This window comes from Pseudophryne corroboree, chromosome 4, assembly GCF_028390025.1.
Source record: "Pseudophryne corroboree isolate aPseCor3 chromosome 4, aPseCor3.hap2, whole genome shotgun sequence".
Taxonomy (NCBI): domain Eukaryota; kingdom Metazoa; phylum Chordata; class Amphibia; order Anura; family Myobatrachidae; genus Pseudophryne; species Pseudophryne corroboree.
This window is the reverse complement of record NC_086447.1, coordinates 100060135-100204313: the sequence shown is the minus strand read 5'-3', so window position 1 is coordinate 100204313 and position 144179 is coordinate 100060135. Positions and strand designations below refer to the sequence as shown.

General features: G+C 45.8%; 2 long non-coding RNA genes across 2 annotated transcripts in view; both read left to right on the top strand.

The window, feature by feature from the left end:
- LOC134911139 (uncharacterized) overlaps positions 1–374 on the top strand; it is a 62969-nt gene extending 62595 nt beyond the window's left edge. Inside the window, exon 3 of the long non-coding RNA XR_010176345.1 lies at positions 236–374. This is a non-coding gene — a long non-coding RNA (uncharacterized LOC134911139). The remainder of the gene's footprint in view (positions 1–235) is intronic.
- A 62261-nt stretch (positions 375–62635) lies between these two features.
- LOC134911138 (uncharacterized) lies at positions 62636–97991 on the top strand. The gene is made up of 3 exons (XR_010176344.1): positions 62636–63083; positions 83348–83411; positions 96897–97991. It is a non-coding gene; the product is annotated as an uncharacterized LOC134911138 (long non-coding RNA).
- The last annotated feature ends 46188 nt before the right edge of the window (positions 97992–144179 follow it).

Sequence of the window (144179 nt, the reverse complement as noted above, 5' to 3'; positions counted from 1 at the left end):
TTTTAAATAGAACTCCCATCTTAGTAAATGTACATCATGGTGTGGTACACTTTGTAATTTTAAAAATTAATAATTACAAACATTGCTGAGCATGCTTGTGTGTTGGTATGGTAATGTTTTAAAATTCAAACATCCATGATGTAGTCCCTTTGCCATTAAAGTGTGCTTTGTGGGTTGCTTGTGTAATAGGTAATGTGAGTAATTTTTAAAAAATTATTTTTGCTCTGCATTTCAGATGATGCAGTTGGAGATCCCACAAGCCTGCCTGGCATCCTGGCCAGCTTAAGGGCCCATTTGCAGGCCATGATGTCTGATGTAGAGAAGCTACAAAAATTTTGTTAAATTTAATTTTATTTAAAAAAAAAAATACACTAGAGGCAAAAAAAAATGTGAAAAAAAATAAAACAATTTTTTGCAGTTAAGCGGGTGTTGTGTTTTTAAATGCAATAACGGAACAGCATATTGCCTAGCAGAAATTGGTTACCTTACAAAAAACACACATCACACTTACGATTATTAATCTTATTATTTACAAACAATCAAATTATGTCAGTTAGGAGCTTATTGTTTAGAAAAACATGTAAACACATATATTCACACACTACACATCCACACTAAAATATGCTATGTAACATTAGCCCCCGCACAGTTTACACATCTATTTAACTTATTTAAAAACAAACATGGGTCAGCACGGATGGTGTAATGGTTAGCATTACTGCCTCACAGCACTGAGGTCATGGGTTCGATTCCCACCATGGCCCTAACTGTGTGGAGTTTGTACATTCTCCCCGTGCTTGCGTGGGTTTTCTTCGGGCACTCCGGTTTCCTCCCACAATTCAAAAATATACTGGTAGGTTAATTGGCTCCCAACAAAATTAACCCTAGTGTGAATGTGTGTGCGTGTATATGTGGTAGGGAATATAGATTGTAAGCTCCACTGGGGCAGGGACTGAGGTGAATGGCCAAATATTCTCTGTAAAGCGCTGCGGAATATGTGTGCGCTATATAAATAACTGGTAATAATGGTAATGGCCAATTATGCCTTCAAAGTGTTCTGTAGGTATTCTTTGAAGACTTAATTGGTCATTATCACAATCATTCATTACACTAATTAGATTCGTAATTGAGGATGGCTTGTTGAATTGAAAGGTGTAATTTAACTTGGGGGGGAATAAAAAAACCATTGCTGTGCGTCTTTCCGCAAAAGCGTGAGTATTTTTAAGAGGAATGTGTAAATTTACGAGAAGTTAGGATTTTTAAGATGAGGATTGTGAAATTGCGATGGGTACGCATTTGTGCATTGTCATTTGGCATACGCCTACTTTGTATAATACTGCGTGCGAAATAGCAAATCCCCGGTTTGGTCGGATTTTCGCTATTGTGCAATGTGTTCGCAAAAATGCGAATATGTTGTGCGACCGAAGAAACTTGCGAACAACTCGGAATGAGGGCCTATATACTGTACTGAGCGATGTGGGAGATACACCTGGGGATTATGCACTCTGTATACTGTACTGTGCGATGTGTGAGATACACCTGGGGATTATACACCCTATATACTGTACTGAGCGATGTGTGAGATACACCTGGTGATTGGAGATCTATCTCATCCTAATGTGGGGATGTTTTCTGTGTTGCCATCTAATAGGCGTTATCGTTCTATTCTCTGTCGGACCAACCGGTTAAGGGGTAGTTTTTTTCCAACAGCAGTAAATATGTTAAACCGGATAGAACCGAGATAAATTGATAATTTGAGAATGTCTTGGGTTCAGGAGTGCTCTTTTTGTTCTGTTCTTATGGTCTCTGTATATGCTTGCTTTTAGTTTCGTTGATTGTTCATGCATTTCTTTCTTGAACTATTGATGACAATAAAGTATTATTATTATTATACATCCTGTAATCTGTACTGAGCGATGTGTGAGATACACCTGGGGATTATACACCCTATATACTGTACTGAGCGATGTGTGAGATACAGATGTAGCCACCTTTATCTTGACTGTTTCTCCGCCGAGACGGGCGTTTAGTCACGCTAAGGCGATAGCTGAGTTTAATCACAGGTAGGCGCGTTGAGGCGATCTAGATACTCATCATTCATTACACATCTCCACCACTGTGTGGCTAATGCTCCACCAATCCAGTACTTTCGATCGTACAGTATAGCGGCGGATTGATCTACAGCTCTGGCAATACTGTAGGCGTAACGGGAGGCGGTGGAAAAAGTATGGAGTACTGTACAGTATGTGTATGGAGACGCAACTACAGTAATTGTGTAAAAGGAAGAATGTACAGGACAATGTATAAACACCGTGCTTTTAAAATACATGAGCGTCTGGGAATGGAGGGCTACAGTAGCTAGCAGGAGGCGGTGAAAAATACCGTGCTTTACAAATGCGAGCGTCCGAGTCCTCTAAGGCATAAACCAACACCAATGGGGTGGGGGCCGGGCGCTGTTTGCAGTACTTTCACACATGAAATTGGGAGTCTCTCATGAGGCGTCGTGGGCTAGGGGTGAAGGCTCCCACCTCCCACGCTGGGGGTCCAGGGTTCGAGCCGTGATGTGCCTTTTTTTTTTTTTTTTTTTTGTTATTGTAATAATACACTGTATTATTTTATCTACATTGTAAGACAGTCAATGGAAAGGTGCACACAAGTTACATATAAATCAGAGTACATCTGCAGGAGCGATTCTTTACGCTAAATGCAACTAAACAGCGGGAATGAAATGAGGGTATTCTGACACTACTAACTGAGCAAAACAGTACTGTACAGTAGATCTTCAGCGTTTGTGTATTGCACATGACCTGAATGAATTCCCTCCCTGTGCAGGCTCCCAGGGGGGAAGGGCGATGGGGGTAGGGGGAGACGATGGGAAATACCGTACTGTACTGTGCCTTTGAAATGCAATTACATGACCGTCCGAGTCCACTACGGCATACTGTAAACCAACACCAATGGGAAGGAAATGCCAACCATTTTTTTTATGTGTTCCCGTGACATTCATTTAAAAAATTTTTTTTTTCTCTCTAATACATCCAATGGAAGGATGCACACAGGTTTCACATAAATCAAAGTACATCTGCAGGAGCGATTCTTTACGCTACATGCAACTGCACAACGGCAATGAGTAGAAATTAGTGTATTCTGACTTTACTAAGTGAGCAAAACAGTACTATACAGTAGATATTCGGCGTTTGTGTATTGCACATGACCTGAATTCCCTCCCTGTCTACTGCATGATCTGTGCAGGCTCCCAGGGGGGAAGGGCAATAGGCTAGCAGGAGGCGGTGGAAAATACCGTGCTTCACAAATGCGAGTGTCCGAGTCCTCTAAGGCATAAACCAACACCAATGGGGTGGGGGCCGGGCGCTGTTTGCAGTACTTTCACACATGAAATTGGGAGTCTCTCATGAGGCGTCATGGGCTAGGGGTGAAGGCTCCCACCTCCCACGCTGGGGGTCCAGGGTTCGAGACGTGATGTGCCTTTTTTTTTTGTTATTGTAATAATACACTGTATTATTTTATCTACATTGTAAGACAGTCAATGGAAAGGTGCACACAAGTTACATATAAATCAGAGTACATCTGCAGGAGCGATTCTTTACGCTAAATGCAACTAAACAGCGGGAATGAAATGAGGGTATTCTGACACTACTAACTGAGCAAAACAGTACTGTACAGTAGATCTTCAGCGTTTGTGTATTGCACATGACCTGAATGAATTCCCTCCCTGTGCAGGCTCCCAGGGGGGAAGGGCGATGGGGGTAGGGGGAGACGATGGGAAATACCGTACTGTACTGTGCCTTTGAAATGCAATTACATGAGCGTCCGAGTCCACTACGGCATACTGTAAACCAACACCAATGGGAAGGAAATGCCAACCATTTTTTTTATGTGTTCCCGTGACATTCATTTAAAAAAAAAAATTTTTCTCTCTAATACATCCAATGGAAGGATGCACACAGGTTTCACATAAATCAAAGTACATCTGCAGGAGCGATTCTTTACGCTAAATGCAACTGCACAACGGCAATGAGTAGAAATGAGTGTATTCTGACGCTACTAAGTGAGCAAAACAGTACTATACAGTAGATATTCGGCGTTTGTGTATTGCACATGACCTGAATTCCCTCCCTGTCTACTGCATGATCTGTGCAGGCTCCCAGGGGGGAAGGGCAATAGGCTAGCAGGAGGCGGTGGAAAATACCGTGCTTCACAAATGCGAGCGTCCGAGTCCTCTAAGGCATAAACCAACACCAATGGGGTGGGGGCCGGGCGCTGTTTGCAGTACTTTCACACATGAAATTGGGAGTCTCTCATGAGGCGTCGTGGGCTAGGGGTGAAGGTTCCCACCTCCCATGCTGGGGGTCCAGGGTTCGAGACGTGATGTGCCTTTTTTTTTTGATGTTGTTGTTATTGTAATAATACACTGTATTATTTTATCTACATTGTAAGACAGTCAATGGAAAGGTGCACACAAGTTACATATAAATCAGAGTACATCTGCAGGAGCGAATCTTTACGCTAAATGCAACTAAACAGCGGGAATGAAATGAGGGTATTCTGACACTACTAACTGAGCAAAACAGTACTGTACAGTAGATCTTCAGCGTTTGTGTATTGCACATGACCTGAATGAATTCCCTCCCTGTGCAGGCTCCCAGGGTGGAAGGGCGATGGGGGTAGGGGGAGACGATGGGAAATACCGTACTGTACTGTGCCTTTGAAATGCAATTACATGAGCGTCCGAGTCCACTACGGCATACTGTAAACCAACACCAATGGGAAGGAAATGCCAACCATTTTTTTTATGTGTTCCCGTGACATTCATTTAAAAAAAAAATTTTTTCTCTCTAATACATCCAATGGAAGGATGCACACAGGTTTCACATAAATCAAAGTACATCTGCAGGAGCGATTCTTTACGCTAAATGCAACTGCACAATGGCAATGAGTAGAAATGAGTGTATTCTGACGCTACTAAGTGAGCAAAACAGTACTATACAGTAGATATTCGGCGTTTGTGTATTGCACATGACCTGAATTCCCTCCCTGTCTACTGCATGATCTGTGCAGGCTCCCAGGGGGGAAGGGCAATAGGCTAGCAGGAGGCGGTGGAAAATACCGTGCTTCACAAATGCGAGTGTCCGAGTCCTCTAAGGCATAAACCAACACCAATGGGGTGGGGGCCGGGCGCTGTTTGCAGTACTTTCACACATGAAATTGGGAGTCTCTCATGAGGCATCGTGGGCTAGGGGTGAAGGCTCCCACCTCCCACGCTGGGGGTCCAGGGTTCGAGACGTGATGTGCCTTTTTTTTTGTTTTTTTGTTATTGTAATAATACACTGTATTATTTTATCTACATTGTAAGACAGTCAATGGAAAGGTGCACACAAGTTACATATAAATCAGAGTACATCTGCAGGAGCGATTCTTTACGCTAAATGCAACTAAACAGCGGGAATGAAATGAGGGTATTCTGACACTACTAACTGAGCAAAACAGTACTGTACAGTAGATCTTCAGCGTTTGTGTATTGCACATGACCTGAATGAATTCCCTCCCTGTGCAGGCTCCCAGGGGGGAAGGGCGATGGGGGTAGGGGGAGACGATGGGCAATACCGTACTGTACTGTGCCTTTGAAATGCAATTACATGAGCGTCCGAGTCCACTACGGCATACTGTAAACCAACACCAATGGGAAGGAAATGCCAACCATTTTTTTTATGTGTTCCCGTGACATTCATTTAAAAAAATTTTTTTTTCTCTCTAATACATCCAATGGAAGGATGCACACAGGTTTCACATAAATCAAAGTACATCTGCAGGAGCGATTCTTTACGCTACATGCAACTGCACAACGGCAATGAGTAGAAATTAGTGTATTCTGACTTTACTAAGTGAGCAAAACAGTACTATACAGTAGATATTCGGCGTTTGTGTATTGCACATGACCTGAATTCCCTCCCTGTCTACTGCATGATCTGTGCAGGCTCCCAGGGGGGAAGGGCAATAGGCTAGCAGGAGGCGGTGGAAAATACCGTGCTTCACAAATGCGAGTGTCCGAGTCCTCTAAGGCATAAACCAACACCAATGGGGTGGGGGCCGGGCGCTGTTTGCAGTACTTTCACACATGAAATTGGGAGTCTCTCATGAGGCGTCATGGGCTAGGGGTGAAGGCTCCCACCTCCCACGCTGGGGGTCCAGGGTTCGAGACGTGATGTGCCTTTTTTTTTTGTTATTGTAATAATACACTGTATTATTTTATCTACATTGTAAGACAGTCAATGGAAAGGTGCACACAAGTTACATATAAATCAGAGTACATCTGCAGGAGCGATTCTTTACGCTAAATGCAACTAAACAGCGGGAATGAAATGAGGGTATTCTGACACTACTAACTGAGCAAAACAGTACTGTACAGTAGATCTTCAGCGTTTGTGTATTGCACATGACCTGAATGAATTCCCTCCCTGTGCAGGCTCCCAGGGGGGAAGGGCGATGGGGGTAGGGGGAGACGATGGGAAATACCGTACTGTACTGTGCCTTTGAAATGCAATTACATGAGCGTCCGAGTCCACTACGGCATACTGTAAACCAACACCAATGGGAAGGAAATGCCAACCATTTTTTTTATGTGTTCCCGTGACATTCATTTAAAAAAATTTTTTTTTCTCTCTAATACATCCAATGGAAGGATGCACACAGGTTTCACATAAATCAAAGTACATCTGCAGGAGCGATTCTTTACGCTAAATGCAACTGCACAACGGCAATGAGTAGAAATGAGTGTATTCTGACGCTACTAAGTGAGCAAAACAGTACTATACAGTAGATATTCGGCGTTTGTGTATTGCACATGACCTGAATTCCCTCCCTGTCTACTGCATGATCTGTGCAGGCTCCCAGGGGGGAAGGGCAATAGGCTAGCAGGAGGCGGTGGAAAATACCGTGCTTCACAAATGCGAGCGTCCGAGTCCTCTAAGGCATAAACCAACACCAATGGGGTGGGGGCCGGGCGCTGTTTGCAGTACTTTCACACATGAAATTGGGAGTCTCTCATGAGGCGTCGTGGGCTAGGGGTGAAGGTTCCCACCTCCCATGCTGGGGGTCCAGGGTTCGAGACGTGATGTGCCTTTTTTTTTTGATGTTGTTGTTATTGTAATAATACACTGTATTATTTTATCTACATTGTAAGACAGTCAATGGAAAGGTGCACACAAGTTACATATAAATCAGAGTACATCTGCAGGAGCGATTCTTTACGCTAAATGCAACTAAACAGCGGGAATGAAATGAGGGTATTCTGACACTACTAACTGAGCAAAACAGTAGTGTACAGTAGATCTTCAGCGTTTGTGTATTGCACATGACCTGAATGAATTCCCTCCCTGTGCAGGCTCCCAGGGGGGAAGGTCGATGGGGGTAGGGGGAGACGATGGGAAATACCGTACTGTACTGTGCCTTTGAAATGCAATTACATGAGCGTCCGAGTCCACTACGGCATACTGTAAACCAACACCAATGGGAAGGAAATGCCAACCATTTTTTTTATGTGTTCCCGTGACATTCATTTAAAAAAAAAAAATTTTCTCTCTAATACATCCAATGGAAGGATGCACACAGGTTTCACATAAATCAAAGTACATCTGCAGGAGCGATTCTTTACGCTAAATGCAACTGCACAACGGCAATGAGTAGAAATGAGTGTATTCTGACGCTACTAAGTGAGCAAAACAGTACTATACAGTAGATATTCGGCGTTTGTGTATTGCACATGACCTGAATTCTCTCCCTGTCTACTGCATGATCTGTGCAGGCTCCCAGGGGGGAAGGGCAATAGGCTAGCAGGAGGCGGTGAAAAATACCGTGCTTCACAAATGCGAGCGTCCGAGTCCTCTAAGGCATAAACCAACACCAATGGGGTGGGGGCCGGGCGCTGTTTGCAGTACTTTCACACATGAAATTGGGAGTCTCTCATGAGGCGTCGTGGGCTAGGGGTGAAGGTTCCCACCTCCCACGCTGGGGGTCCAGGGTTCGAGACGTGATGTGCCTTTTTTTTTTTTTTTGTTGTTGTTATTGTAATAATACACTGTATTATTTTATCTACATTGTAAGACAGTCAATGGAAAGGTGCACACAAGTTACATATAAATCAGAGTACATCTGCAGGAGCGATTCTTTACGCTAAATGCAACTAAACAGCTGGAATGAAATGAGGGTATTCTGACACTACTAACTGAGCAAAACAGTACTGTACAGTAGATCTTCAGCGTTTGTGTATTGCACATGACCTGAATGAATTCCCTCCCTGTGCAGGCACCCAGGGGGGAAGGGCGATGGGGGTAGGGGGAGACGATGGGAAATACTGTACTGTGCCTTTGAAATGCAATTACATGAGCGTCCGAGTCCACTACTACGGCATACTCAAAACTAAGGGATGCACAAAGTATAGTACATGAACTACGTTGAATGCCTGGAACGCACGACGTCTGAGACGCACGACGTCTGAGACACACGACGTCTGAGACGCTCATTGAGCATAAGGACGGTGTCATGGCTGCTGGAAGGGACCGTCCTTATGCTCTGGGTGAGCTGCGTCTCCTCGTTTGCTGGCAGGACAGAACTCTCGCCAGCAACGAGGAGAAAATTAGGGCGTACCGGAGGGCCAGCAGGGACATCCTCCGGAGATATAACCGGAGGAGAACGGTGAGGTCACTCCAGAGGAGATGGAGTGACCTCGTTAGGAGGACCCCAAGACGCCTGCAGGCCATAAGGGATTGTAAGTACAGTACTGTACATTACTGTAGATTACTGTACTTTAAGTTACTGTAGTTACAGGTACAGTACATTATAGCAGGGGCTGCTGTAGCAGCAGGTATCCGGTCTATACAGCACTGTATTTGTGGTAAACAAATGGTTAAACAAGGACCAAACATTAACCCGGGTCAAAAGGTCAATTTGTTTTTTGGTGTCGACCTAGATGGTGCGGCTTTTGAAATTGGTTGACACCAGTTACTGTAGGTTGACATGGTCGTTAAGTTGACATGGAAGAAGATCGACATGAGTTTTACATAAACAATTATTACTTTTTTAAACTTGTATATACAGTATACAGTAGTTCTTTACAATCCACGTGGTCTACGATTGTGCAGTGTGTACAGTATCATGCAGTGTACAGTATATGCAGTGTATCACAGTGTATCGTGCTGCGTAATTGCAGCGTGTCATGCAGTGTACATTCAGTATATGGTATTGTGCAGTGAGTGTAATGCATAGTGAATCACATCGTGCAGTGTACTGTATACACATGTGGTACTGTAATTGCAGTTTTTTGTGCAGTGTACATTGTATCATATTTTGCAGGGAAATGTTGTCGTATCACGCAGTGCATACAGTATGCAGTGTCGTGCAGTGCATTGTGTGGTTTAATTGCAGTGTGTCATGCAGTGTACCTGCAGCGTATTGTGCAGTGTATCGTACATTATCATTCAGTGTAACGTGCAGCTGTAATTGCAGTCTCCTGCCTCCCACGCTGAGAGTACCGATTTTTATACCCAAAGTTCAAGTACAGTAACTATTTTTTTAGAAGATTTGTGTTTCAGATAGTACAGTGTTCTAAGGGACGTTACTGTGGTAGAAATTATTCTAAGGGGTGTTACAGTGGCCTAATGTGTTCTGACGTGCATTACTCTTGCATAATGTGTTATAAGGTTCATGACTGTGGCAGATCTCTACTTTGTGACGTAATGTGGATATACTACTGCACTACTGTGACGTACAGTACAGTAACGTGAATAAGGTGCTCTACTGTGTGACACAACGTGAATCAAGGACAGTACTGTGACGTGAATACGGTGCTCTACTGTGTGACACAGCGTGAATCAAGGACAGTACTGTGACGTGAATAAACTGCACTACTGTGACATGACGTGAATAAGATGAATTCAGGTGAGTGCTGCATCATCTGTCATGGAATCAATTTATACTGTAATGAACAGTACTGAGATGGTTAAGGGTGGGAGGGCTGCATGCTGATGTGTGTCATAATGTTTATAAGGGCAATGCTAATGTGTGTAACAGTCGCACCAGACTATAAAGGTAGTGTTCTGTCTAATACCCTGGACCTACTGTACTGTAGCGATACTGTAAGTGTACTGTATGTCACATTTAGAAATGTCCCCCTTAAGTTTTGAAGACAGTACAGTACACTATGCCCTCCTGAGTGATTAGGTGCAGGGTACTAGAATGAACAATTCCATTGATTGTGATGTCATAAAGATGCTGTCAATGTTGAATTTCATTGACTGTACAGTATGCTGCCATTATACTGTATATATATTTTTACAGGGCTGGTAGCAAGACGGCACAGGAGGCGGAACAGGCACCGCCAAGCTGGTAAGTATTGTCAAATACAGTAGTGTACAGTACATAGTGATTTCTATAGTCCCACCCCCCTGTCCTGACCATCACAGATAACTCGCTGCAATCCGGATGGGAGGGAGGGTGGGACACTTCCTGTGAGATCTGGTTGCCCGTGATGTTAAGAATGTCTGTTTACAAAACTAACTGTAAATATTAAACACACAGTATAAATAACATTGTAGATAGCTGAATACCCGTGCTGCGCTACGGGATGAGGATGGTAAATTACAGTGATAGTTGTTTGTTAATTTACGTTTGACAGCTTCACTTACAGCACTGTTATTTTTTTTCTCGCAGTACCACCACCACCACCACCACCACCACCACCACCACCACCACCTGCGCTGCCAGGTATTGTGTAACGAGAATTCTGGTGCGACTGTCATCGTTACACTACTGTACATGTGTCCTGGATACTGTATAGTACATGTTACAAATTGACAGCTTCACTTACAGCACTGTTATTTTTTTTCTCACAGTACCACCACCACCACCACCACCACCTGCGCTGCCAGGCACCAATGCAGCCGGTAAGCACACTACAGTACTCTCTGATTAGTGCTTTGCTTCCCAATGGTATTGTGTACCGAGAATTTTGGTGCGACTGTCATCATTACACTACTGTACATGTGTCCTGGATACTGAACAGTACATGTTACAAATTGACAGCTTCACTTACAGCACTGTTATTTTTTTTCTCACAGTACCACCACCACCACCACCACCACCACCACCACCACCTGCGCTGCCAGGCACCAATGCAGCCGGTAAGCACACTACAGTACTCTCTGATTAGTGCTTTGCTTCCCAATGGTATTGTGTACCGAGAATTTTGGTGCGACTGTCATCGTTACACTACTGTACATGTGTCCTGGATACTGAACAGTACATGTTACAAATTGACAGCTTCACTTACAGCACTGTTATTTTTTTTCTCACAGTACCACCAGTTACAGTATGCCACTGACATCATTTTATGTACAGTACCACACACAGAATTTCCCCTTATAAATTATGCACCAGTGGAGGGCTGATGGTACTGTGTACCACCACCAAATTTCTTAATGGTACTCCATACCACCCTACTGTTCTTTCACAACTGGGTACAGTACTATACAGTACTTAATGAACCATTGTTTGGATTTTCGCATTAGGAATTTTTGCATTTGGGGTGCCATCATCTGGATACTGAGCGATACTGAGGGAGCGAGTAGGGTTAGGGTTGTGCTGCGGCCATGGGTGGTTAGGTTTAGGCAACACCAGGGGGGACTTAGGGTTAAGCACCAAGTGGGAGGTTTAGGCTGCTTGAGGGTAGGTTTTTGGTTAGGGAGGGGGGATATACTTAACAACCCCCTGTGGGGATTTTCCAATTCGGTATTTTTGCATTCGGGATGCCATCGTCTGTAATACTGAGTGCCGGCATACCGTATCTTATGATATTTTATGATTTATTTTTATCCATTATTTACTGTACTGTATTTCATTGTACTGTACAGCAGCTTATGTTAGTGTGATTTTTCCACAGCAGCACATGCCCCACCCACCCAGGAGCCCCCATCTGACCAGCAGAGCTCCGGAAGTGGTAATCATTATTTTTGTTACAGACACACTAGTTTCCTACAGAATTAATGTAATTTTTTTATTTTACAATACTTGTTATCTTTTACACACAGACCGCCTCGTTATTGATACGGAGGCGGAGGAGGAGGAGGAAATGGGGGAGCCTTCAGGCCAGCCTGGTCAGAATTGTAATCTACTGTACAGTACTCTACTGTACTGTATTGTACATTTATTATTTATTGATTTATTAACAGTACCAATGGCTTGGGTTCGCGTGACCAGTGGTCAGGATTCCAGCAGTCAAGTGACCGACAGTGGTATCCTGATTGCAGAAATCCCATCAGGTTGAGGTATGGTATCGAAACCCTACTCCACTAACCCCTAACCCTCCATTTATACTCTGGTATTTTAGATGCAGGTACAGTACGTCCCCTACAAATGGACGGTCATTCCACACTCCGGCTAAGAATGTCTCTCTGCCTCTCTACTTTCTGTAGCACTGTACTACTGTACAGTGTAAAGTATTGGATAATACTTTAGTACAGTAGTATTGGAAATAACAATGGCAAATTTGACTTTTCTTTTTGTTTTTTTATATTCAACACAGATGTCACTTACGTGGACTCGGGGGAGGAGGAGCCACAGTATAGTAAGTACAGTAGGATTTTCTCAAGCCCATTCTTAAAAGTATTGACCAAGTCCACTTTTATTACTTTTCAGGCAGGGAATTCCAAACGTACAGTATTTCCCTCACTGTGAAGACCCCTTTTCGCCTCTGTATGCGAAATTTCCTCTCCTCCAACACGAGTGACTGTGCACGTGTCCTCTGTGTCGATCTTATCAAAAACAGTTCCTGTGTATTGTCCCCTTACTGTATATATTTGTAAAGGTTAATCATGTCCCCTCTTAATCTCCTCTTTTCCAATGTAAACATGCCTAGCCTAGCAAGCCTTTCCTCGTATTCCAGCTTCTCAATCCACTTGATCACTTTGGTCGCCCTCCTCTAAACCTTTTCTAGTTCCACGATATCCATTTTGTAGTATGATGCCCAAAATTGTGCATCCTACCCACCCTCCACTAGCCTAAACCTCCAATCATACTCTGATTCCGGACTCAGCATTTTGAATGTCGGGATCCAGACAGCAGGTGTTTTAAATACAGGTACAGTACAGTACTGTATGTCCCCTACCACTGGATAATCATTCTGCTCCCACTGTATTATGAATATCTCTCTGCCTCCTGTAGCACTATACTACTGTAGACTACTGTGCAATTTTGTAGTAACTGTACTCTACTGTATTTTGTTTATAATCTTTTTTTTATTTTCCACTCAGTAATTATTGACAGTCAGGAGGAGGAAGAGGAAGAGGAAGAGGAGAAGCCCTCTCCCCAACTTGGTAAGTAAACTGCAGTATTGTACTGTACTGTACATTGTGTTAAACCAATGCATTGGGTTTACGTGACCAGCAGTCAGGATTCCAGCGTTCAGGTGACAGACAGTGGCATCCTGATTGCAGCAATCCCAACAGGGTGAGGTACGGTATCCTAAACCTCCTCCACTACCCCCTGATTCTGGCCTCGACATTCTCGTCTCTGTGTGCAAAATCTACTCTCCTCCAACCTGACTGAATTTTTCTTATACTGTATTCAACACAGAATACAAAAGTACAAAAGTATACTGTATTTCATGGAATTTTTGTTTTCACAGGCCCTACACTGTCACAGGCCGTGGCGGAGGAGGAGGAGGAGTACTCCCTGTCCCCCACCACACTGCACCCATCAAGTAAGTCCAGTCTGGTACATCTTGACTCTGTAGAGCCAGTTTGAGCAAGGAGAGATTGATTGGTTTGGGCCACCACCAAAAAAAGAAGCAATCAGTCATTTCAGCCACAGTCGTGTGGCAGACCCTGTGGCTGAAATGATGGGTTTGTTAAAGTGTGCATGTCCTGTTTATACAACACAACGGTGGGAGGGCCCAATGACAATTCCATCTTGCGCCTCTTTTTTTATTTATTTATCTTTGCATCATGTGCTGTTTGTGGCAAATTTTTATAAGTGCCATCCTGTCTGACACTGCAGTGCAACTCTTAGATGGGCCAGGTGTTTGTGCCGCCCTCTTGGGTCACTTAGCTTAGTCATCCAGCGACCTCGTTGCACATTTTAGGACTAAAAATAATATTGTGAGGTGTGAGGTGTTCAGAATAGACTGGAAATGAGTGGAAATTATGGTTATTGCGGTTAATAATACTATAGGCTCAAAATTTCACACAAATTCTATGATTTAAGCTGTTTTTGAGGGTTTTTTTTTTTTTTTAAACACCCAAATCCAAAACGCATCTGAATCCGACAAAAATTAGAAAGGGTGGTTTTGCCAAAACACGTCCAAATCCAAAACCAAACCAAACCACAAAACCCGAAAAATTTCCGGTGCACATCTCTAGTTTTAATAAAGTCCAGGAGGGAAACATTCTCCTAATGAAGACACTGCAAGCAATAGGACACGAGGATGTGCACTGAGACTGGAGGGGGGGGAGGTTCAGGGGGAATTTTAAGAAAAATTACTTCACAGAAAGTGCAGTGGACAAGTGGAATAGCCGCCCATCAGAGGTGGTAGAGCCTAAAACAGTAGAGCTACAGTATTTAAACATGCATGGAAGAGACATACATAAGGATATCCTTACAAAGAAATAAGGATCAAATAAGGTTTGATGTAAAAAAAAAGGGTAAAAGAAAGAGGCAGATTAGATGGGCAAAGTGGTTCTTACAGTATTCGTCGTCAAATTCTATGTTTCTGTATGCAGACCCTCCAACATGACCAGCCGCACTGCTCTGTTTCTGGACTTCCCTCTTAATTTATGATTTCCATCACCTGTGTTGAACTAGTTAAATGATAAGAAAGCTGTTTCTTCACAGGTGATGGCAATAATAAATTAAGAGGGAAGTCCAGAACCAGAGCATTTTGTACCTAGTGGGGCGGGTCATGTTGGAGGGTATGTGTATTTCCTGGAATGAACCTTTTTTTTCTCATTAATGTTTTTTTTCACAGGCCCTACACTGGAACAGGCCACTGAGGAGGAGGAAGAGGATGATGATGATGAGGCGGCATTTAGTGGTAAGAATTATTACTGACATTGATCTGATGCCATCAGAGTAGCACTTTTCATCAGATTTTTCTGGCAAATGCGTAGAAATCGGATGAAAATTGCACAAATCAGAATAGTGGATGGAGGACTTCAGATGAGTGTTTTTGTGTGAACTGGTGATGTTGCCCATACAGTAGCAACCGATCACATTCCACATTAACATTTATCTACAGTAGCTACACTTACAGACGATAATACAGTACAGTAGGTAATACTGTATTTGGTTGCTACTGTATGGACAACATCACCTGTTCTAAAAAAAACTCCCATCTTACTATATTTACCTGTCTCTTTCTCTCTCTCTCTCTCCCCTTGTCACTGTCTCTCCATTCATCTCTCTCTCTAGCTACTGTCAGTGATGAATTTCTCATTAGGCACGTACTGTACCTAGGGGCGGCATCTGTTTGGGGTCCGCAGTTGGATGCTTACAGTATGCTGATACTGTCATCCCAAAAAGTACCAGTACAGTAACTGCTAAATATTTTCAGTGTACTGTACAATATGCCATCATTGCATGGAGTGTAAATAGGTAGCACATACAGTACAGTACTGTACAGTATACATAATAAAAAAAAAAAAAAAGTTGCTACCTTAGTCTAGTCATAATCACCGGCATACGGGCCACTCACAAATTTTCTGATGGTGTCGGTGGGGCCCCTTGGAATCACCATGCCTGTCACAAGCATCACTTTTTTTACCCACCTGTCACCGGGCCTTGACACTAGTGTACTATTACTATACTTTTTACTGTACAGTATACTGTATCTTATAATATTCTTCTTTTACCCACAGACGACGAGCCAGAATACATTTTTGGTAAATATACTGTACAGTAGCAATAGTTGGTACTGTAATTACAGTATTTTTTCTCCAACGTTCTTTTAAGTCAAACTGATATGACTAACTGTATTTTATCTTTTTACAGTCCGTCGCCAACCAGTGGAGGAGACACCAGGTAATAGGAGAGAAATACATAATGCACTGTACTGTACTCTAACTTACTGTAACATGTATAACACTGAGCTGATCATCTCTGACATAACCTTACAGTACATACTGTACATTCTCTACTTTTTCACTCTCTTCACTCCACAAATGCATGCTGCGTATCCTGACTACTGATTTCTTCCTTAAACTTGTTTGTAAGACAGGCTCTCAATGTCCACTTCTTCATCACACCCAGCCATCTTTCATCCTACCCCTCTTTTCCATACTGACAGTCTATCCATTTCTGTCTTTCTGCTCATTGCAGATAAATGCCGGCTGTCGGGTTAACAGTGACAATGCCGATAGGCGTAATCCCTACGCTACATATGTTCCCACTTGTGGGTGTCCACGAGTGAGTGAGAATAGAGTAGAGTATTCTCACCATAGAGTGAGAATAGATCCTGTGTGGAGTTATGCGAGTCACAAGTCTGCTGCGTGGCGAGAGCAACAAGGCTGCAAGGAGACTTGGAGCACTCATCCCTCTGCCGGCGTTCTGGCAGGAGGGATGCAGCTGTTGGTACAGTATATACTGTAAACAGCCAGTATCCCATCCGGTGGAATTGCGTATGTAATCCAAATGCACAGTGGGGGTAATTCAGACCTGATGGCTGCTGGGCATACCGCAATGCTCACACACGTCGCCATACAACAATAGGCATTGGGGACAGTCTGGTTCCAAAACTACGACTGCACGGGCGTTCGCAAGGCGATTGACAGGAAGAGGCCGTTTGTGGGTGAAAACTGACCATTTACTGGGAGTGTCTGGAAAAACGCATTTGGACACGAGTTATTAGGGAGGGTGTTTGATGTCAGCTCGGTCTCCACTCAGCCTGATCTCATCGCACAGTAGGAGAAAGCCCTGGGCTGCGCACAGACTGCACATACTGGATTTTCACAGCTCTGCATACACATGCATTTGCACGCTTGCAAGGGTGAATAATATGTGAATGCAGCAGTACAATCAGGTCTGAATTACCCCCAATGTACTGTACTGTACAGTACTATAAGATATTTTGAGCTGGGACCTCCTATCTGTTGTGCTTTTCCATCTGTTAAATGTCTACAGTATTTACCATGATCTGTTCTTGTACTGTGGTGTTTTATTCCTTTGATAATTTGTTTATGACCTGTTGAAGCTAAACTCTTGTACAGTTCTTTATATTTTGAAGACCAGCAATACAGTATAATACTGTACCTACAGTATACCATAGTAATTGTATAGTATTGGAATGTGACTAATGTTTTCTTTTCTTCAATATAGTGCCAATGATTTATGGGGGCCCTAGACAGGGCCATGAACGGTGAGCTGGCCCTGAAGCGGGCAGGCAGCAGCCCACTTATACAAGAGGTAAACTATGGCAATGCTTAAATTACCTCAACAGCATACAGTAGTGTTCTATTTACTGTACTGACAATACAGTACTGTACATTGTAAATAACAAGATTATCTAATATAGAGTACAGTACTGTATTGCCATTACTACACTGTAAAGTATTCAGTATTTGTGTTGTAATACTGTGCTTTTTTCCCACAGAACAGTTGCAGCGGGCTCTCCAGCTACTGCGGGTGGTGGTCCACCTTTTAGTGGACCTTTTTTTTAATTTTTTATTAAGATTAATTTAATTTTTGTTTATTAAATATTTTTTGTTGTATTGTACTCCATTGTATAGTATCTTTTTCTACTGTATAAGCTAGGCATACTGTACACCATACAATAATCTGGCTGTCTGGAATGAAATTCTGTTTATGGATGAGAGCCTGGATGAAGCCATCAGAAGCCATAGACTCATGCCCAGTAACAGGGGGATAAAATGGGGGACACTTCTACCATGCCCTGAAATGCCTAAGGATTCTGCCCCTCAGCAAGCCCCTTCTCTTGAATTCCCATCATACAGTAGTACTAATTTATACAGTACAGTATATGAGAAAGTTGGGAATACAAAAATTGGAAACCACATCATGTTTATTTTAAGAAACACTTTATTTACGGACAAAATCAGTAGGAACATATAACATCACACATATTGTAATAAGAAAGCCAACATCACACAGTATGTACGGTACTTTAATCAAAAGGTAACATCACAAATACAGTAACAATATCAACAGAAACTTTTTTTTTCTTTTTTGGTGGTGTGGGGTAATGGTTTTTTTTTTAGGTTTTGCTTTTTTTGTATTATTTTTAGTTTTTGTCTTTTGATTTTTAACACGGTCGCATACGGAGAACGGAAACAGACAACAGCAGCCCCTGGATGGACACAGCCCAATGGACTCAGACGCCTGGGGATTGAAACACTTTATTTACAGCCTGGACATTTGACAAAGGCAGTAGGAACATGTAACATCACACATATTGTAATAAGAAAGCCAACATCACACATACTGTACGGTACTTTAATCAAAAGGTAACATCACAAATACAGTAACAATATCAACGGAAATTTTTTTTTTCTTTTTTGGTGGTGTGGGGTAATGGTTTTTTTTTTTAGGTTTGCTTTTTTTGTATTATTTTTAGTTTTTGTCTTTTGATTTTTAACACGGTCGCATACGGACACCAGAACGGAGAACGGAAACAGACAACAGCAGCCCCTGGATGGACACAGCCCAATGGACTCAGACGCTTGGGGATTGAAACACTTTATTTTCAGCATGGACGTGGGACAAAATCAGTAGGAACATGTAACATCACACATATTGTAATAAGAAAGCAAACATCACACATACTGTACGGTACTTTAATCAAAAGGTAACAGCACAAATACAGTAACAATATCAACTTTAACATTTTTATAATTTATAATATCCGAGCGCTGCCACGTGCTGGGGGTTCACGGTCGCCCGCTGCACCTTTGGATCCCCTACCCCACCCACGCAGCAGGCCCTTCCCAATCCGCATCGCCTACACCATTCGCAACAGCACCGCACCCGCCACTCCCCCACCCACGTTACCCCCGCATCCACCACACCCCCTGGACACCTCCCCCATCCACTGCACACCCGCACCCACCCCTTCTCCATCTGCAGCGCCTTCGGAACCCCTCCTCCATCCGCAACAGCCCTGCAGCTGCCATCCCCCACCTGCGACACCCCTGCTCCTACCCCACTCACAGCGCCTTCATACCCCCTCCCCCATCCGCGGTCCCCACTCCCCAAACCCCTTCCTGTTGCAAGGGACTACGCCCCCTTCACCATCGGACGCCCTATCATTGTGCAATATTCAAACACTAACAAAACTAGGAATGCAGGTAATACTCCATATATTGAACCCCAGAAAGGCGTGCAGGGGTTAAGGGGGCGTAGTATATTACAATAGAAAAAAGTTATAGTGTCAGTGAAAAAAGCACCTCATGACAGATACTGTACACAAGCTCATGTCTAAATACTGTATACTGTAAGCAGTGACATTAAAGGGTACAGTATATGAAATTTCGGTCGAATTCCGGCAGGAATACGGAAAAAATGGACACGGGATCCCCCATCTTTTTAGAACCAGCACCGGGCTCTGCTCCTGGTCCTGGTGCAAAAAATAAGGGGGACAAAAAAGCGTAGGGGTTCCCCATATTTTTTGAACCAGCACTGGGCTCCACTAGCTGGACAGATAATGCACAGCCGCGGGACACTTTTATACTGGTCCCTGCGGCCATGGAATTAAATACACAACTAGTCACACCTGGCCGGGGTACCCTGGAGGAGTGGGGGCCCCTTAAATCAAAGGGACCCCCCCTCCAGCCACTCGATTATCTCTATCGCCCCTGTGTATTGTAGCTAGGGGATTGTGACGCTCCTTCAGCATTGCCCCGTAGCCTGCAAAATCTGTGCTGTTATTTGCTCCATAGCTGAGTGCCTCCTAGGAGCTAGGAGTCACAGGCGGTAGCCATTTCAATTGAGTCTGCCCTGCTATAGAATTGTATGTGTACAGTACCATACGGTGCATAGAACCTTTACAGTAGAAACTCTCCTGCAGCTGGGTGGCATGTACTGTATCACTGGGAAACTGATTAGGATCAACTGGTAATGTACAGTACCAATGGTAACCTACTGTACTGTATATACAAAGTTGTATGTACTACAAAGTGTTAGTACAGTAACAGTATGACCCTGCCTGGATGAAGCCATCAGAAGCCATAGACTCATGCCCAGTAACAGATGGATAAAATGGGGGACACTTCTACCATGCCCCTGAAATGCCCAAGTATTCTGCCCCTCAGCAAGCTTGTGCATACAGTACAACCCCTTCTCTTGAGTCACAGTGCTCCCCAGGCCGCTACAGACACCAGTGAAACAAGATGCCTAACCAAGTTGTTTTACATACAGTATACCACTCTTAATTGAATTCCCATCATACAGTAGTACTAATTTATACAGTACAGGAAGTTGGGAATACAAACATTGGAAACCACGTCATGTTTATTTTAAGAAACACTTTATTTACGGACAAAATCATTAGGAACATGTAACATCACACATACTGTATTGTAATAAGAAAGCCAACATCACACATACTGTAGGGTACTTTAATCAAAAGGTAACAGCACAAATACAGTAACAATATCAACTTTAACATATTTATAATTTGTTTTTTTGTGGTGGGGGGTGCGGGGTAATGGTTTTTGTACTTTATTTTTAGGTTTTGCTTTTTTGAATTATTTTTCGTTTTTGTCTTTTGCTTTAACACTGTCGCATACGGACACCAGAATAGAGGACTGACAACAGCAGCCCCTGGATGGAAACGCAGCCCAAGGCCCCAGATGGACACAGCACAATGGACTCGGCTGCTACTGGATAGATACAGCAGCGCCCAAAAAATCAACTGGTGACAGTGAAATAAAAGGGGCAACTTGTACCAGGCATGTGGTGAGCCAAGTTCATGCACTCCCCTTTGAGTAACCGTGCTGCTCCAAGTGGATTCAGCACAGTGCATGCAGCCCCAGAAAATGTACAGGTCATACAGGTACAGTGACACAATTTTTTAGCTTCAGCTGTGTGAAGCTGATGTGCTGAAGCTAGGAGGTAGGTAATGATCTGGTTTCATCATAGTGGAGCTTCCAAGTCATTTTCCTCTTCATTCTCAGCGCAGCGTTTATGGTATCCCTTATCTTCCTCTTTTCTGGATCACCAATCCTCACGCGGCGTTCACACCTAGCCATGATGTCATGTACCAGATTTTTGGGCAGCGGAAGTTTGCCCTTGGAACCATCAAAGTTCACACGATTGGCCCACGTCAAGTATTTGTCGTATTGTACATGGTACTGGAACAGAGAATATGCATATTTCTGAATATGTCCATTTGAAGCTCTGTACAGATGGTCGTCCAGGGAAGTTGAGATGACAGCCAGGGCAATATTGTTCAGAGAGCCTCCGAATGTATTGAGAAGTGGCCTGTGAGCAGGTGTGCTGGTCATCATTGGTGTTCCTGGCAACAGCACACTTGAATCCAGGCCTCTGCGGTCCTCCAGGGCTCCTCTACGGTCCTCCAGGGCTCCTCTGCGGTCGTCCAGGCCTCCTCTGCGGTCGTCCAGGCCTCCTCTGCTGTCGTCCAGGCCTCCTCTGCGGTCATCCAGGCCTCCTCTGCGGTCGTCCAGGCCTCCTCTGCGGTCGTCCAAGCCTCCTCTGCGGTCGTCCAGGCCGCTGACTTCGTCCAGTCCGCTGCTGTGGTCCAGGCCTCCTCTGCGGTCCTCCAGGCCTCCTCTGCGGTCCTCCAGGCCTCCTCTGCGGTCCTCCAGGCCGCTGACTTCCTCCAGTCCGCTACTGTGGTCCAGGCCTCTGCGGTCCTCCAGGCCTCCTCTGCTGTGGTCCAGGCCTCCTCTGCGGTCCTCCAGGCCTCCTCTGCGGTCCTCCAGGCCTCCTCTGCGGTCCTCCAGGCCTCCTCTGCGGTCCTCCAGGCCTCCTCTGCGGTCCTCCAGTCCGCTGCTGCGGTCGTCCAGGCCTCCTCTGTGGTCGTCCAGGCCTCCTCTGCGGTCGTCCAGGCCTCCTCTGCGGTCGTCCAGGCCTCCTCTGCGGTCGTCCAGGCCGCTGACTTTGTCCAGTCCGCTGTGGTCGTCCAGGCTGCTGCGGTCATCCAGGCCTCCTCTGCGGTCGTCCAAGCCTCCTCTGCGGTCGTCCAAGCCTCCTCTGCGGTCGTCCTAGCCGCTGACTTCGTCCAGTCCTCCTCTGCGGTCGTCCAGTCCTCCTCTGCGGTCGTCCAGTCCTCCTCTGCGGTCGTCCAGGCCACTGACTTCGTCCAGTCCGCTGCTGTGGTCCAGGCCTCTGCGGTCCTCCAGGCCTCTGCGGTCCTCCAGGCCGCTGACTTGAACCGCTTGGTGGTGTGTTGCAATTATGGTGCGGCAAACTCCAACTTGCCATTCTTCCCTTGTTTGTTCAATGACTTTCTTCATGGCTTCTACCATCTGTTCCACTTCCTTTATGCCTTCTTTAAGGCCAGCCACATCGGTCTGCAGCTGATTGACCTGTCCACCAAGTTCTGCCTCCATATTGGTCACCTTACTGAGTAGCTCCTTTAGTAAAACAGGACAGGTACACTGGCAGTCCTGCACTTTGGTGTTCACATCTGTGAAATGCAACCTTCTTCGTGGTGAATGTGTCATGTCTTCTTGTCCAGGGGTGGCTACATGGTCCAAAAAAGAAGCTTCCTGATGCAGCGTGTTTGTCACGTCCTCTAGCACCGGTATTTCCAGATTCATTGGCTGAACACTGTGATCTGCAAGAGATGGAACAATGACATCATTTGCCACACCACATATCAGCCCCAACTTATTATTCTTTGCCTTGGCATTTTTTCGTGGTTTCACCACATTTTCTTTCTGAGCCGCCTTGGCAGTTTTCTTCTTCTTTTGTGGGACTAATGCAGCAAGTTTCTGTGCCACTGATGGGTGGGTTTTGGCACTCCCGTAAAATCTGGTAGTCTGCATTCTTTGTCTTTTGTCTAAAAATATAAAAACCACAATAAGAAAACATGTAAAGCACAGCATGCTAAAAATAGCAAACAACTGTACATTTTCAAATAAAGTGCACAACAGTAAAGTGCAAGTACTGTACAGTATTATACTTTTTTCCCTGTGCCTCCCAACATGAACCTCTGCAGGAGGGACAGAATGCTCTGTTACGGACTTCAGTTTAAATATACAGTATGATTACCATCACCTGTGCGAACAACTATACTGTACAGTAGTTACTGTATTTGATAAGATAGGTGTTTCACCACAAGTGATAGCAATCATTCAGTACTACTGCACATAGTACACCGGGATAAGCGAGGTCTATGCACATTACGTTATACCGAGCTGGATCGCTTAGCAACCTGACAAAATGGCCGCCGACCGTGAACTCCCAGCACGTGGCAGCGCTTGGATATGGAGTGAGATACAGTATGGTATACATTTTACAGTCCAGGGGGCAATGCTGAAGGAGCGTCACAATCCCTTAGCTCAATTACCAGAGCCGTCTTAACAGCAGTGTGGGCCCCTGGACACCCACCAGCGGAAGGGGTGGGGGGAGCTATCAGCGGCAGCTTTGATGTTCCGCGGGGGATAGGGGGGGTTCTATCTTTCGCTCAGTATGTACAGTAGGACCTGGAGAAATAATTTCTGCTAATTATTCCTTTACTGCACAGATGGGGCAGGAAGGAGAACACTAAACTGTAGAAGGGGGCATTGTGCTGAATAAAGGGGCCCTGGTACATGACTTCCAGGGTGGTAGGGGGTGTTTAATACACAGGGGAGGAGTGGATAATGGAGTGGGCTTAATATTCATCATTTTCCGGGGGTCAGGGCAGCGTGCTTTACTGCAGATATCTCCAGTTCCTGGAAATAGATTTCTTAGCTTTAATGGGGAAAAAAAAAACTAGAGAGTCCCACCTGTCAGGAGGTACTGGGGACACTTGTCAGGAGATACTGGGGACACCTTTCAGGAGGTACTGGGGACACCTTTCAGGAGGTACTGGGGACACCTTTCAGGAGGTACTGGGGACTTGGGGATCAGACTTTAGAAGCCAGAGCAATCCATAGTAGAGACAAGCTGCCAGTGTCCAATGAAAGGGGGGAGTCACAGCTTTTGGAGTATACCCTCCAAAAATCTCTAAGTCAAAAAGAAACCGAGATATCTGGCTGGGAAAAACAATTAACAGGCTTGGATGGGGACCACTGCTTTGAAGTCTGATATCTCTGGTTCCCCAGGGCCGATTTTCAAAAATCTGGTACCCCTGGAAAGAGGGGACCCTCAGCTATCAGACTAGGTCCCTTTTACTCCTGGGGCCCTTGGGCAAGAGCCCATTGAGCCCATACGAAAAGACGGCCCTGTCAATTACACCGGCGAGGTCTATGCACATTACGTTATACCGAGCTCGATCGCTGAGCAACCTGACAAAATGGCCGCCGACTGTGAACCCCCAGCACGTGGCAGCGCTCGGATATGTAGTGAGATACAGTATGGCATACATTTTACAGTCCAGGGGGCAATGCTGAAGGAGCGTCACAATCCCCTAGCTCAATTACACCGGGATAAGCGAGGTCTATGCACATTACGGTATACCGAGCTGGATCGCTTAGCAACCTGACAAAATGGCCGCCGACCGTGAACCCCCAGCACGTGGCAGCGCTCGGATATGTAGTGAGATACAGTATGGCATACATTTTACAGTCCAGGGGGCAATGCTGAAGGAGCGTCACAATCCCCTAGCTCAATTACACCGGGATAAGCGAGGTCTATGCACATTACGGTATACCGAGCTGGATCGCTTAGCAACCTGACAAAATGGCCGCCGACCGTGAACTCCCAGCACGTGGCAGCGCTCGGATATGTAGTGAGATACAGTATGGCATACATTTTACAGTCCAGGGGGCAATGCTGAAGGAGCGTCACAATCCCCTAGCTCAATTACACCGGGATAAGCGAGGTCTATGCACATTACGGTATACCGAGCTGGATCGCTTAGCAACCTGACAAAATGGCCGCCGACCGTGAACCCCCAGCACGTGGCAGCGCTCGGATATGTAGTGATATACAGTATGGCATACATTTTACAGTCCAGGGGGCAATGCTGAAGGAGCGTCACAATCCCCTAGCTCAATTACACCGGGATAAGCGAGGTCTACTGTATGCACATTACGGTATACCGAGCTGGATCGCTTAGCAACCTGACAAAATGGCCGCCGACCGTGAACCCCCAGCACGTGGCAGCGCTCGGATATGGAGTGAGATACAGTATGGCATGCATTTTACAGTCCAGGGGGCAATGCTGAAGGAGCGTCACAATCCCCTAGCTCAATTACACCGGGATAAGCGAGGTCTATGCACATTACGGTATACCGAGCTGGATCGCTGAGCAACCTGACAAAATGGCCGCCGACCGTGAACTCCCAGCACGTGGCAGCGCTCGGATATGGAGTGAGAGATGGTATACATTTTAAAATACACCGGGATAAATTGTACAGGCCAGGGAGCAATGCACAGGGACATTCATCATTTACGTATATAAATAATTGTAAACCGTAAATGAAAGAATTACCGGTCAAATACTGTATGACGAAACTGTGTCAATGAGCTGGAACACGTGAGCCTAGCAGAAGTTTTCGAAGGCAGAAACAGAGAGCAAATTATCAGGAGATTTCTGAAAGGTCGGAGACGATCCACACAGCAAGTCTGCTTACGAGGAAATAGCTTTGCAAAGTGGGTAGCGGGCGGTGACTGAGACGCTCTTTTATTCACATTCACACAAAAGGAATTCTTACCGCTGTGATTGGTGCCAATATAGGCGCATTCATCCCTACACCAATCACAGAGCATACTGTACTTTGAATGTGAATAAAAGAGCGTCTCAGTCACCGCCCGCTACCCACTTTGCAAAGCTATTTCCTCGTAAGCAGACTTGCTGTGTGGATCGTCTCCGACCTTTGCGAAATCTCCTGATAATTTGCTCTCTGTTTCTGCCTTTGAAAACTTCTGCTAGGCTCACGTGTTCCAGCTCATTGACACAGTTTCGTCATACAGTATTTGACCGGTAATTATTTCATTTACGGTTTTCAATTATTTAAATACGTAAATGATGAATGTCCCTGTGCATTGCTCCCTGGCCTGTACAATTTATCCCGGTGTATTTTAAAATGTATACCATCTCTCACTCCATATCCGAGCGCTGCCACGTGCTGTGAGTTCACAGTCGGCGGCCATTTTGTCAGGTTGCTCAGCGATCCAGCTCGGTTTAACGTAATGTGCATAGACCTCACTTATCCCGGTGTAATTGAGCTAGGGGATTTTGACGCTCCTTCAGCATTGCCCCCTGGACTGTAAAATGTATGCCATACTGTATCTCACTACATATCCGAGCGCTGCCACGTGCTGGGGGTTCACGGTCAGCGGCCATTTTGTCAGGTTGCTAAGCGATCCAGCTCGGTATACCGTAATGTGCATAGACCTCGCTTATCCCGGTGTAATTGAGCTAGGGGATTGTGACGCTCCTTCAGCATTGCCCCCTGGACTGTAAAATGTATGCCATACTGTATCTCACTACATATCCGAGCGCTGCCACGTGCTGGGGGTTTTCGGTCGGCGGCCATTTTGTCAGGTTGCTCAGCGATCTTGCTCGGTATAACGTAATGTGCATAGACCTCGCTTATCCCGGTGTAATTAAGCTAGGGGATTGTGACGCTCCTTCAGCATTGCCCCCTGGCCTGTAAAATGTATACCATACTGTATCTCACTCCATATCCGAGCGCTGCCATGTGCTGGGGGTTCACGGTCGGTGGCCATTTTTAGTGTGCATAGAACTCGCTTATCCACATAGGCCCCTGTGTTTTTAACTACTATATTGAGATGCACATTTCTAGGCCTACAGTATTTAATATACAGTAAGCAGCATTGTTGTTAGGCAATAATTGAAGAATTTACATACAGTACTGACATGTACTGTATGTAATGCTTGTACATCATGTCAGTCGACCCTTATGCTGTACACTACTGTAAGTCTCACAGGGCCCATGCACTTCCAAGGAGGGTTATTTACTGTACTGTATCTGTTTCATACAGGAAACTAATTGCAGTCCATAACACTGAAGTGGTATTTTCAGTACTGTACAGTATACAATACTTAAATTTGCACATCAGGTACTGGATAGTAAACATGTATAGTATTAACTTCTATCAAAAAACTCTTATGCATTTTCAGATGTGTAAATTTTAGACTACAGTATTCACAAATGTTTTTTCTCCATACAGGAATTATAGTTGGACAACATGCCAGTAACTATCAACAAAACGATGAGCAAGATAATCGCCAACATGAAAAAAGAAAATAAAACCATCAAAGAGATCCATGCATGGCTCAAGGATAGTGGCATTATAGTCACTTTAGAAACGGTGCGCTATCATGCATTCGAGAGAACAACGCCCAGATTTGTATTTCCTACAAAATGCACATGGTACGTACTGTACACTACTGTAATGTTTAAATGACTTGCTTTATACCATAGACAATTTTTTGGAAATAAAATAAAAACTTCATCTATTGTAACTGTGATTGTGCTGTTCATGAATTCATATTTTTCATACTGTATTGTACTGTAGGAGAGTGCAACAAATTGTGGAGGAACTAACTCGTGAGGATGATGAGTGTACTGCTTTGCAAATAAAACGAATTCTCCATTCCAAGTATGACCTGGACATATCGGCCACCAGCATCAGAAGGATGCGACGGAAAATGGGATGGACCTTTGGCGCAACAAGGTAAAATACTGAAAGCAGTATAAACCATACAGTAAATGCACTGTTAATAATCCCTTGATACGTGATATAACAATGCCATAAATCATTATACAGAGTGTGTACTTTATACTACAGTATATACAGTATGTGTGTGTGTATATACTGTATATATTCTATCCCAAAAGAGATACCTACTGTATAGCCACTCAGAGACAGCAATGAAGCATTGCCGGCTTATTGTGATGATTACATACTGTATACTGTGTGTGTGTGTGTGTGTGTGTGTATGTACAGTATGTATATATATATTACTCTGTATGTACCTTAATGTATGTACAGTTTAATGTATACAGTAGGTATATAATACAGTATACTGCACATACAGTCTACTGTATATACAGTAATCTGTAAATCTGTAATTTCATAACTGTATCTGATTTCATTATTTTTGGCTCTTCACAGGATATCTCCAATGATAAGAGATGTGAATAAAGAAAAGAGAGTGGAACAGGCACGGCGATGGATTGAGAGTGGTGAAACATTTGACGATGTCATTTTCACAGATGAATCGTCTGTTGCCCTTGAGCGGTTCTCCAGAATGTCATTCAGGAAACGTAACCATATCTCATTAAAACCACGCCCAAAGCATCCATTGAAGTCCATGTATGGGGAGGCATATCACGATTAGGAGCTGGTCCCCTATTATTTTTCGAAGGTACAGTACTATACTTTATTCTGTGCCTGTGTTCTGTAAAAATACATGCTGTACTGTAGAGTACATGTAACTGCACAATAAAAGGAGTTGCTTATTAATGAACAACATTTTTTGATTTCTGTAGGGATCATGGATAAGAAATTTTTCCAAGACACAATAGTAGAGGAATGTATGGTGCCATATGTGAATAAATATTACCCAAATCACCATAGGATATTCCAAGACAATGATCCTAAACACTCCGCCTCAGCCAAATTTATGGAAGAGAAAGGTATGAATTGGGAACGCACACCACCAGAGTGAGTATTCTTTCAACAGTGTACAAGTAAAATTTTGGATAGCACTCTAGTACTGTAAATTTTTTGTTTTGTTTAATAAACAGTACAATATTGTATGTTTAATTTTCTCTATTTACTGTAATGTCATTAATTTTTTCTATACGCTTTTTTTTTATTTTTATATAGATCACCAGACATGAACCCAATCGAATTAGTGTGGGCTCAATTGAAGAGGTACATTAGGAGTGTTGCAAAGCCAACAACAAAACAGCAACTGTTGGATGGGATAAAGAAATTTTGGCTAGAAGTACTCACACCTGAACATTGTAATAATTATATAAATCACCTGTATAAAGTATTACCTGTTGTAGTCGAAAGAAATGGTCAAGCCACAAATATGTAGTTCTGTACAGTATTTTCTGTTTAAAATTTTAAATTGGTGCATTATTAAAAAAAAATTATAAAATTGCCTTTGTCTGATTATTGCATAAACTAATGTAGAATATTATACAGTAGTAATGTTATTGATGTGTATGAACAGTTATTTTCAGTTTTATTAGTCCTGAATAAGAGTACTGTACATTTTGATCAGTGCAGTACATGGAATCGGATGTTGTAATAAATACTTTTTTTTACATTAATATTGATGCTTTTCCAATAAATATTCAATTTTACAGTATGGTACGGTACAGTACATGAGGGTACCTGTACAGTATGATACGTCATTATGGGGGAGAAATACTGTATCCACTAAATGTACAGTAAAATGTTTTTTTCTTATTACAAACACACAAATGCATCTCAGATGGAAATATGCTATACACAGCAGACAGCTTATGGTGACAGAACTTCCCTACTGTATCCCCACCCATAGTCGTGGTATATTTTAGATTGCCTAATGAGACACTCCTGCAGCATTGCCAATGATTCATGTAAAACCTGTGTGCAAACAGTATCTGTATTGAATGCAAAGTACAGTAAGAGTACAGTATTATCAGAGCCAAACCTGACCAACATGATGCCCTAGGCTAGATTTTGGCTGATGCCCTCTTGCACAGATGCTACGTAGTTCCGCCTCTAACCCTGCACCCCTTTCCCAGCACCATCACCCATTTTGGCGCTCCTACCCCCTATAATCTAAATAAGAACAATGTGCACATTTAGTGCCAGCCCAAAACAGTGTACAGTATGTTCTTGCTGGGAAGGGGCATGGTAACACAATAATACCCGAAGATGAAATGACACAACACAGTACTGCAACTTTATTCACATTATATCATGCAGTAATGCCCCTTATTCACATTACACCCCACCACATTCATCTTTATTTACATTAGACCACAGGTTCTCAAACTGAGTCCTCAGGACCCCACACAGGGAGGGGAACAGCGCTGATATGGAGGGTACTTGCAGGCAGCGAGTCGCCGCCCGCAGCTCCTCTCCCACCTACACACCATACCTGCCGCCTGACACCCACATCCCAGGGAGAGGGCGCTAGCTCAGGCACCGCTAGATCAGCATCTGCAGCATACAGACAAGGGCTGCCATGCTCAGCGGCAAGCGGTGCGGAGCATGTGCAGCGGGACAGCGCCAGGACGGGACACGCACTAATCAACATTGCTGCTGGCCCGGACCTCCCTCCGTCTGCAGCCTAAGGACGCGCGCCGCACCTCTCCAGGGAAACACCATGCCTGCCCGCCCACAGGGCTCCAGACGCTTACCTATGCTCCGCGATCACAGCAGCTGACGCTGCCATGCAGGATGGAGGAATGACGCCCGTCAGACGAGGCGGACAGTGTGCGGCGGAACGGGGCCAGGAAGGAATGCTGACCACGACCCATTGCTGCTGGGTCTGAGCTCCCTCCCTCTGCAGTCACCATCTCACAGCAGCAGCCTGGAGGTTAGTGGCCACCACGACCCGCACATCCTTACCTCACACATACCTCACATATACCTCGCATATACCTCACATACCTCACACATGAGTGCAAAGGTACACACACTGTGACATCACACCTGTAGCCCACCCCTATATCTGCTAAGTACTCCCCGTCACTATGCCCTGTCACCCTCATTCTGCTCTCTAACTGCCTGTCTGTGTACTGGCCTTCACCCCTCTCACACCATCACCAACCCTCACTAACTACCACAGAGACTACTGTATGTGCACTGATATCTGCCCCTCCACCACCTGCAGCGCCCCTGGACCCCTCCCCATCCCCCGCAAACCCCCGCACCTGCCCCTCCACCACCCATGGCACCCCCACCCACTGTGCCTCCGGACCCCCTACCCCACCCGCAGTGTCTTCCAAACCCCTCCCCCATCTGCAGCAGCCCCTCCCCCATCCGCCACACCCCGCATCTGGCTCTCCCCCGCCCGCTGCACCTTTGGATCCCCTACCCCACCCACGCAGCAGGCCCTTCCCAATCCGCATCGCCTACACCATTCGCAACAGCACCGCACCCGCCACTCTACCACCCACGTTACCCCCGCATCCACCCCTCCCCCACCCACCGCGCCCCCTGGACACCTCCCCCATCCACTGCACACCCGCACCCACCCCTTCTCCATCTGCAGCGCCTTCGGAACCCCTCCTCCATCCGCAACAGCCCTGCAGCTGCCATCCCCCACCTGCGACACCCCTGCTCCTACCCCACTCACAGCGCCTTCATACCCCCTCCCCCATCCGCGGTCCCCACTCCCCAAACCCCTTCCTGTTGCAAGGGACTACGCCCCCTTCACCATCGGACGCCCTATCATTGTGCAATATTCAAACACTAACAAAACTAGGAATGCAGGTAATACTCCATATATTGAACCCCAGAAAGACGTGCAGGGGTTAAGGGGGCGTAGTATATTACAATAGAAAAAAGTTATAGTGTCAGTGAAAAAAGCACCTCATGACAGATACTGTACACAAGCTCATGTCTAAATACTGTATACTGTAAGCAGTGACATTAAGGGGTACAGTATATGCAATTGCGGTCGAATTCCGGCAGGAATACGGAAAAAATGGACACGGGATCCCTCATCTTTTTAGAACCAGCACCGGGCTCTGCGCCTGGTCCTGGTGCAAAAAATAAGGGGGACAAAAAAGCGTAGGGGTTTCCCATATTTTTTGAACCAGCACTGGGCTCCACTAGCTGGACAGATAATGCACAGCCGCGGGACACTTTTATACCGGTCCCTGCGGCCATGGAATTAAATACCCAACTAGTCACACCTGGCCGGGGTACCCTGGAGGAGTGGGAGCCCCTTAAATCAAGGGGACCCCCCCTCCAGCCACTCGATTATCTCTATCGCCCCTGTGTATTGTAGCTAGGGGATTGTGACGCTCCTTCAGCATTGCCCCGTAGCCTGCAAAATCTGTGCTGTTATTTGCTCCATAGCTGAGTGCCTCCTAGGAGCTAGGAGTCACAGGCGGTAGCCATTTCAATTGAGTCTGCCCTGCTATAGAATTGTATGTGTACAGTACCATACGGTGCATAGAACCTTTACAGTAGAAACTCTCCTGCAGCTTTGGCCTGCTTTATGTAAAACTTGTGTTTTGTGAGTTTGCTATGCGATCGAGCCCGGTGTAACGTACTGTAATGTGCATAGACCTCGCTTATCTCTGTGTACAGTATTTTGGCTAGGGGATTGTGACGCTCCTTCAGCATCGCCCCGTAGCCTGCACAGCTTATGCCATTTCTCATTCCATACCCGACTGCTGCCTGCCACGAGGTGGGGGTTCAGGAGGTGGGGGTTCAGGGGTAGTGGTCATTTTGACAGTGTGCTATGCGATTGAGTCCGGTGTACCGTAATACTGTATGCAATCCTACAGTAGCTTATCCTCATCGCCCCTGTGTATTTTGGGGATTGTGACGCCCCTTCAGCATTGCCCCATAACCTGCACAAGGGTTCAGGGGCGGCGGCCATTTTGCCAGTGTGCTATGCGATCGAGTCCGGTGTACCATAATGTGCATACTGTGTATTTTAGCTAGGGGATTGTGACGCTCCTTCAGCATTGCCCCATAGTCTGTACAATCTGGACTATAGTATTACTTGCTCCGTAGCCTAGGGCCTCTGTGGGGCAATGAGTCATAGGTGGAAGCCATTTCTATTCAGTCTGCCCAGCTACAGAATTGTATGTGTACTGTACGGAGCATAGAACCTTAACCTGCATAGAACCTGCACATTATGGTACACCGGACTCGATCGCATAGAACCGCTCATGCAGCTTTGCCCTGGTTTATGTGAATAAAAAATAATAATAAAGTGTCTGAAAAAAACTAACATGCATTCGTACTTAAGGAATCGAACCCGGGACTCTGAGTATAGGAAGCGAAACACTTCACCACTTCGCCGCAGACAAATGTATAAATCCATTGGTTTTGATTATGCTGTAATGGCTACGGGATTAGGACGATAACATACTGTACAAAATTCCTAATCTTGAGAGGCAATAGTGAATTTCTAACACACATCCATTTGCGACAGTGTACACTACTGGTTTTACAGTATGTTTTGTCTGCGGTACTTGGACGCTCACATACAGTATTCATAAAGTATTGTAGATGGATCATATACTGTATGCTGTACTATTTGCGTCTGTGTCGTACTGTATATACAGTACTGTATTAAATAATGCAGCGTAATGAGTATTTACTGTATGCAGCGTAATGAGACGCCTTAGTAAAGTAGTCCTTATTATGTATTTCAGTATTGTATTTTACGGGAGACCACACGCATGCGCAGTGGTGATTGTAAAAAGCGACATCTGGTGGCTGATCGCAGGTATTACACGTAAAGGTAACGCCAAACGCCATGTCTGCCTCCGTGCGATTAGGTACGCCTCTCTGTGACTAGGCGCGCCTCCCTACGCTGCATATGCTCGATCGGGACAAACGCCTCAGCCACTCAAGATAAAGGTGGCTACATCTGTACACCTGGTGATTATACATTCTGTAATCTGTACTGAGCGATGTGTGAGATACACCTGGGGATTATACACCCTATATACTATACTGTGCAATGTGCGTGATACACCTGGTAATTAATTATACAACCTGTATACTGTACTGTGCGACGTGTGTTATACACCTGGTGATTATACATCCTGTAATCTGTACCGAGCGATGTGTGAGATACACCTGGGGATTATACACCCTATATACTGTACTGAGCGATGTGTGAGATACACCTGGTGATTATACATCCTGTAATCTGTACTGAGCTATGTGTGAGATACACCTGGTAATATCTGTGCTCAGTGTGCTGCATTGTGGTTACCACCAGTATATTATAGAAGTACAGTACAGTAGGCCATTGCTGTATCTTGCAGCTCCATGTCAGACTCAGTTCTAGTATCCTAATCAGTGCTCAATATCTGCTGCATTGTTGTGGCCAGTATATAGTAGTACAGTGCAGCATTGTGGTGACCACCAGTATATAGTAGTACAGTACAGTAGGCCATTGCTGTATCTTGCAGCTCTGTGTCACTTCTAGTATCCTGATCAGTGCTTAATATCTGTGCTCAGTGTCAGTGCTGCATTGTGGTGACCAGTATACTACAGTACAATAGTCCAGTGCTGTTCTCGCTGCTCAGTGTCAGTTCTCCGTAGTACAGTATCATCAGTGATCAGTATAATCAGTTCTCAGTATAATCAGTGCGCTGTTAGACATGTGGCCGTTTTCCGCCATTAGTGCAGTGGGATTTAGACAATTGATGAAGTTATTGTGTCCCCGGTACAAAATCCCATCTAGATTCCACTTCACTAGGCAGGCGATAGCGAGATTTTAACAATTAATATCAGTGATTTATAATTATTAATTACCGTGATCTTGCCAAATAATTCCAGTGATTTTGTCATTTTCTTCTAGTGATTTGGACCAATAATACCATTGATTAGAACGAATAATTCCAGTGACTTTGTCATTTTCTTCCAGTGATTTGGACCAATAATACCATTAATTAGAACGAATAATTCCAGTGATTTTGTCATTTTCTTCCAGTGATTTGGACCAATAATACCATTGATTAGAACGAATAATTCCTGTGATTTTGTAATTTTCTTCCAGTGATTTGGACCAATAATACCATTGATTAGAACAAATAATTGCTGTGATATTGAGATGTTTGTGTCGCTTAGCTTAGCCATCCAGCGACTACAGTGCACCTCTTTTTCTCTTTTCTTTGCATCATGTGCTATTTGGGGCCAATTTTTTTAAGTGCCATCCTGTCTGACACTGCAGTGCCACTCCTAGATGGGCCAGGTGTTTGTGTCGGCCACTTGGGTCGCTTAGCTTAGTCATCCAGCGACCTCGGTGCAAATTTTAGGACTAAAAATAATATTGTGAGGTGTGAGGTGTTCAGAATAGACTGGAAATGAGTGGAAATTATGGTTATTGAGGTTAATAAAACTATAGGATCAAAATTACCCCAAATTCTATGAATTAAGCTGTTTTTGAGGGGGTTTTGAAAAAAGACACCCGAATCCAAAACACACCCGAATCCGACAAAAATTTTTAAGGGAGGTTTTGCCAAAATGCATCCGAATCCAAAACACGGCCGCGGAACCGAATCCAAAACCAAAACACAAAACCCGAAAAATTTCCTGTGCACATCTCTAATTTAACAAAACAATGGCCCTCATTCCGAGTCGTTCGCTCTGTAATTTTCTTCGCATCGCAGTGAAATTCCGCTTAGTACGCATGCGCAATATTCGCACTGCAACTGCGCCAAGTAATTTTACAATGAAGATAGTATTTTTACTCACGGCTTTTTCTTCGCTCTGGCGAACGTAGTGTGATTGACAGGAAATGGGTGTTACTGGGCGGAAACACAGCGTTTTCGGGGCGTGTGGATAAAAACGCTACCGTTTCCGGAAAAAACGCAGGAGTGGCCGGAGAAACGGGGGAGTGTCTGGGCGAACGCTGGGTGTGTTTATGACGTCAAACCAGGAACGACAAGCACTGAACTGAACGCAGATGCCGAGTAAGTCTGAAGCTACTCTGAAACTGCTAAGTAGTTTGTAATCGCAATATTGCGAATACATCGGTCGCAATTTTAAGAAGCTAAGATACACTCCCAGTAGGCGTAGGCTTAGCGTGAGCAACTCTGCTAAATTCGCCTTGCGAGCGATCAACTCGGAATGAGGGCCCATATTCGCTAAAAAAAGAACATATATATATATATATATATATATATATATATATGTATATATATGTATGTATGTATGTATGTATGTATATATATATAGTATATATATATATATATATATATGTATATATATTTAAATATTTGTAAAAAAAATAATTGAGTTTTCAAACTTCGAAGCATCTGGTGCGACCATGCCAGGCTAGTGGTTAAAGAGGAATTCTAGATTGAGAAGAATGTCTGAAGAATCCAGAGACCGAGGGGCAGGTGTATGAAGCAATGAATAGAGTGGAGAAGTGAGCCAGTGGAGAAGTTGCCCATGGCAACAACTCAGCTGCTACCTATAATTTTATAGACTATCTCCTATATAATAGCCCAGATCTGTCACTCTGTGACTGTGTGTATAACGCTGGGCGTGGCTAGGAGCTCTCATTGGGTTAGCAGCAGGTCTATCACACCCAGTTCACAGCTGATTGGGCAAGAAACGCCCTCTCACACAGGTTACATCCAATGGGAGGCTCTGCCCTTTGGCTGCTGTGTGTTCCCAGAGCAGGATTAACTCTGGGGCTGATGGAGCTGCAGCTCCAGGTCCACACCCCAAAATAGGCCCACTGCATCTGCAGCAGCATATCCTCCAATAACTTACACATAAAAATTGTTACAAATTCGAAAAGGGGGCGTGGCCACGGGTACAGTGGCGTGATCATGCCCCTTTTCCTCTACTTTCAATGGAAGTTTAGAGAGCCAAAAATTGGTACAGACCATAAAAAAAAGGTACCGTACCTGTCAAAAAGGTACAGCTGGAGGGTATGCCACTGCATCTGCAGCAAGTCTCTGCGCTGTAGGTAGGGGGAAAAAATCCTTTACTGCAGTGTCTTATGTCCTGCTGCCAGTCCGCCTGCCCCCTCCGGCACCAGCAATACCCACTCCCTAGCCGCAGCGCAGGTGGAACAAAAGATGCTATTGCCACCGGCATAGCAGGGACGTGCAGTCAGGGGAGGCAGGGGAGGCAGTGCCTCCCCTGTCATTACTGATTAAAATAATATAAAGAAGATACTTATGACACATATTCTGTGTCATAAGTATTTGCTTTATATTATCCTAATCATCCGAGTCCTGTGTAAAAGTGTTTGGGAGGCACCGATCGTGGTGCCTCCCTGTCAGATAGGGAAAGGTATGGGGAGCGGGGGGCGGGCGCGGGCGGGGCCTAGCAATGAGCATTAAAAGCCCATTGAAAAATCATGGGAAAGCGGCACCATTAGTGGTGCCGCTTTCACACAGGGACGTGCTTTCAACCCATGAAAGCACATCCCTGTCAGTGAGGCCACAGTGATTGGCTAGCGGATCCGTCACTGGATCCGATGTCAATCACTGTTGTGGGCGCGGCGGAGGTGCTGGCAGCGTGGGTGCGGGTGGCGGGGGTGCGGCGGTGCGGGCGGCGTGGGTGCGGCGGTGCGGGCGGCGTGAGTTCGGGCAGCGGTGCAGAGTTTGAGCAGCGGAAACCCATTTCAAAAATGGCGCCTCAGCGTAATTTTTGAAATTGAAGATGGCCGCGAGCCAATCACGGCTCGCCGCGTCATCGTTCCGCCCACTCTGGCTGACTTATATAAGTCAGCGCGAGGGAGCGGCTGTCAGTCCGACGGCGGAGCAGGAGCGGAGAAGAGCTCCTGAAGGTTGAAGACGCCGGAAGTCCTGGATGGGCAGCGGCTATGCAAAAGAGCTTAGCAGCCGCCGCCCACCAGGTGAAGACGCTGGAAGCCCTGGGGAAGGCGGCAGCCATGCAAAAGAGCTTTAAGGCCGCCGCCTACCAGGTGAAGACGTCAGAGGAAGACGCTGGAAGCCCTGGGGAGGTGGCGCCCCCCCCCCCAGGTTAAGACGCCTGAAGCCCTGGGGAAGCGGCGGCCATGCAAAAGAGCTTAAAGGCCGCCGCCCCCAGGTGAAGACCCTGTGCAATAAAACTTATTTTTTAAGACTGTGTGGTGTTTTTATTTTAATATTTTCTTTACAGGTGGGCAACAGGTGCCAGCAGGCCATTTATGTCCGGGCATGCTGGCACTTGTGGTTCTCCAAGTGCCAGCATGCTGGGGCAGGCTTGCTGGGACCTGTAGGCCACCTGTAAAAAGCAATATTACTATTCTTTACAGGTGGACTACAGGTGCCAGCGGGCCCATTATGTCCGGGCATGCTGGCACTTGTGGTTCTCCAAGTGCCAGCATGCTGGGGCAGGCTTGCTGGGATCTGTAGGCCACCTGTAAAGAACAATTTTAACAATGAACCCCGCACCCACCGCCACCAGGGGTGTGGGGCATAGCACTGGGCTATCAGCCCAGTGCTGGTTATTGCTTGGGAGGGGGACCCCCTGTTTTTTTTGGGGGGTCCCCACTTCCAAGGAATTCCATCCCTGGGCTGACTAGCTTGGGGGGGGGGGTATATTAATGCTATGGCAGGGGGACCCCATACCGAGTCTCCCCTGCTATGGCATTACCCCCCCCCCCCCCCGGCTGGTTCTGCCTGGTGCTGGTTTACGAATAAAGGGGGGGGGGCTACGCTTCCCCCCCCCCTCTATGGGGGGGGGGATGTTAGCTGATTGTTCCTCCCCAGCCACTGACCTCACCGCACGCCACTGCGGCATAGATGTGTATGAAAGCGGCGCAGCGGAAGGCTATTATAGCCCTCCCTGCACCGTATACTCTCTGAGACCCAGAGCCTCTTCTGCGGGTGATGTCACAGAAGTGCCTCCCCGCCACAGCCACGCCCAGATCTCCAGAGGCTCTGACTCCGCAACACAGCACCTGGGCTGCCGGCCTGGAAGCCCCGAGATGGCTAATGTAACGGATAGAGTGGGTGATATCGCGGAGGGTAATGTCTGGACGCTGAATCAATGTAAAATGTGACAGTGCTGTGCAGTGCAGTGCATGTATAGTGTCACAGCACTCTCATCTATTACATTGATTCAGCGAGTCAGTCAGTTCTGACAGCCAGTCACTATTGTTAGCACCGGTGTCCAAACGCGCTGCATTACAGGGAAGTAGACGCACTAAATAAACTACACCTCCCATCAGCCCTTGGGGTCAAAGCATTCCGGCGCTAAGGCCTGCTGGGAGCTGTAGTTTATTGAGTGCATCTTCTACCCTGTAATGCGGCGTGTTGGGACACCAGCGCTAACAATAGTGACTGGCTGCTTGACTGCTGTGTGAGTCTCTGGGAGAGCCACTGCCAAAATGGAGGACAGCAGCTTATCTGCTTCCAGGAGAAGAAGCAGGAGAAGCATTACCCGATCCTCACCCACTCGCAGTACCTCCGGGCCCCATCCGCGGCACCCCCCCACACCCTCCTCCACCACCTGCGGTGGCTCCGGACCCCCTCCCCCACCTGCAGCACCCTTATAGACAGAGAACACCTGGTCCTATACACAGCCACAGTATGCTATATGCAGTGCACTATGCAAAGCCCTAACACAGCACACCTACACACAAAGCCAAAGTATAAGCAAGCACCCAAGTATCAACTCAACTCTCCTGCCTCCTGCAAAACAACCCCTCTGCTCCACAAATAACTCTCTGCTGCCCCCCTTCCCTAACCTGCCTATTGATTACAGCACAGAAAGAAGGAACATGTCCTTACTGTGCACTCTCCAAGTCCGGAGTGAAAATGGCGGTGACATGCAGCTCTTATATAGAATCCAAAACCAGCGAGATCCAACAACGGGATGATGACGTTTTGCTTCGGATCCGGACTCTGATTTCAAAGTTCAGGGGGGTTTGGTTTTCAGAGAACCGAACCGCTCATCCTTAATTCAAACCTGATTGGCTGCCATGGGCAATTTCACTAGGTCACTTGTCCACTCTTACCCCAAGTACACAGTACAAGGTGTCTGCACATCTAGGAGTTGTTGCAGCTAAAGAAACGAGAAAGTAGGATGCATTGATTTATGGAGTATTCTCTGAGAAGTGTACAGTTGGGTGTAAATGCAACAGTAAGGTATAAAGGGGCTAATTCAGTAAGGATCGTAAAAAGTACAAATTAGCAAAAACTGCGACCAATCGCAAAATTGCGAAAACACGCCCAAAGGGAAAATCTGCAACACTAATTTAATGTTACAAAAAAAAGTGGACTTGTCAAATTTGCAAATTTTGCGATTAGATTTAAAAAAATCTGCATTTTTTGGCGAAAAAACTTACACTTAGTCGCATTTTTTGCGTAAAGGTTTCTGATGTCACAATTTAACATCAGCCACACATAACATTGAGCCAACCATGCCTACTGACAGGATGCGTCGAACAACAAGACGAGCTACTTCCGCTGGTGAATCCACAAACGCAGGCGGAAAAAGGAAAAAAAAAATAGTTTGTTTTATGTTGAAAGTTTACATACATGACATATTAATGTTTCTTTGTTATTATTAACATTCCTTATGTTATTGTTTAATGTGAAAATATTTTTTTTTTTAAGTGGTGCATAATTAAAATGTCCACAAAATCACAATTATTGTGGTGATGTTATTGAACATATGTTTCTTTGTCAAGGGGGAAAGAAAAAAAAACCTTAAACATGTATGTGGGTATGATTTCTGAAGATAATAATTGTTTGTTGCTTTAAATCATAAAAAAACTCAGCTTTTAAACAAAAAGCCATTAACCAAACAAAGAATAAAAAGAAACCTTGCTTCTAAATGTTATTGTACATGTTTGTAGGAAAACAAGTGTGTTCTTGACAAACCTGCATTGTTATTAACTTAAAGAATTATTAGGTTGCTACTAACATATATTTTAGAGTAATACATGTGTTAAATAGTTTAAAGCTCCCTTACATGTTGTTAAGTTTCAATGCAGCTGGATAAAGAGAAATGTGGTCAGCAGTGTGGGCTGCTTCAGGTGGGTGTAATGAAGCAATGACTGCAGTATACATCCAACATTCTACAACTGAAATCGGCTTGTGCAGATTTTAAGATAGACCTGTAGTCACTCAGAAACTGCACACCATAAATATGCGTTCAGTTGCAAAAAATGCGTATGCCCCGCCTATCTAAAATCTGCATACGCTCACAACACGCCCCTGCTTGTAGTTTTTGCGAGTCCAGCCCTTTAGTACGCCCCCTACATGCCTAGTTTTCGCAGTGCATACGCAGTTTTTGCTGTGTCTCAGAAGTTGTATTTTTTGTCTCAGAAGTTGTATTTTTTGTCTCAGATTTTACATATTTTCACAATTTTTGCAGTTTTGCGTTCCTTGTTGAATTAGCCCCAAAACATGCTTTTTCACCACTGCACATGACCAGTAATCTGCATAGGGGCCACTTTGTCTATAGCCAGGTGTATTTTATGCCACCTTGCCTGAAGCATGGCGAGCTAAGCGAGCCATGCGAGTGGACACAGTGCACTAATTGGGGTTCCCGGTCACTCTACGAAGAAAACGACACCAAAACCCCCCCAAAAAAACTCATGTTGACCTTTTGACCTGTCGACCTAGAAACCCTGTCGACATTCCAACCCTGTCGACCTAGTGACTGTCGACCTAAACATTGTCGACCTAGACACTGTCGATCTATTGATCCACACCCGTGCTGATTTGGAGGCATCACAAGATAGGTACCAGGTTTATATCATGCGTAGTTATAGTCATAAGTTACACCCAACCAAAAAAGCTTATGATTAGTTTTCTGATACCAAAAAAACCATATTACCTCTATATCATGGGCCGGTTCTGGGGCTCTGTGCGCCCCGAGCGCCAATAGGGGGCGTGGCTTCGTACAGGGGGCGTGGTCATTTACGCCCCCTGTAGAGACTACTGTAGCGCTGAAATGTGCGGTGCGCGATGACGTCATCGCGCACCGCACAGCAAAGGTCCTCTCCACGAAGGGAAACTAGACGCGTAGCTTCTAGTTCCCTTCGTGGAGTGGACCTTTGATGTGCGGTGCGCGATGACGTCATCGTGCACTGCACAGTAAAGGACCTCTCCACGAAGGGAAAGTAGACGCGTACACGTCTAGTTTCCCTTCACAGCGGCGGGCAGCGGGGGGCACAGCAGCAGCGGATCTTGCCCTGGTGCGGCGCCCTCCGGAGGGCGCCCTGCGCCCTCCGGGAGGCGGCGCCCCGGGCAAAAGTCCTGCTTGCCCGTGACAAGATCCACTACTGTTTATATCCTATACCAGTGGTTCTGAAACTTTTTTGAATCACGGTGCCCTAGAGTATCAGAAGTTTTTTCATGGCACCTTTAGGTCAAAAGTTGAGAAAATTCTAAAATAAATAAATAATTAAATGAAGTAAATTGTGATTATGTGTTATCCTTAGGTTCAGTTATGTGGTAAGGGACAGGGATCACTTCTGTGTGTGTCCACATATTTTATGATTGGAAGCCATAAGCACTAGTTTTACCTATTACTGTATGTTGACCATAAATAGTTTGAACAGGTCCTGGAGCACCAACCAAAGGTACCCAATTTGGGAACCCGTCCTATACAATACAGCAAATATAATTTCCATATAAATTGTATTATAGCCCACAAAAGCATATAATATAGGTCTAAACCTCAATCAGCCAATCAGTAATTCTAGTGTCTATCATCATCATCATCATCATCATCATGTGATACGGCTTATGTTAACATCCGTGCAGGTCTGTCCAAATTAGCAAATACTCCAACACACCTTTACTATACTCAGACGGCATTTGACCACCCTTCCCTATCTACGGTCCAACCATCAGGAGGCGCTAGCATCAGATGCATGTATTTTGGCATTCGTATTTATTATTATTATTATCTTTTATTTATATGGCGCCACAAGGGATCCACGGCGCCTGATTACAGAGTACATAAACAAATAATCAAACCAGGAAAACAGCAACTTACAGTTGAAGACAATATAGGACAAGATTTAGGGGAACAATTTTCCGTTCAGTTTAAATTTGGGTATTTTATGTTCCACAAACGGGTGCACGCCCCAACTCAAAACTCGCCCATTACGAAGTCTCACTATTTTGCTGACGGAATCGTAGCACATGCAGCCAGGGCCGTATCCAGGCACCAAGTAAACTATGTATAAAACTAAAAATGTGTTTATGGTTTTATGGAAACAATTCCATCTGATGCACGCTGCAATGAGGCAGTTGCTGCTAAACATAATAACTCTGTTTGGAAAGCATATGATATACATATAAATAGAGAAACCAGCTGGAGCCATGTAATGATGAAAATCATCGCCCGCTGAATGGGTAGCACACGATGATTTACTCAGGAAGGAGCAGATGCATTATCAACTGGTTTTTGTATGATTAATTGCTAATGTCTAACAAAGTGAAAGGCACTTAAGGATATTTCGAGCTTCAATATGGATGTCCCCGCATGTTCTTCATTTAAAGTAAAATGGTAGTTTGTTATATGAACAATTTTTTACACTAGAACAATAGAACATGGTTGTAGATGAAAAGAGCTGATTATTCTGCTAATGCTCCTATGGTGGTGTTGAAAACAGGATTATATGAGTGCCACATTATTTACACTCATCTGTCACAGCGGACAGATTAAAGGGAATTTACAGTACTCCCTCTGACACTACTTTTTCTTTGAAGCTTTATTGTTATCCAACTTCCATTTTTGGGACTCCCTCCTTCTTCAAAACATACAGTATGATGGTTGGTTGGAGGAGGTCAGTATACGGTGGTATTGTTGAGGGAGTAGAGCATCTACTGTGCATACTCCATGTCAGTTCCTACAGGGAGGCTTAATTTCATAACTAGTGATGTGCACCGGAAATTTTTCGGGTTTTGTGTTTTGGTTTTGGATTCGGTTCCGCGGCCGTGTTTTGGATTCGGACGCGTTTTGGCAAAACCTCACCGAAATTTTTTTGTCGGATTCGGGTGTGTTTTGGATTCGGGTGTTTTTTACAAAAAACCCTAAAAAACAGCTTAAATCATAGAATTTGGGGGTCATTTTGATCCCATAGTTTTATTAACCTCAATAACCATAATTTCCACTCATTTCCAGTCTATTCTGAATACCTCACACCTCACAATATTATTTTTAGTCCTAAAATTTGCACCAAGGTCGCTGGATGGCTAAGCTAAGTGACACAAGTGGCCGACACAAACACCTGGCCCATCTAGGAGTGGCACTGCAGTGTCAGACAGGATGGCACTTCAAAAAAATAGTCCCCAAACAGCACATGATGCAAAGAAAAAAAGAGGCGCACCAAGGTCGCTGTGTGACTAAGCTAAGCGACACAAGTGGCCGACACAAACACCTGGCCCATCTAGGAGTGGCACTGCAGTGTCAGGCAGGATGGCACTTCAAAAAAATTGTCCCCAAACAGCACATGATGCAAAGAAAAAAAGAGGCGCACCAAGGTCGCTGTGTGACTAAGCTAAGCGACACAAGTGGCCGACACAAACACCTGGCCCATCTAGGAGTGGCACTGCAGTGTCAGACAGGATGGCACTTCAAAATAATTGTCCCCAAACAGCACATGATGCAAAGAAAAAAAGAGGCACACCAAGGTCGCTGTGTGACTAAGCTAAGCGACACAAGTGGCCGACACAAACACCTGGCCCATCTAGGAGTGGTACTGCAGTGTCAGGCAGGATGGCACTTCAAAAAAATTGTCCCCAAACAGCACATGATGCAAATAATAAAAGAGGCGCACCAAGGTCGCTGTGTGACTAAGCTAAGCGACACAAGTGGCCGACACAAACACCTGGCCCATCTAGGAGTGGCACTGCAGTGTCAGACAGGATAGCACTTCAAAAAAATAGTCCCCAAACAGCACATGATGCAAAGAAAAAAAGAGGCGCACCACAGGTATAGAATGTAGATGGATAGTATACTTAATGACGACACAGAGGTAGGTACAGCAGTGGCCTTCCGTACTGCTATATATAGTAGCATACTGGTGGTCACTGTGTCAGCAAACTGCAAAACTAAAATGCACCACAGGTATAGAATGTAGATGGATAGTATACTTAATGACGACACAGAGGTAGGTACAGCAGTGGCCTTCCGTACTGCTCTATATAGTATACTGGTGGTCACTGTGTCAGCAAACTGCAAAACTAAAATGCACCACAGGTATAGAATGTAGATGGATAGTATACTTAATGACGACACAGAGGTAGGTACAGCAGTGGCCTTCCGTACTGCTCTATATAGTATACTGGTGGTCACTGTGTCAGCAAACTGCAAAACTAAAATGCACCACAGGTATAGAATGTAGATGGATAGTATACTTAATGACGACACAGAGGTAGGTACAGCAGTGGCCTTCCGTACTGCTATTATATATAGTATACTGGTGGTCACTGTGTCAGCAAACTGCAAAACTAAAATGCACCACAGGTATAGAATGTAGATGGATAGTATACTTAATGACGACACAGAGGTAGGTACAGCAGTGGCCTTCCGTACTGCTATATATAGTATACTGGTGGTCACTGTGTCAGCAAACTACAAAACTAAAATGCACCACAGGTATAGAATGTAGATGGATAGTATACTTAATGACGACACAGAGGTAGGTACATCAGTGGCCTTCCGTACTGCTATATATAGTATACTGGTGGTCACTGTGTCAGCAAACTGCAAAACTAAAATGCACCACAGGTATAGAATGTAGATGGATAGTATACTTAATGACGACACAGAGGTAGGTACAGCAGTGGCCTTCCGTACTGCTATTATATATAGTATACTGGTGGTCACTGTGTCAGCAAACTGCAAAACTAAAATGCACCACAGGTATAGAATGTAGATGGATAGTATACTTAATGACGACACAGAGGTAGGTACAGCAGTGGCCTTCCGTACCGTACTGCTATTATATATAGTATACTGGTGGTCACTGTGTCAGCAAACTGCAAAACTAAAATGCACCACAGGTATAGAATGTAGATGGATAGTATACTTAATGACGACACAGAGGTAGGTACAGCAGTGGCCTTCCGTACTGCTATATATAGTATACTGGTGGTCACTGTGTCAGCAAACTGCAAAACTAAAATGCACCACAGGTATAGAATATAGATGGATAGTATACTTAATGACGACACAGAGGTAGGTACATCAGTGGCCTTCCGTACTGCTATATATAGTATACTGGTGGTCACTGTGTCAGCAAACTGCAAAACTAAAATGCACCACAGGTATAGAATGTAGATGGATAGTATACTTAATGACGACACAGAGGTAGGTACAGCAGTGGCCTTCCGTACCGTACTGCTATTATATATATTATACTGGTGGTCACTGTGTCAGCAAACTGCAAAACTAAAATGCACCACAGGTATAGAATGTAGATGGATAGTATACTTAATGACGACACAGAGGTAGGTACAGCAGTGGCCTTCCGTACCGTACTGCTATTATATATAGTATACTGGTGGTCACTGTGTCAGCAAACTGCAAAACTAAAATGCACCACAAGTATAGAATGTAGATGGATAGTATACTTAATGACGACACAGAGGTAGGTACAGCAGTGGCCTACTGTACCGTAATGCTATATATTATATACTGGTGGTCACTGGTCAGCAACACTCTGCACTGTACTCCTACTATATAATATTATACTGGTGGTCCCCAGTCCCCACAATAAAGCAGCACACTGAGCACAGATATGGAGTGTTTTTCAGGCAGACAACGTATACTGGTGGTCACTGTCAGCAAAACTCTGCTATATCTCCTGCTATATAATACAGCTGCTCCCCAGTCCCCACAATTAAGCAGTGTGAGCACAGATATATATGCAGCACACTGAGCACAGATATGGAGCGTTTTTTTCAGGCAGATAACGTATACTGGTGGTCACTGACAGCAAAACTCTGCACTGTACTCCTCCTATATTATACAGCTGCTCCCCAGCCCTCCCCACAATTAAGCCATAGTGCACAGCACAATCAAGTTCAACAATAACGGAGAGGACGCCAGCCACGTCCTCTCCCTAACATTTCCAATGCACGAGTGAAAATGGCGGCGACGCGCGGCTGCTTATATAGAATCCGAATCTCGCGAGAATCCGACAGCGGGATGATGACGTTCGGGCGCGCTCGGGTTACCCGAGCCATACGGGAGAATCCGAGTATGGCTCGGACCCGTGTAAAAAGGGTGAAGTTCGGGGGGGGTTCGGTTTCAGAGAAACCGAACCCGCTCATCACTATTCATAACCAAGATGGCCGATGGATCTACTACTGTGCATTCAATGTACCATCTTGTCAGTGTGGAAGATGGGGATGTTTTCCACTTCAGGAGACATCCTGAATACTGCCATACAGAGCCTGGCCCTACTTGCATCTGTAAAACGTATCAGATACGGGGGTCTTCTCATGAAGCAGTGTAAAGAGTGGAGAAGTGAGCCTGTGGAGAAGTTGCCTATGGCAACCAAGTAGCTGCTCCGTACAATTGTAAAGTATGCAAATTATAAATGTTACTTCAATGCTGATTGGTTGACATGGGCAATTTCTCCACTGGCTCACTTCTCCACTCTTTACACTGCTTCATGAATAGACCCCACAGTCACCGTCTGGTGACCTGTATGATCCGCACAAGCTCCGCTCCATGCTACTTCTCTGTGTACATCTAACTGTGAGAACAGCTGGACCGTCACATTGCTACTTCAACAAACCATCTCACTGGTTAAGACCGGGCTGTTTGAAGTCTCAGGGCATCCGCCATCTGTACACACATATTTCAACAGGAATGCCATACTACCCCTTATGCTTTGTAAAACTATCACATTTTTATTCACTTACCTCTTCCATGCCACCACTTTCACCTTACGTTTCTATTCTACAGACATTGTTGTTTCTAGAAAGTTATTCTGCTCTTTTGAATGGTTCTCTATGGCAAAAGTTTTATTTTTTTGGCGCTCTCTCTCCATATTAAAATTCATGCTTTGTCCCCTTTTGAAGTTGGAGTTGCACTATGTAAATTCTGTTCTTTATTGTGATTAACAGGAAGGTGCCAAAGTAAAATTGTCACCGTCAGGGCTGGCATCAGAAAATGTGGGTACCGGGACTGACAAAATATGCAGCTCCCCTCCCTGCTACCTTATTCCTATGCATCTCTCTAGACCCAGCCAGCCCATTTTTGTCTCTCCAACTCTGTGGTGTCTCTCTAGCTCTAGCCAACACCTTTCTGTCTCTCTAGCCCTGCAGTGTCTCTCTTTCCCTAGCTGGCAGCCAGCCCTCTTCTGTCTCTTCAGCGCTGCAGTGTCTCTCTAACCTCAGCCAGTCCCCTTCTGTCACTCCTGTCCGGCGGTGCCTTTCTAGCCCCAGCTGGCAGCAAGCCTCTTTCTGTCTCTTCAGCCGTGCGGTGTGTCTCTCTAGCCCCAGGCAGCCCACTATTGTCTCTCTTGCCAGGGGCCCTGCTTTGTCTTTTCAGCCCCAGCCAGCCCCCCGCATGACAGTTGCTTCTTGCATAGCAATAGGAGTACCGCTTGTTTTGCCTCTTTGTAGGGCCTGGGACTCCAGTACCGGCAGTCCTCCCCTGATGGTGGCCCTGGTCACCGGGACAGTCACAAAAATAGAAGCAGATATAAACAATGAGGTCTAGTACTGTATATTGAGGGTTATCAGCAGGGGTGTTGCCAGGTTGGAGGGAGGGGGGATTCCGGACCCAGGTGTGTCTGGGAGCTTGACAAGGAACCATGTTAACCATGCAGTTGGAAGTACCTATCTCCCCTTGATGCCCTAATTCTTGACTGCATCTAATAGACAGGAAAAACCAGACACCCAACCGACTTTTCAAACAATTGAATTCCACCCATAGGTGTATATTTACAAAGTCGCGATTTATCAAAGCCACCAATCACTGGGGTGAATTCAAATGTTTGAAAAGTCGGTTGGGTGTCTGTTTTTTTCATGTCTATTAGATAGGAAAAAACAGACACCCAACTGACTTTTCAAACAATGGAATATCCCGCACTGTATGCTTTGGCCAATAGCTTTAAAGGATGGCTATTTGGTATAGACACATACAGTATGGACAGATCTGATAGAGTTCTCCATTATGAGCTAAGGCTGAACACTCAGACCCGACATGAAACATTTGGGAATGTCAATATTTAAGTACCCATACACACTGTATTTTGCAGCCAGTTATGCCTACAAAGAACCAAATATCCATCCAAATTGTAGCACGTAGAGGAATCTTGTTCACAGGATAGCGATTAACTATTATCTCATCAATATAGACATCATCCTTCTTCTGTAATATTTTCATGTACCAGCATTTTACCCCCACTGGAAACATAAAATCTTTAAACCTTTTTTCTTCTTTAATCAAAGCTAATGTACAATGCACTTTATTGATCTTAAAAGTATGTCCAATGCTTCTTACACTATAAAGAACTGACACTTCTTTCTTTTGATATTTTTCCTTGTCTGGGAGAATAAAACTCTGTTCAATTGACAGAGAACATTTTCTTAACTTGAAGAACAAAATGTCTCTATATATAAAGTGTCATCATCTGAGCATTGCTTTTGTTACAGAGATCAGTTAGTAGGAAAAAAGAAAATGACAGAGCAGGAAATCTAAGACTGTATGAAAGTAAATAGTTTCTTGTAGTTAGCTCTCATTTTATTTTAATTCCTTTGTAAGATTTTCTTTTATTCACCTTTCAAACCTTTTGTGCCTTATATTAATTCTTTGCGCACACCTCCTTTAACCTACATTTTGTAAAATGCCATTATTCTGTTAAATGCAAAGATGTAGAATCGTTCTGTTCTATGCAGTCAGCGTATTTTGGGGCCTGTTTATACGGCTGAATTGAGCAGGGTCAGACAACCTATTGTTGTCAATTTAAAAAATAGCTGACACACAGATGCTAAGAGTAAGTGGGCATAGCTAGAACAACTTGTAGACAGTTGGAACATTACAATAGTCGACGCCCCACAGGTAAAGCAGCTCAGGCAATTCTTGTGTGTCCATGGGGGTCATTCCAAGTTGATCTCACGTAGCAACTTTTTGCTGCTCGTGCGATCAACTAGACGCCGCCTATGGGGGAGTGTATTTTAGCATAGCAGGGCTGCGATCGCTAGTGCAGCCTTGCTATGCTAAAAAAGTTTTGTGTAAATCAAGACCAGCCCTGCAGTTACTTACCCTGTGCGATGGATCCAGCGATGAAGGTCCCGGAATTGACGTCAGACATCCACCCTCCAAACGCCTGGACACACCTGCGTTCGGATCTCCATGCACGGAAAATGGCGAGTTGACGCCCCGGAACGCCTTCCTCCTATCAATCATCTTGCGGTTGCCACTGCAACCGCTTTCTTCATACGTGGCATCACTGGCCGGCGCCGAATGTTGCTGGGCAACGATGTGCCTGCGCAATACGCCCGCCGCGCATGCGAAGTTCTGACCCGTTCACACCGCTGCGATGAACGAACGGGTCGGAATGACCCCCTATGTGTAGCCAAGTTTGAAGTGGGAGGGGCTTATTAATGTGTAGCCAACCTGAGAACTGAAACACTAACAGCAGCACAGAGTAATGATATGAGCCACCTGGTCATTTTGTACGAGAAGGTTGTTCCATCAAGACCACCTCTTTATGAAATAAAAAAAGGGCCATATTTACTAAGCCCTGAAAATCGATAATGTGACCAGCCAATCAGCTCCTCACTGCCCTGTCACAGGCTGTGTTTGAAAAACGGCAGTTAGGAGCTGGTTGGTTATTAGTTTATCACTCTCTACTTTATCACTTTTCAAGGCTTAGTACATCTGGCAGTTCAACTTGTTCAACTAAACTGGAGACCGACAATGGGGGAGCACAGCAGATACCACCGATGTATGCCCGCGGTTCCTTAATTTCTGACCGCAAAATAAGTACTCATAGGTTCCTATGAGGTGTGCTATGCTGTTGGATGTACAAAGCACTGGAATTTGAAGCATTCTTAAGCATGGCATGGACCATTATCACCATCTAAGAATGTCAACAGCTTATAGTAGTCTATGGGCTATTGTCAGAGGTACTGAGAGGTGTCTGGAGTGGGTACTACTTGTAGATGTTGGTGTAGGAGGACTAGAGCGACCGCTTCAGGAGTGAGACATAACTTGTTTACTCAGCATTAGGGAAACGGAACCTTCCAGCATGCATGGCAAAAGACATTGCTTCCTACCAGGTCCTGGCAGGTCATACTTTTACATCCTTCCCTTCAAGATATAAATGATAGATAAAATGCTTAAACAGGAAGAGAGTGTGAAGGGGCAGCAGGGAGATAGAAAATAGAGCAAGTGAGTCATGGAATAATTACCATTATGTTAGACAGCCCTGGAATTTAGGATTAGTCTTGGATACCCAACCAGACCTCATGATGTTGGGAAGTGTCCTAGGTTGATGAGTTGAAGTCCATCTGAGCACTCAGGAAAGTCAAGTGATGATCTTGAGTCTGCAGGTCTGATCACAGGTCCTTCAGATCTTGACATCTGTAAGGTGTGCATGAGTTTTGGGTCAACCATGGTGGGGTTGGTTGAAGGTAGAACACCCTCAGGCACACTCAGCAGGTGGCGATGGTTATGCTCATAGGTGGCCCCCTCAGCTTGTATCATATAACTGTCGAGACGAGCAGCTTCCCAGAGAACGGTAGCAGATCTATCATATCCACAAGGAGTTTGCATTCAGTCATAACTTCATTTGTTAGACAGCCCCTCTGAGGTAAGTACTGTCTGTACTAGTGTATGTACTTCAGGTTGCAGTTGTTGTTTTGTGACAGGAATGAAGTTCCTGGTGCTGTGCTTCAATAACCGTTGGGCAGGTGATGGTAAACCATCCCATGGTGTGCTTCTTGAATTTAGCAATGCTGCAAAGATATTGGAGTTATCATGTGTGCATTTTCCTCTCTCTGTCAGCACCCCATGAAGCATATACAGGCCCCTGACTGTGCAAAAACAGTACACGCATAAGCTATCACTACTTCCAGCTCTTCATCAGGACAGGGTCTTATCGTCCCGGCAAGAGATTGTTAGTACATTTGTGTGAAAATTTTCATTTACGTGTTGCGAATCTAGACGATATTATCAAATACTATCTGCAGTTGAAATTAATCGGCCCCTTACTCAGAAAACAGAAAAGAGCAATAAAAAAATGTATAGTCCGAGGCTCAATATTACAGTATATGGCAATATAACACAAAAGAAAAAACCTCAGTCCCTTATTGACCCGACAATAAAATGAACAAGCTTTAATTAAACTCAAGCAAATATTTCAAGGCCTGATTAAGAGATGGGCTCAATGTCAATGTGGTCAGTGGTCAGTGAAGTGTTTCATTACCACTACGCATGCATCTAAGTTGTACTGCGCATGTGCTGCGACGGTCTTGCAATTGTGGTCTCATAGAGGATTTATTTGCACAGTTATTGACAGTCAGGCCACATTCGGGAGAGGTAACAGGGGGAGTGGCGGAAAAAGTCGAGGCGTGTCATGACCACTTTGGGGGGCGTGTTTCAGCCTGAGGCTGTGATCCTTTACACAGCTGCAATATCTCCAGTGTCTCACTTCCTGCGGCCATGTTGCGCAGCCATAGGACTACTCAAAACTTCAAAACTTCAATAAGCAGTCATTGCAATTTGCAAAACTATCGGTGAGCATCTCAATACAAGTACAAGCATCTGCGGCATTTGCGTGTTTTCACACAGTCCTTGCGTACAAATCTTAGTTGCTGACTTCCTGGCTGCCCCCTCTGACTTCCTGGCTGCCACCCGATTTGCGGCTGTTCCAGGAGAGTAGGCAAGTATGTTAGGAATACACATTTGCAAATACATTTGTGTACATCTCTGAATCAGGCCCACAGGACGCATGGTTTGGAGGACAGCAAATTGGAGGGAACTTGTTAAAAAAAAAAAAAAAGGAATTTGCCAGATGCTGCTACGGGAAGGTGGAAATGAAAGGTATTTATTTAGTTGGTAGATCCAATAACTTTTTTGTCTTGAGAGGTGCACCACATCTGTTATGGAATCATGGCTCACAAAAAGCCACACGCACATATAATCTGTTTCAAGGATAAATGAATCCCAGCTGTCTGCCTTTAGTGTGCAAACTGAATTATAGGTAAATACATTATCTCGCTACAGCTCATTAGTCGGACTTGTGTAAATGAAAGGCACAGATTCTGATTAGTGAAATTGAGATTAAGCAATGCATACCAGACAGACAGTATTCGTGACTAGTACCCTTGCTGTATCTGTGCAATATCACAGAGGGGGAGATGTACTAAGCAGTGATAAGAGTAAAGAAATGAGCCAATGGATGCTCTGTATAATTTTATAGTATGCAAATTATAAATGTTACTTCAACGCTGATTGGTTGCCATGGGCAACTTCTCCACTGTCTCACTTTTCCAATCTTTTCCCTGCTTAGTACATCTCTCCCTGAGAGAGGTTAATTATCGGTGCAGGGCTGAACCAGTCTATTCCTAACCCTGCAAGAGATGCATTTAAAAAAACAGATTAACCGTGGGGAGCAGTCTCTTCTACACTTACCCTGGCTGCACTTTCCTGTGGCTCCTACTCTCCATCCCCCCACAATGGGAACTCTCAGAGGGAGAGGGCTGCAGTGCACGACCGGCTTCCACTATGTACGTCTGACTTGGGATTATTATATAGATTCACATGCAGCATGTTCCATCAGTTGGGGAACTACAAGCACAACCAGGTGAGGTATGCTGGGGTTTGTCATTCCTCAATGACTTAGGGACAAGGGGGGTCATTCCAACCCGTTCGCATGTAGCGGTTTGTTGCTGCGGTGCGAACGGGTCCAGAATGCACATGCACGGCGGGTGCACTTCACGTGCGCGACATTGCCCGGCGACAGGGTTCGCCAGGTTACGTTGCGTCCTAATAAGAAAGCGGTCGCAGAGCCGACCGCAAAAGATTGACAGAAAGAAGGCGTACCTGGGCGGATCCGGACCGTTGGAGACCATTTCCAGGGAGTGGAGAAGAAAATGCAGGCGTGTCCAGCAGAATGGAGGGCGGATGTCTGACATCAAAGCCGGCCCCAGCATCGCAGGGATCACCGCACAGGGTAAGTATGTATAGGCCTAGTCTTCTTTTGCTTTAAATTTTTTTAGCTTAGCAGGGCTGCACAAGCGATCGCAGCCCTGCAAAGCTAAAATACACTCCCCCATAGGCGTGGACTAGTTGATCGCAGCAGCAACAAAAAGTTGCTGGCTGCAATCATCTCGGAATGACCTAGATGTTGCAACTCCAACAACTGTTATTATAAATTTTCGACTTACCTCTTCTGACAACTCTATAGCATGTTTGCACTGAATTGTAAACTACTGCCGCTAACAGGGAGGGTGGATTTGGTGCTCACACCTTCACTGTCAAAAGTAGAGTGCTATGAAGAGGGACATACCTTCCCAATTGTCCCTGCAATAGTGACAAAGGGGTCTATGGGGGTAATTCCAAGTTGATTGCAGCAGGAACATTTTTAGCAGTTGGGCAAAACCATGTGCACTGCAGGGGGGGAGAGCGGCAGATATAACATTTGCAGAGAGAGTTAGATTTGGGTGGGTTATTTTGTTTCTGTGCAGGGTAAATACTAGAGATGAGCGCCTGAAATTTTTCGGGTTTTGTGTTTTGGTTTTGGGTTCGGTTCCGCGGCCGTGTTTTGGGTTCGAACGCGTTTTGGCAAAACCTCACCGAATTATTTTTGTCGGATTCGGGTGTGTTTTGGATTCGGGTGTTTTTTTCCAAAAACACTAAAAAACAGCTTAAATCATAGAATTTGGGGATCATTTTGATCCCAAAGTATTATTAACCTCAAAAACCATAATTTACACTCATTTTCAGTCTATTCTGAATACCTCACACCTCACAATATTATTTTTAGTCCTAAAATTTGCACCGAGGTCGCTGTGTGAGTAAGATAAGCGACCCTAGTGGCCGACACAAACACCGGGCCCATCTAGGAGTGGCACTGCAGTGTCACGCAGGATGTCCCTTCCAAAAAACCCTCCCCAAACAGCACATGACGCAAAGAAAAAAAGAGGCGCAATGAGGTAGCTGTGTGAGTAAGATTAGCGACCCTAGTGGCCGACACAAACACCGGGCCCATCTAGGAGTGGCACTGCAGTGTCACGCAGGATGGCCCTTCCAAAAAACCCTCCCCAAACAGCACATGACGCAAAGAAAAAAAGAGGCGCAATGAGGTAGCTGACTGTGTGAGTAAGATTAGCGACCCTAGTGGCCGACACAAACACCGGGCCCATCTAGGAGTGGCACTGCAGTGTCACGCAGGATGGCCCTTCCAAAAAACCCTCCCCAAACAGCACATGACGCAAAGAAAAAAAGAGGCGCAATGAGGTAGCTGACTGTGTGAGTAAGATTAGCGACCCTAGTGGCCGACACAAACACCGGGCCCATCTAGGAGTGGCACTGCAGTGTCACGCAGGATGTCCCTTCCAAAAAACCCTCCCCAAACAGCACATGACGCAAAGAAAAAAAGAGGCGCAATGAGGTAGCTGTGTGAGTAAGATTAGCGACCCTAGTGGCCGACACAAACACCGGGCCCATCTAGGAGTGGCACTGCAGTGTCACGCAGGATGTCCCTTCCAAAAAACCCTCCCCAAACAGCACATGACGCAAAGAAAAAAAGAGGCGCAATGAGGTAGCTGACTGTGTGAGTAAGATTAAGACAATTTTATTTTAGGTTTTGGAGTCCTTTTTTTACTGATATTTGGTGTTTTGGTTTTGACATGCTCTGTACTATGCCATTGGGCATCGGCCTTGGCAGACGACGTTGCTGGCATTTCATCGTCTCGGCCATGACTAGTGGCAGCAGCTTCAGCACGAGGTGGAAGTGGATCTTGATCTTTCCCTAATTTTGGAACCTCAACATTTTTGTTCTCCATATTTTAATAGGCACAACTAAAAGGCACCTCAGGTAAACAATGCAGATGGATGGATTGGATACTAGTATACAATTATGGACGGGCTGCCGAGTGCCGACACAGAGGTAGCCACAGCCGTGAACTACCGCACTGTACTGTGTCTGCTGCTAATATATAGACTGGTTGATAAAGAGATAGTATACTCGTAACTAGTATGTATGTATAAAGAAAGAAAAAAAAACCACGGTTAGGTCACTGGTATATACAATTATGGACGGGCTGCCGAGTGCCGACACAGAGGTAGCCACAGCCGTGAACTACCGCACTGTACTGTGTCTGCTGCTAATATATAGACTGGTTGATAAAGAGATAGTATACTCGTAACTAGTATGTATGTATAAAGAAAGAAAAAAAAACCACGGTTAGGTCACTGGTATATACAATTATGGACGGGCTGCCGAGTGCCGACACAGAGGTAGCCACAGCCGTGAACTACCGCACTGTACTGTGTCTGCTGCTAATATATAGACTGGTTGATAAAGAGATAGTATACTCGTAACTAGTATGTATGTATAAAGAAAGAAAAAAAAACCACGGTTAGGTCACTGGTATATACAATTATGGACGGGCTGCCGAGTGCCGACACAGAGGTAGCCACAGCCGTGAACTACCGCACTGTACTGTGTCTGCTGCTAATATATAGACTGGTTGATAAAGAGATAGTATACTCGTAACTAGTATGTATGTATAAAGAAAGAAAAAAAAACCACGGTTAGGTCACTGGTATATACAATTATGGACGGGCTGCCGAGTGCCGACACAGAGGTAGCCACAGCCGTGAACTACCGCACTGTACTGTGTCTGCTGCTAATATATAGACTGGTTGATAAAGAGATAGTATACTCGTAACTAGTATGTATGTATAAAGAAAGAAAAAAAAACCACGGTTAGGTCACTGGTATATACAATTATGGACGGGCTGCGGAGTGCCGACACAGAGGTAGCCACAGCCGTGAACTACCGCACTGTACTGTGTCTGCTGCTAATATATAGACTGGTTGATAAAGAGATAGTATACTCGTAACTAGTATGTATGTATAAAGAAAGAAAAAAAAACCACGGTTAGGTGGTATATACAATTATGGACGGGCTGCCGAGTGCCGACACAGAGGTAGCCACAGCCGTGAACTACCGCACTGTACTGTGTCTGCTGCTAATATATAGACTGGTTGATAAAGAGATAGTATACTCGTAACTAGTATGTATGTATAAAGAAAGAAAAAAAAACCACGGTTAGGTCACTGGTATATACAATTATGGACGGGCTGCCGAGTGCCGACACAGAGGTAGCCACAGCCGTGAACTACCGCACTGTACACTGGTTGATAAAGAGATAGTAGTATACTCGTAACAACTAGTATGACGACGGTATAAAGAATGAAAAAAAAACCACGGTTAGGTGGTATATAATACAATTATGGTTGGACGGACTGCCTGCCGAGTGCCGACACAGAGGTAGCCACAGCCGTGAACTACCGCACTGTACACTGGTTGATAAAGAGATAGTAGTATACTCGTAACAACTAGTATGACGACGGTATAAAGAATGAAAAAAAACCACGGTTAGGTGGTATATAATACAATTATGGTTGGACGGACTGCCTGCCGAGTGCCGACACAGAGGTAGCCACAGCCGTGAACTACCGCACTGTACACTGGTTGATAAAGAGATAGTAGTATACTCGTAACAACTAGTATGACGACGGTATAAAGAACGAAAAAAAAACCACGGTTAGGTGGTATATATTATAATACAATTATGGATGGACGGACTGCCTGCCGAGTTCCGACACAGAGGTAGCCACAGCCGTGAACTACCGCACTGTACACTGGTTGATAAAGAGATAGTAGTATACTCGTAACAACTAGTATGACGACGGTATAAAGAACGAAAAAAAACCCACGGTTAGGTGGTATATATTATAATACAATTATGGATGGACGGACTGCCTGCCGAGTTCCGACACAGAGGTAGCCACAGCCGTGAACTACCGCACTGTACACTGGTTGATAAAGAGATAGTAGTATACTCGTAACAACTAGTATGACTATGACGACGGTATAAAGAAAGAAAAAAAAAACCACGGTTAGGTGGTATATAATACAATTATGGATGGACGGACTGCCTGCCGAGTGCCGACACAGAGGTAGCCACAGCCGTGAACTACCGCACTGTACTGTGTCTGCTGCTAATATAGACTGGTTGATAAAGAGATAGTATACAATACTACTAATATACTGGTGGTCAGGCACTGGTCACCACTAGTCACACTGGCAGTGGCACTCCTGCAGCAAAAGTGTGCACTGTTTAATTTTAATATAATATTATTTATCATGTACTCCTGGCTCCTGCTATAACAACCTGCAGTGCTCCCCAGTCTCCCCCACAATTATAAGCTTTATATACAATACATTGATGTGCAGCACACTGGGCTGAGCAGTGCACACAGACTGAGTCACTGTGTGACTGTGTATCGTTTTTTTCAGGCAGAGAACGGATATATTAAATAAAACAAACAACTGCACTGTCTCTGGTGGTCACTGGTCACTGTGGTCGTCAGTCACTAAACTCTGTCTGCACTCTGCACTCTCTTCTAATCTACAGTATCACAGCAATCTCTCTCTCTCTCTCTTCTAAATCTAATCTAAATGGAGAGGACGCCAGCCACGTCCTCTCCCTATCAATCTCAATGCACGTGTGAAAATGGCGGCGACGCGCGGCTCCTTATATAGAATCCGAGTCTCGCGATAGAATCCGAGCCTCGCGAGAATCCGACAGCGTCATGATGACGTTCGGGCGCGCTCGGGTTAACCGAGCAAGGCGGGAAGATCCGAGTCGCTCGGACCCGTGAAAAAAAAAGTGAAGTTCGTGCGGGTTCGGATTCAAAGAAACCGAACCCGCTCATCTCTAGTAAATACTGGCTGCTTTATTTTTACACTGCAATTTAGATTGCAGATTGAACTCACCACACCCAAATCTCTCTCTCTCTGCACATGTTATATCTGCCTCCCCTGCAGTGCACATGATTTTGCCCAACTGCTAACAAAGGCCCTCATTCCGAGTTGTTCGCTCGCAAGCTGCTTTTAGCAGCATTGCACACGCTAATCCGCCGCCTACTGGGAGTGAATCTTAGCTTAGCAGAATTGCGAACGAAAGAGTCTCAAAATTGCGAATAGACACTTCTTAGCAGTTTCTGAGTAGCTCGACACTTACTCTGCCACTGCGATCAGTTCAGTCAGTTTCATTCCTGGTTTGACGTCACAAACACACCCAGCGTTCGCCCAGACACTCCCCCGTTTCTCCAGCCGCTCCCGCGTTTTTCCCAGAAACTGCAGCGTTTTTTCACACACACCCATAAAACGGTCAGTTTCTGCCCAGAAACACCCACTTCCTGTCAATCACACTCCGATCACCAGAACAAAGAAAATTCCTCGTAATGCCGTGAGTAAAATACCTAACTGTTGAGTAAAATAACTAAGCGCATGCGCTCTGCGAACATTGCGCATGCGCAGTAAGCGACTAATCGCAAAATAGAGAAAATCGGCAACGAGCGAGCAACTCGGAATGACCCCCAAAGTTCCTGCTGCGATCAACTCAGAATTACCCCCTGTGTACTAAGCCTTGGATGGAGATAACGTGGATGGAAATAAAGTACCAACCAACCAACCAACCAACCAACCACCCAACCAACCAACCAACCAACCAACCAACCAACCAACCAACCAACCAACCAACCAACCAACCAACCACTCCTAACTATCATTTTCCAAACCCAGCCTGTGGCATGGTAGTTAGGAGCTGATTGGCCGATACTTTATCTCCGTCGACTTTATCTCCGTCCAAATCTTTGTAAATAGACCCCAAAGTCCTCAAAGCAAGACATAGCCCTTTAAAGTTGGGTCTGTCCCACCAGAAAAGGGATGCTGGTGGACAGTGTCAATCTTGCTTACCTGTATTGCTTTGACTATCTGTGGGATCCGTTCAGGATACCAGTGTTCGGGAACCCGGCAGTTGGAATTCTCAACGCCAGAATCCTGACACTGCTCAGAATGCCAACACCGGCATCCTGACATGGATCAAAATGCTGGTGCAGGGACCCCAAACGCAGGAAAACTGATTAAGCTCTGTCAGGACTCTGGCTCGGTGGGGGGGGGGGGGGTTAAGTTTAGGCTGCTGTGAGAGGGTTAGGGTGCAGGGGGGGGGGGGTTAGGCACCCCCGGGGAGAGTTAGGCTTAGGCTGTGGGAGTGGTAGGGTTGAGTTAGGTGCTACCAGGGAGAGTTAGGGTTAGGCTGAGGGGGGGGGGGGGGGGGGTTAGGGTTGGGCTGCAGGAAGGGAGTGTTGGGGGGGGGGGTAGGGGGGAAGGGTAAACATACTTACCATACCCCTGTCGGGATCGTCTGCTTTAGGATGACGGTGTCGGTCATATGACCGCTGGCATCCCATCCACCATATGTATCCCTTGTCTGCTCCTACTGGTGTCTTAAGTACAGTTGCTGCTTGGATGAATATTGGAATGCTGGGGTTTTGTTATAAAGTGATATACACTATTCACCTCTTTACAGGTAAATACTTTATGGTTTCCACAATGCCCCCCCCATTCACCACACACCCCTCCACCAAACACTGCCAACATTATAAATTATAATCAGCCTTGACATTAAATTACAATAATTTAATAAATATTATTTTCCCCCAATCAGTCCCAATATTATTTAATAGCATTGAAATTGAATACATTTAATTTTTTTTTAGCAATCCCATATGGCAATAATAGTCCCTACAGCATATTAATAGCCCACCAACCGCAAATGTAATTAATATGTCCAACATTTAATAAAAAGCTATTAAATCCCTAACAATCCTCACCAGCACCAATCTCTGTACAAGCCACCAATGTAGAGGATCGTGGTAGAGAGAATAAAAGAAAACAGTAAGGGGAAATGGATTGGCTGGGCAACCAAAACAGGTCCTTTGCTTCTTGTGCCCCTCCCCCCATACCCCGCCTACTTTCTATAGCTGTAATTCAAGGCGCCTGCTCAGTCTGAGTGAGTGAATTGGTGTAAAATAAAATAGGAATAGCCCCCCATCTCAACTTTTTAGCAAAATACTATCAGTGGACATCAGGGCTGGATTAAGGGTCGCGTGGTCCTGTGGTTGAAACTTCAAGGGCCTATTATGAGAAGTAAAAGGGGTGTGACCAGTGCTGTGTGGGTGTGGTCAGTGCCAAGGGGGGTGGCGTGTACATCCCCAACACTGTTAGTTCCAATGTCTTCCTAAATATGTAATAGTATAAAAATTGCAGAACTTTGTGAGGAAAATAGAAATACTGTACAATTTTAATACGTATGATTATGGCCAACCGAGTGGCCAGCTGGTGGCTAATCATCATCACGTTGTCATGCCGATATAATTATTTTTACTTGAAGGACTGGAACTGTTGCTCCATCTGTCCCATTGTGAATCTGACCCTGGTGTACAGGCTTCTCCGGGCTACTTGGCCTTAGCTCACATAATAGGTGATCTGACCATTTAATAAGCTACAGATTTTCGGGTGTGGTATAATAGATCTACAAAGTCTAGGTAGACAGTCAATAGGTTGACAACTATGGTCGACAGGTACAAAAGGTCGACAATGTTTAAGGTAGACAGGTACAAAAGATCGACAGGGTGAGAATGTCGACATGACAATGGTCGACACAAAAATGGCAGATACACTTTTTTTTTATTTTTTTAGGCCACATCTTGTATATTCCATATTATGTGACCACCATCAGTCCAAACGTGTACCCTCGCAGACTCACTTTGCTCACCACACTTCAGACAGGTTACTATTCCCAAAAGATGTCTACATGGATAGTACATACAGTAAATCAAGCAAATTTTGGTAAAACATCTGAAAACCCAAAAAACATGTGTAACCATTCAGGGCCGGATTAAGGGAGGGGCGAAAGGGGCGGTCGTCCCGGGCCCACCACACATTTGGGGCCCCCACACCCAGGAGCGTAGTAGCCTCCCCTCTCCCGGCGGCTCGGCTCAGCTGTTTATTAACAGCGCCGCCGAGGAGGTGTTCCTTGCACAGCATTTCATAGTCTAGTGGAATTTCAATGCAGCATCCCGCGAGACTATTATATGCTGTGCAAGGAACACCTCCTTCGGCGGCGCTGTTAATGAACAGCTGAGCCGTCGGGAGGGTGAGACTACTACTCTCCTGGGTGTGGGGGCCCTGACTCCGGCATACGCTGCACCGCCGGACGGACAGGTAGTGTGCGCGCATATGTGTGTGTGTTGTGTGCAGCTTGGGTGTGTGTGTGTGTGTGTGTGTAAGGGGGGGCTCAGGGGTCTGTGATCTACTGTAGTGGGGGCCCCCACAACTTCATTGCCCGGGGCCCCCACCATGCTTGATCCGGCCCTGCAACCATTTGTGTGTCAACCACTGTCATGTTGACCCTTTAAACCTGTCAACCTTAAGCACTGTCATCTTTAATCTGTTGACCTTTTGTACCCGTCGACCTTTTGTCTGTCGATGTTATGTACCTGTCGACGTAATGCATGTCGACCATGTGGTGTTGACCTATTAACCTGTCCTACTGTCCACCTGCAGGCCTCAGTGTCCCACAGGTGGTGGTGGGAGGGGGGGTCAGTTGGGGAGCCTTTGATAACCTGCTGCTCTGCTCTACAAAGCAGCAAGTGATCGACTTCTATACAATGCAGGGAGTTGAGCCGGGGCTGCTCAGCTGCTGAGGGAGTGCTGGGCACGCCCCCAATATTCATAAAACAGATATGTGTGTTGCAGCCACCCCCAGACACCAAAAGACCACGTCCTTCACACACGAGGCCATGACCCAGAGCCGGCGCAACCCGCTCAGCAGAGTCTGCAAAGCAGGGAGGCGCTGGCCAAGAGAGGCGCTCTCCCTGCTCTGAGACTCCGCTGCTGTGCGCTGCTGCTGCCGGCTGCCACAGCAACAAGAGGCTCGAGACCAGTCCACCAGCAGATCTTCCCTCCCTCCTCCTACCAGCAGAACACGCAGGGGGGGGGGATTCACTCCATCGTCCGCACAGGCTGGCCACTTTCACTTTCTATTCCACGTCCTGGCTGCAGCGGCAGCCTGCTTGTGATTTATGACATGAAGCTGTTCTCCGTTCTCCCTGCTCTCCAGCCCTCCCCCTCTACAACATGCTGATGCAGGGGCTTGAGTGTGGTCAGAGCAGGCCGAGTTTAACTCTTTGAAACCTGTTTTCTAATGTATTGAAGAATGCTGCTGCTGTAAGTGTGTGCTTTCTATATATTTTTTTTGTTACCAGAGCTCTATCTAGGGGGTGGGGGGAAGAGAGCAATTATTATATGTATATAAGTGGCACTGAAACTGTGGGCATGTGTATAAGTAGCACACACGTATATGTGTAACTGTATACGTGACACTGATACCGTGGGCATTATTATGTGTGTAAGCGGCACTGCTACCATGGGCATTATTGTGTGTGTAAGCGGCACTGCTACCGTGGGCATTATTGTGTGTGTAAGCGGCACTGATACCGTGGGCATTATTGTGTGTGTAAGCGGCACTGATACCGTGGGCATTATTGTGTGTGTAAGCGGCACTGCTACCGTGGGCATTATTATGTGTGTAAGCGGCACTGATACCGTGGGCATTATTATGTGTGTAAGTGGCACTGCTACCGTGGGCATTATTGTGTGTGTAAACGGCACTGCTACCGTGGGCATTATTGTGTGTGTAAGCGGCACTGCTACCGTGGGCATTATTATGTGTGTAAGCGGCACTGCTACCGTGGGCATTATTATGTGTGTAAGCGGCACTGCTACCGTGGGCATTATGTGTGTAAGCGGCACTGCTACCGTGGGCATTATTGTGTGTGTAAGCGGCACTGATACCGTGGGCATTATTGTGTGTGTAAGTGGCACTGATATCATGGGCATTATTATGTGTATAAGCGGCACTGATATCATGGGCATTATTATGTGTATAAGCGGCACTGCTACCGTGGGCATTAGTGTGTGTGTAAGCGGCACTGATATCATGGGCATTATTATGTGTATAAGCGGCACTGATATCATGGGCATTATTATGTGTATAAGCGGCACTGATACCGTGGGCATTATTGTTTGTATAAGCGGCACTGCTACCGTGGGCATTATTATGTGTAAGCGGCACGGATACTGTGAGCATTATTATGTGTAACTGTATACGTGGCACTGATACCGTGGGCATTATTATGTGCGATCATGGGAATTGTGTATATGGGGCACTACTGTGTAGCATAACGTGAATATGGGGCAGTACTGTGTGACGTAATATGAAATAGGGGCACTACATACTGACGATACTTTTGTGCTACTGTGTGGTGTAATTAGAATTTGGGGTACAATTGTGTGGGCACACCCCTTCCTTGTGAGACCTCACTTGCCTTCAGTGTGTGCTTTCCCTTTATTAAGTATTGGAGAGAGGGCGCAAATTTATAGTTTGCAGGGAGGCGCCAAACACCCTAGAACCGGCCCTGCCATGACCCCAGCTCCTTTCTGGCGCACCTTCATTGCGCAAGGGCCCCGAGCCACAGGATCTCAAAGTTGGGAGGTATAGCAATGTGGGTGTGGTAAAATAAAAGTCAAAAAGTTTATATTACTAATGTAAATCAATATTGCATGCTTCAGCAAAAGGTCATACGTACAAAGCTTATTGCACATGGTGCAAAATTAAATAATGAACTGTAACGCATAGCAACAAATCAGGTATCAACTTTATGTAGCTTAGGGGCCGACTTATTAACATTTCTCTGACGTCCTAGTGGATGCTGGGAACTCCGTAAGGACCATGGGGAATAGACGGGCTCCGCAGGAGACTGGGCACTCTAAAAGAAAGATTAGGTACTATCTGGTGTGCACTGGCTCCTCCCTCTATGCCCCTCCTCCAGACCTCAGTTAGAATCTGTGCCCGGCCAGAGCTGGGTGCTCCTAGTGAGCTCTCCTGAGCTTGCTAGAAAGAAAGTATTTGTTAGGTTTTTTGTTTTCAGTGAGATCTGCTGGCAACAGACTCACTGCTACGAGGGACTGAGGGGAGAGAAGCAAACCTACCTGCGTGCAGCTAGCTTGTGCTTCTTAGGCTACTGGACACCATTAGCTCCAGAGGGTTCGAACACAGGGCCTGACCTCGATCGTCCGTTCCCGGAGCCGCGCCGCCGTCTTCCTTGCAGAGCCAGAAGACAGAAGAGAAGGAGATGAAATCGGCGGCAGAAGACTCCGGTCTTCATTAAGGTAGCGCACAGCACTGCAGCTGTGCGACATTGCTCCCGCTGCACACCACACACTCCGGTCACTGTAGGGTGCAGGGCGCTGCGGGGGGGCGCCCTGGGCAGCAATAAAATACCTTTTGGCATAAAAATACACATAATACAGTCTGTGACTGTATATGTGTAAAACCCCCGCCATTTTTCAGTCAGAAACTGCAGGGAGAAGCCCGCCGTTGAGGGGGCCTTCTTCCTCAGCACACCAGCGCCATTTTTCCTTCACAGTTCCGCTGGAAGCAGCTCCCCAGGCTCTCCCCTGCAGTATTCCTGATACAAGAAGGGTAAAAAAGAGAGGGGGGGCACATAAATTTAGGCGCAAATAATATATATTAAGCAGCTATTGGGAAAATCACTCATTATAGTGTAAATCCCTGTGTTATATAGCGCTGTGGTGTGTGCTGGCATACTCTCTCTCTGTCTCCCCAAAGGACTTTGTGGGGTCCTGTACTCAGTCAGAGTATTTCCTGTGTGTGTGCGGTGTGTCGGTACGGCTGTGTCGACATGTTTGATGAGGAGGGTTACGTGGAGGCGGAGCAAGGGCAGATAAGTGTGGTGTCGCCCCCGACGGGGCCGACACCGGATTGGATGGATATGTGGAAGGTCTTAACAGACAGTGTCAACTCCTTACATAAAAGGTTCGATGACGCAGCAGCCTTGGGACAGCCGGGATCTCAACCCGCGCCTGCCCAGGCGTCTCAGAGGCCATCAGGGGCTCATAAACGCCCGCTAGCTCAGATGGTAGACACAGATGTCGACACGGAGTCTGACTCCAGTGTAGATGAGGATGAGACAAATGCACAGACTACTAAAGCCATCCGATGCATGATTACTGCAATGAAAAATGTATTGCACATTTCTGATATTAACCCGGTTACTACCAAGAAGGGTATTATGTTTGGGGAGAAAAAGCAGCCAGTGACTTTTCCCCCATCTGATGAATTAAATGAATTGTGTGAGGAAGCGTGGAGTTCCCCCGATAAGAAACTAGTGATTTCTAAGAGGTTACTGATGGCGTACCCTTTCCCGCCAACGGATAGGTTACGTTGGGAAACATCCCCTAGGGTGGACAAGGCGCTCACACGCTTATCAAAAAAGGTGGCACTGCCGTCTCAGGATACGGCCGCCTTAAAGGAGCCTGCGGATAGAAAGCAGGAAGCTATCCTGAAGTCTGTGTATACACACTCAGGTACTATACTGAGACCTGCTATTGCTTCAGCATGGATGTGTAGTGCTGCAGCCGCATGGTCTGATACCCTGTCAGACAACATTGATTCCCTCGACAGGTATACTATTTTGCTAACCATAGAACATATAAAAGACGTCGTCTTATATATGCGGGATGCACAGAGGGACATTTGCCTGCTGGCATCTAGAATTAATGCAATGTCCATTTCTGCCAGGAGAGTATTATGGACTCGGCAGTGGACAGGGGATGCTGATTCTTAAAGACACATGGAGGTTTTGCCTTATAAGGGTGAGGAGTTGTTTGGGGACGGTCTCTCGGACCTCGTATCCTCGGCAACAGCCGGGAAGTCAATTTTTTACCTCAGGTTCCCTCACAGCCTAAGAAAGCACCGTATTATCATGTACAGTCCTTTCGGCCTCAGAAAGGCAAGCGGATCAGAGGCGCATCCTTTCTGCCCAGAGACAGGGGTAGAGGAAAGAAGCTGCACCAGGCAGCCAGTTCCCAGGAACAAAAATCCTCCCCTGCTTCCTCTAAGTCCACCGCATGACGCTGGGGCTCCACAGGCGGAGCCGGGTGCGGTGGGGGCGCGTCTCCGAAATTTCAGCAACCAGTAGGTTCGCTCACAAGTGGATCTCTGGGCTGTACAAATTGTATCTCAGGGATACAAGCTGGAGTTCGAGGCGACTACCCCTCGCCGTTACCTCAAATCAGCCTTGCCAGCTGCTCCCAGGGAAAGGGAGGTAGTACTGGCGGCAATTCACAAGCTGTACCTCCAGCAGGTGATAATCAAGGTTCCCCTCCTTCAACAGGGACAGGGTTACTATTCCACAATGTTTGTGGTACCGAAACCAGACGGTTCGGTGAGACCCATTCTGAATTTAAAATCCTTGAACACTTATATAAGGAAGTTCAAGTTCAAACTGGAATCGCTCAGGGCGGTTATTCCAAGCCTGGAAGAGGGGGATTTTATGGTGTCGCTGGATATCAAGGATGCTTACTTGCATGTCCCCGTTTACCCACCTCACCAGGAGTACCTCAGGTTTGTGGTACAGGATTGTCATTACCAATTCCAGATGTTGCCGTTTGGTCTGTCCACGGCACCGAGAGTATTTACCAAGGTAATGGCCGAAATGATGATACTCCTTCGGAAGAAGGGAGTTATAATTATCCCGTACTTGGACGATCTCCTTATAAAGGCGAGATCCAGAGAGCAGTTGTTAGTCAGCGTAGCACTTTCTCGGGAAGTGTTGCTACAGCACGGCTGGATTCTGAATATCCCAAAGTCGCAGCTGATTCCTGCGACACTTCTGCTCTTCCTGGGCATGATTCTGGACACAGAACAGAAGAAGGTGTTTCTCCCGGTGGAGAATGCCCAGGAATTGTCATCTCTGGTCAGGGACCTCCTGAAACCAAAACAGGTGTCGGTGCATCACTGCACGCGAGTCCTGGGAAAGATGGTGGCTTCTTACGAAGCAATTCCCTTCGGCAGGTTCCATGCAAGGACAAATGGTCCGGATCGCATCTTCAGATGCATCGGTTGATCACCCTGTCCCCAAGGGCCAGGGTGTCTCTGCTGTGGTGGCTGCAGAGTTCTCATCTTCTCGAGGGCCGCAGATTCGGCATACAGGACTGGGTCCTGGTGACCACGGACGCAAGCCTCCGAGGATGGGGGGCAGTCACTCAGGGAAGGAACTTCCAGGGACTGTGGTCAAGTCAGGAGACTTCACTACACATAAATATACTGGAACTAAGGGCCATTTACAACGCCCTGAGTCAAGCAGAGCCCCTGCTTCAGAACCAACCAGTGCTGATTCAATCAGACAACATCACGGCGGTCGCCCATGTAAACCGACAGGGCGGCACAAGAAGCAGGATGGCGATGGCAGAAGACACAAGGATTCTCCGATGGGCGGAAAATCACGTGCTAGCACTGTCAGCAGTGTTCATTCCGGGAGTGGACAACTGGGAAGCAGACTTCCTCAGCAGGCACGACCTACACCCGGGAGAGTGGGGACTTCATCCAGAAGTCTTCACGCAGATTGTAAACCGTTGGGAACGGCCACAGGTGGACATGATGGCGTCCCGCCTCAACAAAAAGCTAATAAAATATTGCGCCAGGTCAAGGGACCCTCAGGCGATAGCTGTGGACGCACTTGTGACACCGTGAGTGTACCAGTCGGTTTATGTGTTCCCTCCTCTTCCTCTCATACCCAAGGTACTGAGGATAGTAAGAAAGAGAGAAGTAAGAACTATACTCATCGTTCCGGATTGGCCAAGAAGAACTTGGTACCCAGAACTACAAGAAATGATCTCAGAGGAACCATGGCCTCTGCCTCTCAGACAGGACCTGTTACAGCAGGGGCCCTGTCTGTTCCAAGACTTACCGCGGCTGCGTTTGACGGCATGGCGGTTTAACGCCGGATCCTAACGGAAAAGGGCATTCCAGATGAAGTGATTCCTACGCTGATAAAGGCTAGGAAAGACGTGACAGCACAACATTATCACCGTATATGGCGAAAATATGTTGCTTGGTGTGAGGCCAGGAAGGCCCCTACAGAGGAATTCCAGCTGGGTCGATTCCTGCACTTCCTACAGTCAGGAGTGACTATGGGCCTAAAATTAGGATCCATAAAGGTCCAGATTTCGGCCCTATCTATTTTCTTTCAAAAAGAACTGGCTTCACTGCCTGAAGTTCAGACGTTTGTTAAGGGAGTGCTGCATATTCAGCCCCCTTTTGTGCCTCCAGTGGCACCTTGGGATCTTAACGTTGTGTTGGGTTTCCTGAAATCCCACTGGTTTGAGCCACTTAAGACCGTGGAGCTAAAATATCTCACGTGGAAAGTGGTCATGCTATTGGCCTTAGCTTCGGCTAGGCGTGTGTCAAAATTGGCGGCTTTGTCTTGTAAAAGCCCTTATCTGATCTTCCATATGGACAGGGCAGAATTGAGGACTCGTCCCCAATTTCTCCCTAAGGTGGTATCAGCGTTTCATTTGAACCAACCTATTGTGTTGCCTGCGGCTACTCGGGACTTGGAGGACTCCAAGTTACTAGATGTAGTCAGGGCTTTGAAAATCTATGTAGCCAGGACGGCTGGAGTCAGAAAAACTGACTCGCTGTTTATCCTGCATGCACCCAACAAGCTGGGTGCTCCTGCTTCAAAGCAAACTATTGCGCGCCGGATCTGTAACACGATTCAGCAAGCTCATTCTGCGGCAGGATTGCCGCATCCTAAATCAGTGAAAGCCCATTCCACAAGGAAGGTGGGCTCTTCTTGGGCGGCTGCCCGAGGGGTCTCGGCTTTACAGCTTTGCCGGGCTGCTACTTGGTCGGGTTCAAACACATTTGCTAAGTTCTACAAGTTTGATACCCTGGCTGAGGAGGACCTTGCCTTTGCTCATTCGGTGCTGCAGAGTCATCCGCACTCTCCCGCCGTTTGGGAGCTTTGGTATAATCCCCATGGTCCTTACGGAGTTCCCAGCATCCACTAGGACGTCAGAGAAAATAAGAATTTACTCACCGGTAATTCTATTTCTCGTAGTCCGTAGTGGATGCTGGGCGCCCGTCCCAAGTGCGGACTCTCTGCAATACATGTATATAGTTATTGCTTAACTAAAGGGTTATTGTTATGAGCCATCTGTTACTGAGGCTCAGTTGTCGTTCATACTGTTAACTGGGTATGGTTATCACGAGTTGTACGGTGTGATTGGTGTGGCTGGTATGAGTCTTACCCTGGATTCCAAATCCTTTCCTTGTTGTGTCAGCTCTTCCGGGCACAGTTTCCTTAACTGAGGTCTGGAGGAGGGGCATAGAGGGAGGAGCCAGTGCACACCAGATAGTACCTAATCTTTCTTTTAGAGTGCCCAGTCTCCTGCGGAGCCCATCTATTCCCCACGGTCCTTACGGAGTTCCCAGCATCCACTATGGACTACGAGAAATAGAATTACCGGTGAGTAAATTCTTATTTATTTTACTAACATAATGTGAAAAAGGTGTTTTCACACCCTTGTCACTTTATTTTAGTATCACCTGAATGTATTAAAGGGCTTTTGGAACAGTTTTCATGGAAAAAACGGCTCCACACCCTTTAATTCACTTTTACCTATAATGGGAAATATGATCTGACCAAATTTACAAAAAAGTAAAGTAAAAAAATACCGTAGTGAGCCCTGTTATAATAACGTTATCCTGAGACAGCGTTATCAGAGGGCTCACTGCGGATCCTGTACTCCCGTGGGCAGAGAAAACTGTGAGGGACCCACCAGTGTGATCAGTTATGTGTGTTTGGTAGACAAACAAGCAGAGCACTGTGTACAATATACACTGCTCAAAAAAATAAAGGGAACACTTAAACAACACAATGTAACTTAAAGTCAATCACACTTCTGTGAAATCAAACTGTCCACTTAGGAAGCAACACTGATTGACAATCAATTTCACATGCTGTTGTGCAAATGGAATAGACAACAGGTGGAAATTATAGGCAATTAGCAAGACACCCCCAATAAAGGAGTTGTTCTGCAGGTGGTGACCACAGACCACTTCTCAGCTCCTATGCTTTCTGGCTGATGTTTTGGTCACTTTTGAAAGCTGGTGGTGCTTTCACTCTAGTGGTAGCATGAGACAGAGTCTACAACCCACACAAGTGGCTCAGGTAGTACAGCTATACCACTATAGGTCGACAGTCACTAGGTCGATATGGATGGAAGGTCGACAGGGTTTCTATGTCGACATGTGCTAGGTCGGCAGGTCTAAAGGTCGACATGAGTTTTTCAAAAAAAATTTTTTGGGGGGGGGATTTTTTAATACTTAACGATCCACGTGGACTACGATTGGAATGGTAAAGTGTGCCGAGCGAAGCGGTAGCGGAGCGAAGGCACCATGCCCGAAGCATGGCGAGCCGAAGGCACCATGCCCGAAGCATGGCGAGCGAAACGAGCCATGCAAGGGGACGCGGTGCACTAATTTGGGATCCCGGTCACTCTACGAAGAAAACGACACAAAAAAATATAAAAAAATCCTCATGTCGACCTTTAGACCTGTCGACCTAGCACATGTCGACCTAGAAACCCTGTCGACCTTCCATCCATGTCGACCTAGTGACTGTCGACCTATAGTTGTCGACCTAAACATTGTCGACCTAGACACTGTCGATTTGATGAACCACACCCTTTCTATGCTGGGCAGCGTTGAGCATCTGCTCAGCTCCCCCTCACTCCGGCAGGGCGCACTGCGTGGCGTGACGTGAAGTCACACATCACGCTGTGCAGACAGCTACCTGCCCGCCCTCACCGTCGCCCTGCACTGACCGCCGGACCTCACAACAAATGGCCTACCCTCCCTCCCATGGGTGTGGTTCATCAAATCGACAGTGTCTAGGTCGACAATGTTTAGGTCGACAACTATAGGTCTAGAAAATACAAAAGTGGAGGCCAATCCCGAAATCCCCGGGATTGGCCACCCTAGTTGCTACCAAACAACTCTCTCTGTATTTAGCCATTAGGCTAGACCAGTGGTTCTCAAACTCGGTCCTCAGGACCCCACACAGTGCATGTTTTGCAGGTCACCCAGCAGGTGCACAGGTGTATTAATTACTCACTGACACATTTTAAAAGGTCCACAGGTGGAGCTAATTATTTATTTTGCGATTCTGTGAGGAGACCTGCAAAACATGCATGCTTGCCCTGTTTTATTATATAAATCCTTATTTCTGTTATGTATTTGGAAAATGACTACACTGTACAAGGAATGATCTAATGCGTGTTTTGTCCTACAGCATGTTCTCTGCACTTCAGGCAGGCCGATCTCAGTGCCGATTTTCAGGGTTGTTATATGGTTTTGACATTTTACCAGTGACCTTTCTTTGTTTTAAGGATATATTTAAAGAACTTAATGAAAGCCAATAATTCTGCAAAAGAAAGTATCAGCGCAATAGCAATTTTGTACCCATTAAAAGAATTTCAGAAAGGCCAGGAATCTCACTGACAAAAGCACTGTTAGCAAATACTTCCTCATCGAGAACATACAGTAGAACATGAAACTAAAATAAAAAATAAAAAAATTGTAAAAAAAATATTTTTTCCCCCCACCATAGATTCAGAAAGGTCACCTGTCAGAAGGACAAATCTAATGTATTTTATTTTCAGCTCAAAGTGCTACAAAATATTGTAACAAAAGGAATGAAGCTAAAAGCAATACTTACCTAGTCATTTTATTTCTCCTTGGTTTACGTGTTTGAACTTCCTGTGACATGTTTTTTACACAGTTCAAGAGGTGTTCTCAGTCAATGTGTAGTTTTGTGTAAAATGATTGAGAGCTACAACTTAATACATAACTGGATCGACATGGAATTGGACAAAAATAGTAAATGTTAGCGTGAGTTGTACTTTCATTAGCGCACAATGGGGGTAATTCCAAGTTGATCGCAGCAGGAATTCTGTTAGCAATTGGGCAAAACCATGTGCACTGCAGGGGGGACAGATATAACATGTGCAGAGAGAAATAGATTTGGGTGTGGTGAGATCAATCTGCAATCTAATTTGCAGTGTAAAAATAAAGCAGACAGTATTTACCCTGCACAGAAACAAAATAACCCACCCAAATCTAACTCTCTCTGCAAATGTTACATCTGCCCCCCCCCCCTGCAGTGCACATGGTTTTGCCCAACTGCTAAAAAATTTCCTGCTGCGATCAACTTGGAATTACCCCCAATGGGGGTAATTCAGAGCTGATCACAGCAGCATATTTGTTAGCAGTTGGGCAAAACCATGTGCACTGCAGGTGGGCCAGATATATCATGATTTGCAGAGAAATATAGATTTGGGTGGGTTATTTTGTTTCTGTGCAGGGTAAATACTGGCTGCTTTATTTTTACACTGCAAATTAGATTTCAGTTTAAACACACCCCACCCAAATCTAACTCTCTTTGCACGTTATATATGCCCCACCTGCACTGCACATGGGGGGGTCATTCCGACCTGTTCGCATGCAGCGGTTCTTCGCTGCGGTGCGAACGAGTCGGAACTGCACAGCGCGGCGTGCACAGTGAAAAAAGAAGACACAGCGCCGATCGCAAGAAGATTGACAGCGGAGGGGCGTTCCGGGACGGATACTCACCGTTTGATGTCGTTTTCGAGGAGTGGTCATCCGAACGCAGGCGTGTCCAGGCAAATGGAGGGCGGATGTCTGACGTCAAAGCCGGGAGGAACGTCGCTGGATCCGTCGCACAGGGTAAGTAGATCTAGCCTTACTCTTCAACCCTTTTTTAGCTAAGCAGGGCTGCACAAGCGAACGCAGCCCTGCTAAGCTAAAATACACTCCCCCATAGGCGGAGATTAGTTGATCGCACCAGCAGCAAAAAGTTGCTGGCGGCGATCAACTCGGAATCACCCCCATGGTTTTGGCAAACTGCTAACAAATTTGCTGCTATGATCAACTCTGAATTAGGCCCTTTGGGCATAAAAAGGTGTATGTATGAAGCTGAGAAAAACATATATGATCTACTATCTAATATATTTCCCAGACACGGCGCAGAACCAGGGCTGCCATCAGAAATTGTGGGGCCCAGGACTGACAAAATAGGCAGTTTCCCCCTCCCCTCCCCTCTGGCAAAAATAATACTAATAAAAAAATAAAATAAAACACAATAAATATATATATATATATATATATATATAAATAAACAAATATGTATTTTTAAAATAAAATTCCTAAGCACAAAGGGAGTAACACCATATTATGCCCCTTGCACCATATTAAGTCTCACAGTAATGCCCCTGACACCATATTATGCTCCCACAGTTATGCTTCTATCACCATATTATGCCCCACACAGCAATGCCCATGAGCACTGGCGTAACTACAGCCCCCGCATCCACTGCGGAGGCTTGGAGGTGCCAGGCTTGGGGCGCGCGCAATGATACCCATGTGAATTAGCCATCCGGATGTAAATCATACTTGCCTACTCTACCGCATGCCCTCAGAAGTTCCATTACTCTCCCAGAAACCACCGTCCCCACCCTAATGTGACAGCGGATGTTAACCAGAGGATGCAGATGCCACAGTGCCCGACAGCGCTGGATGAGTGAGACATTTCCCTTGTACACCAACCAGCATGTGACACGGATTATTGCACATGAATGCACATAACCCATGCTGCTGGTTGGTGTAAAAGGGCCGAGTTGGAATAATCCGGGTCAAGTGACCCGGTATTCCAACTCGGGTAGCTTGCAGGGTTGAACACGGGTGCTTGCAGGGTTGAACACGGGTTCAACCCGGCAAGCTGTGCTGTGTAAACGGAAGCTGGGTTGATGCAACACGGCTCCCATTCACAATGTATGGAAGGGCAGTGCTGGGAGATCATGTGGTCTCTCAGCGATGCCCCCACCGCATCACCGGCAACGTCACCAACTCGGCAATATGCCTGGGTTGGTGACTGTAGAAGGAAAGGGGGCTGACGTGGGTCGCAGCCAGGTAGCACCCGTGTCAGGCTCCCAGGCTGCGACCCGCTTTTTAGGTGTAAAAGGGGTAGAGCAAGAAGCCTAACCTAGAAGTCCCGCCCCAGGTCTAACGCCACCTTCATCCACCTACCACCCGCGACCGCATCTGTACTGCAGGGAGATGAGACTGCCAGCCGGAGCCTTATGCCACCACAATCATTTCACTAGGAGGACGGAGGAAGAGGTCAAAAACAGTATGTCTCTCAAACCCCGGGAGCACCGCAGGTGTACCACAGCAGCACGGAGCCCAGCCCATTACGGGGTAGTCAGCATGAGCAGGGACGTGAGTAACTGACGGGCGCAGCACTGAGCATACCAACTGCACTGCTGGGCATCTCTCCACTGTGTCTACATAGTGTGTAGCTGTGTGGGTAGAAGTTCTCTATGTAGAGCAGTGTGTGTGTATGTATGTAGAAGGTCCCCTACAGTCACTCCCTGATACTGGGTATATATTTGTCATCCCCACCCCCATCTGCCACTGGGTACTCATATGCCCCCACTTTGCCCTGTACTCACCTCCACCCCACCCACTTCCTGCCTCTGGGTGCTCAGATTCCCCCACTGCCTCTGAGTTGCTACTGTACCCCTTTCTCCCTCCCTGTCAGCTACTGGATGTTCACCTGTCCCCACCTTCCCCTGTACTCACCTGCTAACATCCCCTGTGGGTACTTACTTCCCCCCTGCTACTAGGTTCTCACCTATCCCCACCTTCCCATATACTCACCTGCTAACACCCCTTTTAGGTCAGGCATTAAACCCCTGGCAACGAGCATGCCATCCAGGGCATGAAACCCCTGGCAACAAGCATTAAACCCCTAGCAATGAGCATGGTACCCACAGCATGAAACCCCTGGCAATGAGCATGAAACCACTGGCAACGAACATGAAACCCAGAGCATGAAACCTCTGGCAAGGAGCAGGTATTTTAAAAGTAATTAGAAGTCTTACAGTGGAACTGGCATTACAGTGTGTGGCATAATGCATAAGAGGCATTACGGTGTCTGATGTATGACGGACATTGCGGTGTGCAATATAATGTGTCAGAGGCATTATGGTGTGTCGCATAATGTGTAAGAGGCACTGCGGTGTGTGGTATAATGTGTCACACGCATTATGGTGTGTCGCATAATGTGTAAGAGGCACTGCGGTGTGTGGTATAATGTGTCACGGGCATTACGGTGTGTGGCATAATGTGTAAGGGGCATTACGGTGTGTGGCATAACGTGTAAGAGGCATTACGGTGTGTGGCATAACTTATCACAGGCATTATGGTGTGTAGCATAATATGTAATGGGCATTACGATGTGTGGTATAATGTGTCAAGGGCATTACGGTGTGTGTAAAATGACAAATAATGTAACGGTGGTATAATGTGTCAAGGGCATTACGGTGTGAGAAAAATGACAAATAATGTAACGGGCATTAATCAGTATTTTTTATTCCCACGGTGGCCAATGTTTGGGCATGCAGGTTGCAAAACTGGGGTATAAGGTAGTCTTTTCCTGCAATGTCACTCCCCTTACAGTGAGGCCACCCCCTCTTTTTGGAGCGCATATTCTTTCCTTTTCAAATGGAAATTGGGGGGGGGGGGCAGAAACTTTTTTGACTTGGGGGTGCAAGGGATCATTGTCAGGGGATTCGCCGTCCAGGCTGGGGCAGCTGTTCGTGCATGCCTACTTTTACTATAACTATTGAAAATGTCCCTCCCAGAATGGCCGCAAACTCAGAGGAGACAGTTATTAAAGACACTGGAGCCTCCTCTAGTATCTTTAATAACTGTGTCCTCTGATGTGATGGGCATTTTGAGAGTGACATTTAATAGAGCGCTGCGCGCAGATGATGGCGGTCGGACGGGGATGGATAGCGTCGGGCGGCAGCATGAGTGGCAAGGACTCTCCCCACTTTGGCAGAGCGGCCTGGCCCAGGACAGCTGTGCCCCCAGTACCCCCTGGATGGCAGCCCTGAACAATAAGAATGATATATATGGCACACATTGTATAGTGTGTACCCAAATCCGTCATTCTCAGCCATCCAATGGGACGATTCCACGGCCGACCCAGTGGTTTTACATGCAGCCTGTCGTACAGTGGATTGTATAGCGTGTACGGCGGTGTGATACATCACTACATCGTATTGCCACTGCACTCGGTCATACCATCGGAAAGGTGTGTAGCCAGCTTAAGTCTATATGCATTTATACTGCCCAACCCTTTCAGAAAAAAATGCTCCACTCTGTCAGCTCTAGGGCTCATTCCTCAACCCCCAATTTCAATTGGTGAACAAAGGATTCAAAATAAAGTGTAATAAAACCACACATAATCCCACTATGTTTATTTTTTATTTTTATGGATGTTTCTTATTTATATTATGAGTTCACTGTATGAACAAAGCATTATACTGTATGCACGATAGAGTTGTGAGTGTTAGCACCTTATTATTCTCCAGACATAATAATGTAAGGTTACACATCAAACGGGGGAGTACTGTATGTTTATAAAGATCTGGATATGAAATTGGAAATCATTTAATTGTTAAGGTCCGAACACATTAGATGATGTCGCTCTATGAGCGACGTCGTCTAATGTTTTCCCTCTCGGGCCTGCCGGTCGGCGGCTGACTGTACACACTGAGCGATATGACCGCTCATGTCGTTCAGTGACATCACGCCTCCGCCAGCCGTGCATGCAGGTCATGGACGACAGTCCAGATCCTGCATGCATGCCCTACCGACAGGGGCGATCGTTGCCGACCCACGGGGCCGCGCATCGGTCATCGCTGGCGGCATACACACTTGCCGATAAAATGAGCGACGTTGCTCAGGGAGGGGGAAAATGAGCGACGTCGCTCATTTTATTGCCAGGTGTGTATGGGCCTTTAGAAATGTTCACAGAGATCAAATATATAATTTATTTTCAAAAATAAATAAATAATAAATATCTTTGTAGTATCATCCACCACTGAGAATATGTGTATAGATCCAAATACATACTGTAGTAGTGATTAAATGACTCCACTCTTTATCAGCCATACTGTATGTTGTTGTAAATGTATCATTTTAATCATATAGTCCTATATTATCATTATAATCCTATAATGTATAATTATAATCCTAAAGAAGCTGATTGGTTGGTAGTTTATCTCTCTCCACTTTGTCACACACCTAGGCTTAATACATCTACCCCTGAGTTCATAACCACTTCCTTGACACTCCCATAAGAATGTGCATTTCCATGGGGGAGATTCAAATGTTTGAAAAGTCAGTTGGGAGTCTGTTTTTTCCTATCTAATAGACAGGAAATAACAGACACCCAACCGACTTTTCAAACATTTGAATCTCCCCACATACAGATGTAGCCGCCTTTATCTGGACCGATTCTCCGCCTAGACGGATGTTTAGTTACGCTAAGGCCATAGCTTAGCTTGCTGAGTTTAATCACAGGCAGGCGCGTTGAGGCGATTCTAGATACTCAGCATGCATTACACATCTCCACCACTGGGTGGCTAATGCTCCACTAAACCAGTACTTTCGATCGTATAGCGGCGGATTGATCTACAGCTCTGGCAAATGGTCAGTGACGACTGTAATGTTAATAGATGGTGACCAATGGTCAGACGGTGAGAGTTCTCAATATATATAAATAGTTTATACAGACTCAAACGAACATGTTAAAACACTTGTGTATGCAGACGCAAGATTGTGTATGGAGACGCAACTAATTGTGTAAAAGGAAGTATGTACAATGCATAAACACCGTGCTTTTGAAATACATGTACAATATGAGTGTAAGAGTTCACGTGACATTCACTTTATTATAATTTTTTTTCTTTGTTATACATTCAATGGAAGGGTGCACACGGGTTTCACATAAATCTTGTCTTGTAACCTGATCGGAACTCCCTACCTGTCTACTGCATGAACTGTGCAGGCTCCCAAGGGGGAAGTGGGATGTGGGTAGGGCGAGGCAGTGGAAAATACCGTGTTCAAACAACGGGCCAATGCTGAAGGAGCGTCAGAATCCCCTAGCTCAAATACACAGGGTCGATAGGTATAAGCGAGGTCTATGCACATAACGATACACCAGACCCCATAGCATCACAAAGTGACAAAATGTCCAAGGCACATGAACATCCACCTTGTGTCAGCACTCAGCTATGGAGAGAGTGACGGCATAGGTTTTGCAGGCTTCGGGGCAGTGCTGAAGGAGCGTCGGAATCTTCTAGCTAAAATACACAGAGGCGATAGGGTTAAGCGAGGTCTATGCACATAATGTTACAAGGCGGGGGCACATAGACCCCCGCCTTGTAACATTATGTATCTGTGTACAGTATGTTCTACTAGTGTACTAATTAGCACGAACAGCTTGTAACGTACAGTGGCAAGTGTAATTTTTCTAAGTATAATGGAGAGAGATAAAAACTCCTCCCTATGTTCCTGGATGTCAAATTACCATGCTTAGCATTTCTGTACAGTATTTCCTATCTAGCCAGAAACCCTGCATCCTGTGCAAGCTAGGCGGACAACTGGAGGGGACCCGATACACGGTTGCTTCCCGTTTCCCTTTCCATTGTCACATAAACAAGTGGTTGTTCTGCACCGAAAGCCAAGAGTCTCCTCTTTTGTATGGTACCAGTCCTGAGTCTCTGGTACACCCAGAACCAGAGATATCAGTACGCAAAGTGGACCCATTTTCCCCTTAGACTATAATGGGCCCGTTAATTCAGACCCACCATGGGTTCCGACGCTTGCCATGAGCCTTGTGGGGGTCACATAAACTTGGGGTTGGTACCCTCCGGTAGCTAATTGTCTCCCCTTCCATACCAACCTAGCGATGAAGGCTCCCACCTCCCACACTGAGAGTCCCAGGTTTGAGTCCCAAAGTGCTAACCTTTTTTTTTTATATATGTTCCCGTGACATTCATTTTATTATTTTTTTTTTTCTTTGTTATACTGTACATTCAATGGAAGGGTGCACACAGGTTTCACATAAATCAGAGTGGGCGGGGGATTTTCCTACACACAGTAGTATACTGTTGCACATGTCTTGAAACCTGATCAGAACTCCCTCCCTGTCTACTGCATGTACTTTGCAGGCTACCAGGGGGGAAGGGGAAAGTGGGATGGGGGTAGGGCAAGGCAGTGGAAAATACCGTGTTCAAAGAAAAGACATAATCAAAACCATGGGGAACTTTGCGTTGTATCGTTATGTGCATACACCTCGCTTATCCCTGTCACCCCTGTTTATTTTAGCTAGGAGATTCTGACGCTCCTTCAGCATTACCCCGTAGCCTGCAAAACCTATGCCGTTGCTCGCTCCATAGCTGAGTGCTGCCACAAGGAAGGGTTTCACGTGCCTCGGACATTTTGTCACTTTGCGATGCGATGGGGTCCGATGTATCGTTATTATCATAGACCTCGCTTATCCCTATCGCCCCTGTGTATTTTAGCTAGGGGATGCTGACGCTCCTTCAGCATTGCCCCATAGCCTGCAAGCTAGGAGTCACAGGCAGTAGCCATTTCAATTGAGTCTGCCCTGCTATAGAATTGTATGTGTACCGTATGGTCCATAGAACCTTGACAGTAGAAACTCTCCTGCAGATTTGCCCTGCTTTATGTAAAACTTGTGTTTTGTCAGTTTGCTATGCGATCGAGCCCGGTATACCGTAATGTGCATAGACCTCGCTTATCTCTATTGCCCCAGTATATTTTGGCTAAGGGATTGTGACGCTCCTTCAGCATTGCCCCGTAGCCTGCAAAACTTATGCCATCTCTCACTCCATATCCAAGCGCTGCCTGCCACGTGGTGGGGGTACAGGGGCAGCGGCCATTTTGCCAGTGTGCTATGCGATTGAGTCTGGTGTACCGTAATGTGCATAGACCTCGCTTATTCCTATCACCCCTGTGTATTTTAGCTAGGGGATTGTGACGCTCCTTCAGCATTGCCCCATAGCCTGCAAAATCTGGACTGTTACTTGCTCCGTAGCCTAGGGCCTCCGTGGGGCAAGGAGTCATAGGTGGTAGCCATTTCTATTGAGCATGCCCTGCTATAGAATTGTATGTGTACTGTACGGTGCATAGAACCTTAACAGTAGAACCGCTCCTGCAGCTTTGCCCTGGTTTATGTGAATAAAAATAATAATAAAGTGTCTGGAAAAAACTAACATGCATTCGTACTTTAGGAATCGAATTCGGGACTCTGAGTATAGGAAGTGGAACACTTCACCACTTTGCCGCAGACAGATTAATAAATCCATTGGTTTTGATTATGCTGTAATGGCTACGGGATTAGGACGCTAACATACTGTACAAAATTCCTAATCTCAAGAGGCAATAGTGAACTTCTAACACGTCCATTTGCGACAGTGTACACTACTGGTATTTTGTTGTTTTGTCTGCGGGACTTGGACGCTCACATATTCATAAAGTACTGTAGATGGATCATATACTGTATGCTGTACTATTTGCGTCTGTACCGTATATATTGTATTAAATAATGCAGCGTAATGAGTATTTACTGTATTAAATAATGCAGCGTAATGAGTATTTACTGTATGCAGCTTAATGAGACGCCTTTAGTAAAGTAGTCCTTATTATATATTTCAGTATTGTATTTTACGGGAGACCACACGCATGCACAGTGGTGATTGTAAAAAGCGCCATCTGGTGGATGATCGCAGGTATTACACGTAAAGGTGACGCCAAACGCTCTGTCTGCCTCCGTGCGATTAGGTACGCCTCTCTGTGACTAGTTGCGCCTCCCTACGCCCCGATACGCTGCGTATGCTCGATCGGGAAAAATGCCTCAGCCAGTCAAGATAAAGGTGGCTACATCTGTATGTCTAAATAGCCATGTGTCTCAATCTATACCTCGCCTCTGTGTGTACACTATGGGGGTAATTCCGAGTTGATCGCAGCAGTATTTTTGTTAGCAATTGGGCAAAACCATGTGCACTGCAGGGGAGGCAGATATAACATGTGCAGAGAGAGTTAGATTTGGGTGGGGTGTGTTCAATCTGCAATCTAATTTGCAGTGTAAAAATAAAGCAGCCAGTATTTACCCTGCACAGAAATAAAATAACCCACCCAAATCTAACTCTCTCTGCACATGTTATATCTGCCTCCCCTGCACTGCACATGGTTTTGCCCAATTGCTATCAAAAATCCTGCTGCGATCAACTTGGAATTACCCCCTATGTGCAACTCTTTCGCAACTTAGACGCATTGACCATTTGCGCCAATATCGGCATTGTGTCTGACTCATAATCTGCCACTAAATCTTTAGATTTTGTTTTTTTCTGAATACCCATTATATAAGCATAGTTGTCAATTGGTTTTATAAATCCAGTTCCTAGTTCTGTCCCTGGAATTTCTTTTGCCTCTATTATACATTATTGATCAACTGAACTATATAAATCCCATTTTTGTTCTCTGGGCTTCATAAATAATTATTTGTTAAAGCTAAGTAGATCACACAAATACATAATTTTGACCTGACTTCGTAAACACATGACAATGACGCATAGAGTGACCCTTTATTTGCTTAGGTTACAGGGCGTGTGGCCTGCCTGGACTTACCTGTACTGCAGCAAAATATCCCTGGAAGTTATTTTAAAACATTTTGACTGCTATGTAGGCTTTCTGTGACTTTGGGTTACATGTTGGGTAAAAACGTTATGGCCCACCCCAGCTTCCATCACAATCAGAGATCCTGGGCTGCCCTGGAGATTGTACCTGCTCTGCCGACTCCGCCTCAGTGACAGGAGCCAGACGCTACACAATATTGTCACCGGGCAGCATCTGGCTTCCTGACGTTGAGGTGGAGCTGCCATTTTGGTATCACCCCTCAGAGGGTGACACCCGGGTGTGGTCCAAACCCCACTACTGACGCCTAGGGGCAGGATACCACAGTATAACCAAATACTAACATATACTGATGTTTTAATACACATTTTTTGGTGTATTTCTTTGCGATTAACACCCTAAGGGACTAATATTACTCTTGAAAGGGGAGGTGGGGGGGCAACTGTGTAGTATGACTAGAAACTTTGCAAGTGAACAACAATTATTTACTTTAGATAGATTGATAACCAGGGGTGTCATTCTGTATTGCTGGGCCTCAAAATTTTGCTAGGTATGTTTTTCTATCCCCATTGAACATGCACCAGCCTCCATGCTTATTCAGAAGATTGTATGGTCAATCGGCCACTATCAACAAGTCCACCGTGGCACTTTTGGCACTATACCCATAGCATTGCCTACAAGGTGGATGCACCACCACTGTTGATTCCTCTCAATGGTTTCAGATTTTTTGGGACCATCAACATTCTGGAACCCCAAAATGAGTGTGGTCAATAGGGATGTAAGTATGACTTCTCCAGGTTATGTCTGTGTTTGGGTGGGAACAACTGGGGGAAGGGTTTGAATGTGGCTTAGTTTTCCCGATTTCCTTTTTAAAATGTTGGAAGGTTTGATGGGAACATTTATTAGGCTGACTGGTTCTTTAAGTAGGTTTAATCTAATCAGTTGTTTTTTGTGTCTGCACAAATAGAAGCCTACCAGAAGTATATCCAGAGTTAAAGAAAAAAAAAAATTGGATAAAAAGACCTTTCCAAGTAAGAGAATTATTTCTGTACGAGTGTTATTTTAAGGTCTAAGAAAAGATACATAGAGGTAATAATAAAACTGCGGAAAAAAAAAACTAATTTGAAGTAGACCATAAAACCTGCTTTTATTTTACTTGCAAACTGAAGCCATGTGTATACGGAACAATAAATGTCACTTCATTCAGAACATAAAATTAACCTTAAGAAGAAGAAAAGTCTTCAACAACATTGCAGCAATATTTCATAGTTCACCGGTTATTGTCACTTGCCAAAAGTAAGGTCAAATAAGCAGCAATTCTTATTTGTTGCCTACAGTATCTATGACTAAATGTTTATTGTCAACTGTAACCTTTATCAAAAATCGTGCTGGGAATGTTATTTTCAGGTAGGGTTTTTTCTTTTTCCCCTGAAAACACGACTTGTGAAAAAATGTAAAAGAAACAAAAAACAGCCTTGGGGTGTAAAATGTAACTTTCATTTTAAAGTACCATGAAATTGTAAGGACAGGAGTGTGTACATGGGAAAAGATAATTGGGAGCAAGTTGCAAAAACAGTGTTTGGGATAGTTCTAAATTAAATCAAATGAATTTGCTTTATTTAAGTTTGGAATCACAAATGCATTACTTAAATTATCTTTAATAATCATCAGTTGGTAAAGAGTGTAATACAGGCATTGGAACAAGAAGTGGAAACTCCTCACTAAACATTTAGGGGCCTACTCATCATCGGCGGCCGGACGGTGAGTTACTCTGGTGGATAACTAAATACCGGAGCTGTTCCGAAAACCAATGCTACTTGCCCCTCAGGAGCTGACTGACTGCACATGTGATACCTGAGGTCCCCAGCAAGGAAATGCCATTATTGGAGCCCACAAAAGTGTACAGCTAGAGACCAGTAAATGTGTTCCACCACCAGAGAGGAGTGTCCAGCCATTACGCTTCATACAGCATATTAAGCTCAGCAGAATAAATGAGCATTACAAACCTGGATTAAGACTTTAGGGGGCCTGGAGCACATAAGATATGGTCTAAACTTAAGAGCATATTGCTCTAATTCTACCTTGTTCTGACTAATTCTATCATAAAATGACTACAATACAAATACAGGGGGCATCTCAGTGACCACAGTACAATACACAGAGCATCACAGTGACTGCCATACAGTACACAGACATCACAGTGACCATGATGCTTACGGGTCGCTGCATGCTGCTGCGTACACATCACTAGCCGGCTCCCTTTAGAATGAATGGGCAGCAGGAGTGTGCCACAAAGTAGGAGGACACATCTATACAGTACACAAAGCATCAGAGTAACTGCCATACAATGCACAGAACACTCCAGTGACTGCCATCCAATGAACACAGCAATTAATGGCCACTATACATTTCACAGGTAAATTGAATACAACTGAATTCAAAGATAGACATAAGCTTTATTCCTAAACTGGACCTGCAACAATGTGATTATGCAACAATTAATAATAACATAGACATATGTCACAATAATTGCATATACTGCTGAACATACAGGAAGTGAGGTCACATCCTGTTTCTAGTGTCACTATACAAGAAGTGAGGTCACATCCTGTTTCAAGTGTCAACATACAGGAAATGAAGTCACATCCTGTTTCAAGGATCAACATACAGAAAGTAAAGTTACATTCTTTTTCTTTTTGGGATAAAGAGATTTCATTATGCATACTGTATTATCCCTCTATACGGTCAAGGCGCAAGATCTTGCTTCCTACTTCAAGGACAAGATTGAGAAGATCCGAGATGAAATGGTATGCTTTTTCTCAGCCAGTGACCTGCTCAATTCTCAACCTGAACCTTCTGGCACTCTCTTTTCATTTGATCCCACAAATAAGGATGAAGTGTCAATACTCTTCTCATCCTGCTACTCTACTTCCTCTCCTCTTAAGCCTAAACCCTCACAAGTAAGTAAATCTCTGTCTGCTGTGCTCATCCCAACCTTAACTAACATCTGTACTCTCTCTCTACTGGTATCTTTCCTTCATTATTCAAGCATGAAGGGATTACTCCCATTCTGAAAAAACAAAATTCTGACCCTAACGCTCACTCAAACTACCATCCCATCTCTCAGCTACTATGCCTCTCCAAGCTACTTGAGAGACTGGCCTAATCTCGCCTTACACACTCTCTTAATTCACACAATTTATTCGACCCACGTCAGTCAGGCTTTTGTTCCACAGTAGTGAAGGATCTAGTCACTGTGAAGTCCAAAGGCCATTACTCACTTCTTCTAGACCTCTCTGCTGTTTTTGACACTGTTGACCATTCTCTTCTCATACAAACACTACAATCCCTAGGTCATCAAGACACAGCTCTCCTATCTATTCGCTCCTTCAATGTTCGCTTCTCTGAATCCACCTCCTCTTCACTACCTTTTTCAGTTGGCATTCCACAAGCAGATTGGGAACAAAAAGCGGCCCTGGAAAAAATTTGTACCAGTGGCCCCACATGGGCAGCACCGGAGGTGTAAGGTATAGCCATGGGCCATGGCAGCAGCACCCTCCCCCCAAGACTTTCCAGATAGTGGGGATGTCCAGCATCAAGGGGAAGTTAAAAGGAAATAAAATTAAATGTTATGAGCACATTATATGATACAACTTTAGCATACTATATAATTCTTTAGAAATATATATTTTCTTGCTTATTACACCAACCATATCCCAATCACTATTCACTCAATCTTATATGTCAGCCAAGCAGGCAGACAGAGCATACACTAGATCATCTGCAATCACAGGCTAAGTGGCAAAGTCATTTTCATATATGCAAATTGTTTGGCATCTTATTCATTATGTCTATAAATAGGACCACATGTCCTCAAACAAAACAGGCCCCACGGGTGCGTCGGCCCACCGGGAATCTTCCCTGTAGACCCTATGTCCAATCCGTCTCTGACCACAAGGCTTGGTCTTAGGTCCTCTGCTTTTCTCAATCTATACCTCATCTCTTGGTAAACTAATCAGCTCTTTGGATTTCAGTATCATCTGTGTGCAGATGATACGCAAATCTATCTATCCTCCCCAGATTTGTCACCATCTGTATTGGTCCGCGTCACTGAATGCCTTTCTGCTGTTTCATCTTGGATGTCATCTCGCAACCTCAAACTTAATATTTCCAAAACAAAGTTAATTATATTTCCACTGGCTAATAGTAGTTATTAACCTAATATCTCTATCACTGTTGAGAACTCAACAATCAATCCTACCCCACAAGCTCGCTGCCTAGGTGTCATACTTGACTTAGAACTGTCCTTTGCTCCCCATATTCAATCTGTCTCAAAATCATGTTACATGTATCTAAAAAAAATATCCAAAATATAACCATACCTTACACAAGACACTGCAAAAACTCTAATCCATGTTCTTATTATCTTCCGCATTGATTATTGCAATAGTCTTCTTACTGGTCTTACTAAAAAGAGACACTCATCACTACAATACATTCTGAATGCAATTGCTGGGCTCATCTTCCTCACTAGACATTCATCAGATCCACTCTGTCAGTCCCTCCATTGCTTACCTGTATTCTACCGTATTCAATATAAAATACTTTTACTCATGCACAAGACCATTAACTAAATGACACCAATGTACTACGACACCAATGTACTGTACATCTCTTCGCTTATCTCAAAACATCTCCCAACTGGACCTCTCTGTTCTTAACAAGATCTATGTCTCTCATCTACACTCCGTACTGGCTCCGATACACGATTGCAGGACTTTCTTCTGGCTACACCCACTCTGTGGATTGCCCTCCCACTCACAATAAGACTCTCCCCTAGTCTCCAAACCTTCAAGCGTTCCCTGAAAACACACCTCTTCAGGCCAACTTTCACATTCCAAAACCGCTCACTCAACCTTCAGAAGATATCCTATCCAATTATATCCCCACTGTACAGTCCACAGATATCCTCCACATATTTTTTCTTTCTTCACTTTCACTTCTTTCTGACCCTAGTTCATTATTGCTGTGATGTGATATCAGTAGAGATGTGCGGCTGGCACTTTGTGTTTTGTGTTTTGGTTCTAATTCCATTTTCGTGTTTTGGCGTTGGCTTGGTTTTGCCAAAACCACCCTTTCGTGTTTTGGTTTTGGTTTTGGATCTGGATGATTTTTTAAAACAAAACAAAACATAAAAACAGCTAAAATCACAGAATTTGAGGGTAATTTTGCTCCTACGGTGTTATTAACCTTAATAACATTCATTTCCACTCATTTACAGTATATTCTGAACACCTCACACCTCACAATATTGTTTTTAGGCCAAAAGGTTGCACCGAGGTTGCTGGATGACTAAGCTAAGCGACACAAGTGGACAACACAAACACCTGGCCCATCTAGGCGTGGCACTGCAGTGTCAGGCAGGATGGCACTTCAAAAAATAGTCCCCAAACAGCACATGATAAATTAAAGAAAAAAGAGGTGCAAGATGGAATTGTCCTTGGGCCCTCCCACCCACCCTTATGTTGTATAAACAGGACATGCACACTTTAACAAACCCATCATTTCAGCGACAGAGTCTGCCACACGACTGTGGCTGAAATGACTGGTTGGTTTGGGCCCCCACCCAAAAAGAAGCACTCAATCTCTCCTTGCACAAACTGGCTCTACAGAGGCAAGATGTCCACCTCCTCCTCATCCTCTGATCCTCACCCCTTTCACTGTGTACACCCCCCCTCCTCACAGAGGGCAGATATAAAAAAAGGCCCCAAACAGCACATCATGCAAAGAAGAAAAAGAATTGCAATGAGGTAGTTGTATGACTAAGCCGAGCGACACAAACAATTGGCCCATCTAGGCGTGGCACTGCAGTGGCAGACAGGAGGGCAGATATCAAAAAAAGGCCCCTAACAGCACATGATACAAAGAAGAAAAAAAGGTGCACCGAGGTTGCTGTAGGCCTAAACTAAGCGACACAACCACCTGGCCCATCTAGTAGTGTCACGCAGTGGCTGAATGTCGAGAGTGGGCCGCAATTGTTCGGTCCACTGACAGCATCTCCAGCATGCGCCAGTCACTTTAAAAAAAATCTGCAATTGGTGGACTTATATGGCAGTACCCCAGGACTAATACAGCAGTACCCCTGGACTCATACGGCAGTGTCACACAGGATGGCACTTTTCAAAAACTAGGCCCCAAAGAGCACCTCATGCAAAGATGTCGAAGAGGTGCAATGAGGTAGCTGTATGACTAAGCCAAACGAAACAAACAATTCCAACTGGAATTATACGTTCAAATCACTGGAATTAAATGGCAAGATCACTGTAATTAATAATTATAAATCACTGAAATTAATTAGCAAAATCACTGTAATTATACGTCCAAATCACTGGAATTAAATGGCAAAATCTCGCTAAAGCCTGCCTAGTGAAGTGGACTCTAGATGGGATTTGTTACCGCGGACACAATACCTCCATCAATTGTCTAAATCCCACTGCACTAATGGCGGATACCGGACGAACGTCTAACACCAACATAAGTGTCAAGGCCTCAGTTATCAGGGCTTCCATTATCATGCGAAGCTGAACCACTAGTCATGAACATAGGCCAGGGCCTTAGCCGTTCCTTGCCACTCCGTGTCATAAATGGCATATTGGCAAGTTTACGTTCTCAGACAATTTCAATTTCTTTTTTTGGCTCTTTTTACTGAACTTTGGCTTTTTGGATTTTACATGCCCTTGACTATCACATTGGGCATCAGCCTTGGCAGATGACGTTGATGGCATTTCATCGTCTATGTCATGGCTAGTGGCAGCAGCTTCAGCACTAGGAGGAAGTGGTTCTTCTTGATCTTTCCCTATTTTCTCCTCAAAATTTTTGTTCTCCATTATTTTTTGGGAGTTATTGTATATGAGACAATGTGCGTCACAGGAATGACTGGAATTACTAATGACACAGGGCACTACCACTGCTCTGATGCAGCCCAACAGGTTGTTAATTTAGAGATGTGCACCGGACATTTTTCGGGTTTTGTGTTTTGGTTTTGGATTCGGTTCCGCGGCCGTGTTGTGGATCCGGACGCGTTTTGGCAAAACCTTCCTTAAAATTTTTTGTCGGATTCGGGTGTGTTTTGGATTTGGGTGTTTTTTTTTCAAAAATCCCTCAAAAACAGCTTAAATCATAGAATTTGGGGGTCATTTTGATCCCATAGTATTATTAACCTCAATAACCATAATTTACACTCATTTCCAGTCTATTCTGAACACCTCACACCTCACAATATTATTTTTATTCCTAAAATTTGCACCGAGGTCGCTGGATGACTAAGCTAAGCGACCCAAGTGGCCGGCACAAACACCTGGCCCATCTAGGAGTGGCACTGCAGTGTCAGACAGGATGGCACTTAAAAAAATTGGTCCCAAACATCACATGATGCAAAGAAAAATAAAAAAAGAGGTGCAAGATGGAATTGTCCTTGGGCCCTCCCACCCACCCTTATGTTGTATAAACAGGACATGCACACTTTAACAAACCCATCATTTCAGTGACAGGGTCTGCCACACGACTGTGGCTGAAATGACTGGTTGGTTTGGGCCCCCACCAAAAAAGAAGCACTCAATCTCTCCTTGCACAAACTGGCTCTACAGAGGCAAGATGTCCACCTCCTCCTCATCGTCCGATTCCTCACCCCTTTCACTGTGTACATCCCCCTCCTCACAGAGTATTAATTCGTCCCCACTGGAATCCACCCTCACAGGTCCCTGTGTACTTTCTGGAGGCAATTGCTGGTAAATGTCTCCACGGAGGAATTGATTATAATTCATTTTGATGAACATCATCTTCTCCACATTTTCTGAAAGTAACCTCCTACGCCGATCGCTGACAAGGTTACCGGCTGCATTAAACACTCTTTCGGAGTACACACTGGAGCGGGGGAAACTTAGGTAAAATAAAGCCAGTTTGTGCAAGGGCCTCCAAATTGCCTCTTTTTCCTGCCAGTATACATACGGACTTTTTGACATGCCTACTTGGATGCTGTCACTCATATAATCCTCCACCATTCTTTCAATGGTGACAGAATCATATGCAGTGACAGTAGACGACATGTCAGTAATCGTTGGCAGGTCCTTCAGTCCGGACCAGATGTCAGCTATCACTCCTGACTGTCCTGCATCACCGCCAGCGGGTGGTTATGGAAATTTTTTCCTTTTCCTGGCAGCTCCAGTGGCGGGAGAAAATGAAGGAGGAGCTGTTGGCGGGTCACGTTCCGCTTGACTTGACAGTTTTCTCACCAGCAGGTCTTTGAACATCTGCAGACTTGTGTCTGCCGAAAAGAGATACAACGTAGGCTTTAAACCTAGGATTGAGCACGGTGGCCAAAATGTAGTGCTCTGATTTCAACAGATTGACCACCCGTGAATCCTGGTTAAGCGAATGAAGAGCTCCATCCACAAGTCCCGCATGCCTAGCGGAATCGCTCCATTTTAGCTCCTCTTTCAATCTCTCCAGCTGCTTCTGCAAAAGCCTGATGAGGGAAATTACCTGACTTAGGCTGGCAGTGTCTGAACTGACTTCACGTGTGGCAAGTTAAAAGGGTTGCAGAACCTTGCACAACGTTGAAGTCATTCTCCACTGCGCTTGAGTTAGGTGCATTCCCCCTCCTTTGCCTATATCATAGGCAGATGTATAGGCTTGAATGGCCTTTTGCTGCTCCTCCATCCTCTGAAGCATATAGAGGGTTGAATTCCACCTCGTTACCACCTCTTGCTTCAGCTGATGGCAGGGCATGTTCAGGAGTGTTTGCTGGTGCTCCAGTCTTCAGCACACTGTGGCTGAATGCCGAAAGTGGCCGGCAATTCTTCGGGCCACCGACAGCATCTCTTGCATGCCCCTGTCGTTTTTTACAAAATTCTGCACCACCAAATTCATTGTATGTGCAAAACATGGGACTTGCTGGAATTTGCCCACATGTATTGCACGCACAATATTGGTGGCGTTGTCCGATGTCACAAATCCCCAGGAGAGTCCAATTGGGGTAAACCTATCTGCAATGATGTTCCTCATTTTCCGTAAGAGGTCGTCAGCTGTGTGCCTCTTATGGAAAGCGGTGATACAAAGTGTAGCCTGCCTAGGAACGAGTTAGCATTTGCGAGATGCTGCTATTGGTGCCGCTGCTGCTGTTGTTGCTGCGGGAGGCAATACATCTACCCATTGGGCTGTCATAGTCATATAGTCCTTAGTCTGCCCTGCTCCACTTGTCCACATGTCCGTGGTTAAGTGGACATTGGGTACAACTGCATTTTTTAGGACACTGGTGAGTCTTTTTCTGATGTCTGTGTACATTCTCGGTATCGCCTGCCTAGAGAAGTAGAACCTAGATGGTATTTGGTACCAGGGACACACTACCTCAAGCAATTCTCTAAGTCCCTGTGAACTAACGGCAGATACCGGATGCACGTCTAACACCAACATAGTTGTCAAGGCCTGAGTTATCCGCTTTGCAACAGGATGACTGCTGTGATATTTCATCTTCCTCACAAAGGACTGTTGGACAGTCAATTGCTTACTGGAAGTAGTACAAGTGGTCTACCGACTTCCCCTCTGGGATGATGATCGACTCCTAGCAGCAACAACAGCAGCGCCAGCAGCAGTATGTGTTCCACTCAAGGACCATTGGAGGAATCCCAGTTAGGAGAGGACTCGTCAGACTTGCCAGTGACATGGCCTGCAGGACTATTGGCGTTCCCGTCTAAGGAGGAAATTGACACTGAGGGAGTTGGTGGTGTGGTTTGCAGGAGCTTGGGTACAAGAGCAAGAAGGGATTTAGTTGTCACTGTCAGTGGACTGCTTCCACTGTCACCCAAAGTTTTTGAACCGAGTCAATGACTTCTGATGAATGCGCTCCAGGTGACATATAAGGGAGGATGTTCCTAGGTGGTTAACGTCCTTACCCCTACTTATTACAGCTTGACAAAGGCAACACACGGCTTGACATAATGAAATAATTCCACACCGAAGAGGTGATTTTTTTTGTATTTTGACCAGGCATGTCAATGGCCATATTCATCCCACGGACAACAGGTGTCTCCCTGGGTTCCTGACTTAAACAAACCACCTCTCCATCAGAATCCTCCTTGTCAATTTCCTCCTCAGCGCCAGCAACACCCATATCCTCATCCTGGTGTACTTCAACAGTAACATCTTCAATTTGAATATCAGGAACTGTACTGTGGGTGCTCCTTCCAGCACTTGCAGGGGGCGTGCAAATGGTGGAAGGAGCCACCTCTTCCCGTCCAGTTTTGAGAAGGTCAGGCATCGCAACCGACACAATTGGACTCTCCTTGGGGATTTCTGATTTAGAAGAATGCACAGTTCTTTGCTGTGCTTTTGCCTGCCAGCTTAACTCTTTTCATTTTTCTAGCGGGAGGATGAGTGCTTCCATCCTCATGTAAAGCTGACCCACTAGTCATGAGGAACATAGGAGAGGGCTTTAGCCGTTCCTTGCCACTCCGTGTCGTAAATGGCATATTGGCAAGTTTACGCTTCTCCTCAGATGCTTTTAATTTAGATTTTTGGGTCATTTTACTGAACTTTTGTTTTTTGGATTTTACATCTCTCTACTATGACATTGGTCATCGGCCTTGGCAGACGACGTTGATGGCATTTCATCATCTCTGCCATGACTAGTGGCAGCAGCTTCAGCACTAGGTGGAAGTGGATCTTGATCTTTCCCTATTTTACCCTCCACATTTTTGTTCTCCATTTTTTAATGTGTGGAATTATATGCCAGTAATATATCTGGAATTAGACGGCAGTAATGTATGGAATTAGATACCACTAGATAGATACCAGATACCACTGTGACTGGAATGATGATGACCTATGCACTGTGACAGGACACTACCACAGCACCCTACAGCAGCAAGATGCAGCACAAGACACTGGACTTTTAGTCACCACAATGCAGCACTGACACTGAGCACAGATATTAAGCACTGTTCAGGATACTAGAAGTGACACAGAGCTGCAAGATACAGCAATGGACTACTGTACTGTACTACTATATACTGGTGGTCACCGCAATGCAGCACTGTACTACTATATACTGGTCACCACAATGCAGCACAGATATTGAGCACTGATCAGGTGAATAGAAGTGACACAGAGCAGCAAGATACAGCAATGGCCTACTGTACTGTACTACTGTATACTGGTGGTCACCACAATGCAGCACTGTATTACTATATACTAGTCACCACAATGCAGCACAGATATTGAGCACTGATCAGGATACTAGTACTGAGTCTGACACGGAGCTGCAAGATACAGCAATGGCCTACTGTACTGTACTACTATATATACTGGTGGTCACCACAATGCAGCACACTGAGCACAGATATTGAGCTTTTCAGGCAGAGAACGTAGCTACGTCCTCTCCGCTCAATCGACAATGCACGAGTAAAAATGGCGACGATGCGCGGCTCTTTATATGGAATCCGAATCTCACGAGAATCCCACAGCGGGATGATGTTTTCCCGCGTTCAGGTTTTGCGTGTTAGACGGGAAGAACCGAGGCTGCCTCGGACCCGTATAAACCACATGAAGTGCGGGGGGGTTCGGATCTCGACGAATCGAACCCCCTAATCTCTAGTTGTTATAATTGTTATACTGCAGCAGTGGATAGATATAGTAGCAGCGTATATCGTCCCCGGAATTACTGATGACACAGGAAACTACCACTGCTCTGATGCAGCCCAGCAGGTTGATATAATTGTTATACTGCAGCAGTGGATTTATATAGCAGCAGCATATATTGTCACTGGAATTACTGATATATATACTGGAATTACTGATATATGGCAGCAGAGAACACCAACACTGTGAATGGCTGGACTGATACAGCACAATACACTGATTACACTGGACTGGTCTGCACAACACAGCACCCCTTTACAGCTACACTGGATATATGGACTGGACTGAGCAGCACAACACTTGTCACCCCACTTTCCCGCCCCAATAAACAGACACTGAGCACACTGAATACACGTCCTCTCACTCTCCGAGACTGGAGTGAAAACAGCCGCGACGCGCGGCTCCTTATATGGTATCGAAATCTCGTGAGAATCCGACAGCGAGATGATGACGTTTTGCAGAGTTTGAGTTACCGAGTCAAGAGGTAAAATCCGAGCTTGTCTCGGATCCGGACTCGGAAGGCAAAGTTTTGGGGGGGGTTTGGTTCTCTGAGAACCGAACCCGCTCATCTCTAGATATCAGGCAGCCCACCTAGAACCTTTGCAATCTGGTGGACAGCTATGCAATAGATAACATCTATTCTTGTGTATCAATGCCTATTTCCCTATAGATTGGAAGCTTTCGAGCAGGGCCTTCCTACCTCTATGTCTGTCTGTTTTTACCCAGTTTTGTTTTTTCATTGTGTCCAATTATAAAGTGCAAAGGAATTTTCTGCACTATATAAGACACTGTTAATAAATAATCAATAAATAATAAATATATATTACACCCCTTGTATATCACTGACAGTTTTTGATTGTTTGGGCACCATTGTTAGTCCCTATACTATAATGTGCCTCCCTTCTGCTCCCTTATGATATGATCATTGGCACAGAAAGGGGGAAAGTGGGTACTAAGTACATGGGCCCCGACTTGCTGGATGGACCCTATTGTGGCCCGGGTCCACCAACCCCCCCTCCCCCACATGAGTATACTTACCTTGATCCCTCCTCCTCTGCAGCCCCATCTTCCAAGTGATAACTTCCAGAAGATGGTACCACACAGTGAAAGCAAATACTCTGACACTGTGCCAGAGACTTTGCTCTCTAGTGCTCACATGCCATCTTCCTTAATATCACTGGGAAGATGGCGCCAGCCGAGGAGAAGGGACCCACTTTCTGGATCAAGCGAGGTAAGATGCCTCCCCCTCCGTACACCCCCTTCCCCCATCTGAATGGTACCCCCCACAGTTATTAATTAATGGGTTTTCTTAAGGGCATGTGGATACACCCCCTCTGTATGGCCCAGCATATGAATTTTTATAGCACCCTACATTATTTCTCTTTGCTGTCTGTAAGTGATCAGGCCTGTATATGGCCAAGAGATGTTCAGGATGCTTTTATATAGTGTGCAAGACACTATATATCCATGTTTTACTGCTGTGGTTCATTCACACTTCCAGTTTGCATTCCACGCTGGAACACACTACATTTTCCATGGTCCTCTACACTTATCCTCTCCTGACACTGCTGTGTGTCATACAGTAGATCGATGAAACCATACTTGCCTACTCTCCTGGAATGGCCGGGAGGCTCCAGAAAATCCGGGAGCGCCACCCGGAAAAGTTTGCACGTCTCCCGACAGCCAATCTCCCGCACCCCCAGGAGAAAGACTCGTACTTCCCTCGCAGCGGGGGCTGCCGATGACATGATTCAAGTCATCGTGACCCTGCCCCACTATGCCGTAATCTCGGCATAATGTAGATCAATTAGCTGCTGTAAATTATCTCTGCTAATTGCATATTGCCCTTAAACTTAATAAGTGGTATTGATCTGGAACCTCTCACTGGGCCTTTTTCAGAAGTGGATGGAGGTACGCCCATTGGTACAGAGTACCGTTTCTCGGTACTTTGCACATGCGTGGGACCCGTTCTATGCATACCCAAACATGTCCTACAACATAGGATGCAGAGCAGCTGTAGACTGTCGGTGATTGACAGTCTGCTGCCACCTGGGGGGCAGGGAGGGGGCGGTGAGGGCCTCTGTGAAAAGAGGTGTGGGTTTTTTTTGTGAAAAGATGTGTGATTTCCTGACCTCTGCAAACGGCAGCTTGGGAGCACCATGGGTGCCGCAAGCTGCCTGATGTTAGGGGAGATATCCGTTGCTGTGTCCTAGGACACAACAGGAGTTGTCTGCTTGTAATAGATGCCTCCTGCTCATTACAATACTGCACCTCCTGCTGCATCACCATTCTGCACCTCCTGCTGCATTACCATACTGCACTTTCTGCTGCATCACCATACTGCACTTCCTGCTGCATCACCATACTGTACCACCTGCTGCATCACCAAGTAAGCAGCATTGATATCATCTCTAACCACATCTGAATGACCCCTACTGTCTTATACCTGTGCTGTTCCTAGCATTTCAGTCATTTAAATACACGGATACACACTGGTATGATCACAATAATAATAATAATAATAATAATAATAATAATATGCATATACACATTAATGTAAAAATAAAACAATAGATGCATCTGCCTAAACTATAGAGAAGGAAACATACAGTACCTACACTTTAAATGTCCAGGTACTTTTCAATATCTATTTAGTAATGAAATGCCTATTACAGCCAAATACAGGTTTGCAATGCTAAACTATTTATGTATAAATAGGGATCTAAATAAAAACCTAAAATAAAGTATTTGAAGTTTATTTAATCAAAATGTAACATCTTACTTTGAGGTTTTTTTTTTTTTTTGCAATATGATATTTAAAGACGCCTGCAAAGAATGAAGGCCGGGATCAGCAGGTAAGTTGGTCTTTAAGTTCAGATCATTTCCCAGGATGCTGTTATTCTTAACGCTTTAATCAGGAGTGTCAATGGAAAACGGAGTCATGACCTTTGAAATAAAGCACAGCGGGGCGTTAGCAGAAGCTGTGAATACTTTAAGCACTACTGAAAAGTTTCCACGGCTTCACTGTAACAAAGCACCTTGATAATTCAATGAGTGGGAGCTGCGGTTTTGTGAACATCATTTGGAAATTTCTATATTAGAACTTGTTTGAACTGCATTGTGCTGACAAAAGTTAGAAATGAAATGTCATTCCTGCTGCTCTGGAATTAAACACTCTCTCACACAATAAGCAGTCTGGAACTCCCGCCGTTAGGGACTTTTATACTTCAAGCATACCGCATGGGACTGTTTATTTAAAACAAACTATACAAAAGAATGACTTATTGACTAATCCCATGTGATCTTTCAAACCCATCAACAGATATATTATTTGGCCTATAAGTTATTTTTAAAGCACATTTAAAGGGCCACTAAAGTTTGCTATTTCTCTGCAGAAGTGTTTGCCTGGCAGATTTGTTGTGATTATCTAGAACTGATTCAAAGGGTTTACAACGACAAAAACATAAATATAGTATAGGGTTGTAAACCATCGATGGATAACAGCCATTGGTAGATGATTTTGCCATCAATGGTGGAAAGCCAATGGTTTCCCACCATCAATGGTACTGAGACCCTCAATGTTTCCCCCCCTGCTTCTTGGCACAGGACACAGAGCTTAGCTCAATCCCCGACATGACCCAAGAAACCAGGCTCCCACCTCTGAATGGCCCACAGGCCAGTGAGTAATACAGTGAGGATGACCATCGGTTGATGAAACCATTGATGGACCAATATTTCATGGTTTGTTACCATCGATGGTTCCTTGTAGTCAGTAGCGGATCTTGCCACGGGCAAGCAGGACTTTTGCCCGGGGCGCCGCCTTCCGGAGGGCGCTGGAGCCATCCGGAGGGCGCCGCACCATGGCAAGATCCGCTGCTGCTGCCAGTGCTGTGCCCCCCGCTGCCCGCTACCGCTGTCGCTGCCCCCCGCCGTGAAGGGAACTAGACGCGTAGCGTCTAGTTTCCCTTCGTGGAGAGGACCTTTACTGTGCGGTGCGCGATGACGTCATCACGCACCGCACATCATTTCAGCCACGCCCCTATTGCCCGCCCGGGGTGCTGAAAACCATGGAGCTGGCCCTGCTTGCAGTTTAATCATCATGATGAGAGCATGGATGGCCATCCCCACAGTAGTGTAGCCACTCCTACCACATCTGAATCAACATCATTGTCAGACGAGTAGTCAGCTTGGTATTTCAGTATCTCATTCATTATTCTTACCTGGAAGAGGAAGTTTCCTTATGGAAACTGTTATTACAATACTTTGTGATGTTACAAATGACTGCGCTAGGAAGTTCAGTTTACTGTTCTGTAAGCAACAGGCATTATTAATACATTTGTGTTTAATGTATATGCCAAAATTTTAGGAACTTGTTTGAAGGAAAGGTGTTAGAGGTAAGGCTGGGAGTCACGGGAAACATTTTTATTCCCAATCCCATTAGACTTTTTGTTGGAGGAATTAATTTAGAACTTCATCCAATAAATAATAAAACATAAATGGATTGGAAGTCTGAAAAATACAAAAAAGTTTACATAAACATTTTAACATTTCCAAAGATGGAAAATAGACCATACCAGCTGTAAAGTTGCAATTTTATGTAGATTCAGATACGATTATTTTTATACTTCAGTCATATGTCAATCCTAGAAAAAGTCTACAGAATATACAGGCACCCAGAAAGACCTCCAATATACAGCACCCAGAAAGACTTCCTATTTCACATAGCACTGTTAGGTGCTAATTTCCAAGAAACTGGGACTGTGGCTGACAAGTCACGGAGTGGTTGTCCAAAAAGTGCTACTGGTCTTTCTAGGTGCCGGTTGTTAAAATCTGCAGCTATGACACGGAAACTTTGTTCTCCAGACATGAAAATGACCTCAATTCTCTCCTTTTGTCAAAGCCATCTTCAGTTATCTGCAACAAAAAAAGTGTTGTAACTTTTGTACCGTAACTGCTATTTCAAATCTGTTTGCAGCAATAAATGTTTCAGCAAATTCTGATGTTGTTTGACATATTACATAACCCTCCACTTGAAAAACCTTACTTAGATTCAAGATGGCCGACTTCAAGATGGCGTCCGTGTTTGGTACATACCCTAAAAGAGAGCCTACCTCACCCATAATTTACTGGAGTATTCAGTTTTCCCATTTCCTGCAGTTTTTTAAACAAAAGGGTGTACTGCGACTTTTGAATCACCCTGTACAATCTTTATGTATTAATCCATTTTTTCTAAATTGTGTCATGAAATTCATGGAATAGAAGTATGTAAAGTTAATGGTAAGTAGCACCACCATACTGTATTGTCTTGGAAATGCCCAGACCTGCATCAGTTGTAATCACATGAGTCAGTTTTAACAATGGCTGGGTTGCTCATGGCAAGGCGACATGAAATATCAGAGTTTGAATAGGGCATGGTAGTAAGTGCCTGACAGATGGAACATTCCATTCCTGAAATTGTGCGGACATTCAACATTCCTCGATTTACGGCATCATATGTGTACTGGTAATACCTCATGGAAAGCATTAACATCCACCAAGGACAGCGCTGTGGCCAGCGGCGCCTGGCCAGAATTGTCAGTTGTAGCAGATCCATGACAATACTCAGTTCATATCCACATTCAATGAAGGAGATACCAGACCCATATGCGTCAGTTCAGTTCAGCGTTCATTAGCTTCCATGAGCTATGGGAGCAAAAGACCCAGCAGAGTGCCACTGTTAACACTACAACACCAGACACAGTGTTCCCTTGGGCTGATGAGGTTGCTAATTGGACCCAAGGGAACCAGCGACATGTAGCGTGGTCCGATGAGTCACGGTTCCAGTTGATTCAGGCTGATGGTAGGGTTCTGGTATGGCATAGACCCTATGAGGCTATGGACCCCAGTTGTCAACAAGGCACCTTGTCATCAGTCCCAAGTTGTCCAGAATTGGTCCAAAGAGCATTCTGGAGATTTGTATGGCCACCATGTTCACCTGGCATGTACCCAATCATAAATTTATGGGATGTGGTGGGGATGTCCATTCGCAACTAAGATCCTGCACCTACTGTACAAATATCATGGAAGCTGAGAGAAGCTATCCAGATGGCATGGGTCAACATCTCTCCAGGGATCTTCTGCCCACATTTGGAATCGATGCCAAGCTGAGTTGCTGCACTTTGCTGGACTAGAGGAGGTCATACGCAATACTAGCCACCTACAGTATACCATGATGTTTGGCATGTCAGTACAAGCTGCTGATAATATATCCAGCCATTTAATGGGCAAAACCACTGGCGATTTGCACCGAAGTTCAGTGGTTTTGTAAATGCTAGAAATTGATAAAATCTTCACTTGTAGTTTTAAAATACCAGAATATCCTCATACAAATAATTTTAACTTATATTGCAAGGCTTGACATAGAGTATACAATGTATACATTAGAGACCTTACTATAAATTAAAAGTAGAAGTGAATATTAGAAATCAGTCACAAATGGACACATATTATACTGTATCTTAAAAAGATGAAACCACACAGTGATAATTTGCAGTGAGGAGAGTCAAAAAAACATTGTTTAGGGAGAGACTGGTATATGTTAAAGAAAGGGAAACTGTACAGGACTACAGCAATCCTCATATTGAAGTACATCACTGTGATCCATAGTCAACAGAAACAAGTCAAGGCTAAGATTTCTAAAAACCTAAAAAAATAATAATAAAATAATAAAAGTAATCCAACTTTTACTCCATATTTTTGGCTTTCAGTCAAAGATGGAACAGTGCATTGGTGGGTCGCAAAGCACAATTGGGTGAGGTCCCAACTCTAAAACCCCCTTACCTCACTCTGCTCTGAAAGCAGCATGGCCCTCAGTGAGGTATGGGTACAAGGATGGCCTTAAAATCTTCGCAACAGTTGCACACTGCTCAGCTGTCCCGTTCACATGCTCAGGGGCTGGCCGAGTAGCTCCGAAAGTAGCTCCACCTGGAAAGCACAGACATGGGGTGCAGGGCCGGCTCCAGGCCTACTAGCACCCTGAGTGAGAAATTTTGAAGCGCCCTTATCCCATGCGCTCGTGCGTGTGGGAAAGTGGGCATGGCCTCACAACTTTATCTTATCAAACTATAAATATTTTTTCAACCCCCCCTCTACACACACAATTAGCAGCCTTACACATAACACCCACAGTAGTGTTCCTTACACATGTCCCCAGTATGGTGGCAGATACACATAATGACCCCAGGTGGAGTGCCAGATATACATATGCCCCCAGTAGTGCAGTGCCAGATGCACATTTGCCCCCAATAGTGCCAGATAAACATATGCAGCTAGTAGTGCAGTGCCAGATACACATATGCCCCAATAGTGTCAGATACACATATGCCCCCAATAGTGCAGAGCCAGCTGCAGGTATGCCCCAGCAGTGTCAGATACACATATACCCCCAATAGTGCCAGATACACATAAGCCCCCAGTAGTGCAATGCCAGATACACATAATATGCCCCCACAGTGCAATGCCAGATACACATAATATGCCCCCACAATGCATTGCCAGATACACATAATATGCCTCCACAGTGCCAGATACGCATTATATTCTCCCTACAGTGCCAGATATGCATTATATGCCCCCAGTGCCAGGTACACACATGCCCCCAGTGCCAGGTACACACATGCCCCCAGTGCCAGGTACATACATGCCCCCAGTGCCAGAAACACATATGTTCCTAGTGCAATATACACACATGTCCCCAGTGCCAGGTACACACATGCCCCCAGTGCCAGGTACACACATGCCCCCAGTGCCAGGTACACACATGCCCCCAGTGCCAGCCCCCCCCCCCCACACACACACACACACACACACACACTTCCAGTGCCAGGTACACACACATGCCCCCAGTGCCAGGTACACACACATGCCCCCAGTGCCAGGTACACACACATGCCATCAGTGCCAGGTACACACACATACCCCCAGTCCTTCCCGGGTCGGATCCGGCATTGGACCCTAACTGCAGGCATACCATCACGGGAATTTGCTGGGTCGGTTGCCATAGCTGCGGGTGGTGGAGCTGGCAGTGGGGGCGGCGCTGGGAGATGAGATCATCTCCCCACTGCCTCTCCCTATTGTAGTGAACGGGTCCCAGGTCGCATCGACCCGGGAACCCGTTCACGCTGCCACTGACCCGGTATTCAACCTGGGAATAACACTGCTTTATTCCCGGGTTGAATTACCGGGTCAGGCGACCCGGGAATTCAACCATGGCCCTTTCACACCACACACTGACCCATGTTGACCCGGCAATATGCCGGGTCGATACCGGGTTATTTGTGTGGTGTGAAAGAGGTTTAAGATTTGTCCCTTTTCTGGGAAGAGAAAGGTAGCCCAAAATTTTATATTATACAGAACTCTTTTGATACCCTTAAAATGGGGCATCACTTAATGGTGCCGGCACATGGAGAGAGATGGGACTCAGAAGGGGCACATGCCTCTATATAACAGCTTTGTGAAATACTATGGGCGGGATGTATTAAAATACATTGCCACCTATCGCAGCGATGCTAATCGCATATGTACTAAAATATGCGATTAACATCGCAATGCGGTATATGAGTCCCCCCACGATGTTGGCGGTGGGTTCTGCAGGGCAGGGCCGGTGCTAGAGTGTTCGGCGCCCTCCTGCAACCTATCAATTTTGCGCCTTTCTACAAATACAAATGTGACCGATCTCATCCTCAGAGCTGTAACTAGACATTAGTCACATTACACAGCACAATAGTGTCCATTAGTCACATTACACCGCACAATAGTGTCCGTTAGTCACATTACACCGCACAATAGTGTCCGTTAGTCACATTACACCGTACAGTAGTGTCCGTTAGTCACATTACACCGCACAGTAGTGTCCGTTAGTCACATTAAACCGCACCATAGTGTCCGTTAGTCACATTACACCGCACCATAGTGTCCGTTAGTCACATTACACAGCACAGTAGTGTCCGTTAGTCACATTACACCGCACAGTAGTGCCCGTTACACACATTACACCGCATAGTAGTTTCCGTTACTCACATTACACCGCACAGTAGTGTCCGTTAGTCACATTACACCGCACCATAGTGTCCGTTAGTCACATTACACAGCACAGTAGTGTCCGTTAGTCACATTACACCGCACAGTAGTGCCCGTTACACACATTACACCGCATAGTAGTTTCCGTTACTCACATTACACCGCACAGTAGTGTCCGTTAGTCACATTACACTGCACAGTACTGTCCATTAGTCACATTACACAGCACAGTAGTGTCCGTCAGTCACATTACACAGCACAGTAGTGTCTGTTAGTCACATTACACCGCACAGTAGTGTCCGTTAGTCACATTACACCGCACAGTAGTGTCCGGCTGTTAGGTGCCGGGGTCCGCTCGTCGGTGCGGCCCGGCGCCTAGCAACCAGGGACGCCGTGCGCTTACAGCCACCGGCTCCCTGGCAACGCTAGACGCCGGGCGCACGGAGCCGCACGGACCCTAGCAACGGGGACGCCACTGGCGGACCGCGTTCCCCGTTGCTGGGTCCATTTAAATTAGTAAGGGCACCTGTTTCCTGGCCGTGCAGCAAGGCAGCTGCACGGCATTCATGCAATCAGCACTGGCAGCAGTTGATTGGAGGGCTTCGGTTTATATGCTCTTGCAGTGCCTCACACAGACGCCGGTAATAGCTTCCTGCATGCTGTATCTGTTTGCTGAGAGTGTTTCCAGTCCTGCTGTATCCGGTCGTTCCTGTCCTCAGTTGTCCTGCACTCGGAAGTCGTCATCTGTTCCTAGAGTCCTGACTGAGCACCGTTAAACATCCAGTGGTGTTCGTGAGTCGCGGCGTAGCCGTGTGTTGCGGCTTGGCCGCTTTATTACTTATTATTTGTGTTTCGGAGCTTTTGCGGAGGATTCCGCTCCCACAGATCCACTCTGGTATCCAGCGGTGCTGGGTAGGAGTAACGGACTAGTGGATTTTGGTTGTCCTTTTATCTGGCGGTTTTTCCGCGCATACTTCAAGTTTGGTTAGTTAGCTTGTTGCCCTTGGCCTGTGGTAGTCAGAGGTCCTCTTGTCATCATCCTGCCTCGGATTTCCCTTTGTCTCTCACTAAGACTGGGGGGCACCGGAGTTGGGCAGACATAATCCGCCTTTCAAACGTGGCTGCCAGGGGCTCAAGAAACCATAGTCTCGCAAGGGATTTCCGATAGCACGGGTGAGACAATAGAGTTAGGGCGCCAGGGGCAACTAGTCTTTCCTGCTCCCGTAACCAGCATTCCCTTCCAGTACTCTGGCCATTGTCATAAGATCTCCTCCGGTCAGGAGTACTGGAATCATAACATTATTACCGGCCAATACCAAAACTTAAAATTAAAACAGGGTTTAATTTTTTCCTTATTCAGTTTTGTAAGAGTTATCGGCCTCATGAATCCCACAGGTTTAGGGCCAAATCCTGGTCAGCTCCTAGTCAGCCAGATTCAAGAACTTACTCAGATGGTTCAGGATCTTTCCCTTCGGGTGTAGTCGCAGGAAGATCTTTTACGAACTTCCCCGAGGGTAGTCCCTGAACCAAAAATGCACTTGCCTGACCGTTTTTCTGGTAAATGGAAAGAGTTTTTTAATTTTAAAGAATCCTGTAAACTTTATTTTCGTTTAAGACCGATCTCCTCAGGTACTGAATCTCAGCGGGTCGGGATTATTATTTCTTTGCTCCAGGGGGATCCTCAGACCTGGGGCATTTGGTTTAAAAGCAGAGGATCCGGCGTTGTTGTCAGTAGACGCTTTTTTTGGGTCTTTAGGGCTTTTGTATGATGACCCTGATAGAGAGGCATCCGCTGAGAGTCAGTTGCGCGCTCTCAGACAGGGTAGAAATCCTGCAGAGGTTTATTGTACGGAGTTTCGCCGTTGGTCGAACGACTGTGGCTGGAATGACCCAGCCCTGCGCAGTCAGTTTCGCCTCGGCTTATCAGAGTCTATAAAAGACAGTCTCCTTCAGTATCCCGCTCCTGAGACTCTCGATAAACTCATGGAGCTTTCTATTAAGATTGATCGTCGTCTCAGAGAGCGGAGGGCTGAAAAATGAGTACCTGTCAGGTCTACTCCATGTGTATATTTCATTCCTGAGGACGTAGAGGAGCCCATGCAGATGGGTCTCTCCCGGCTGTCTCCAGAAGAAAGAGCCAGAAGGCAAAACTCTGGTCTTTGTTTGTACTGTGGGGGTAAGGGACATTTTGCCCGTAATTGTCCGAACAAGTCGGGAAACGCCTCGACCAAGTGAATTGTGAGGGGGTTCACTTCGGTCTGCAGCTTATCTCCTCGAATAACTCCCTTTTAGTCCCAGCTAAAGTTTCCTTTGGCAGCCTCAGTTCTTCGGTGTCGGCTTTTGTTGACAGTGGAGCTGCAGGGAACTTTATGGACTTAACTTGGGCCAAGGCCTTAGGCATTCCTCAGTTAGCCTTGGGTAGGTGTGTCACCATGCATGGTTTAGATGGGAGTCCTTTGTCCAATGGGGTTATTTCCCTCTGTACACCCCCTGTACTACTTACGGTAGGAGCTCTTCATTCCGAAAAGATCGAGTTCTTCCTTACCCATTGCCCAGCAGTTCCAGTGGTTCTGGGTCACCCTTGGCTGGCTTTTCATAATCCCACCATTGATTGGCGGTCGGGGGAGATTTCACAATGGGGTACCATCTGTAATAAGGAATGTATTACGTTTCCCGTCAGAATAGCAACCGCCATTCCTGAACCCATTCCCATGGAATACCAGGACTTTGTTGATGTGTTTTCCAAGGGCAATGCGGACATTCTGCCTCCCCATCGGCCTTATGATTGTGCTATTGAGCTAATTCCTGGTGCCACATTGCCAAAGGGAAGGTTATATGGTTTATCCGGGCCAGAAACTGTGGCCATGAATGAGTATGTTAAGGAGAGCCTAGGGAAAGGATTTATTAGGCCATCTAAATCCCCTTTAAGTGCAGGCTTCTTCTTTGTGGAAAAAAAAGATGGATCACTCAGACCTTGCATTGACTTTAGAGCCCTGAATAAGATCTCAGTTAAAAATACTTATCCTCTGCCGCTGATTTCGGTTCTCTTTGATCAGCTGCGTTCGGCTGTGATTTTTTCTAAGATTGACCTAAGGGGAGCGTATAACCTCATCCGAATCAAGTCTGGAGATGAGTGGAAGACGGCTTTCAGTACTCAGTCGGGTCACTACGAGTATCTGGTGATGCCGTTCGGCTTGTCTAACGCTCTGGCAGTTTTCCAGGATCTCATTAACGATGTGCTCCGTGACTTTCTAGGAAGATTCGTGGTCGTTTACTTAGACGACATCCTGATCTATTCTGACTCAATTGAACAACATGTTACCCAGGTGCGTCAGGTTCTTCAAAAATTACGTGAAAATCATCTATATGCCAAGCTGGAGAAGTGTGAGTTTCATGTCACGGAGGTATCCTTTTTAGGGTACATTATTTCCCCTCGGGGATTCTGCATGGAACCTAAGAAGCTCCAAGCCATCCTTAGTTGGGCGCAACCCACCAACTTAAAAGCAATTCAGCGCTTTTTAGGGTTTGCGAATTATTATAGAAGATTTATTCATTCTTTTTCCGACCTGGTTGCTCCCATGGTGGCACTGACTAAGAAGGGAGCGGATCCTACCAACTGGTCACGTGAAGCTGAGTTATCCTTTCAGGCCTTGAAACAAGCTTTTGTCTCAGCTCCAGTCCTCAGACATCCCAACCCAGAATTGCCCTTCATTGTTGAGGTTGATGCTTCGGAGGTTGGAGTGGGGGCTATCCTATCTCAAAAGGATCCGGAGTCTCTGGAACTACATCCTTGTGCCTTCATGTCCAGGAAATTCTCATCCGCTGAATCCAACTACGATGTTGGTAACCGGGAGTTACTGGCTATTAAATGGGCTTTCGAGGAGTGGAGACATTGGCTTGAGGGAGCAACACATACCATTTCAGTATTGACTGACCACAAAAATCTTCAGTACATCGAATCAGCTAAGCGGCTGAATGCCCGGCAGGCTCGTTGGGCTTTATTTTTTACTCGTTTCAAGTTTATTATCACCTTTAGGCCAGGTTCCAAGAATACCAAGGCGGATGCCCTGTCACGCAGTTTTCTTCCAGTTCATAATAACAGTCCTGTTACTCCCATACTTCCGTCTTCAGTCATTTGGGCAGGCCTCACACAAGATTTATTTACCCAGTTAAAGCAGCTTCAACATCAAGCTCCTGGAAATACTCCTGCTGGTCGTCTTTACGTCCCTGAGTTTTTGAGAGCTACTGTTTTGACTGAATTTCATGATAGCAAAGTTGCCGGGCATCCGGGGATCTCTAAGACTTTGGAATTAGTCTCCCGCTCAGTATGGTGGCCTGGTCTTTCTAAAGACATTAAGGAGTTTGTTTTTTCTTGTCAGGTCTGTGCACAGCATAAGGTTCCCCGTTCCTTGCCTATCGGGCAACTTATGCCCTTAAATGTTCCTCTCAGGCCATGGTCTCATATTTCCATGGATTTTGTGGTAGACCTCCCTCTGTCAGCCGGATTCCGAGTCATATGGATGGTAGTGGACCGTTTTAGCAAGATGGCTCATTTCATTGCTCTTCCCCGACTGCCATCTGCCCAGGGATTGGTTGTTTTGTTTCTCCGCCATGTTTTCAGACTTCATGGGTTGCCCACTGATATTGTTTCTGATCGGGGTCCACAATTCATTGCACAATTCTGGAAGTCCTTTTGTGCCTCATTAAAGATGAAATTGTCTTTAACATCCGGTTACCATCCCCAATCCAACGGGCAGACCAAGCGAGTTAATCAATCATTAAAACAGTATTTGCGTTTGTACTCAGCCAAACTCCAGAATGATTGGTCCGAGTTTCTTCCTTTGGCGGAGTTTGCTTACAATAATTCTTGTCATTCCTCCACTAATGTGTCTCCATTCTTTTCAGTTTTTGGTTTTCACCCCAGAGCTAATTCTTTTTTTCAACATTCTTCTGTTTCCTCGCTAACCTTAACCTCTCATCTCAGAGTCATTTGGAAAAAAGTGCACCTTGCCCTCAGAAAAGCGGCATTTCGAGAGAAAAAGTTTTCGGACAGGCTCCGACGTCCTTGCACTTTTAAGGTGGGAGACAGGGTATGGTTGTCGACTCGTAACATTAGACTTCGACAAACCTCAGCTAGATTGGGCCCCAAATTTATTGGACCATTTCATATTATTAAAAAAATCAACCCAGTTGCTTTCCGGTTACGTTTACCAAGAGCTCTCCGGATCGGAAATACGTTCCATTGCTCCCTGTTGAAACCATACGTTTCTTCCAGTAGATTTCCTCGGAAGATCTCTCAGGGGAAATCATCAGTAGATGTACAGGGACAACAGGAGTTCTTGGTGGAGAAGGTTCTCGATTCCAAATTGTCCCGGGGTCGGCTTTATTTTCTGGTGCACTGGAGAGGCTATGGTCCAGAGGAAAGGTCTTGGGTCCTGGATAAGGATCTCCATGCCCCGAGGCTCAAGAGGGCATTTTTTCGGGAATTTCCTCGGAAACCTGGCTTTAGGGGTTCCTTGACCCCTCCTCAAGGGGGGGGTACTGTTAGGCGCCGGGGTCCGCTCGTCGGTGCGGCCCGGCGCCTAGCAACCAGGGACGCCGTGCGCGTACAGCCGCCGGCTCCCTGGCAACGCTAGACGCCGGGCGCACGGAGCCGCACGGACCCTAGCAACGGGGACGCCACTGGCGGACCGCGTTCCCCGTTGCTGGGTCCATTTAAATTAGTAAGGGCACCTGTTTCCTGGCCGTGCAGCAAGGCAGCTGCACGGCATTCATGCAATCAGCACTGGCAGCAGTTGATTGGAGGGCTTCGGTTTATATGCTCTTGCAGTGCCTCACACAGACGCCGGTAATAGCTTCCTGCATGCTGTATCTGTTTGCTGAGAGTGTTTCCAGTCCTGCTGTATCCGGTCGTTCCTGTCCTCAGTTGTCCTGCACTCGGAAGTCGTCATCTGTTCCTAGAGTCCTGACTGAGCACCGTTAAACATCCAGTGGTGTTCGTGAGTCGCGGCGTAGCCGTGTGTTGCGGCTTGGCCGCTTTATTACTTATTATTTATTATTTGTGTTTCGGAGCTTTTGCGGAGGATTCCGCTCCCACAGATCCACTCTGGTATCCAGCGGTGCTGGGTAGGAGTAACGGACTAGTGGATTTTGGTTGTCCTTTTATCTGGCGGTTTTTCCGCGCATACTTCAAGTTTGGTTAGTTAGCTTGTTGCCCTTGGCCTGTTGTAGTCAGAGGTCCTCTTGTCATCATCCTGCCTCGGATTTCCCTTTGTCTCTCACTAAGACCGGGGGGCACCGGAGTTGGGCAGACATAATCCGCCTTTCAAACATGGCTGCCAGGGGCTCAAGAAACCATAGTCTCGCAAGGGATTTCCGATAGCACGGGTGAGACAATAGAGTTAGGGCGCCAGGGGCAACTAGTCTTTCCTGCTCCCGTAACCAGCATTCCCTTCCAGTACTCTGGCCATTGTCATAAGATCTCCTCCGGTCAGGAGTACTGGAATCATAACACCGGCTGGGCGGTCTTGAGCATGTGCAGAGGTGAACGCAGATCCGGTTGCGTATGCAGCGATCTGCGTTCATCTCTGAATGACCCCCTATGTCAGGTACAGCCTTCATTCCCTCCACAGTGCGGCCCCGGTACCTGCAGGAGGTCCCGGCTCGGGCGCTGCTCCTCCGCTCCCTTCTTCTCCGGTTTCTCGCAGGCTCCGTTACTCCACTGGCTCTGTAGGATGTTGTCAGTGACCCCGAGAGGGGGCGGGAGCGGGTGCTAATTACCCAGGCCTGGGACTGATGAAGGGGCCCGGAGGGGCCCTGGTCCCCTGCACTCCCAACACCCTCCCACCTTACTGGGCAGCAGTAGCAGCTCTCATCTTGGCAGCACAGCACATGCTGCAGTGTGCTGTGCTGCACTGGGGCAGAGAGGCTGCTGCTAATGTTATTGTTCCTGTATGGGTGGATAGGGGTATTGTGATCACAGTCCCCCCTTGAATTGAGGGGGCTGAGTGCTGGGGTCTCAGGGGGCAGGGACTTAAAAAAAAAACGATTTTGTTTTCATAAAGGGGCGTGGCCATGGCGCCCACAATTAGGCCACGCCCCCAACCCTCTAGGCAGCTGGGGCTGGGATGGCAGTGGCGCTGTGTGTAGGCTGTGGGTGGCCATACACTGCGTGCACACTTTCTGGGGAGGAGGAGGGGGAGCCGCGCTGTAAGCTGCCAGCTCCGCTTCCTGTCATCCAGGGTGACAGGCGCAGCGGCAGCTGGCAGCAGCAAGGGATGCAGAGCAGGGAGAGGCTGAGAGCCTCTTCAGTTTGGCGCCTCCCTGCTGCACAGCATCCCTTTGCTGAGCGGCTAGTGCCGGCTCTGCTGCAAGGGTCGGCGGGGGTCTCCATCACCTCCCACACGTGGGAGGTGACATTTGTAGGGAGCCCCCGGGCTCCTCCTCCTCCCCCCTGCAGCCAGAAGGACAAATGGCTGTGCTGCAGGGGAGAAGGCGGTGGGGGTCTGCACCAGTAGCATGGAGGCTTTCTGGACGGAAGTATGTTGGGGGAAAGAGGTCCTCATGAGCGGCACGGCTGAGGCGGCGGTTAGAAGCCCATAGGCTTCTATAGGGTATTGCCACAAAAAGATGGCGATACCCTCGGCGTCGATAATCTGGCGGCCAGGGGTTAGTACATATGACAATGTGGTAAATTTTTACCACATTTTCCCTTTAGTACATCTCGCCCTGTATGTTATGTGAAATTATATTTCTCTTACGTCCTAGAGGATGCTGGGGACTCCGTAAGGACCATGGGGATAGACGGGCTCCGCAGGAGACATGGGCACTTTAAGAAAGAACTTTAGGTATGGGTATGCACTGGCTCCTCCCTCTATGCTGGGTGCATTACAGGGAGCTCTCCTGAGTTTCAACAGACTCCCTGCATCGAGGGACTGAGGGGAGAGAAACAGACCTGCTTTAATGTTAGGCTCTGTTTCTTAGGCTACTGGACACCATTAGCTCTAGAGGGATCGGTACGCAGGTCTCACCCTCGCCGTCCGTCCCAGAGCCACGCCGCCGTCCTCCTCGCAGAGCCGGAAGATAGAAGCCAGGTGAGTATGAGAAGAAAGAAGACTTCAGAGGCGGCAGAAGACTTCAGATCTTCACTGAGGTAACGCACAGCAGTAAAGCTGTGCGCCATTGCTCCCACACAGCACACACAAACGGCAGTCACTGTAAGGGTGCAGGGCGCAGGGGGGGCGCCCTGGGCAGCAATAAAACCTCTTTTTCTTGCAAATGTGTATATATACAGCTGGGCACTGTATATATAAAGAGCCCCAGCCAGGTTTTTCGATATTTGAGCGGGACAGAAGCCCGCCGCTGAGGGGGCAGGGCTTCTTCCTCAGCACTCACCAGTGCCATTTTCTCCACAGTACAGCGCTGAGAGGAAGCTCCCCGGATTATCCCCTGCTTATCCACGGTGAAAGAGGGTTTTAAAGAAGGGGGGGGCACATAATTGGCGCAATATACAGATTACAGCGCTATCTGGGTAAACATATTGTGTGTTTTTTCCTGGGTCATTAGCGCTGGGTGTGTGCTGGCATACTCTCTCTCTGTCTCTCCAAAGGGCCTTGTGGGGGAACTGTCTTCAGATAAGAGGATTCCCTGTGTGTGTGCTGTTTTGTTACGTGTGTGTCGACATGTCTGAGGTAGAAGGCTCTACTAGGGAGGAGGTGGAGCTAATGAATGTGGTGTCTCCGTCGGCAACGCCGACACCTGACTGGATGGATAAGTGGAATGTTTTAAGTGCTAATGTGAATTTATTGCACAAAAGATTAGACAAAGCTGAGGCTAGGGAACAGCCAGGGAGACAATCCATGTCTGTCCCTATGTCGCAGGGACCTTCGGGGTCTCAAAAGCGCCCACTATCCCAAATAGTAGACACTGATACCAACACGGATTCTGACCCCAGTGTCGACTACGATGATGCAAAGTTACAGCCAAAATTGGCTAAATGTATTCGATATATGATTATTGCAATAAAAGATGTTTTGCATATCACGGAGGAACCCCCTGTCCCTGACACGAGGGTACACATGTATAAGGGAAAGAACCTTTCCCCCTTCTCATGAGCTGAACGAGTTGTGTGAAAAAGCATGGGAATCCCCAGACAAAAAACTGCAGATACCCAAAAGGATTCTTATGGCGTATCCTTTCCCGGCAAAGGACAGGATACGGTGGGAATCCTCCCCTAGGGTGGACAAAGCATTGACACGCTTATCCAAAAAGGTAGCGCTGCCATCCCAAGATACGGCTACCCTAAGGGATCCTGCTGATCGCAAGCAGGAGGTTATTTTGAAGTCCATTTACACACATTCTGGTACTTTACTCAGACCGGTTATTGCGTCGGCTTGGGTTTGTAGCGCTGTAGCAGCGTGGACAGATACCTTATCAGCGGAGATTGAGACCCTGGATAAGGATACCATCTTATTGACCCTATGACATATAAAAGATGCTGTCTTATATATGAGAGATGCTCAAAGAGACATTGGTTTACTGGGTTCTAGAGTCAACGCTATGTCAATTTTTGCTAGACGAGTCCTATGGACCCGGCAATGGACAGGTGATGCCGACTCAAAAAGGCATATGGAGGTTTTACCTTACAAGGGGGAGGAATTGTTTGGAGAAGGTCTTTCGGACCTGGTCTCCACAGCTACAGCTGGTAAATCCAATTTTTTGCCTTATATTCCCTCACAACCTAAGAAAGCGCCACATTATCAAATGCAGTCCTTTCGGTCACAGAGAAACAAGAAAGTACGAGGTGCGTCCTTTCTTGCCAGAGGTAAGGGCAGAGGGAAAAAGCTGCACAACACAGCTAGTTCCCAGGAACAGAAGTCCTCCCCGGCCTCTGCAAAATCCACCGCATGACGCTGGGGCTATGCTAAGGGAGTCCGCCCCAGTGGGGGCACGTCTTCGACTTTTCAGCCACATCTGGGTTCACTCACAGGTGGATCCCTGGGCAATAGAAATTGTGTCCCAGGGTTACAAGCTGGAATTCGAAGAGGTGCCTCCTCGCCGGTTCTTCAAATCGGCCCTGCCGGCTTCTCCCCCAGAAAGGGAGTTAGTGTTAAATGCAATTCACAAATTGTATCTTCAACAGGTGGTGGTCAAGGTTCCCCTACTTCAACAAGGGAGGGGATATTACTCAACCCTGTTTGTAGTCCCGAAACAGGACGGTTCGGTCAGACCCATTTTAAATGTAAAATCCCTGAACCTATACTTGAAAAGGTTGAAGTTCAAAATGGAATCGCTCAGAGCGGTCATCGCCAGCCTAGAAGGGGGGGATTTTATGGTATCCCTGGAAATAAAGGATGCATACCTTCATGTTCCCATATATCCACCTCATCAGGCGTACCTGAGCTTTGCGGTACAGGATTGTCATTACCAATTTCAGACGTTGCAGTTTGGGCTTTCCACGGCCCCGAGGATTTTCACCAAGGTAATGGCAGAAATGATGGTGCTCCTGCGCATGCAGGGTGTCACAATTATCCCGTACTTGGACGATCTCCTCATAAAAGCGAGATCAAGAGAGCAGTTGCTGAGCAGCGTGTCACTTTCACTGAAAGTGTTACAGCAACACGGCTGGATTCTCAATATCTCGAAGTCGCAGTTGGTTCCTACGACTCGTCTGACCTTCTTGGGCATGATTCTGGATACGGACCAGAAAAGGGTTTATCTTCCGATAGAAAAGGCTCAGGAACTCATGACCCTGGTCAGGAACCTATTGAAGCCAAAACAGGTGTCAGTGCATCACTGCACTCGAGTCCTGGGAAAGATGGTGGCATCGTACAAGTGGTCCGGGTCACATCTACAGATTCATCAGTTGATCGCCCTGTCTCCCAGGGCCAGGGTATCTCTCCTGTGGTGGCTACAGAGTGCTCACCTTCTAGAGGGCCGCAGGTTCGGCATTCAGGACTGGGTTCTGATGACAACGGACGCGAGCCTCCGAGGTTGGGGAGCAGTCACACAGGGAAGAAACTTCCAAGGACTTTGGACAAGTCAAGAGACTTGTCTTCACATCAACGTCCTGGAGCTGAGGGCCATATACAACGCCCTTCGTCAAGCGGAGACCTTACTTCGCGACCTACCAGTTCTGATTCAGTCAGACAACATCACCGCAGTGGCTCATGTAAACCGCCAAGGAGGCACAAGGAGCAGAGTGGCAATGGCGGAAGCCACCAGGATTCTTCGCTGGCCGGAAAATCATGTAAGCACACTGTCAGCAGTGTTCATTCCGGGAGTGGACAACTGGGAAGCAGACTTCCTCAGCAGGCACGACCTGCATCCAGGAGAGTGGGGACTTCATCAGGAAGTCTTCGCACAGAATGCAAATCAGTGGGGACTGCCCCAGATAGACATGATGGTGTCCCGCCTCAACAAAAAGCTACAGAGGTATTGCGCCAGGTCAAGATACCCTCAGGCAGTAGCGGTGGATGCCCTAGTGACACCGTGGGTGTTCCAGTCGGTTTATGTGTTTCCTCCTCTTCCTCTCATCCCAAAGGTTTTGAGAATAATAAGAAAAAGAGGAGTACAGACAATTCTCATTGTTCCAGATTGGCCGCGAAGGGCCTGGTATCCGGATCTGCAGGAGATGCTCACAGAAGATCCGTGGCCTCTTCCTCTAAGGCAGGACCTGTTGCAACAGGGGCCCTGTCTGTTCCAAGACTTACCGCGACTGCGTTTGACGGCATGGCGGTTGAACGCCGGATCCTAGCGGAAAAGGGCATTCCGGATGAGGTCATTCCTACTCTGATAAAGGCTAGGAAGGATGTGACAGCTAAACATTATCACCGTATATGGCGAAAGTATGTTTCTTGGTGTGGGGCCAGGAATGCTCCTACGGAAGAATTCCATCTGGGCCGTTTCCTTCACTTCCTACAAACTGGAGTGAATTTGGGCCTAAAATTAGGCTCCATTAAGGTTCAGATTTCGGCCTTATCCATTTTCTTTCAGAAGGAATTAGCTTCTCTCCCAGAAGTACTGACTTTTGTGAAGGGAGTGCTGCATATTCAGCCTCCTTTTGTACCTCCGGTGGCACCTTGGGACCTTAATGTGGTGTTGAGTTTACTTAAGTCGCACTGGTTTGAACCACTTAAAACGGTGGAGTTAAAATATCTCACTTGGAAGGTGGTCATGTTGTTAGCCTTGGCTTCAGCTAGGCGAGTGTCGGAATTGGCTGCTTTGTCTCATAAAAGCCCCTATCTGGTTTTCCATATGGATAGAGCGGAATTGCGGCCCCGTCCTCAATTTTTGCCTAAGGTGGTGTCATCTTTTTATATGAACCAACCTATTGGGGTGCCTGTGGCTACGCGAAACTTGGAGGATTCCGAGTCCCTTGATGTGGTCAGGGGTTTGAAAATTTACGTGGCCAGAACGGCTAGAATCAGAAAAACAGAAGCACTGTTTGTCCTGTATGCAGCCAACAAGGTTGGCGCTCCTGCTTCAAAGCAGACTATTGCTCACTGGATCTGTAACACGATTCAGCAGGCTCATTCTATGGCTGGATTGCCGTTACCAAAATCGGTCAAGGCCCATTCCACTACGAAGGTGGGCTCTTCTTGTGCGGCTGCCCGAGGGGTCTCGGCTCTACAGCTGTGCCGAGCTGCTACTTGGTCGGGTTCAAACACCTTTGCAAAATTCTATAAGTTTGATACCCTGGCTGAGGAGGACCTCCTGTTTGCTCAATCGGTGCTGCAGAGTCATCCACACTCTCCCGCCCGTTTGGGAGCTTTGGTATAATCCCCATGGTCCTTACGGAGTCCCCAGCATCCTCTAGGACGTAAGAGAAAATAAGATTTTAAACCTACCGGTAAATCTTTTTCTCGTAGTCCGTTGAGGATGCTGGGCGCCCGTCCCAAGTGCGGACTACTTCTGCAAGACTTGTATATAGTTTTGCTTACTAAAGGGTTATGTTATAGTTTCATCGGTCTCGAACTGATGCTATGTTGTTTTCATACTGTTAACTGGTTAGTGTATCACAAGTTATACGGTGTGGATGGTGTGGGTTGGTATGAATCTTGCCCTTGGATTAACAAAAATCCTTTCCTCGTACTGTCCGTCTCCTCTGGGCACAGTTTCTCTAACTGGGGTCTGGAGGAGGGGCATAGAGGGAGGAGCCAGTGCACACCCATACCTAAAGTCTTTCTTAAAGTGCCCATGTCTCCTGCGGAGCCCGTCTTTCCCCATGGTCCTTACGGAGTCCCCAGCATCCTCTACGGACTACGAGAAAAAGATTTACTGGTAGGTGTAAAATCTTATTTCGATAACGCTGTGATTCGCCCTGTCAGTAAGAGTGGCGGAGTGATACAGCTCTGTGTGATTCCCTCTGTCAGAGAAAGAGTGGCGGAGTGATACACCAGACCCGGATTAGCTATTACAGCCATTGGGGAGTTCCCTGGTGGGCCGACTGGTGTGCAGGGCCGCCTGTCATCTGTGGCTCTGCCCCCTCCCCCTTAGTGTGTCATCCGGTCACGGCTTTTGTACGTGGTTGCCTGTCAGAGCTAGTACTAGTGCAGCCGTTATCACGAGAAGAGGCCTGTGCTGCCCAGCTGAAAGGAGGTTTTGTACGCCACACCAGTGACATCACGCACCTCGAAGGAAGAGGCGGAGGCATGTCCAGCAGCATGCTCTCTGCTCCCCAGGCCACCGTCAGCTGCAGCCTGCAAGCCTGAGATGAGAGGAGGGGACACGGAGTGGGGACAGAGTGGGAAATCGGGGCTGGCCAGGAGAAACAGACACTTAATGAATCTGATATCACTGTTGTTGACACCTGCTGCAGTCAGTCTGTAAAAAAAAAATGTCCTGCAGCTTACAGAACATTTTTTTTTTTGACTGACAGGCTGCATGCAGAAATGCACTGGCTGATAGGGGGACATGGAGAGCTGCCTGGAAAGGATGGGGGATATTCTGTAGTAGGGAGAGGAAGGTTATTTAGTGCTAAGCGGAGATGACCTAACTGGGTGGGGGTGGGGGTTGTTATTCAGTGCTATGGAGAGATGATCTGTTTGAGGGGACTATTCTATGCTAAAGTAGATGATCTGTCTGAGGGGAGGGGAGTTATTTAGTTCTAAAGGGAATGGATGATCTATTTTTAGGCCCGGCGACATGGGAGAAGAAATGGACACCTATACCGTGCCTCAAAGTTCACAAAGGCCCCGGAAACAAGGAGAACAAAAAACAGCACTGCAGTGCCTAATAAGGTTTTAATAATGCTGCGCCTAATGATGGCCCGCAAATTAAGTACACGAACTTACTAAAAGCAAATTAAGACTGTGGAGACCCCGAACACCGGAAGTAGCTGCTGTGCGCTCCACACTGCGTTCCAGCAACCAGGAAGCACGCAGCGGAGTCGGGCAGAGCAAATGCAGTGGGAGCTGTACCATCACCACTGCACACCGTACCACAAATATGGGAAAGCGGAGCCTGACACCGCAGAGAAGACATCAGCAAAGGTTACCTATTAATTATCCCGGCTGGTACAGCCATCTATACATAGGACTGTCAGTTCTCTCCTAATCACATTATCGCTCTCTCTCTATATATACACTATATCTATTTATCTATTTCTATATATGGCCCCTGAACGCCTATGGCAGGCTTTACAATGCCTTAACACAGTGGTTCCCAAACTTACTTTGTATCATGGCGCCCTAGGGCACAGGTTCTCAAACTCAGTCTTCAGGAGTCACAAGTGAAATAATTAGCTAAACCTATGCATCTTTTGATATGTGTTAGCGAGTAATGAATATACCTGTTCACCAGGGCTAAACGTGGGTACACAATGGTAGATATATCTGCCGATCAATTGATCGGCAGATATATCTATGGACGGATCGGGCAGTGTGTTGAGCATATGTGATACTCTGATATATATAAATCTAAATATATCTCCCCATTGGCCCTTAATGAGCCCAGCAACACAGAAGGGGTTAATACCCTCTCTTTTGGTCCCCGGATGATGTGAGCTGCAGCCCAAAAACACGGGGGGCACAAGGACCTGGGGATTCTCGATCGCCGCTGCACAGAGCGGGAAGCATCCGGGACTTTGAATGAAACGGGTTTTTTAAGGCGGGCCGCGAGGAGTCGAGTGAAGTGCTGAGGAGACCTCTGAACTGGACGGAGCTGCGCTGAGGAGAAGAGACGGAGCTGCTGCTGAAAAAGAAGGATCGCGCTGCTGTGAGGAGGAGAGGCGATGACGCTGAGGAGAGACTGGAGCCGTGACAGACAACGAGACCCGCCAGCCGCCGCTAAAGAAGACTCACCAGCCGCTGACAACGAGACCCGCCAGCCGCCGCTAAAGAAGACTCACCAGCCGCTGCCAACGGGAACTCACCAGCCGCTGCCGAAGGGGCCCCGCCAGCCGCCGTGGAGGAGACACAGTGATCGCTGTCAGAGGGAGACGGAGCTGCCACAGAAGAGACCTTCCAGCCAGCGCTACAAGGTAGAAAAGGGAGCCGTCGGGCGCTGTGGGGATAGAGCCACCATAGAGGTGAGAGCCACTGAGTGTTGCCGCTAAAGGAGAGCCGCATTGAGGGGACTGTAAATCGGCCAGTGATTAGGGAGCCGGCCGCACATAGCTAGTAAAAGCAACTTCAGTAATGCTGCCTATTGATCTGAGGGAGCAAGAGGGGTAAAGTCAAGTGGGGTCACCCTGAGAGTCAGAAAAGGCAGTATTCAAGAACTTTTTCACCTCAATACTCCTCACCTTTCCTGTCAGAGATAGTCAGCATCCAGATTGTTTAAACTTCTCACTACAAATATTACAGCTCCAAAGGAGAGACAGAGGGAAAGCGTAATTTTTTTTCGTGTACTCCAGCCCTAAAACAGGGAAAGACAGTGAGCCAGGAGCAAGCTTTTCCTTAGACAGCTCAGACTGACAAATAGGATAAAGAGTCCAGCTTATGGCAGGAATCTAAAAGGGGATGTATCTCTTTCGTCATCTTTCCATTTCCATTTGCTTGCTTTGCAAAGATATTGGCATATAACCAGTCATCGTGTGCACTGTAACTAACATCTGCTATTTGCATGCCAAGGAATTCCTGTCAACTATTTCTGCATTCCCGTTTCCTACTACTCCCACTAATCTGCTCGCTTTGAACTTGTCAAAGTCAGAAAAATGTCTCAATGCACGTTGCCATATTTGCACCGCACACTGGTCCGTGCTGCGCATGCGTACGCTCTCCCGTGAAGGCGCATACCCGCAATAGCGTGCACTCGCAGGCGCGGTATGCGTATTTACGGTAGAGTTTATATAGTCGTAGCGTGCGACTCATTCGTTACATATTTTCACAATTAATGTAGTTTATAGATCATGGTCCCTTTGATAGATTCTGAAAGTTTGGTTAAAATACAATGTCCCAGAGCTGAGGAATCCCTCTTTATATCGTACGAAGGGTCTAACAGGAATCATACAGCAGTGTTTGGTACCCATCGGAAGAGTATTTAATTAGCAATATTCCGGTGTTGGTTTGGAGCGTATTAATCGCTCGTGCGAATAGTTATGGACATAAGAAGTTTATGTCCCTTTCTATTATTTACACATACTCAGGTATGCGGCGGGAAACCCAGTTTCCCACCCACCTGAGCTGTTGGAAATCGTCACAGCCCACCTGTATGAATCACCCTATGACCTTTTGTTATGATGCAGGGCCGAATTCCTTCGGCCAATGGACAATGGGATTGTAGGACCAGGAGATTGCATTGTGTGTGGGGCATAAATAGGCAGGCCGACCACATCCAGCTCTCACTCTCTCATCAACGGTTATCTGCTGATAGCCGGGAGCTGGATATCGAGGCGCAGGCGATCATACCCTTTGTGCGTAAGTTTCTCTCCGTAATCATTGTCTTTCTGTGAGCCAATTTCTCTCTCTCTCTCTCTATCTCTCTCTCTCCTCTTTTCTCTTATATCTCTCATAGTACTATAGCATTGTATTGTATTGCATTTAGGTCAGAGTAGTATTGTCTTTTTGTATTTATAGTTTAGTTCTGTGGTTAGGAAGTCTCTGTTATATTGTAGTGTATCAATTGTACTGTTATCCCCTTTTACAAGTATATTAGATATAATACAGGTAATAGGCTTTGGAACCTAAACCAGCATCTGTGTATTTCCTATAGTGTTAAGTGTTCACTTGAGCGTCGGTGACGCTCAAGCAGCTTTGTAGTTAGTCAGGTTACACAAGGTTGCACTTACACCCTGTACTCACATTAAGGTATTCTGTGTATTTCTTTGGTATAAGGTTTAAACATTAAGGTATAGCGTTGTGAGCGTCTGCGCCGCTGGTGACCTCCTCGTGGTCTCGAGCGTAAGCTACGCCATAGCGAATCATTACTCTAGTCATAGCCAATAACGTGTCCTGTGATCCCTGGGCCGTGAGCGAACGTGACGCTTGAGCGTCTCGCCTACGGCTGAGCGATCGTTACGCAACTAGCGTACCATTACGGTACTTCTTAAGTAAACAGCGTACAGTGTTCTTAGCTTCATAAAGGGTTGTTTATACGACAAAGGAATTTAACATTGTCAATTGGGGACTCGTCCTATACTTCTCACATCTGCACTAGGTAGATCAGCAGACATTATCCCCCAGCAAAGGGTGGGAGATTGTCTCATAGTGCTGGCGGGATAAGCGTCTGCTTCGCTTAGATAAAGAGTGCTGAAGGAATCCGGGAACCGGAAGTAAGAACAAAACGCTTGTGTCTTTTAAAACTGTTTATTTCTCTTCTGTCTTGCGTATACACGCACGCATACATATATCTGCATTTTCTGTTTCATTTTCGTATATCACTATTCCTGTTTGCCAAATTTTATAGTTGATAGAAAGTGCTAAAAAGAGATTTGCTGTTATTTCATAGTAGAGGTGATAGTTAAAGTATAGAACAAACACACGGTTTGTCTGAGATACAAGGCAGTCAGTGTGAATTGCGGTAGATGATCAGGGATCATTTACATTGATAAAAATAGAAATTGTGTTACGGTGGATCTTTATATTGCGTACACGTGTCGCTAACAAAGACTAGCATACGCAATCCAAAGGCAGACGCACGCAGCGTTCATTACGCAACGTAGCGTCCGGTTACGCCCACGTAGCTCAAGCAGTGATAAAGTGAAGTAACGCAAAGGCGATAAGTAACGCACAGCGGTAGATAACGCGACGCGGTAAATAACGCAAATCTATTTTTGGAAAAATCTGAAATTTAGTTTAACAGATCCTGCTCCTAATTGGTAACACTTTTGGCCTAAAGACAATTTCTGCGCAGAAATAGATATAGAAACAAAAGTGTACATGTGTTGAGTGAGTGTGTTTTGTATACAAAAGTTTATATAACTTTAAGGTGGAACCAAAAGGAAAGCCGGGTACTCGTCAAGGGACACACGTGTAAGTGACATATACGGTGGCTAGGGAGGCATCCCTGGTTAAATAATATTTGAGCATTAGAGTATAGCGGACCATAAGGTAACAAGACCAGGAGGTCATAAGGTAACAAGACCAGGAGGTCATAAGGTAACAGACCAGGAGGTCATAAGGTAACAGGTAAAATAGACAAAGAGGTCCGCTATAAAAGTCCAGTGGCACAACGCCTGGGGTGTTGGTGCAGAACCCATATAGGCCATAAGCTCTTGCTGAAGGAATCGCGGCCGGAAACATCGATTCCATTGATCTTTCAGTACATGACAAGTAGTGCTCGTGTACTGAACGATTGGACCGCACGTAATTGTGTGCAGTAGTTAGTAATCTGACCTAATACCATTAGAGTAAAGTGGTCACAAACGCTATTTGTACATTCTGACGTGATTTGTGTAATTTTTTATTTTTGGAAGGGAAGTTCGCTGGTCACTCAGGAACTATCCAACAACCGATACTTGCTGGGGAACGCGCCCCAGTAAATAAAGGTTCACAGGGGCCCTAGGTTGGGTACAGCAGCTCTGGTTACAGTGATTGCAGTACTGGCCAACGTGGGCGAGAAGTAAGTGGGGTACTTGATAAACCACCACCGCCGGCCTGCCCAAGGACATCTTGGTTTGTTTGTAAGGGTTCGCTGAAAACCTTGAGATAAAGATCCAAGGAGGAATAAGCAACGCCTGCAGATTATGGGGGCCATTTGTTCAGGTAGGGGGCGATCAACCTCGGTTCGGGTTGATTCAGAGAACCGACCAGTTGGGTCGGCACGATATGTAATGTGTGAAAAATACGGTAGTCACACAGAGGTTTTATGTGATGAATGGGAGAGAATGACTGTACAAGACAGGGACAAATTCCCAAGAATAGGTAGCTTCAGTCCAGAAGTGTTACAAAATTTAAGGAGGAGGATATGTCTCGTAAAATCAGCAAAGAGACGAATTCAGCATCATGATTATTTACAGTTATGGCACCAGGAAGGTGAGATACAGAGAGGTTTGGCTCTGGCGGCAGGATCTGGGGCAGTCAGGAAGTTGATTGCCACAGCTCCTCCTCCACCATACATTGCAGGAGAGAAGTTGATTGCGGAGAGAAACGCACTGGGTTGTAAAACACAAACTCTTAGTAACCCTGTAAATGTTAATGATGTTAACCAAATAACTCATGCAAGTATTAACCCGTGCAAGATGTACCCTGTTTTGAACCTTCCTCAGGAGTGTGATCAAGAAGACGATTCAGCAACAATTTCAGCTCTCTCTCTTGCAGCCACCATAGCAGAGACCACAGTAGGCACAGCGACACCCACGAGATTAGTGAAAGCCCCTAGCGGAGGGATAGGTGAGGTCGTGTCAACGGGTAAGTACGGCACCATGCACTACACTGAAACAATTGTACCACAACAAGCAGTAGAATCTACACAGGAAGAGACTGTTAGAATTGCTCCTGTAAGGGTAATAGCAGTTCCCAATGGAAAAACAGATGTGTCTGGAGCCACTCCCATAAGGAACATTGCCATGTACACTCCATTTTCCAGAATGGAATTAAGAACAATAGTGTCCGAATTTCCTGACCCCAGGAAGGATTTAGTTGCTAGCCAAAAATACATCAGGGATCTAGGTAACACTGTAGAACCCAACAACAAGGATTGGCAGATACTGCTAAGAGCTTGTTTACCTTCCAATGTCGACGCAACTCAATTTTTAGCTGATTGTGCATTGGATAAAGATGTACCGCTTACAGACGTGTACAACAAGGATAATGTAAAAAGGATAAATTTACAGCTAAAGGAGTATTTCCCAGCCGTTGTTAAATGGAACAAGATATTTTCCATTAAGCAAAAGGAGTCCGAAACGGCAACAGAGTATTTTCACCGGGCACTATTAGAAATGGCAAAGTACACTGGTATAGAAGACATTAAGACCAACCCAAACCATCGAGAAGTAGCAGTATCTGTACTGATGGATGGTTTAAAGGAAACATTAAAGACTAGGGTTCAGACCACGCAACCATGCTGGCGAGGTCTGTCAGTGTCCGGCTTGAGAGAGGCTGCTATTGATCACGACAGAAACATCACTAGGCACAGGGAGTCGCAAAGTGATAAGTTGATGTCCGTAAGTATACAGGCGCTGACCACAAGGCAACCTGCGTATGTACCACCGAATCCTGTGGGTAAGGCAAGTGTAATAACATGTTTTTCTTGTAACAGACCGGGACACTATGCACGAGAATGTAGAACAAAGAATGTACAAAGATCTTTTCAACCCCCTAGACAACAACACAACACACGACATTGGGAGCAGGGTCCACAGAGGCGGAGTTTTGAGCCACATACAGGGGAAACAAAAAGATACCCCCCGAACAGAGATTGGCATGCCTCTGGTAGTTCCCAGCTAACTCCCTCACAAGTAGTTGCTGCCAGCGGGATTCAGGGAGGTCAGCATACCCAATAGGGGTGTGGCCACACCTGTAATCTGCAGCCAGTTAAGTTGATTGCCAGTCTTGGAAGCGAACCAGAGATTGCAATCAATGTGGCTGGTAAAACTTTAAACTTTCTTGTAGACACAGGGGCGGCCAAGTCAGTGATAAATTCGACAGTGGGCATGAGAACCACTGGTAGGACAATTCCAGCCATGGGAGTAACAGGAGTAGTCCAGCACTACCCTGTTAGCAAACCAGCCGAGATTACAATAGGGCCTTTGCATACCAAGCATTCCTTTTTGCTGGCTGCATCTGCACCAACTAATCTCCTGGGAAGAGACTTACTATGTAAAATGGGTTGCGTCATTTATTGTACTCCTGAAGGTGTATTCTTGGACATCCCTGAGAATCACGCTCAGGAAGTACGAGACATGTTAGACTCCCCATCAAAATTAATGTCACATTCCATTATGACAAATAGGAATCCATCCCAAGTAGAAGAGATGACATCTCAGATACCAGAGTCACTTTGGACAAAAGATGGACAGGACACTGGATTAATGGCAAACGTAGCTCCAGTAGTTGTGCAAGTAAAAGATGGTAGGATAGCTCCAAAAATCCCACAGTATCCTCTGAAGCCAGAGGTGGAGCTAGGAGTTTTTCCCGTAATAGAGCGCTTGCTACAACAGGGCATTCTAGTAAGAACGTCCAGCACCGCAAATAGTCCCATCTTCCCTGTTAAAAAGAGTGGGGGGAGGGGTTACAGGCTAGTGCAGGATCTAAGGGGGATTAACAAAATAGTTGAGAGTCAGTTCCCCGTAGTGCCTAATCCAGCTGTCATCCTAATGCAAATTCCTCCCACTGCCAAATTTTTCACTGTTATTGACCTCTGCTCCGCTTTCTTTTCGGTACCTCTGCACCCTGACAGCCAATATTTGTTTGCATTCACATACAGAGGAGTCCAATACACGTGGACTCGGTTACCCCAAGGTTTCATAGACAGTCCAAGTATATTTTCTCAGGCTTTGCATGATTGTTTACAGTCTTTCCAACCAGACAGTGGATCAGTATTGATACAGTATGTGGACGATTTATTACTGTGTTCAGATTCACTGGAAGCATCTCTGAAGGATACGAAACAGCTCCTGTTTCATCTTTCAGACACAGGTCACAAGGTTTCCAAAGACAAGTTGCAATTATGCCAAGCTAAGGTAAAATATTTGGGACACTGTCTAACACAAGGACTGAGACACCTGACCGCTGATAGAATCCAAGCCATTAGAGACATGACACTGCCACAAACCCAACAACAGATCAGGACGTTTTTAGGCATGTGTGGGTATTGCCGTAATTGGATCCCAGGGTTTTCCATATTGGCGCTACCTTTGCAGGAAATGGTCTCTTCAAACAAACCTGATCGGATTTCGCATACAGACGAATCCGAAACAGCATTTGAGAGACTCAAACAGTGTCTAACGCAGGCACCAGCACTAGGTATGCCAGACTATGGGAAACCCTTTGAACTATACGGAACAGAAAGTGCTGGGTGCGCAGCAGGTGTACTAACACAAAAACACGGTGATGCCAGCAGGCCAATTGCATACTACAGCGCTCAGCTAGACACGGTAGCGCGATCCCTCCCCACATGCTTGCGTAGCGTTGCGGCGATAGCATTGCTAGTGACAAAAAGCGAAGATGTCGTGCTAGGCCACAACCTCACAATCCATACACCGCATGCGGTATCTGCCTTATTGAATTCTGCCCAAACCAGACACGTCTCATCAGCAAGGTTTACGAGATGGGAGTTGGCATTAATGGCCCCAGTAAACATCACCATAAGGAGATGCAGCGCATTAAACCCTGCAACATTCCTCCCAGGTGTGCCTGGTCAGGCACAAAGGGTGGGAGGTGAGAGTGATGGGGAAGGAGGATTTAATGCAAAGGAAGATACACATGATTGTATGGAATATTTGACCCAAAATTTTACCGCAAGGCCTGACATCAGTGACAATCCACTGGAAGATGCAGAACTCACATTCTACACGGACGGTAGTTGTCATAGACAGTCAGACTCGGGAGACTTGTGTACTGGATACGCAGTCGTAGATGACCAAGACACCATAGAAGCGGAACCGCTAGGCCCACCTCACTCAGCCCAGGTTGCTGAACTGGTCGCCCTAACCAGAGCATGTGAATTGGCTAAGGGTAAGTCTGCCAATATCTACACCGATTCTAGATACGCCTTCGGGGTAGTCCATGATTTCGGAGCCCTATGGCGGCTCAGAAATTTCATGACGGCGGCTGGTACACCGATAGCGCATGCAGCTCATATAAAAAGGCTTCTAACAGCGATACAGGAACCCGACAGAGTGGCTGTTATCAAATGTAAAGCACATACATATAGCCAAGACCCAGTATCCCTTGGTAACAGCCGAGCAGACGAAGCTGCAAAGCTTGCAGCTGCTACCCCCACACGGACAAACACCACACAGTTGATGGTATTTAATACCATCAACACACAGAAGTTGTGTGAGATGCAGAATTTGTGTTCCACACAGGAAAGAGCAGTCTGGAAGGCAAAGGGATATGGCCAGGAGTCCTCAGGGCTCTGGACGGATGGACATGGTAAACCAGTGGCCCCCAGGGCATACCTTCCATGTCTGGCTGAAGCAGCTCACGGGCTGACTCATCTAGGCAAGGAGGGGATGTGCAAATTGGTAAGAGCATACTGGTGCGCCCCAGGATTCTCCTCTCATGCGGGTAAAAGAGCAATGTCATGCCTTACCTGTCTGAGAAAGAATATTGGAAAAGCAATACCTACAGAACCATCCCATATCCCACCTGCCGGCGGCCCTTTCCAGGTAATACAAATTGACTTCATTCAATTACCCCCATGTAGAAATTTGAAATATGTACTTGTTTGTATAGATGTTTTCTCGAATTGGGTAGAAGCTTTTCCAGCAGCTACAAATACCGCTATGTTTACAGCTAAGAAAATTGTGCAGGAATTTGTATGTAGATATGGTATCCCTAGAATCATTGAAAGTGATAGGGGTACCCATTTTACAGGTGATGTCTTTCAAGGAATGTGTAAGTTGATGGGTATTGATAGCAAGCTGCACACTCCGTACCGTCCACAGGCGAGTGCGAAGGTCGAAAGAGTGAACAGCACTATTAAAAATAAATTGAGTAAAGTAATGGCAGAGACAGGATTGACGTGGCCAGAAGCTTTACCCATTGTTTTGTATAGCATCAGAACCACTCCCAGGTCCCCTCTTAATCTGTCTCCTTTTGAAATTCTGTTTGGTCGACAACCGCATGTCATGATTAACCCTCAGGATGATTTGAAATGTAACAATGAAGTAACTGTAAAATACTTGATTAACATGAGTAAACAGTTGAGGAATCAAAATGATAATCTGAAGTTGGTGATTCCTGATTTACCAGATAGTAATTGTCATGACATTGAACCTGGGGATTATGTAATGATACGAAATTTTCTACGCTCAGGTTGTCTTATTGATAGATGGGAAGGACCATACCAGGTCTTATTGACTAGTACCACAGCATTGAAGGTTGCTGAGAGAGAGACTTGGGTCCATTCATCCCACTGCAAGAAGGTTGCTGATCCCGAGAAGTCCCGTGATAAGGAACAGACGGTAGAGGTTGTATCACTGGAGTGTCTGTTCCAGGAGGACTGAGGCGGCACCTGAGCCTTGAAGATCGAAAGCAGTTGTCGACTCCCTTCTCCCTTTTATTGTTTTTCTCCACTTCCCAGCCCCTCTCCCTTAAAATTTCTTTTTCCCCCTTCTCATTCTTCTCTATTTCCTCCTCAAAGATGGACTTGCCCCAAGAGACTGTGATCCGGATTTTGATGTTAACCATGATGTTGACCAGAGCAGTCTGTTCCGGCGAGAGTACCATAGAGGTCGAAAGAGGTTCTGGAATGGGTTCCGATTATGATGATGGAGGCGTAGTTTTCCAAGATCAACCAAACCAACAAGCAAAGGCGAGTATCAGAAAACGATCCGATAGAAGAAATTGTGATGGATTGTTAGCTGAAGAAAATTGTATCTGTAGGCTCTGTGATAATCTGGTTGAAGATGGATGCATAAAGAAATGCCAATCTAGTTTTAATATCCATATAGACCGGCATCCATTGAGTGACTATCACTCCTTAGTGGGTAACGTATTAAACCAAACAGATTGTTGGGTATGCTCTCAAGTACCTCAGGGTCACAGCAAATCAGGGCTAGTACCATTTCCTTTAACGTTAGGGGAGGTACTTGAGCTAAGTGGTGGGAGACCGGTGGACCGGAGGTTTAATATCTCCAGCCCTCCTAGTTTGAAGCTCCACCAATACCATGTGGATAGGTCCCTCATATGTTTTAACATCTCCAATCCCAGAAAACCGGGAAATTGGGAAGTGTCGTGGAGCAACCTTACCATGACCTTTTCACACAGAGCAGATAGAATGCCTACAGATACAGAGCTCGTACGCCACATAGCCAGTAGAGGAAAATCTTTCCGGTATCGATATACCTTAGGAAATAGGATTACTAGAGTTGGAGAGGTATCACCAGGATACTGTGCACATATCGTACAAACCGATACGTGCATTAGGCAGATGGAAGAATTAGGGTCAGGAGATTTCACCTGGAAGGTTTGTAACATGGTCATGTCCTTCTCCGTCCCATATGTTCTCCCCGATGATGCATATTTCATATGCGGGAGAAAGGCGTACAAGTGGCTTGCCCCAAACTCTGAAGGATTGTGTTATATTGGAAAAATATTGCCTGAAGTGATGACTGTTACACATGACAAAATGAAGGACATACACCGTGGTGCCCAAGCTCCTTATACTCACACTCATTACGAGCACCGAGTTAAAAAACAACTGTCAGAAAGGTTAGAGCATCCGGCCTCTGATCTTATCCATGAATCCACCGGGATTCAGGTTCTGGTAGCGTTAGATTTCACTCGCACCGCTCGAGGTGTGATGAATTATAAATACATTTCCGCACTCGCCAATTTGTTAGATAATATCACTGAAATGTATGATGACACGTTTAGATACACTGGAAGAGAACTTCAAGCTTACAAAACAGAACTAGTTCAGCATAGGATGGTTCTTAATTATCTTACAGCAGTAACAGGCGGATATTGTGTTACATTGGCAACACAGTACGGCATAAAGTGTTGCACGTATATCACAAATAGCACCGAGGATCCGGTAGAGGTCATAGACCAAAAGATGGACGATATTCTCCAATTGAAGTGGGAATTTCGTCGAAAACACAATCTCACCCTTGCTGCTGTAGGTAATGAGCTGACTGGTTGGGTGTCATGGTTGAACCCGCGAAATTGGTTCTCCGGTTTGGGAGACTGGGCTCAAGGAGTCATAATGGATGTTGGAAAGTTTCTACTATGTATCTTGGGTGTCATTATATCGATTGGATTGATATTTAGATGCGGGCAGGCTTTAATGAGGTGCAAACAAAGTACAAAAGTGATGAGCTTGAGGAGTGAGGAAACTGTAATTAACCTGGATTTGATTTATGACCCAATGATAGAAACCAGAATGTGATGAAAATGCGATTATACGGTCCGTTTCTTTCACCTGTTTTTCTGCTTTTCTCCCAGATACAAAGACCCCCTTGGACGAGGAAGCTGACGAGACGAGATGTATACAGACAACGGATTGACCAAAGAAGAAGATTTGACAACTTTAAATATGGACACTTGATGAACTTTGCCATGGATCCCCAGTTTCCCTAGTATTTTTAAACTCACGCTAGCCCAACATTTTTGTAAATCTGATGGCACTGACAAAGCTTGTTGCTCATGCCTAAGGAGCAAAACAGCGCAAAGAAGACGACTCTCAACAGATACCGAACACAACTTCAACAACAGATGTACATTTCCCTGACATAGAATATCATTGCATTTTTCGTAAGTGTTCTTTATCTTCATCTCTACAACCCTCAGGTAACGACACACATAGTCGATAGGGAATACAGACACAGATATCAGCAACCACATACCTCCCCCATTCATGTATCATCAACTAAAATGTGCATCCCCATTTTGTTACAACCACAGCCGAAATGAGCTCGGTAGAGTTTGACAGCCCATCCACAGACCTGTACCACAGGATAAGAAGGAATTCAAATGTATACTTCGCAATACCTCGAAGCTTGATTTACCACACGTACGGCACGATGATACATGACCCTCCAAACATGGACTCATACACACATGCTTCTACTTTCTCACTAGGTCATACCCTTTTCACACCTACTCCTCTCTTCTTCCTTACCCCACCATGGAAATCAATTAACCCCTGACTTGCATTTTTCTCCTTAAATGTTTTGTGGCAGTTATTATTGACTGCCAAAGGGTGGACTGTCAAAGTCAGAAAAATGTCTCAATGCACGTTGCCATATTTGCACCGCACACTGGTCCGTGCTGCGCATGCGTACGCTCTCCCGTGAAGGCGCATACCCGCAATAGCGTGCACTCGCAGGCGCGGTATGCGTATTTACGGTAGAGTTTATATAGTCGTAGCGTGCGACTCATTCGTTACATATTTTCACAATTAATGTAGTTTATAGATCATGGTCCCTTTGATAGATTCTGAAAGTTTGGTTAAAATACAATGTCCCAGAGCTGAGGAATCCCTCTTTATATCGTACGAAGGGTCTAACAGGAATCATACAGCAGTGTTTGGTACCCATCGGAAGAGTATTTAATTAGCAATATTCCGGTGTTGGTTTGGAGCGTATTAATCGCTCGTGCGAATAGTTATGGACATAAGAAGTTTATGTCCCTTTCTATTATTTACACATACTCAGGTATGCGGCGGGAAACCCAGTTTCCCACCCACCTGAGCTGTTGGAAATCGTCACAGCCCACCTGTATGAATCACCCTATGACCTTTTGTTATGATGCAGGGCCGAATTCCTTCGGCCAATGGACAATGGGATTGTAGGACCAGGAGATTGCATTGTGTGTGGGGCATAAATAGGCAGGCCGACCACATCCAGCTCTCACTCTCTCATCAACGGTTATCTGCTGATAGCCGGGAGCTGGATATCGAGGCGCAGGCGATCATACCCTTTGTGCGTAAGTTTCTCTCCGTAATCATTGTCTTTCTGTGAGCCAATTTCTCTCTCTCTCTCTCTCCTCTTTTCTCTTATATCTCTCATAGTACTATAGCATTGTATTGTATTGCATTTAGGTCAGAGTAGTATTGTCTTTTTGTATTTATAGTTTAGTTCTGTGGTTAGGAAGTCTCTGTTATATTGTAGTGTATCAATTGTACTGTTATCCCCTTTTACAAGTATATTAGATATAATACAGGTAATAGGCTTTGGAACCTAAACCAGCATCTGTGTATTTCCTATAGTGTTAAGTGTTCACTTGAGCGTCGGTGACGCTCAAGCAGCTTTGTAGTTAGTCAGGTTACACAAGGTTGCACTTACACCCTGTACTCACATTAAGGTATTCTGTGTATTTCTTTGGTATAAGGTTTAAACATTAAGGTATAGCGTTGTGAGCGTCTGCGCCGCTGGTGACCTCCTCGTGGTCTCGAGCGTAAGCTACGCCATAGCGAATCATTACTCTAGTCATAGCCAATAACGTGTCCTGTGATCCCTGGGCCGTGAGCGAACGTGACGCTTGAGCGTCTCGCCTACGGCTGAGCGATCGTTACGCAACTAGCGTACCATTACGGTACTTCTTAAGTAAACAGCGTACAGTGTTCTTAGCTTCATAAAGGGTTGTTTATACGACAAAGGAATTTAACATTGTCAATCTGTAACCCGTTTTCTTTATAATGCACCACTGACTTTGCTTGAGAGACACTCAAAGTTTAGATACAGCCTATGCTAAAGCTGATTAATTAACTAATTGATCGCCATTTTAAGCTTAACTGTTATATGGTATAACCTGTACTAAGGTAACTATCTTTTATATCGCAATAGCCTTACGCAGAGCAAAACTGTGTAGCGTAGACTTTATAGTGCCAATGAGGAAAAATGTTGGTAAATGTCATGCAAATATTAATTCTTCTGACTAATGTTACCTATGTACTGAATTTATTGCTTATACCGAAATTGTGAATGTTGTTATCTCTTTATATCTAAGTTGAAATTAATAGCGGTGACCACTCCTTCTGATCCAGCATAATAAAATTCTTAGTCACCGTCCAAACGTGTGGTGACTTGTGTTTAGGGTTGGGGTTCCTTGTTCCTCTGCTTAGGGTTCTTAGGGTTCCAGCAGCTGATCCGGTTTAAGACAAGATCCTGGGTGAAAACTCCAGGTACGACCACCGACATCTACACCTGAAACCATATTCACACCATTTAGATCTGTGACACATACACACTGCCCGATCCATCAGGGACTGATGCCATGAACTGGGCGGTCGTGTACACACGCCCATCCAGTTCAGCTGTCAATCACCGACGGCTGCCGCAGCATGTGTGCGGGCAGTGTGTACCCACCTTTAGCGTTTTCAGCACCCCCTGCAAACAATAAATTTGTGCCCTACTTCCTATACTTTATAAAGGTACATTGATCTCACAAAGAAGCAACATGGTCACATAATAGTACCCTCAATTCAAATTGCACAACACAGTAGCACAATCTTATTCACATTACACCGCATAGTAATGCCCCTTATTCAGGTTATATCACTCAGTAGTGCCCTTTATGCACATTGCACTACACAATGGTATCCTCTACACATGTTATGCCACACAGTAGTGCCCCTTATACACAATTCCCACAATAGAAGTGTCCCTTACACACAATGCTGCCAATAGTAGTGCCCCTTACACATAATGACCACAGTAGCGCCGCTTATACACATAATGCCCACAGTGTGCCCCTTATACACATCTCTGCCTCTGTCACTGTAGCAGCTCACTGCCTGTGTCCTTCTGACAGCTATATGCCCTGTATCCCTCCAGCATCTTCCCCACCTATTTTGTCCCGCCATCCCCCTCTCATCTTGTCTTCAAAATGCATCGAGCCTGCTCCTCTTGTTAGCTCTTCTTCACTTCAGGATGACATAACATACGCCGTGACGGACAAGGAAGCAACTGGGCCCTGAGGAGGGGATGAATGCTGTTCAACCGACACAGCGTGTGTGAGTACCAGGAGGGGTGGGCTGTAGATGGAGGAGGACCGTGGAGCCACCAGGACCTGAGGAAGGAGGAGGTGGCTGCAGCTCATCAGTAACATTAGTGCCACCCACATCATCTATTGATATACAGTAGGTGATGGGGCAGGTTTTTCTGTTGGAAATACTATGCAGAAAAATGGAGGTGGAATTTACAGCTACAAATGTCATCACGCTCATTATGGCTACTGTACATCTAGGCGCAAATGCACCTCGTTTGCTGCGACCGCGTGCACGCAGGCCCGGCGACAGGGGGGGTCAAAGGGGACAACCCTCTCGGGCCCCGAGCTTCAGGGGGGCCTCATCACTTGCTTGGTCTGGTTGGTCTTCGCTTTGTTGCCTTCATTATGCTTGCGGCATGCCTCTCTGCCACCCCGTCCCTGTCTGACGATCCGCTGCCGCTGAAGAGCCGGGCAGCAGAGCAGCAAACACAGGCTACACTGACTGTGTGAGTCAGGGCTCCTTATAGCAGCTGCCCGCAGCACTACCTCTGTCCAACCCTGCTCCCTACGTGCCTGGATGGCACCCTCACAGCCTGTCATACTGTATACTATGTCAAGGTACTGCCATATTATTCTATATAAATGTGTGTATGGTGAGTTCTATGTGTGTGTGTGTATATATATATATATATATATATGCAAAAAATGTCCCTGGCACTCCGGACTTCCGTTCACCTTGCTCCGGTGCCCTCCCCTCAGATCTGCATCTGTGTATATGGTCCTTGTATGCCGCCCATACAAGGACCATATATATATATATATATACAGGTTGAGTATCCCATATCCATATATTCCGAAATACGGAATATTCCGAAATACGGACTTTTTTGAGAGAGTGAGATAGTGAAACCTTTGTTTTTTGATGTCTCAATGTACACAAACTTTGTTTAATACACAAAGTTATTAAAAATATTGAATTAAATGACCTTCAGGCTGTGTATATAAGGTGTATATGAAACATAAATGAATTGTGTGAATGTACACACACTTTGCTTAATGCACAAAGTTATAAAAAATATTGGCTAAAATGACCTTCAGGCTGTGTATATAAGGAGTATATGTAACATAAATGCATTCTGTGCTTAGATTTAGGTCCCATCACCATGATATCTCATTATGGTATGCAATTATTCCAAAATACGGAAAAATCCCATATCCAAAGTACCTCTGGTCCCAAGCATTTTGGATAAGGGAGACTCAACCTGTATATATATATATATATATATATATGTGTGTGTGTATATATATATATGTATAAAGTATAATATACATACTGTATATATATATATATATATATATAAGAACAACTGTGACCGGCACTCCTACAGCAAGAGATAAATACCCGGGTGCCTTCCCGTGGCACTACAAGGCCCAGCAAACAGAACAGTGTAATGGGCGGCACTCCAATGGATTTTAAGAAATCATACAGCTCACCAACCATATATATATATATATAGAGTATATGTGTGTGTGTGTATATATATATATATATATATATATATAATTTTTTTACAGCGACTTTGTGCTTTATAAGGGGGGGGGAGTCAAGGCAGGGTGGGGGGCCCCAGAGAAATTGGTGTACCGGGCCCCAAGATTTCTCTTGCCGGCCCTGCGTGCACGTGCCCCTGTTCAGAGTGAATGGTCATGTCTATGTGTTAGGCTGATGTGATGAAGTAAAATTGTTTAATTATACAAATTGCACGAAGGACAAATTCAGTGATTCAGAGTTGATCGCAGCTGTGCTAAATTTAGCACAGCTACAATCAGGCACACTGACATGCGAGGGGACGCCCAGCACAGGGCTAGCCCGCCCCGCATGTCAGTCCCTGCCCCGTCGCAGAAGTACAAAAGCATTGCACAGCGACGATGATTTTGTACTTCAGGAGTAGCTCGTCGCTGCCTGGGTCGCAGCGGCTGCGTGTGACTTCACGCAGCCACCGTGGTTTGCCCCTGGCACGGTACAGCCACACCTGCGTTGGACGGACCGTGCCCCTTAAAGCTGCCGTCCCACCTCCTCCCACCCAGCGACTGGCTCTGCCTGTCAATCAGGCAGAGGTGATCACCAGCTAAAGACAGCCGTCGGCTGTCTGCCATGCGCAGTTCAGGCCTGATCGCTGCTGTGCGAACACACACAGCACCGATCAGGTCTGAATTAGCTCCTTTGTGTTTTGGTTTTGGATCTAGATCCCCGCTCATCTTTTGGATCTGGATTGGTTTTGTCAAAACCAGCCTTTCGGGTTTTGGATCTGGATTATTTTTTGAAAAAAACATAAAAACAGCTAAAATCACAGAATTTGGGGGTAATTTTGATCCTACCTTATTATTAACATCAATAACATTCATTTCCAGTCTATTCTGAACACCTGACACTTCACAATATTGTTTTTAGGCCAAAAGGTTGCACAGAGGTAGCTGGATGACTAAGCTAAGCGACAAAAGTGAGCGGCACAAACACCTGGCCCATCTAGGAGTGGCACTGCAGTGGTAGACAGGATGGCAGATTTAAAAACTAGGCACCAAAGAGCACATAATGCAGAGGGAAAAAAAAGAGGTGCAACGAGGTAGCTGGATGAATAAGCTAAGCGACACAAGTGGGCGACACAAACACCTGGGCCATCTAGGAGTGGCACTACAGTGGCAGACAGGATGGCAGTTTTAAAAAAATAGTCCCCCCAAAGAGCACATAATGCAAAGAAAAAAAAAAGAGCAAGATGGAATTGCCCTTGGGCCCTCCCACCCACCTTTATGTTGTATAGACAGGACATGCACACTTTAACAAACCAATCATTTCAATCATGTCAGCAACACGACTGTGGCTGAAATGATCTCTCCTCGCACAAACTGCCTCAGTGGCAAGATGTCGTCCTCATCCTCAGATCCCCCCCCCCACTTCAGTGTTTACATCCTCATCGAGAAATAGTATTCAAACAAAACCACATCATTTAGGTGTCAGTGGACTGCTTATGCTATTACCCAATGTTTCTGAACTTGACAATGATTTATGATGAATTTGCTGCAGGTGACGTATAAGGAAGGATGTTCTTAGGTGGTTAACGTCCTTACCCCTACTTATTATGGATTGACAAAGACAACAGATGGCTTGACACCTGTTGTCCGGATTTGTGGAGAAATAATTCCACACTGAAGAGGTGACTTTCGGTATTTTGCCCAGGCATGACAATGGGCTTTTTCATCCCATGGCCAACAACTGTCTCCACTGGTGCCTTATTCAAACAAACCACATCACCATCAGAATCCTCATCGTCAACTTCCTCCGCAGCGGCAGCTACACCCTTATCCTCCTCATCCTGGTGTACTTCTACAGTGACATCCTCAATCTCAATATCAGCAACTAGACTGGTGGCGCTCCTACCAGCACTTGCCGCGGGCATACAAATGGTGGTAGGGGCCTCCTCTTCCCATACAGTGTTGCGAAGGTCAGGCCTAGGCATTGCAACCGCAGACAGTGCCAGCACCCCTGTATTTTCACAACACCCCTGTCATTTTACAGAATACAAGACAGGGCCAGTGTACATTGATTTTCACTGCACCCTAGAATAATTACAGCATACAAGACAGGGCCAGTGTACATTGATTTTCACTGCACCCCTGAATTTTTACAACATACAGGGCCAGTTTATTGTTATTTGAACACCAACACCCCTATGTTTTACAGCATACAAGAGCAGTGTGCTTTTAATGTTTAACAACTGCACCTCTGAATGTTTAAAGCATACAGGACCAGTGTAATGTTATTTGAACGGCAACAGCCCTATAATTTACAGCATACAGCAGTGTGCTTACAATTTTTAACTACTGCACCCCTGAATTTTTATAGAATACAGGGTTAGTGTAATGTTATTTGAACAGCAGCACCCCTATATTTTACAGCATACAGCAGTGTGCTTTTAATTTTTAACTGCACCCCTGAATTTTTAAAAAATTCAGGGCCAGCAGCACCCCTATATTTTACAGCATACAGCAGTGTGCTTTTAATTTTTAACTGCACCTCTGAGTTTTTACAACATATAGGGCCAGCAGCACCCCTATATTTTAAAGCATACAGGAGGACAGTGCCCCTGCACCCTGTACAACACAGTGACAGCCAGGACAGCAACACCAATGTACAGCTGCAGCCCATGAAACACCAGTGACAGCCAGGACAGCACCCCTAACACAGCACAGGTACACCACAGTGACTGCAACAGCACCCCTACAGAGCACACACTAACCCCACCATCCACAGAGAGAGACAGAGGTCTATCTCCCTCAATCTCCAAATCCAGAGCAAAAATGGCGGCGACGCGCGGCTGTTTATATGGAATCCAAAACCTGCGACATTCCGACAGCGGCATGATGATGTTTTGCCTCATTCCAGTTTCCGAGTCTGGCGGGGAGTCCCGAGTCAGACTCAGATCCGGTCTAGGAGCATGAAGTACGGGGGGGGGGGGGTATCCGAACCCGGTCATCTCTAAATATAAGTTTTGTATAACTGATGTGATTATTGTGTCTGGGGTTGGGCTGCAATTGCACGAACCTTCGGAACCTCGGGACACCAAAGGAGGATGTTACCCTCTGGCTAGAATTACTGTAATATGTTATGCATGTTCCCTAAAGTACAATGATTTCTATTAACATTCACATTTGAAACCCTTTGTGCTGACAAACACCTTTCTCGATCCCATTCTAACATGATTGACTGTTTTCTTAATCCTGTTTTATTTTTTTCTATATGACAAACTCATGCAATTCTACATTAAAAATGTGTTAATTTTGCTTAACTATTCTTTAAAGCCTGCCTTTTATTGTTCTATAGTAAAAGGGTAAATAGGAAACACTTCAATGTAATTACAGAAAAATAAATCTCATATGATGTTAATGGCTGTTGGGTACTTTGTTAGAATGTACAGTAAACACGTTAGGTTATAAGTGTACCTGGAAGTCAATAGAACAATACACAGCGTACAGCTATTGTGACACATAGAACCCTTGAGACAATAAATAAAGCAAAAAGTGTATGTCACCTAAGTGATGCAAATTTAACTCCGTGGAGCTGTGCCTCATAGACAATGTAAAGAAAGACTTTCTTGTACTTTCATGGCAGGGGGTTTGCTGAGAACATGCAATTTTAGTTTTAAATAGAAAATTCTGATATTTCTGCAAATATATAATTTGCGCACAATGAGTAGAAAATTACTTTACTTCCATTATTTATGTGGATACTAATTACACTTTTTTATATACATCCATAACAAAGCTAGACACAGCTGGGATGTTGCGTTTGATTGGCTGCTATAAATGCAGTTGAGCACAGCCCTTCACCGTGCTTAGAGCTGCGTGATTACTACTGTAGCGGAAACATGATTGTATTTTTCATAAATAACTGTCTTTAATGTCATGAAGGGACTGTGCTGTAATGAAATATGTGCAATACTTATGTTTTATGGAGATTGAACGCTGAAGCTTCCTGGTAAAAACTTTCCTTAAAGAACAATGTACTAGAATGGAATAGGTATATGCAATAGTGTTTTTTCATAGCAGAAATCTATTAAGTCAGGTACTGTTGGCAAACATGCTTTCCTGTGTTGAATCGTGCCGATAGGCAGTGCCGTAACTAGGCATTTTAGCGCTGTGTGCAAGAAACGACATTGGCGCCCCCCCCCCATGCAAGATAGGGGCAGTGCGCGCCGTAGGCGCGTGAAAAATATATAGGGGCATGGCTTCATGGGGAAGGGGCGTGGCCACAAAATAATAGCAATTCATACTACGGTGCACAGTAGTCTCCATTATTCAAATGACGCTGCACAGTAGCGCCACTACACCAGGTAGAGCCCCTTTTATACATTACAGCAGACAGCGTCCCCCTTTTTACACATTACGGCAGAAAGTCTCTCTTTTTACACATTGCGGCAGACAGTCCCCCTTTTTACACATTGCGGCAGACTGTCCCCCTTTTTACACATTGCGGCAGCCAGTCCCCCTTTTTACTAGAGATGAGCGGGTTCGGTTTCTCTGAAACCGAACCCGCACGAACTTCATGTTTTTTTTTACGGGTCCGAGCAGACTCGGATCCTCCCGCCTTGCTCGGTTAACCCGAGCGCGCCCGAACGTCATCATGACGCTGTCGGATTCTCGCGAGACTCGGATTCTATATAAGGAGCCGCGCGTCGCCGCCATTTTCACACGTGCATTGAGATTGATAGGGAGAGGACGTGGCTGGCGTCCTCTCCATTAGAAATTAGATTAGAAGAGAGAGAGAGATTGTGCAGAGTCAGACAGAGTTTACCACAGTGACCAGTGCAGTTGTTGTTAGTTAACTTTTATTTATTTTAATATAATATATCCGTTCTCTGCTATATCCGTTCTCTGCCTGAAAAAAAACGATACACAGCAGCAGCCAGTCACACAGTGTGACTCAGTCTGTGTGCACTCAGCTCAGCCCAGTGTGCTGCACATCAATGTATAAAAGGCAAAGCTTATAATAATTGTGGGGGAGACTGGGGAGCACTGCAGGTTGTTATAGCAGGAGCCCCCAGGAGTACATAATATTATATTAATTTAAAATTAAACAGTGCACACTTTTGCTGCAGGAGTGCCACTGCCAGTGTGACTAGTGGTGACCAGTGCCTGACCACCAGTATAGTAGTATATTGTTGTATGTATTGTATACTATCTCTTTATCAACCAGTCTATATTAGCAGCAGACACAGTACAGTGCGGTAGTTCACGGCTGTGGCTACCTCTGTGTCGGCAGTCGGAACTCGGCAGGCAGTCCGTCCATCCATAATTGTATTACAATATATACCACCTAACCGTGGTATTTTTTTTTCTTTCTTTATACCGTCGTCATAGTGTCATACTAGTTGTTACGAGTATACTACTATCTCTTTATCAACCAGTGTACAGTGCGGTAGTTCACGGCTGTGGCTACCTCTGTGTCGGCAGTCGGCAGGCAGTCCGTCCATCCATAATTGTATTATTATTATAATATATACCACCTAACCGTGGTTTTTTTTTCATTCTTTATACCGTCATAGTGTCATACTAGTTGTTACGAGTATACTACTATCTCTTTATCAACCAGTGTACAGTGCGGTAGTTCACGGCTGTGGCTACCTCTGTGTCGGCAGTCGGCAGGCAGTCCGTCCATCCATAATTGTATTATTATTATAATATATACCACCTAACCGTGGTTTTTTTTTCATTCTTTATACCGTCGTCATAGTGTCATACTAGTTGTTACGAGTATACTACTATCTCTTTATCAACCAGTGTACAGTGCGGTAGTTCACGGCTGTGGCTACCTCTGTGTCGGCAGTCGGCAGGCAGTCCGTCCATCCATAATTGTATTATTATTATAATATATACCACCTAACCGTGGTTTTTTTTTCATTCTTTATACCGTCGTCATAGTGTCATACTAGTTGTTACGAGTATACTACTATCTCTTTATCAACCAGTGTACAGTGCGGTAGTTCACGGCTGTGGCTACCTCTGTGTCGGCAGTCGGCAGGCAGTCCGTCCATCCATAATTGTATTATTATTATAATATATACCACCTAACTGTGGTATTTTTTTTTCTTTCTTTATACCGTCGTCATAGTGTCATACTAGTTGTTACGAGTATACTACTATCTCTTTATCAACCAGTGTACAGTGCGGTAGTTCACGGCTGTGGCTACCTCTGTGTCGGCAGTCGGCAGGCAGTCCGTCCATCCATAATTGTATTATTATTATAATATATACCACCTAACCGTGGTATTTTTTTTTCTTTATTTATACCGTCGTCATAGTGTCATACTAGTTGTTACGAGTATACTACTATCTCTTTATCAACCAGTGTACAGTGCGGTAGTTCACGGCTGTGGCTACCTCTGTGTCGGCAGTCGGCAGGCAGTCCGTCCATCCATAATTGTATTATTATTATAATATATACCACCTAACCGTGGTTTTTTTTTCATTCTTTATACCGTCGTCATAGTGTCATACTAGTTGTTACGAGTATACTACTATCTCTTTATCAACCAGTGTACAGTGCGGTAGTTCACGGCTGTGGCTACCTCTGTGTCGGCAGTCGGCAGGCAGTCCGTCCATCCATAATTGTATTATTATTATAATATATACCACCTAACTGTGGTATTTTTTTTTCTTTCTTTATACCGTCGTCATAGTGTCATACTAGTTGTTACGAGTATACTACTATCTCTTTATCAACCAGTGTACAGTGCGGTAGTTCACGGCTGTGGCTACCTCTGTGTCGGCAGTCGGCAGGCAGTCCGTCCATCCATAATTGTATTATTATTATAATATATACCACCTAACCGTGGTTTTTTTTTCATTCTTTATACCGTCATAGTGTCATACTAGTTGTTGCGAGTATACTACTATCTCTTTATCAACCAGTGTACAGTGCGGTAGTTCACGGCTGTGGCTACCTCTGTGTCGGCAGTCGGCAGGCAGTCCGTCCATCCATAATTGTATTATTATTATAATATATACCACCTAACTGTGGTATTTTTTTTTCTTTCTTTATACCGTCGTCATAGTGTCATACTAGTTGTTACGAGTATACTACTATCTCTTTATCAACCAGTGTACAGTGCGGTAGTTCACGGCTGTGGCTACCTCTGTGTCGGCAGTCGGCAGGCAGTCCGTCCATCCATAATTGTATTATTATTATAATATATACCACCTAACCGTGGTTTTTTTTTCATTCTTTATACCGTCATAGTGTCATACTAGTTGTTACGAGTATACTACTATCTCTTTATCAACCAGTGTACAGTGCGGTAGTTCACGGCTGTGGCTACCTCTGTGTCGGCACTCGGCAGGCAGTCCGTCCATCCATAATTGTATTATTATTATAATATATACCACCTAACCGTGGTTTTTTTTTCATTCTTTATACCGTCGTCATAGTGTCATACTAGTTGTTACGAGTATACTACTATCTCTTTATCAACCAGTGTACAGTGCGGTAGTTCACGGCTGTGGCTACCTCTGTGTCGGCAGTCGGCAGGCAGTCCGTCCATCCATAATTGTATTATTATTATAATATATACCACCTAACCGTGGTTTTTTTATACCACCTAACCGTGGCAGTCCGTCCATAATTGTATACTAGTATCCAATCCATCCATCTCCATTGTTTACCTGAGGTGCCTTTTAGTTCTGCCTATAAAATATGGAGAACAAAAAAGTTGAGGTTCCAAAATTAGGGAAAGATCAAGATCCACTTCCACCTCGTGCTGAAGCTGCTGCCACTAGTCATGGCCGAGACGATGAAATGCCAGCAACGTCGTCTGCCAAGGCCGATGCCCAATGTCATAGTACAGAGCATGTCAAATCCAAAACACCAAATATCAGAAAAAAAAGGACTCCAAAACCTAAAATAAAATTGTCGGAGGAGAAGCGTAAACTTGCCAATATGCCATTTACCACACGGAGTGGCAAGGAACGGCTGAGGCCCTGGCCTATGTTCATGGCTAGTGGTTCAGCTTCACATGAGGATGGAAGCACTCAGCCTCTCGCTAGAAAACTGAAAAGACTCAAGCTGGCAAAAGCACCGCAAAGAACTGTGCGTTCTTTGAAATCCCAAATCCACAAGGAGAGTCCAATTGTGTCGTTTGCGATGCCTGACCTTCCCAACACTGGACGTGAAGAGCATGCGCCTTCCACTATTTGCATGCCCCCTGCAAGTGCTGGAAGGAGCACCCGCAGTCCAGTTCCTGATAGTCAGATTGAAGATGTCAGTGTTGAAGTACACCAGGATGAGGAGGATATGGGTGTTGCTGGCGCTGGGGAGGAAATTGACCAGGAGGATTCTGATGGTGAGGTGGTTTGTTTAAGTCAGGCACCCGGGGAGACACCTGTTGTCCGTGGGAGGAATATGGCCGTTGACATGCCAGGTGAAAATACCAAAAAAATCAGCTCTTCGGTGTGGAGGTATTTCACCAGAAATGCGGACAACAGGTGTCAAGCCGTGTGTTCCCTTTGTCAAGCTGTAATAAGTAGGGGTAAGGACGTTAACCACCTCGGAACATCCTCCCTTATACGTCACCTGCAGCGCATTCATAATAAGTCAGTGACAAGTTCAAAAACTTTGGGTGACAGCGGAAGCAGTCCACTGACCAGTAAATCCCTTCCTCTTGTAACCAAGCTCACGCAAACCACCCCACCAACTCCCTCAGTGTCAATTTCCTCCTTCCCCAGGAATGCCAATAGTCCTGCAGGCCATGTCACTGGCAAGTCTGACGAGTCCTCTCCTGCCTGTGATTCCTCCGATGCATCCTTGCGTGTAACGCCTACTGCTGCTGGCGCTGCTGTTGTTGCCGCTGGGAGTCGATGGTCATCCCAGAGGGGAAGTCGTAAGCCCACTTGTACTACTTCCAGTAAGCAATTGACTGTTCAACAGTCCTTTGCGAGGAAGATGAAATATCACAGCAGTCATCCTACTGCAAAGCGGATAACTGAGTCCTTGACAACTATGTTGGTGTTAGACGTGCGTCCGGTATCCGCCGTTAGTTCACAGGGAACTAGACAATTTATTGAGGCAGTGTGCCCCCGTTACCAAATACCATCTAGGTTCCACTTCTCTAGGCAGGCGATACCGAGAATGTACACGGACGTCAGAAAAAGACTCACCAGTGTCCTAAAAAATGCAGTTGTACCCAATGTCCACTTAACCACGGACATGTGGACAAGTGGAGCAGGGCAGGGTCAGGACTATATGACTGTGACAGCCCACTGGGTAGATGTATGGACTCCCGCCGCAAGAACAGCAGCGGCGGCACCAGTAGCAGCATCTCGCAAACGCCAACTCTTTCCTAGGCAGGCTACGCTTTGTATCACCGCTTTCCAGAATACGCACACAGCTGAAAACCTCTTACGGCAACTGAGGAAGATCATCGCGGAATGGCTTACCCCAATTGGACTCTCCTGTGGATTTGTGGCATCGGACAACGCCAGCAATATTGTGTGTGCATTAAATATGGGCAAATTCCAGCA